At 38.8% G+C, this 144179-nt stretch overlaps 1 protein-coding gene and 1 long non-coding RNA gene across 2 annotated transcripts; both read left to right on the plus strand.

Annotated features, from left to right (window-relative positions):
- The first annotated feature begins 39587 nt into the window (after positions 1-39587).
- LOC308185118 lies at positions 39588-55154 on the plus strand. The gene is made up of 3 exons (XR_013943133.1): positions 39588-39623; positions 53114-53309; positions 54912-55154. It is a non-coding gene; the product is annotated as an uncharacterized lncRNA (long non-coding RNA).
- Positions 55155-55833: 679 nt separating this feature from the next.
- SLCO4C1 (solute carrier organic anion transporter family member 4C1) lies at positions 55834-87322 on the plus strand. Its single transcript, XM_080574171.1, has 13 exons — positions 55834-56176; positions 61475-61738; positions 68720-68914; positions 71921-72017; positions 72666-72787; positions 73644-73759; positions 74057-74201; positions 75775-75970; positions 80951-81104; positions 81879-82066; positions 84005-84069; positions 85213-85350; positions 86484-87322. Exons 1-13 carry the CDS (start codon positions 55939-55941, stop codon positions 86606-86608), a joined length of 2043 nt encoding a protein of 680 aa, XP_080430297.1. The 5' UTR covers positions 55834-55938; the 3' UTR covers positions 86609-87322.
- Positions 87323-144179: the final 56857 nt, after the last annotated feature.

Below are 144179 nucleotides of genomic sequence, written 5' to 3' on the forward strand. Positions count from 1 at the left end.
TTTAGTAATATAGGGCCAAATTCTGCATATATAAGGATTGGTTTCTTCTAATATTTCAGGAACACCATTAATTACATAGTACGTCGTGGACTTTATTTTCTTCTATACACATGCTTACGCATTTAGTTTAGTTAATAAAGCAATGAAATCTGTAAACGTGGTTCCATACACAGACTTTGGTCTACCTGGGCTCTGTAGGAAAGGTTAGTTGATAATGGCAGTCTACATGTCAGTTCTGTGATCTTGCTATAAATGGTCTGAACATTATTAGCTTTTGAACACACATTTCAAAATTTTTGAGCCTTTGGGTGCTTGGCATTTATCATTTTAAAAGCTGTTCACTTTTACCTAGCAATTTGTACTCTCTAGAGATTTCTGAAGCACAGTGCATTCCAGTGCTCTCTATGTTGTTCTGTCCTATAATTATGATCCACTCCTATTAGATTTCCTCAGTTGTATCCTAACAGTAGCACTACCAGCTTAGTGGAGGCTAATCTTACTTTCTGAGGTTCACCCATCAGCTTGTTTTGCTTTGGGAGTTAATTTATTCCTTAGAAATCCAGAACATCCACTGAAAAATGTGGGAGTTGTTGCAAAAGTAATGTTGGATTATGGCTGGGATACCTTATTAAAATTCAGTTCAATGACTTGCTGAAAGCAAAATACTGCAGCAATATTGTTTCAAACCTGAAATAGTCTCAGTGGTCCTGTGGACCGAAGTAATGTGCTTATGTATTACATGCAGAGTAAAGCTTAGCTGTACTAATAGTTCTGTGAAAAGAAAATCCTGCTAAAATTAAACAATTAAAGAAGATAGGTGAGATGTGACTTTATGTAGTAAACAGAGATTGAGGAAAGAAGAGAAAACAGCAGGACTCTGCATGAAGCAAATTAATTCATGCTGGAGTTTCACGCTCCTGAAGAAATTAAATTGCCCACTTCTTAATCAGCACAGCTCCCTGCCATGTCAATTCTTTTCTTCATATTTCCTCTCCCATATTTAGCATAATTTGTTCTGTATGAAGATCCCCTAATTTATGCTTTTAATATATTTTAAATATTTTTATTTTTTCAATTATTCTACAAGAGTCTGCCTTTCTTTGTATTACTTTAAGGAAATCATCATACAGCTGTGACTATTCCTTATTCTTGCTCTTGCAAATATAACTTTCTCTTGGCCCTTGGTTTCCTTATTTCTTCTTTCTTTGTTTTCCATAAAAGTGAAGTATGCAGCTATGCCACTACTGCATCTTTGAAACATAACAATGCTAAATATTTTCTGTGGCATAAACACATCAAATATATCATACACTACTTGAAAGGTAAATGAAAACAGTGAGCTTTTAAACTACATATGGAAGTAAAATCCGATCAAGGACAGAACTTCAAGAGTAAAGTAAAAAACAGATAATGAGCTAATCTAAAATACTAATTCTAAACACTTTTTTCTTTTTTTTTTGAGGATGTTTGGAACTGAAAGATCCATTCCAGATCTTAAATTAGCAACTCATTAATACATAAATATTATGATTGGAGTAGTGAAGTATTATTTTCCCTCATCCAGCTGAGTCTCTAAATCTGGCAGCATGAGTGTCATCCATTCTTCTAAAATGCTAGCAGCAACTGCAGAGAAAATGTAAATACCCATTATATGCTGTAAAGGAAGACTGAGATAAATCAGAGCATTTTGGAGATGACATCAGTATTATACTGCAAGCTAAAATACAGGCTTTGTACTGTACTCAGTTCTTTCAGCTTTCTTTGTTATTAGGTATTCTTAAAATAAACCTGTTATATGTGCACTCAATTTTTTTTTGCATAAATTGTTATGATAATTATTTGTTATTCATAATCTAAAACCTCTGTTGAACAAAGTGGTATTTTGACTGAACAGAAAGTAGAAAGAAAACGGTTTTGTCAGATCCTCTCATTCTCCAGAATCAGGCCCAGATTCAGAAAAGCACTTTAGCAAATGACTAAGTATAAACATGTGTTTCAGTTTGCTTTTTCAATCAGGAATCAGCTTAAGCATGTACTTAATGTGTTTAACTGAGCTGGGGCCAGAGTTCTGAATGTGAGCTTTAAGCTGTGTGTTGTTTTGATGGTAGGAATACAACCCACACGTAGCACAACTGGCAAATACTTTGAAATTTCCATTATTCCAAATGGATGTCATTTTCCGTTGATACCTTGTGAGAAGAGCTCATCAGATTTTGTTTCTAACTATGAACCTTGGTATGATCTGGCCTTGAGCCCAGACACTAAACTTCAGCTTAAAACCTGGTTTGGATCTGACTCTGAACGCCTTGTCAGCTCGTTGTTGGTAATGCACTATGGAAAGTGAATTATCTTTTAGCCTGGAGACCTACATTGTGGAGTATCACTGGAATATCTACTATGGAAAAAGGAAAAATTTATCCTTGGGATTTTCATACCTGCCTCTATCCCTACCACTACATTTCCTTTAGCATTTTGTATTTCTGTTTTAAGGCTCAGCATCCTCAGTGTGACATGCACCTGAAAAGATTTAAAAACAAACAAACCAAAAAAAAAACCAAACCAGTACATTTGACTCTGCGTATAGCTGTATCTAAAACTTCTAGAGAGCTATTCAAATTATTGCTAATATATATAGCTTGCTAAATGCTGCCATAACGTTTGCAGTTCATTTTCAAGTAAACCATCTCAAGCCTTCTCCTCATGTAAGACTATATTTTAAAAATTTTCTTTGGGTAGGAGAATTGCCTTCACTGTTGCTTTTTCTTTGTTTGTTTGTGTGTATGTTTTTTCTCTTTCTCAGAAGAATATATAAAATTGTGAATTCCTGATCTAGTCCCTACTTTCAATTTTATTCTTCATCTGACAAGCTAACATGTAGGACAGTTCCAAATATCTGCATTACCATTACTCATGACAGGCAGAGGTTAACTTCAGGTAGTGTCTCCTCCTATTCTGATAAGGAAGAAACCAAAGGAACCAGATGATAAAATTGGTATTTAACACAGTCTTAATAAATAACAGTACCACTAGCAAATGGGACATGATAAATTAAAATACTGAGTTGTAATTAAAGAAATGGAACTCATAAAGTCCTTGCCTGTTATAAAACCTTATTCCTCTTTTAATTCTTGAAACATAAGGTCCATCAGACCAGTGAGATCAAATTATTCAGCCAAAACTCCTGTTTCCAGCAGTGCATTAGCAGATGCTTAAGGAAAAAGCATAGAACAGTGCAGACATTGAGTAACCTTTACCCCAATAACAAATACAGTAGCTGAAATTTCTGAACAATTTCTGCATCTAGATGGTTATTTCATAGTTTTTGATGGACCTTGCTCCATTAATGAAGTCCTTTGTGAACTCACTAATACCTTATTCAGTTAGAGTTTCCCTATCAGTATTCCTCTTCTCACAGATGACTAGAGGGAATGGCCTCAAGTTGCGCCAGGGGAGGTTTAGGTTGGAAATGAGGAGACATTTCTTCTCAGAAAGAGCAGTCAGGCATTGGGATGGGTAGCCCAAGGAGGTGGTGGAGTCACTGTCCCTGGGGTTGTTTAAGGAAAGGTTGGACGTGGTGCTTAGGGACATGGTTTAGTGGGTGACCTTGGTAGTAGGGTGATGGTTGGACCAGATGGTCTTAGAGTATTTTTTCAATCCAAATGACTCTATGATTCCACGATTCCCTATCATTTTCCATCAATAATATATAATCAGCTCATTTTTTTTGGATTACTTTTTTTTTTTTATTTTATTTTCTCTAAAAGAAAGTCTACCAGTTTCTTGGGCTCAGAATAAACAGTCATGATGTCATGAGACTGGTATTTTCCTTCAGAAGTAAGATGTTTTATGCAATATTGCATGAGTGACCAGACATATAAACATTGCTGAGTTCTCACAGGTCAAGAAACAAGTTGCTGTGAGTGCATAAGCTCATCTGCGATGGATAAAAATCTTTACTATGTCTTTAAAACACAGATTCTGCCCATTCTGTGTTAAGGACCTTAATCATTTTAGGGGTGCTATTTCATATTAGTTCAAGTGGTAGAAACCTGGGCTCATTAGACGTACTTGCGATGCCCCCTGTGACAAAAGACTTTTGGCTATAGCAAGTACCTTCGGTATAGCAGGCCAAATGGTCTCCTTTGGAATGCAGTACCCTTATATAAACTACGATTTCCAACCTTGATATGCCAGTGAGATTTATAATGCTAAGGCAGTTTGACACAGAACTTCAAGATCTGTATGTGAAATGCAGCGTCTCTGTGACAAAGTAATATATGTGCTTTTAGCATACTTTAACATTGTTTTTCTATTCTCTGTGTTGCACATGCATGCCTGCCTAAGTAGAGGAACACAGTGGATAAACACACATTGTCAGCTGCATATTGGATAAGGCAGGAATTTTGTGAGCTTGGTGAGCATCATTTAATCAGAATCATTTAATTTAACAGTCTGGTGACCACTTCATGCTATTTCTTTCAGGTTTAGCACCCAAACACAACATAAAAAAAGATAATCGGAGTGCCCCTGAATTTTTCACAGTAAGCCAAGTTTACAAAATGCCAAGAACATATTTAGCTTCTACATTATTTAAAAAAGGTTTAGAGCAAGAGAATGAATATGAAATTCTGTGTGGCTCTCCATAATAAATATTCATTTCACCACGTATAAGGAAATGCATATTCCATCTCAATGTTCCAAAAATACAATTGAACATCATCATACCATCTGTCTCTCCAGTTTAGACAGCAGCATTTTTACTTCCTAGAAATATTGCTCAGAAATACTTTGAATTATCCTCTGACAACAGTTTGTGCCACTAGCTGTTTTTAACAGAATGTTAGGAGAAAAAAAAAGTGCCAGCTGCAGAAATGGGAAGTGCATCAGATACAGTGCACAGACCCTTAGGAAAAGCAGTGAAGGGAACATCGCTCCAAAGGGGGGTGGACCCCCTGCCCTGTCGCCATCGGGCAGAGGGAGGGGACCTGCGAGTTGAGGAGGAATGGAGACAGGTCCCTGCTCGACCTCGCAGGAGATGCCCTCCCCTTCCGGTGCCGCCTTCCCAGGTGCCCTTGAACAATAGGTTTGAGGCCCTGGAGCTGGAGAGACCGGTGGGTGAGGATGAGGTAGGAAGCCTACCCAGGAGGATGCCTGAGGTGAGGAAGTTGACTCCACGCCTCAGGACTGCCTCCACCAAGAAAGAAAGAAGGGTGATTGTTGTGGGCGACTCCCTCCTCAGGGGAACGGAGGGCCCCATTTGTCGGCCTGACCCCACACATAGGGAAGTCTGCTGCCTCCCTGGGGCCAGGGTCAGAGACATTACCAGGAAGCTTCCAAACCTGGTTCGCCCCTCTGACTATTACCCGCTTTTGATAGTCCAGGCTGGCAGTGACGATGTTGAAAAGAGAAGCCTCAAGGCTATCAAACAGGACTATAGGGGGCTGGGACGATTGGTGGAGGGAGCGGGAGTGCAGGTGGTGTTTTCGTCCATCCCTACGGGGGAAGGGAGAGGCACGGAGAGGACATGGAAAGCTCGCATGGTTAATAGGTGGCTCAGAGGCTGGTGCCAGCACAGAAACTTTGGGTTTTTTCACCATGGGGAGCTTTACTCGGCACCCGGCCTGATGGCCCCAGACGGGTCCCTATCTCCAAGGGGAAAACGAATCCTAGGCCAGGAGCTGGCGGGACTCATAGAGAGCGCTTTAAACTAGGTAAGAAGGGGGACGGGGCTCAAACAAGGCTTGTTGGAGCTGTGCCGGGGGAAACAATGGCTAGGCCGGGGAAGAAGGCGATGGCCCAGCTGAAGTGCATCTACACTAATGCACGCAGCATGGGTAACAAACAGGAGGAGCGGGAAGCCATCGTGCAGCAGGCAGGCTATGACTTGGTTGCCATCACGGAGACGTGGTGGGACTGCTCCCACGACTGGAGTGCTGCAATGCCTGGCTATCGGCTCTTCAGGAGGGACAGGCAGCACAGAGGGGGTGGTGGCGTGGCTCTCTACATTAGAGAATCTTTTGATGTTGATGTTGTGGAACTCCAGGCTGGGAATGATAAGGTTGAATCCCTGTGGGTTAGGATCCGCGGGAAGGCCGGCAAGGCTAGCTTCCTGGTCGGGGTCTGTTATAGACCGCCGAACCAGGATGAGGAGACGGATGAGGAGTTTTATAGGCAACTGACAGAAGTTGCAAAATCGTCAGCGCTTGTCCTCGTGGGGGACTTCAACTTCCCGGACATATCCTGGAAACACAACACGGCACAGAGAAAGCAGTCTAGGAGGTTTCTGGAGAGCATGGGAGATAGCTTCCTGACGCAGCTGGTCAGTGAACCTACCAGGGGTGGTGCCCCGCTAGACCTTCTCTTCACAAACAGAGAAGGACTGGTGGGAGATGTGGTGGTCGGAAACTGTCTTGGGCAGAGTGACCACGAAATGGTAGAGTTCTCTATTCTTGGCGAGGCCAGGAAGGGGACCAGTAAAACTGCTGTATTGGACTTCCGGAGGGCTGACTTTGAGCTGCTCAGGACGCTGGTTGGCCGAGTCCCTTGGGAGGCGGTTCTGAAGGGCAGAGGAGTCCAGGAAGGCTGGGCGCTCCTCAAGAAGGAAATCGTGATGGCACAGGAGCGGTCCGTCCCCACGTGTCCAAAGACGAGCCGGCGTGGAAGAAGACCAGCCTGGCTCAACAGAGAGTTGCGGCTGGAGCTTAGCAGAAAAAAGAGGGTTTATAATCTTTGGAAAAAAGGGCGGGCCACTGAGGAGGACTACAAGGATGTAGCGAGGCTGTGCAGGGAGAAAATTAGAAAGGCCAAAGCTCATCTGGAGCTCAACCTGGCTACTGCCGTTAAAGACAACAAAAAATCCTTTTACAAATATATCAACGCGAAATGGAGGACTAAGGAGAATCTCCATCCTTTACTGGATGCGAGGGGAAACCTAGTTACTAAGGATGAGGAAAAGGCTGAGGTGCTTAATGCCGCCTTTGCCTCAGTCTTTAGCGGCAAGACCGGTTGTTCTCTGGATACCCAGTGCCTTGAGCTGGTGGAAGGGGATGGGGAGCAGGATGTGGCCTTCGCTATCCATGAGGAAATGGTTGGCGACCTGCTACGGAGCTTGGATGTGCGCAAGTCGATGGGGCCGGATGGGATGCACCCGAGGGTACTGAAAGAACTGGCGGAGGAGCTGGCCGAGCTGCTTTCCATCATTTATCGGCAGTCCTGGCTATCAGGGGAGGTCCCAGTTGACTGGCGGCTAGCCAATGTGACGCCCATCTATAAGAAGGGCCGCAGGGCAGACCCGGGGAACTATAGGCCTGTCAGTTTGACCTCAGTGCCAGGAAAGCTCATGGAGCAGATTATCTTGAGGGTCATCACGCGGCACTTGCAGGGCAAGCAGGCGATCAGGCCCAGTCAGCATGGGTTTATGAAAGGCAGGTCCTGCTTGACGAACCTGATCTCCTTCTATGACCAAGTGACGCGCTTGGTGGATGAGGGAAAGGCTGTGGATGTGGTTTACCTTGACCTCAGTAAGGCTTTTGACACAGTTCCCCACAACATTCTCCTCAAGAAACTGGCTGCTCGGGGCTTGGACTGGCGTACGCTTCGCTGGGTTAGAAACTGGCTGGATAGCCGGGCCCAGAGAGTTGTGGTGAATGGAGTCAAATCTGGTTGGAGGCCGGTCACTAGTGGAGTCCCCCAGGGCTCGGTACTGGGGCTGGCCCTCTTTAATATCTTTATCGATGATCTGGATGAGGGCGTCCAGTGCACCCTCAGTAAGTTTGCAGATGACACCAAGCTAAGTGCGTGTGTCGATCTGCTCGAGGGCAGGAAGGCTCTGCAGGAGGATCTGGATAGGCTGGAGTGATGGGCTGAGGTCAACTGTATGAAGTTCAACAAGGCCAAGTGCCGGGTCCTGCACCTGGGGCGCAACAACCCCAAGCAGAGCTACAGGCTGGGAGATGAGTGGCTGGAAAGCTGCCTGGCCGAGAGGGACCTGGGAGTATTGGTTGATAGTCGGCTGAATATGAACCAGCAGTGTGCCCAGGTGGCCAAGAAGGCCAACAGCATCCTGGCCTGCATAAGAAGCAGTGTGGCCAGCAGGTCTAGGGAAGTGATTGTGCCCCTGTACTCGGCTCTGGTGAGGCCGCACCTCGAGTACTGTGTTCAGTTTTGGGCCCCTCGCTACAGGAAGGACATGGACGTACTCGAGCGAGTCCAGAGAAGGGCGACCAAGCTGGTGAGGGGTCTGGAGAACAAGTCTTACGAGGAGCGGCTGAGGGAGCTGGGCTTGTTCAGCCTGGAGAAGAGGAGGCTCAGGGGTGACCTTATCGCTCTCTACAGTTACCTTAAAGGAGGCTGTAAAGAGGTGGGGGTTGGTCTGTTCTCCTACGTGCCTGGTGACAGGACGAGGGGGAATGGGCGAAAGTTGCGACAGGGGAGTTTTAGGTTGGATGTTAGGAAGTACTTCTTTACCGAAAGGGTTATTAAGCATTGGAATGGGCTGCCCAGGGAGGTGGTGGAGTCACCATCCCTGGAGGTCTTTAAAAGACGTTTAGATGTAGAGCTTAGCGATATGGTTTAGTGGAGTACTTAGTGTTAGGTCGGAGGTTGGACTCGATGATCTTGAGGTCTCTTCCAACCTAGAAATCTGTGATACTGTGATCTTTCTTGGGTTAATTGAAGGCTTTCTTGCTGATTAAGAAACAGTATTGTCTGAAGCACTTATTCTCAGTCATGGTTCAAAGTGCACTGTTGCATATAGAAAGACATGACTATAACAAAGTCTCTGTTTTGGGGGAGGTTGTGGATTTTGGGGAGGAGACGGATTTTTGATATCATCTACTATATCTTGAAAAAAGAATTTCCGAGGGTTCGTTGTCTTAGATAATTCTATGACAAAAGTGTAAATTAGGAATAAATACTGATCTTTCAGTTGATGTAAGAGTTTGGAAATTTTCCATAAACTATAAAAAACTGTAGTTTTTGAGAAAAATAGAATTGGAGAAAAATATCTCACTACTTTCAGTATGCAAACTATCTGTTCAAAAGAATCAAAAAGATTAAAAAGTCATGGTTTCTATTTTAATGTTTTTCACTAATTTCTTTGGTTTTGATTGGAAACACTTTTATTTTTGAAAACTTATTGTTGTACCAAGGAACATGGCAATAGCATGTTACACCCCTGAAGTGGCTGCTTTTCAGTAAAGTGTTAGCAAACTTTGAATTACGCACATTACTTTCAGTCATAGGAAAGATTAAAAAAAAAATAGGCAACGTTATTATTACTTGTTCTTTGATGCAGGGCTATCCTGGGTGATATGCTTTTGTTGCTATAAAGTAGATCTCCAGAAAAATGTACTGAGAAAATGCTCTCTCTTTTATTTTGTTTTGAACGTGTTCATTCCTGAGCTAGAATGAGTCACCGAAGCTGATGTTTTGGCTCTTAGTCATCTGATGGATTCATTCCTTTGTTACACAGAAGAAAATATGGAACCCTTCCAGGAAATCAGAAGAAAGTATACATTCCATTTTAAAATAATTGGACTAATTTTACATGTCATGTCTTGACTTCATGACTTTGGGCTGTTTTATGTTGAAGGATCTTAAAAATCTAACTGAAAAAAAAACCACACAAAAACAAACAAAAAACATTTTATCAATGTATACTTTATTGTTTTAATCAGCAGTTCTGGAAAATTACACTGGCTTTGGAACGGGAAATACTCTAAAATTTTGGATCTTATGTTAGCTAGAAGGACTCCAGAATCTCTTGAAGTCTTTAAGGTCAATGTGCTTACAGTAAGAGAGGATTTATTGTACTTAATGTTGCTACTACAGCCTTAAAAATGTACATCAAGAGCAACTGATAGATGTTTAGTTCCTGAGATCCAACACTTATTACTACGTTACACAACCCATCTCTTTATCTTAATTAAAAATCATCCCTGCTGTTCTTTGTGTGCCATCTAATGTTATTATGAGATATTTCATGCTATAAGCAACTGTCATGGCAAATGGCAGTCTTGTTCACAATCTGAAAGTAAAGGAACAGTGTCTATGTTAATTTATTGTCCTACTAAACAACTTTAAGACACAAGAATGTGTGAGCTTTCTAGGGAAAATTAAATCCACTACACTACTAATAGACTTACGTAGAAAAGCTTGTAGTGTAATTAAAAAATTTAAAGCATTGGCAGCCTAGTTTTTTTTTGGCACAGTAATACCTGAATGAAATTTCAGGCATGACCCATGGAAACAAGGTTTCATATTTCTAAATTCTCATTCATTTAGATTAGATTAGATTAGAATAGTTCAGTTGGAAGGGACCTACAAAGATCATTGAGTCCAACTGCCTGAGCACTTCAGTGCTAACCAAAAGCTAAAGCATATTATAGAGGACATTATCCTCAAGTCTCTTGAATGTTGAAAGGCATGGGGCATCAAACACCTCTCTAGGAAGCCTCTTCAAGTTTTTGACCACTGTCATGGTAAACAAATTTTTCCTAATGCCCAGTCAGAACCTACCTGGATCAGTTTTTTGCTGTTCCCATGCATCCTGTCATTGGTTAGCAGGGAGCAGAGACCTGCACCTCTGTCTCTGCTTCCCCTCCTCAGGAAGTTGCAGAGAGCCATGAAGTCACCTCTTGGCCTCCTTTTCTCCAGACTAGATGACCCAGGTGTCCTCAGTCTCTCCTCACAGGACATACCTTCCAGCCCTTTTAGCAGCTTTGTTGTGCTCCTCTGGATGTTTTCAAGCACCTTAATGTCCTTTTCTTACTGTGGAGGCCAGAACTATACATAATACCTCAAGGTGAGGCTGCACTGGTGCTAAATGTAGCGAGAGCAACACCTCTTTTGACTGGCTGGCAATGCTGTGTTTAATGCACCTCACAATGTTTTTTGCCCTCTTGGCTGCCAGGGCATGTTGCTACTCATGCTGAGCCTGCTGTCAGCCACAGCTTGGTGGCCCTTGGCCCGACTCAGCCTGGAACCCAGGGAGGTGCCATGTGCCTGGGGCTGCCCCAGCAGCCTCTGGTGCCTAGATGGGGTGGTGGCATGAGCTTCCCATTCATGTGGCACTCTGATGCATGGTATATGACACAACTAAATTGACAGGGTCTGTACTTCACTGTGTTTTTCATTTTAGTGAAGAAGAGGAGAGTCTTTTGATACAATCAAGCTGGGGCATCCTGGGTTCTTAGTTCACAGAATCATGGAATAGTTTGGGTTGGAATGGGTGTTACTCTCATCTCATTCCAACCTGCCACCATGGGCAGGGACACCTCCCACTAGACCAGGTTGTCCGAAGCCCCATCCAGCCTGGCCTTGAGCACTTCCAGGGACGGGGCATCCACAGCTTCTCTGGGCAACCTGTTCCAGTGCCTCACCATGCTCTGAGTGAATTTTTTTTTCCTTATATCTACTCTAAACCTACCTTTTTCTAGCTTAAAACTGTTACCCCTTGTCCTGTCACTACACTACCCAAGAACAAGTCTCTCCTCGTCTTTCCTGTAGGCGCCATGGAATACTGGAAGGCCACCATAAGGTCTCCCCAGAGCCTTCTCTTCTCTAGGTTTCTCATTGCCTTCTACAGGTCAGAAGTGGTGCAGATTGGTCCTTATCTGTTGTAGGAATGCCAACTGAAGGTTCCTCAATGAAGCAGGTAGCATTTCTGTCCTGGAGAAAGGCAGAAGAGACAGAGCTTTTCCACTCTTTCCATGCTCGTGAAAGTATGAAAGAGGAGGAATGGGTGAGCCAAATAGTGGAAAATGAAATTTATTTTCACTGCTGTTGCTGAAATAATTTCTAGAACACAATCAGAGCAGCTGATTCTGAAGAAGGATGCTTTACTTACCTTCTCATATTCTCAGTGGACTTCTATCAGTCTTGACCTCTCCTTCAGCAGGAGCACTGAAGGACCCAGATGTTTTCCTGCTCTAGTTAATATACTGCTTATCTTTGTTTATCTCTCGTGTTCGCTGGTAAAATGGTTTCATTATCTCATCCTTTCAATGTGTTCCCTAAAGGTCACCAGAAACACAGGATTTTTGTCTGTTTGAGCAGCTCTGTTCTGTTTGCTGAAAGCCCTGGAAAGAGGCAGTCTGATCAATCTTGCTGCATAACTTGGGATGAATTATTGAAAAAAATCATATTGTACTGGAACTATCATGGCAATAAAACAGAGATTGTCTGTAATCTTTAAAAAAGATTGTCTTTTCTCAAAGACCTTACTCACACTGTCCAGGAAGCCACCCACAAGGGAAAGTGTTACCTCAGCTTCCAAACTTCCTTCTGAATTCTGAAAGAAGCTGTTAGACCCAAAGCTATGCTACAACAGGGAAAGTGCATTATTCTAGGTGTGTTACTGTAGTGATGTGGTGTTCCTGTGCTTTCTTTGGGCACAGCGCCTAGAGTTCTTCACAAGCATTAGGAAGACACCTCTGCCTAGAAGAGTCTTTTGTGTTGGCACGTGCATGACTCAGCTGGGTAACCAAATCTAGGTTTATTTACTCTGCAGAGCCTCCTGGGGCACTGGGGGCCTGACAGTGATTGCTAGTGTTACTCCCAGTGCTGTGTTGCAGCAAACCCTAAATCAGTGTGCAAGGAGTCCATTTATGAATGGCTTGACTGGCTGGTGTTGAGAAGGATTATGTCGCTGTTTTTTGTGTTTGGAATTCTCCAAGGTGGATTTATGAAAGGTCCAAACTTCCTGTTCGGTCCCACAGATGGCAGAATACTGGGAGTGTCGAGACTATCTTCAGGTATACTGAGAATGAACTAAATAAGTAGATGTAACTCATGGTAATGTTTTCATAGCATTAAAGTATGAACTAAATACACCATGAAGTAGGAACAGTTAATTAAATCTGCTTAGGTTAAAGCTTTCTCTGATTTGGTATTATACAAAACCAGACACAGCTCTGCCAAAGTGACCTGTGCTAATGTGATTCTTTTAAAGTACAGCCACTTAAAGCACAGTGTCACATTGTGGGAGGGATTCTGTCCACCAGCTCAAAAGCAGCCTTTTCTGTTATATGTACAGTCAACGGTGTTTTTTCAGAGCAAAAATTGCAGGTAGTGGTTTCATTTTGTGCCTACCTTTTCATGTATACTTTTATTGGAAAGTTTTATTGGTAAATAGGAAAATGCTTTCCCCTACATTTAGCTTAAGGCCATGTCTTGAAAATTCCTGCTCAGGTACAAAAAAGTATTCTGCATTTAGAAGAATACATGAGCCATGGTAATACAAAACCTCTACTGGGTGCAGATACACACTTCCATTCTTAAATCAAATACTTTATAATGCCTTAAAGAACCTTCTGAGAAATTGTTATTCATTATCAGGCTTCCAAACGCTCTGCATATAAAGAACAAGCAAAGCACAATCTGCTGCATTCATAGACTTCATTTTATGTGTTGAATGATAGACTTAATCAAATATATATGACAGACAGAGAAAGCAACAGCACTATTAAAAAAACATTTATCTTCCTTGAAGAGCCTTTGTTAATTGGCTTGCATTTTTTTTTACTTACTGCTTTTCAGTTAACTGTTTACATCTTACAGAAATTCATAGTGAAATAATAAACTTAGTGCCTGAATCGTTATATTCTTTATAAGCAATAATTAATTTGTGTGCTTAAAATAAATAGTTTGCACATAGATTTGTTTAATGTTTCACTAGTATATCATTTTAATGCAGAGTAGCTTCTTTGCAGGGAATTCAGCCTGTCACTGGATGTTTAAATTTTCAGTGTCTGTTGTCATGACAACGAGAATTGACTCTGGTACCCACTGTGTTCAACATAAATTAATTTAAAGACATAGCATTTTGAAACATTTTATTCTTAAAAAAATCTTGATTTTCCTTAGATTTATTGCAGTAAAAAATAGCTATATTTGAAATAACTTTAAAAATGCATTGATTCTCAGCTAATTGTTAGTTTTACTTGAAGAATTCAATAGATTGTACTTAATAAATAATGTATGCATGGAAATTTGTTCCTCCGTTTCTTGTGGAACTGTACTTTTCAAATAATATTACCAATATATTTTAGCCATTTTTTACTTTGAATTCTTTTACTTTCAGATTACAGTTTCAGCATTTTCAAATCTGCACATTAGATTCTCCAAGTGAAATGTTACTATTCATGATTTCCTCAAATTTCCTTATTGTTTTGCAGCTGTGTCACGATTCCATGAAAACTGCTAACTTACATCTTAGTTTAGCCTATTAACCTTTATGAAACAATCTTTAAAACACAACTATGTATATAGTTAAGGGAAATAGAGTGCTTCATGTGTGAGACCCCCTGGGATTCTCACAGTTCCAAAGAGGATTAAGAAGAAATATTAAATGCTTGTGTTAAGAGAAGGAAGATGGTTCCAATGGGCATAACAAAATATTTTTTTCATAATATTTGTAAAGTGCAGTCATTTACAGCATGATCATCTTATATTTCTGACTAAAAAGAGTAGTTTATGTCATTGTCTACGGTCCCTCAGTAGAGGAGGCTGTCAATGACTCTTTTGCATAACAGTGTCATAACAGTATTGACATTTAAAAAAGAAATCTGTGCTTTAACCTTCCTGGTACAGGTAGGTCTTACATATTTCATTCCTTATGTTTTCTATTGTACATACACTTCTTGTGTGACTATTGCTGAAAGAGTTCTTTGACTGAGCAAAGTTTCAGTTTTATTTTATGACGAAAAGATTATTTAATGATTTTATAATGCATGTGAACAAAATATCATCCTTGTTGAAAATGCAATTATCTTGAGAAAATAACATTTTGAAAAGTATTTTTTTTTCCCCTAGGCAATCAAAGCCTTAGTTTTTATTGTTTATTCTGAAAACCTTGAAAAAAAAATCACATTTTAATTTGAACAATTACCTCCTGGATATTGAGTCTTACATAATGAAACACTTTACAATGCAATAAAACATGTTGCTCAGATCCTGTTTCATCTCTGCATGGAAAACACTGATTAATATTTAGGGCTTTAAATATTACTGCTGAAATTCAGATGTTAATGTCTGTTGGTGTCTCTGTGTGTCTAGCAGTTGTAACCTTGCCATATTGACACATACTGTAATGAGACATTTAAGAAAACAGAAATCTGCTGCAGCTCTGCATGACTCATTTGCACCAGCCGCACACACTCATTAATAACCCAGCAGAGACAACAAATCTGAATCCAAGGTTCCTGTAGGGATTTCTGTTGCAACATTCTCTACAAAAATGTTAATGGCTGCAAACTTTCCTCATTTGGATTAAATCTTCCAAACACCTCTATTTCTTAATGAGTATGCTGTCACTCATTATGTTAAATCTTCTGTAACGAGCTTCAGAGGAGTAAGGCTCTGATAGCTATTCTTATCTGTTACTGATGGAACAATTATGGTCTTATAAATGACTTCATTTTGTAGACTGCTTGATTCAAACCACGAGTGAAATGGAATCTTCTCACCCCTGAATTACTGAGAGGGTTTTTCTTTTCGGTTCAGTAAGCAGTAAGTATCATAAAGTTCACAGTGACATTGTAGAGTCACAAGGGTGTATTTTTAAACAAATGTGGACTTAGCTATCACATCAATAAATGCCTTCCATAGCACAGAACTTTATTTTCAAGCTTACTGCAGACAGCTGATGAACCGTTTGTTGAGTCCTTCCTTTCCTTGAAAAGAGAACCAGTATTAGCCAGGTCTTGGAGTAGGCGTTGTTAGGCTCACTCAAGATGTCATATAATCCAGGATTTTTTACTTGTGCTATTAATTTTTGAAACATCTGTCTGTTCAGGGACCTTTCAGCTGATTATTCTGAGATTTTCTTTAAGCCGTTTACTAATCTTAAATTCTTTTCCTGCTACAAGCAAATAAAGTGATGCCTCTTTAAAATAGGCAGACCTGATGCATTTTTTATTTCAGGTTTTATTTTCTACAGTAATTGTTATTTTCATACTACTAAATATTATTTCTGAGAGCATGAAAGACTTAACTAACTCCTGGCAAATAATGAGTAGTGTGTTACATAGCTTGGCTTCACCAAGGAGATGGTAAAAACAAAATATCAAGTCTGTTGCATGTTTGAGAATGCATACCATATGCTTAAAAAAGGACTCTTGCTATAATTTCTCTTCATAAATGGAGAATGGAATCCAGGACTTTTACAGAAATATGGAATGACAGCACTATGAATATATAGTAGGTTCACTTTTTGAAATGTTTTGCAAAATTTACTTAAATAAGCCATACTTAATGTCTTTGCTGTTACTCTAGGCTAAATCAGATAGAAGAAATTAAACTTCTAATGATAATGGTCTAATTTTCACTTATTTGGAAATCTATTTGCCAGTTGCATTTTGTCTTTTGTTCAGTGAGTATTTTTGTCTGTATCTAGAGGCTCTAGACATGTTTATGATCTATTTTTATGCTCCTATAAACAAAACAAGACAAAAAAACATGCTAATTAATCTTAATGTTTTTACTTTAGGTCAAGATTACTGTATTTTTATTTTATTTTATTTTTAGTATTTGTTTCTTCCACAGTTACTGATAGCATTTCAGTTTTAATTACTATCTAATATAGTTTCTTGCTGGTATTTGAACAATATCAGGTTAAGTGAACAGGGCAGTCCAAATTCCGAAGTGAGACAGCCTATTTATTTGCAGCAAATGAAGTAGTCTGCCTGCTAGCCCCTTGAACATTCCACTAAGAAATTCTTAAAAATTGGGCCAGTTTTTTTACTGATCCTTTCTGGATACTTTGTGGTCATTATTTCATCTGGTGGCAAAATTTGTAATAAATTCTCCTTTAATCTTGATTTTTTTTCCTCAAGAGCCCGTGAACACTCAGAGAACTAATAACACTTACAAGTTGCTCTGTGTTCTGATTTTTCATGAAAAGAAAAAAGAATTGTCATCTTGAATTTAGTATGCGTTTCCCCTGTTAGATTGTCTGGTACGGTTACAATTTTGTGAACAACGCAGTCAGGAATGCATTTAATGCTTCAGTGAGTTGAATGCTCTTAGGATAGCAGCCTAGGTTTTTCAGATGTGGTTCAGAACACAATTTTGATCATTTCTGTGAAGTGAAAAAAAAACACCCACCATATAAAATATGGAATAAAAAAAATAATAAAAAAACAACAGTAGCAGTAAAATCAATAGACGTAGGTATGGGGCTGGGGGCTGCTTGTCTCTTTTAGAGTAACCTAGGAGTTGCAGTCGTAGCTGCCTGTACTCATGCTTGGCTTCCTGTGCATTGTCCACTGACTCAGGGTCTCATTTGAACTTTTTCTCCCCTCTGTAATTAGCATTTATTTCAGGAAAATGCATTTAACTTTCTTCATTCCAAGGTTAATTTTCCCCAGCTTTCTTTGAACTCAGTAAACCTGATTTTAATTTACAACAACAATGTTGTGAATCACTCTGTTATCTTATTTCCATTTTAAAGGGCTTGTATACTGACAGTATGGTAGAACAGGTCATAGTCTGAACAGGTCATAGTCTGACCAGGTCATAGTGCAAGTGGAAAATCAATGCCAAGAGGGTTTCTACACATCTTGTTTGTATCTTTCAAAGCAATCATAAATAAGAAGGAAAAAAATGTTATTGTCATTTTTAATTTTTTTTCTTCCCACATATTGAATCTTTTTTCTTTTGTAAGACAGCTAGAAGAATGCTATAAAAATGCATTTTTGAATGGTATTAAAACATTTACAGCGTACAAAATGAATGACACTATAAAATATATCTAAGTTTATTTAAAGATTTTTTAAAATTAATAATACTTTATTAATATTAGACAGGAACTTCTGGCACTACAAACAGTATATGCAGTGAAAATGGGTATGAAAAGAAAATACCCTTTCTCAGTTTATAAAAATAATCTTTTACCCATAACATTGTGATTGGACCCTGGATTTACTGAAGACTGTGCAAAATTCCCAATGAATTCATAACCAGATTACAAGTACTTCTTTCAAACAAAGCTTGTTTCACGTGGTTATATTTCCTAGAGATCTGTTCAGTTTAACTGGAAGCATCTAAGGGAAAATGAGACTACATCACTTTCATATGGAGTTTGTCACATAGTCTGGCAAATCTTCCAGACAGAGTATTTTTCACAGTAAAACAGCTTATGTTTTCCTTACAGCCATGTTAAAACATTAAATTTCAGTCCTTTTAAGGGACTATTTTATGCCAGGGCATTATCACTAACGTTTACAGAAAATATGAAGCCTCAGAGATTTTGAAGAAGGTTATTGTATTGCCTAAAAGAGCTAGATAGCCACTTATGCATATGCTTTGAAACAAAAATTTCATTGCTAGAAACTGATCAGCAGGCCAAACAACTTCAGGATTTTTTGTTTTATTTGTCTGTATGCCTATGAAGAGGTATTTGTCTTCTCCTCTATTTGTTTTCATGTCAGTTGTCAAAAGTTATTATTCAAGGAAGAAAATTTATTAATGTCATTCACAACTAATGCCTAGAATCTTGAATTATTGACTTATCTAGGAATAGAATTGAAATCTTTGTTTCAGAAGAGACACAGAAATACAGAGAGCTGCAAGTCACACTGAAACAACCACTTAGCAAATAGTGAAATTACATAAGGAGCAAGTTCTGGAAATTTGCTGGGGATATATCTGCAACACAATGGGGTCCCTTTCTATAGTTTGGCCTTGTAAGCATCAGACCTACATAAATAATAAAGTAGAGCTATGTAGTGGCATTTTAAACAATCTTAAAGGAGAAAAAATAGTAGAATCATCTTCTGCGGAGTTGCTGCGTGCAGCTATGTTGCAAGGCTGTAGAGTAGAGCTGCAAATAACCCTAGGAAAATGGCAAAAGCTTTTGTCAAATTAAGGCAGCCTTCAGCACTTCTTGAGGTCCAGGGTCAGAATGTATTACTTGTATTTGAAGAAAAGCCTCTCTCTGTAACAAATAATATGGAGGAATTTCCGTCCTGTGGGCATACTCTGGTTAGCAGTAAACAATTGTCACTGTGATGTATCCATGTTCACTGATCTATTTCATTTTTTAACCACCTGCTCTAACAGAAACAGTTGAAATGGACTGATATCCCAAGGATAAATGTCTACTCTTCGGAAACATTTGCCTCTCAGTGTTTATGTTCAGTAACTCTCTTGGTTTCTTGGCTTCTATCCAGCAACAGGAGACTGTTATCCTGGGACAGAATTGTATGCCAATGACATTATCCCTTAATTAAAATATTGCTTGGACTGTAGTGATAAATGTTATGTTTGTCCTGTTTTCAGGCTGAACTGATGAATGACCCTATAATTCAGAGCAGCAGACTGTGCACATCAAAACTGCCGTCTGTTCCTCTCTTGACACATAATTCACTACCACAGTGGAACCAGTCCCAGTTTGACCAAAAGCAGTAGAAACAGCTCTACAGACCTTACGAAGAAAAGAACAAAGTCCAGCATACAGAAACCGCGTTCTGTGTTCAAACAGAATGATAATGTTTTGAACTTTTCATTTTTGAAATGAAACATTTCATTTTTATATTACTTTATCTAAAACAGATTATTTGGCCAGAAAAATAGTAATCTATTGACCTCACTCATTTAGATGGGACAAAAACACTGCATTCTGCCAACTACTTGATTAAAAGAATTACAATTAGCTTTTCTATTTCCACTGGGACTTTAATTAACTGTGAGTTACGTTTTTGTCATGTTAAACAAACCAGGTAACATAATATTTATTACAGATTCCGTGATACGGGAGATCACATGATCTAAGTAACTGCATCACTTGTTTTGACTCACTATTTAGAAATGGTTTTTAATTGTAATGTACATTTTCCTAATTATTTTGAATGTAATGCTAGTTATGCAAGGTGTTATCCTCCAAGATCACTGGAAAGTATTTTCAAACAGAAAAAATATTTACTTTCTTGAACACTGATTAACTTCAGAACAGATCCACAGCTATTTGGTATTTCTCTATTATAAAATTAGGTATAAATGTCAGACAGTCATTTTCCTCTCTTGTTCCTTCTCTGTTTTCCACTTAGAATTTCTTGGTAGTTGCTGAAAAAATGTAAATTCCAGTGATGAGATGCCTTAGCTGTGTCTTGCAAAAGACAGATGCAACATTGAGAAATACATTTGCTTACCCATGCAAAGAGGTGCTTGTAAGTACACTAATAGCAATGTAATTCTCTGATGTCATTTACTGTATAAGGCTGTATAAATATAGGAGATATATGTACTAATTCAACCAAAAATGACAGTTATACTAGTGGTAGGCATAAGAAGCCTCCAGACTTTTATTTAATTATTTTGTTTTTCCTACTTCTCATGCTGAGCCTTTACTCCTCAGCAGGCATCTAAAGAATCATCCACAAACATTCTCTTTCTGCAGCATGAGTCATTTCACACTTTTGTCCTGGATATCAGTTTTGAGGGCTTCTTCTGAACAACTGTGCAGCAGAGAAACCTATAATTTGAATCCTTTCCTATGCTTAATCTGTAATATCCAGTAGAAAGGGAGCTGCTGCATTTTAGAACTGCAGCCTTCTCAAACTTGAGCCAACTTGCAGCAGCCAGTTTTGGGTGATAAAGATAAAAGGTTTAATTTGAGATTAAACAAATCCCTCCTATTCCCATACTACTACTACTACTAACAAAAGCACCTATTCCCATAATAATAAAATCAACAATAAAAACCCAAAAATTAGACCTGTGAAAACTGGAAGCATGTATCAGGGTTGTGGGGGAGTTCTTGGTAATTCCTGGTTTTCTCCAGGAAGATGTAGGTCACTGAAGAGCTGCTAAATATTGTTTGTTAACTGTCCAAGTCTCCTTTCACTTCTCTACCACTAAATCAATACCCACTACAAGTGAGATACTCTCAGTTTTCATGAATGCCTCTGACAGGTCAAAGAGACCAGAAATGCTCTCCCACACAGCTAAGAGAAGAGAAGCAGAGCACCCCCATATTGTATCATCATAATAGGTGTAGCAGTTGTAAAGCATATTACTGGAGATGTGATAGTTTGTTCTGAAAACAATTAACACAGCATATAATGTCCAGGCATCTGCTTTCAGATGTCTGATTTATAAATAACAATGATCCTTCCCATTCTGAAAAACCCTGTTCTTTAAAGTTTGTAAAGATATTTCCAGAGTACCTGCTGTACACTGCTTACTTCCCTTTATAATGGGAGCAACGATTCCACATACTCCTTCTGTGTTACAGATGAGAGGTTCCCTCTCTTCTATATGTGGGTAGGCTGAGTAGATCAATCCCTGGTAAACTTAATGGACAAAGTTAATGCAGCTTGTGTTATATGGTACAATCCTGAGTCCTGAGGTTTGCATAAACTCTGAAATACCAATAAAGTTATCTAAACCAATGGAAATGATTTCTAGTGCTGAAAGACTTCTTTCACTCCTCCTTTGTTTGTTGTCAGTTCCTTCTTTCTTCTGGGCTTCAAGCAGTTTCTTTACTATTTGTTTCTTTCATACTTATTTCAAGATTTTTGCTTTCCTAATATACCCCTCAAAGATATCACCTCTGTGACAGATGTTATTCTCAAAATCCTTCTTCTATATCCATTGCTTCCATTATGTGGGAGTTCAGTAGGATATAGACAATAAATAAAAAGTGTACTTCTTGCCCAAGTAAGGCATACTGGAAATAATTTAAACTTTTAAAGGAGAAGTACAGCATACCCATGAAGATAAGCCAAAGAAACAGATTTTGTGAATAAAATTTCAAAATCCAAATATCTTTGCAGATTCAGGAAATCAGCCACATTGTGAAACCTATGTGAACTTGCTGACAGCAGGACAGTTGTCACAATATCTTCTTCTCCTGAGTTTCATTTGACTGTTTAACCGTATCTAGTAACATATCTTTTAGAGCAGTACTGATAACTGAAACAGGATAAACCTGATAACATTAACATCAGGATTCTTGTGCTTACATTCTTGGAACCAGTTTAGAGACAAAGCTCTTATACAAGTTTGCTTATCTAATCATTTCCTTCATATTACATTGTTAAATTTATAATTTATTTATAGATTTTTTGAAATTTATTTAAAAAGCCCAAACAACTTCCCCCTTATAATGCGTTCCCCAAACCTGTGCACAACGGTAACTACAGAGGCGTTTCTAGACTGCTAAAACTAATTGATGCCATCTTGTGGTAAGTAAAGAAAATGCAAAAATATCCATGCTCTGTCACATCCGGGACAATTATTCACTAAACAGTCCCTTTTCTTCTTTTGCCTTTTCTTTTCTTCCCCATAAATGTCATTTTATTTTCAAAGTCTACCTTAGCTTTGAAGAAGTACTTATACAGTTGAAAAAAAAAAGTTAAATTAAAAGCAGCAATCTTCAGAAAAAGAACTATCTGCAATATCTAATATGCTCTGATTAAAATAGGAAATACAGAGCAAACAGTTAAGTTTATGAAACTACACTAACCTACAGATTTCTGCCTTGACATGTGGACTAAAAGCAAAATTATGGAAAGGTTCTGTTTGGCCTAGTCATCACTATGGTAGCACAAATCTTGGCAAAGAGACTCATACTAGATTTTCAATGGAAATACTTGTCTTTGGCACTGGAATTTCTCTTCGACATATCATCTCAGAAACTCTTAGTCTCAGATTCTCTTTGAGACTGAGAATTTTTTCCCTTAGCATGTTTCATGTCAGTTTGGCCCTTCCAGATACTACACTGCAATCTGTAGTGCTCTTTAACTGTCACTACCATCTGATTAGGAATATCAGTTAGAATCTTTTAGGAATATTCCTAGAAAATAGTAAATCTACCTTGTGTTTGTGATTCACAGGCATCTCAAAGTGGAGTTAGAGCCTTCCTGTGTCATCACATTGTCAATATTCCTTCCTAATGTTTTTCTTCATCCATCATTGTAGTGATGTTTTTGCAATGGGGTAAATATTAAAATAATAAACCTGCAGCAAAGGAATGTATCTTTCCTTTATGGTGTAACTGGGAGCCCATGAGTCATAGAAATGCCATTAAGACCCCTTATTCTATGCTAGATTATTTCTTTCCGGATTAGATCTATGGCAGAATATCATGTTCCGCTCTACTCTGCGCTGGTGCGGCCTCACCTCGAGTACTCTGTGCAGTTCTGGGCACCACAGTACAAAAAGGACATTAAACTGTTGGAGAGTGTCCAGAGGAGGGCGACGAAGATGGTGAAGGGCCTAGAGGGGAAAACATATGAGGAGCTACTGAGGTCACTGGGCCTGTTTAGCCTAGAGAAGAGGAGGCTGAGGGGGGACCTCATCGCAGTCTACAACTTCCTTTTGAGGGGGAGTAGAGAGGAAGGTGACCTATTCTCCGTAATCACCAGTAGTAGGACCCACGGGAACGGTGTTAAGCTGAGGCAGAGGAAGTTTAGGCTGGACATCAGGAAGAGGTTCTTCACCAAGAGGGTGGTCGCACACTGGAAAAGGCTCCCCAGTGAAGTAGTCACTGCACCAAGCCTGTCTGAATTTAAGAAGAGATTGGACTGTGCACTTAGTCACATGGTCTAAACTTTTGGGTAGATCTGTGCGGTGCCACGAGTTGGACTTGATGATCCTTACGGGTCCCTTCCAACTCAGGATATTCTACGATTCTATTCTATGATTCTATGTTGAGTATTACCTACGGAATAGCTGCAAAGAAAACTCTTACACCCAAATATCCATATGGAGTACAGAAAATCTGGTCCTTCTGCAGCCAGGATTGTGACCCTCTTTGGTAATGCATTTCCATCGTTTAAGTCTTGTCTGTTTGATCAAGTTTCAATATAAAATCTTTACCTAACTGTTCCTTTAAAAATAGGTCCTGCTATTCCAGAGTAGTAGAAAAGACAAGTTCTGCATTCATATAGAAATCTTTCCTTTATAAACTCATGCAGGCATGTTTTGAGAGGGCTGTTGTGAGGAACAAAGTTGTGTTTTTTCAGTAGAATGGATTTTTGCAGTGGAAAATTCCACTAACCTTGCATATTCAGAAGTGATTGTTCAGGCATAGCAGTGGGGAGATAAGGGGAAGGTCCTAGTGTCCCCAAATAAGAAGGATAGCTAAGAAAAACAGGACAAGCAGTGCGAAATTAGTAAAAAAAAATAAAAATCATGGGCACTCTAGTCACGAGAGAACGGAAAAAAAGGAAAAGTAGAAATTAACGGTTGGTCAAGTAAAATTTTACATATGTGGTATAATAATAATAATAATCGAGTAGTTTGTGAAGCTGTAGTACTTGGACAATGAGGAAACGGGAGGAATCAAGCATCAGGCAATAGGGAATATAAGGTTATGATATACTTTTGCTGTGCATTCCTGCTTGCAGCATGCCCACCATTGCAATCACGAATGAGAATGCTACTTCACTGAGATCTTCGCCTGAGCCTGTCATTGGCTACAGAGTGTTTCTCACAAATCAGGGACTCGTCCAGGATCCTTTCACCTTCTGCAGAGCCCCGTTACCACCGCAGCAGGAGGGCATGCCCCACTGACTTCAGTGGTTCTGTGCCTTGGTGACAGTAGTTCTGCAGAGAGCTGACAAAGGAACAGGTTAAGAAGGCAGGATTGGTGAAGGATTGGGGAAGAAATGAAGGTAGGCACTCTGGTTTTGAGAATTGAGCCAGTAACTCTGTGCATAGACCTAGGTAAGAAATATTAAGCATTGCCTTGGGTGTCAGGCAAGACTCTTGTGTGACGTGTGATTGAGACGTACTTCTGTATGAAGCGAGTGTAGAGTCCCGATCGACGGTTCCATAGCTCCAAGAGGGGCATGGCTGCAGATGGACATGAAAGCAGAAGGTGAAAGTGAGTGAAAGAGTCTTGGGGAAATCTGGCGTACAGTACCTCTTTGCATGGTAAAGTGCTTGGCACTACACCAGGGAATCTGGTTAACCCATAGGTGTACAGTACCCTGTGCACGGTAAAGTGCTTGGCAGTACCACCCCCATTTTCTGGAACTGGAGAGTTAGTGTGTGGTACCCTGCAGGAGGAAAAATTCTGCAGCACACTGACAAGGGCTAGGAAAGATGGGAAATATGGGTTCCAGGGGATAGGGATATATCCCTGGGGCAATGCCTACTGACAGTCTAGAAGAATGATAAGAAATTTGAAAAATTCATCCCAAAATTAGAGGAAATGATAAAAAGAAAATGATTAACTACTGTGTATTAATCTGGACAAAGGAACCAATTAAAGAAACTTCAATATTTTGGCCAAAATATGGGTCTGATGAAAATTCAGGCTTTAAGTTTATATGTCAACAATAAGACTCCTTTTTCAGAGGAGGAATCAAGTTACGCTCCCTATAATCCTAATATTGCACTGGTGGCAGTAGCAGCCACTCCAGGAACTGAAATTAACACTGTCCCTAGAAAAGGAGCGCACTCTAGGCCCTGACAAGAATTAAAACAGGGTAAAAGAGATATTGAGAATTTTGCCTTCCCTGATACTAACAGTACGAACACTCTTATACATCCTCTTATGTGAAAACTGCTCCCCAGCAGAGAGGTTAGGAGTTTTATAAAGGAAATGAAGTCTTTAATTAAGGACCCTATAGGACTAGCAGAACAGTTAGATCAGTTTCTAAAGGCCTAATTTATATTCCTGGGGGGGAAATGTCAATCTTGAGTAGGTTATTCACTGGAGAAGAATGTTTAGGAGGGGAATGATTCGGCAGGCAGATATGCAAGGATGGGAAAGAACTAACACCCCCTGGAATGGGAGTAATTCCGACAGAGCAGCAATATCCGCTTATCCAACTGGGATAATAACAACCCACAACACAGAAATCATATGAGAGAAATAAGGTCAGAATGAGAAAGTACTCAGGGATGAATCCTGAGGACCCGGTAGCCCAAGGTCTCTTGAAAGTTAATTTTGTGATGAAAGCCTGGCCAGATACACAGAAAAGCTCCAGAAGGTGGGAAGATGGAGTGAACAGTTACTGGTGGCCTTCATGTGGGAGGCCCAGGAAGGGAGATGAGAAGGAAAAGCAGAGTGAAACTAATGTTATCCCCAGTGGACCAGGCGGTGAGGCAGAGGGTTGGAGACAGAGGAAGAAAATTGTCATGGGGAGTTGGGCTTAGGGTGGAAAGGAGAGGAAGAGAGACGAAGGAATGGCAGGCAAGGAAAGCTACCTGTGTTGCAGCCTAAATCCTAGCAGGGACAGGCTTTGAGAAGATGTTTTAAGTGTGGTCAGGCCTGCCACTTCAAATACGAATATCCGGAGTGGAAGAAGGAGAGAGTGCTGTATAAATTCAGAAGGGGGGGTGGAGTGGTGTCGGGGCTTCTGAGAAAGCTAGTCCCCCCAAGAGCGCCTCATAAATGAAAAGGGTTCAAGGGTTGAGATAAGAACAGGGAGATCACTCTACAACTATTGGCACAGGCAAAACAGACTTAGCGTAGGAAGATTAATAAAATTTATTACCTGTTGCTGATGTGCTGGAGTGGTGAGAAACAAAGAAACAGGCTGGGGGCACCTTCCCCCATCCACTCTCCTCCACCTCTTCCCCACTCTGTGTGGCACAGAGGGGGCAGGAGTGGGAGCTGCGGTCAGTCCCTGAGGCTTCGTCTCCACCGCTCCTTCACAGTCACTACCTGCCCCTGCTCCCCGTGGGGTCCCTCCCACAGGATGCCGTCCTTCCCGAACTGATCCTGAGGGGACTGCCCACAGGCAGCAGCTCTTCAAGAACTGCTCCCACATGGCTCCGTACCACGGGGTCCATCCATCCCCCAGGAGCAAACTGCTCCAGCACGGGTCCCCCACGGGTGGGCGGCAGCTCCCCAAGGCCCCCTGCTCCTGCGTGGGCTCCTCTCCACGGGCTGCAGCTCCGGCCCGGGGCCTGCTCCTGCGGGGGCTCTCCATGGGCCGCAGCCTCCTCCAGGCCACATCCACCTGCTCCACCAGGGGCTCCTCCACGGGCTGCAGCGTGGAGATCTGCTCCACCATGGTACACCATGGTCTGCAGGGGGACAGCCTGCTCCATTGGGGGCCTCTCCACGGGTCAGAGGATTAATCAAAGAATTAAAAATCAAAGAATTAGAAAATAACACTCTGGGTGTGATTCAGGCACTACAAGAGAAGGTAACAAGTTTGTTAAAAATGGTACTTGGGGATTAAATGGTGAGTATTACATTTATTATTAGCCTCACAAGGAGGAGTTCGTATTGTAATTGATGCTGGGTGCTGTACGTATATAGACCAAGCAGGATGAATTGAGACTGACCTCAAAAATATCTGGGGGAAAAAAAAGAGCATATTGTAAATGTCTCCTAATATCTGCTTTTATGCATATTGTAAATGTCTCCTAATATCTGCTTTTATGCCTGAGAATGTCAATAAGGAATTTTCTAATCACATCTCTGCACTTGAAAACATACTATATTATCCCATCTTGCTTTCAAGTATTTTGAAACACATTCTGACAGAACCTGATATTATCGAAATGGGTCTGAACACCCAGCATTTCTTTTGTTTGTAGCTTATCCTACTTCAAATCTATTCCTTTGTTTCAGTATCTTAATCATGTAGATGGAGATTGAATAAAGAAAACTTGGTGGCCAGAGTATCTGCTTAGCAGTTCTATATTCATCATGCAGAAAGGAAGACAGAATATATTTGTGTCAGGTGATTTACCAAAATCAAGATCAATGATTCAGTCATACTGAATAGTTTTGTCTTCCCCTATCTATACTTAAAAGAAAAATCCTACATTTGAAATGGCTGAAACTAATCATGAAATGAGATTTAGCATGGCATATAGTTGGATGAAAAAAACCATGGATGACTATGGAAAGATAAGGATTACTTGTTATGAAAGCGTTTAGACTAAAGCCCTTACATTTTTCATTTCAAACAGCATTTTTATTTTAAAATGACTCAACATTTCATAAAATTATATAAAATCCTGGGCTCAAAGTACCTTGCAATGTCACTTGATCCAGGTCTGGTCTGTAAGTCATACCCTTCAGCTTTTCTAACTAATATTTATTTAACCTGGTCCTAAGGTTCTCCTGCGATGGAAACTCTACCACAACACCAGGAAATCTGTTGCAGTTCCTTACAATCCTTATTATTGACCTATTTATTCCAGTGTTTAACCCAAATATTCCCTGCAGCAAATGTGCTATTCAGATTGGAAATGTAGAACAGGCTATTCCCTTCCTTTTAGCAAAAACCTTTACAAACTTGGGAGATTTATATTCTTCTTCATTTTTCTTTTCCTGAAGCTGTTCATACTTCCCCTGTAGATCATGCTGTCTAGGCTTTTGAACATCTTTTTAGCTCTCATCCTTATTGATCCCCATGTCCCCTGAAGTATAGTGCCAAAATGCTCTATCAATGCCCAAATACCTTAATACTGCACCATAGAAGGAAAAAAAATCACTTCATGTTCTCAAAGCTTCTTCTCCTTTCCATTGAACTCGTATTCTTTCTTTTTTCTTTTTTTTCTTTTTCTTTTTTTTTCATTTGTATGCCACTACTTCCATGGTCTGCTTTGCCAATCACTATGAACTCAGTTCCTCTTCTAAGAATTTGTTGCCCAAGCACTGGTCTCACATTCTGTATTTGTGCAGCTGTCAATTTCCGCTTACACATATACTTGTAAATTTGGCACTACAAGTTTTGTAGTTGGCCTTGGATTTTTTTATTTTTATTTTTATTTTTATTTTTTTTCACATCAGTTCTCTAGTTTTTCTGTGTACTAGATGCTCTAGATTCCAGCTCTGTCGTGTAATTTTAAGGATCATATTCTCTGCAAATAGAAGAAAGCACAGTGTATTTTCAGAAAGTTTAAGAAATCTGAAAATAATACACTTTCTTTGAAAATGATTACTTTCTCCCAGTTTTTCAGGTGCTGAAAAAGGAACCCTGAATCAGGAGCAGTCTCTGTATACAAATTTACAAAACTTCCTTCCTGGGTACTATTTCTACTCATAACTAAATATTCTTGTAAGCAAGAGCAAACAGGGACTCTGTTACATTTCGTTAGCCTCCCAGAGTTGTTTCTTTGCACTGCAAGTTAGCACTGTACTAGTTCTGATAATCTCTACGTTTGTTCCCTCTGAACTGAAGATGGGACTATGTACTTTTAAAAGGGTAGATTGTACAGGAATTTTCTGGTGTATTACAAAAATGTTTGCAAGAGACCTGTTTCATTTCCTCATATTTGCTGTAACAGGGTTCAGGGTTTCAAAATTCAACACCCTTCTCATACATCATGACTCAGTAGTCCATAATCACTCTCAGCTGTAAATTGTAGGGCTGGACTTATTATTATTATTATTATTATTTTCAATAAAAAGATCCAGTTGAGACTGTTTTTGTATTTTTCTTTTCATTGAAATTATTAAACTCATTTGTTGTTTGTTGTTGTTCTTTGTTTTGTTTTTAAGTAGGGTAGATTGTGTTTGTGTATATATATATATTTTTTTTTTTTTTAGGTTCCCTGTTACGTCTTAGCTATAGTCATAGCATTGTGGGTGGAAAGAAGCTAGGGTTCAGTGGTAGTGGAATGTTTTTGGTGAAGTTTCATTACCCAGTTAGCCTTCTTCCTTCATTGCTTTGTCATTATGTCCTGAGCTACAAAGGTTGTTTGATATGTTGAAATATTTCTAAGAAGGAAATACCTTACAGCAAGCAGCATGTAAGTAAACATTGCTTTCTTATCACACAGAACTTTCAGTGCAGACAGTGGAATTGGCTCAGTATTCATAAACCTAACAAATCATTCTTGTTTCTGAGTGTGTACATTTTATGTGTCAGCATAAGCATACACGTTCTATATGTATGTGCATCAAGTAATACTATAAATATATAGGCAATAATCATGTACTTTAGTGTAAAAACTGATGGAAATGGAATATTATTTCTTTGATACCTATTTTAGGAAATAATGAAAATGATACCTAAATATATGCGTGAACTTTTCTTCACTTGCTTTTCCATTTGCAAGATGCATCCAGGAGGACATGGCAGTTTATTTTGTAGCTAATTTTTGTCCAGTTCTGAAACACTAAATCAGAAGCTGAATACGTAGAATTTGATTTCTATATATAAACATTATTGCTAGTTATAGAATATCAGACAGCCTGTGGAAACATCTACTTATCCTTGCAGTATGAATCATCATACCAAAGTTTTCTGGATATTTGTGTGTTTCTGTAATCAAAAGAACGTATGTTTGATGATGGATATTTCAGAGAAACACCAATGAAAAACATGTCTTTTAAAGAAATATTTCATGTTATATTCAGCTATTGCTCGAGGCTTTTCGCAGTATACACAATATACAATGATTCATTGTATACAAAACCAGCTAAAGCTTGAAACACCTTCTTAATCCTGCAATACAAGATAAAAAGAGGGAAATCTGACAAAAGTAATCTGAAAACAGAATTGTCTACATGAAAGGCTATTTACTTTTGTGGCTTCCATTTGTATTTTTAAATGAAAATAGATCCCTGTGTTGTCTTGGGAAATACAGATGAAACAGTTCAAGAAATAACACTCCTCACTGAAGTACTGCCACAACAGTTCATAATCATAAAAACGATGATTGGTTTCAGAGCTCACTCTGTCATATTGGGATATTTCTTCTAAAATACCACCTCCTCACTTCCTCACTTCCTGCCTTTAAAAAAAAAAGAAAAAAAAAAAAGATGATAGTTTCAACACCACAAACAAGAAACAAATAAATTCTTAAAATATTCAAGCACGATAACCTTATGGTTGATAGAATTATGTACCACATACCATTGATTTTCTAGGTAGCATTCATTTTTGCTTACATATGAAAAGGCAATATAAAACTTTCTGCATTGTCTTTGTTCATCATCTAGAAGGAATTCTCACAAAGGAGAAGAAGAAAAAATCTGATAAAATTCTTCTAACTTATAGATATGGGAGGCACCTTTAAATTTTACTAAACAGAACTGATGGACAGGACCTGTGTCAGTCTTGTTTTAATGAGGCTGATGTTTATAGGAGGTTGTATAGACGAAAAATAATATTTAAAGTAACAATTTCCTCTAGAAGCAAAAAGAATCTGAGGACACAGAATGTGTTAGAGGTTTTTAGATACCTGAAGTCTCCTTTTAAGTGTGGTATACATAAAAATTAAGCATGAAGTTACACACCTCTAAAGGATTAGCAAAGCCCCCAAATGAAATAAATATGCTGGATTGCTGACATAATTGAGAAACAATGAATTTTACACAATGCCAAAATAATATCATTGTCTCTTGTGAGACACAAAGATAACCTTCAGCAGAAAAGGGGCTCTGTTACTGTGAACAATGAGACTGCATAGAGTAAGTCACTTCACTCTCTTTGGAATGAGAATATCTGGTAGTATTTCAATAGTAAATCATCCTAGAAATGTTCTAACCATTTTCCTTTTTGTCATTCTAACTTTGCAAGCACATGCTATGCTCAATAAACACAGATGGTAAAATCCATCACTGATCTCGTTCTTGTCCACACAGGACCTCTTGTGAAAAGATCAGGTAACTGGAAGGTAGGACAGCGACTGACATTAACTTTCTTTTCAGCTTATAAAGCAAGTGATTGCTCTCAAATGCTAAGATTTTGCAAGTATTATAAACTCCTATGAACTACACCTATAGTATACACCTGTATTATAGTACAGTCTATAGTATAAAATTATAATGAAACAAAATTCACATGGATTATGCAATATAATTGGTATTGCCAATACAAAAAAGAAAAATGGGGAGTTAAATTAAAAACTTTTGCTATTATGCCATTATACTTCCTGTTTCTTTTTTCGATCTTGAAGCAGAGAGAGATTCCACATTATTAGTATCAAAAAGGAAAAATAAATAATTCTGAAGAGAGAAAAGAAATCCCAATAAAGAAAGTAGTGAAATGCAGACTAGCTAAACTTTTCTGTCAAACTTTTCTAGCAGAAATGTGAAGCTGTGATTAAATCATTTTTTTTTTTCAGTAATAAATACCTTTTGTTTTTCCTAAAATACCTTTAAATAAAGTTTGGTCTAACTTGCAAATTCCCATTAGGGACTTTTTTATCTTTGGTGAAATCTGAAAAGAAGTTTTGCCTAAGTATATTGCATACATTGAAGTCTAAGTTTAAAAGTTAATCTTACCCCACGTAAAACAAAAAAAGAATGATTAACTGCTAAGACGAGTTTCAGACAAAGAATGTGATCTGTTTCTTTAAATACACACAGACACACACATACACAAAGAGAAATCTTGTGGATATTTTGGCTCCTGACAGATTTCTCTCTCCTCTTTAAAGAATTACTCCAGTTTATTGCATTTCTTTTGTCTGGAAGACTTCACAACTTAATGAATTAAGGTGATTTTCAGACAGAAATGTACATTTTTTTTCTCCAAAATATTGTCTCTCTTGCTAAAAAAAAACAGGACTTTTTTTAGTTCACATTCATGGTTTTGCTGCAGAATCACTGTAATCAAAAATTTCATATCTGGATAATTAGGAAAATCTCTGCAAAGACCTGATGAAGCTTTTCACAAGAGATGACTAACAGCCAGTTCTTTCTCAATGTGCAGGCAGTTATCTTGGTCACTTTTATTAATTATGGCTGGGTAATGAGCTTCTGCCTAAAGTAGTAAGATTCAAAACAACTGGGTGCTGTCTGGATCAATACGCCCACCATAAAATTCACCCAACTGGAGTCATGGAGTCTACGGTAAATTCCAATATTTTTTCTTGATGTGGTGGGTTGATGTCATCCAGCAGCGAAGCACCCACACAGGTGGCTCACTCACAGCATTCACTCCACCCTTTGTCCAATGGAATCAGGAGAAAATATGAAGAACAAAAGCAGAAAAACTTGCAGGTCAAGATCAAGATGATTTAATAGGTGAAGGAAGAAAAAAAAAAGTGATGGAAAGGCAGTCACTCACCATGTCCCAGAAGCAGGCTGATGCTCAGCCACTCTCTGAGCAATGACTATCCTGGAAGCCAAAAACAGCTCTCCTCCTTTTTCTTCTACTTCCAGTTTTCATTGCTGGGCACAACAATACCAACAGCATGGTATAACACATATCCCTTTGGCCAGTCTGGGTCAGCTGTCCTGGTTGCATCCCCTCTGAGCTCCTTGTGCATCCCCAGCCTCCTGGCTGGGGGCTCTGGGGGTAGGGGAGGACAGAGGAATGAAGCCTTGATGCTGTGTAAGTACCTTCCATCAACAGCCAAAACACTGGTGTGTTATCTGCTCGGTTTTAATGACAAATCCAAAACACTTGATATGAAATATAATATAATAAAATAAGAAGCAAATTCTTTATAATTACAAGATGTTGCGTGTAGCATATTGGTCTGTAAATTATTGCTTTAGATAATTTTGATGCTGACAGCTGCAGAAATATCAATTTTTCCTGTTTATTTATTTGTTTATTTAAAGAAATGAGAAAGACATCCTTTTCACCCAGTATTCCAAGTATTTCACCAAGTATTTGAAGCTACCTGCAAATAATTTTACTAGCAGACAATAACCATATATGAAAACATGACAAATATTTTGTGATTTTTTTTCCTCAGTAAAGGCTGTGTTGTTTCTACTGATGATTAAACTAGCTTAAAACTACTTGTCTGGACTGGGGTCTCCAAGCACTAGTCTTTGCTAAACAACGCTAAGAAGACATAGTTGATATCTATGTCCAGCAGATCTGGACAACATTACCACATTAGATTATCAACATGTCCATTCAAGTGTCCTTATTAGGACTTCAATAAAGTAGTGTGTACATTTAATAAAAATGACAAGATGGAGCCTTATGAAGTTCTGTAGTTGTAACTGCCTGCTAACACTCCCTGTAGGTGTTCTCAGAAAAGCAGCATATCCTCTCAGGATTAGCTAGGGGAATACAATCTCGTGATCATTCCTATCAAAATAGATGATACATATACATGAGTGTGATATGAGACTTTAATTACTTACAGAGAGTAGAGCACCTAGGCAGGAAACCAGACAAGAAGAGTAAACATGAGAGTGTTTTGTAATCTAAAGTCCTAATAGTATCTTAATGTTGTAATAATATCTCAATATTAAAAAAAATGCTATGTAAAGCTAAAAATGTTTATTTGTTTGTGAATCATCAAGATTAGGTTAGCTTCCTTTACTACAACATTGCAAGGTGCATATCCAGAAATGTTCATCCCAGTAAAAGGTTAAAATTGACCCTGGTTTTGGTTCCCACTATCAGATAGCAAATGGCAAGCCAGTGGTATTTGTGGGATGGGACAATCCCCTTTCTGCTTCTGTTTGCACAAGTTAATTCATACAAAAGGAATATCAGAATTAATTTCAGTGTATAAATAAATATATCTATTCTGTATTTCTCACCTCAGTTCTAAAATTCTGAAAAACATATTGTCAACAGCCCTTCCTTTAGTCACCAAACAATCAGTATTCTCAACAGATTAGTTTTATTGTTTTCTAAGAATCAGAAATCATTTCTTAAAAGTAAATCTAATACTTATGTTGTGTTTCCCTTGGTACATTTTTTATATTTGCTCACTAATATTTAAAGTATTATATTTGCTAACATCTAAGTTCCCAACTAGAAACACATAGGACACAAGCAGAATTCTCTGTATCTCTTAAACATACTTTTCCAGCATTTTGTTAACATATTACCAGGTTTTATATGCCATTGTAACCATGTGAGGACTGAGAAAAATGTACAGAGATTGTCCTACAATCTTCACATAATACTTAAAAAAATTACTCGTCTTAGTTTTCTGTAGCCAGAGATAATACAACTGATTTATTTATTTTAATTATAATAATAATAATACTGTTTCCATTTCCTGGCAGCTTTGTTTCTAGAGGAACACTCAAGGCCAAGAATGTGACTTCATCATTAATGTAGTCATTTGTTCAAATCAACATGTAAAAAAAATTGAGGATACAGTGAGCAATCCCGTGTTTTATTTTATTTTATTTTATTTTATTTTATTTTATTTTATTTTATTTTATTTTATTTTATTTTATTTTATTTTATTTTATTTTATTTTATTTTATTTTATTTTTATTTTATTTTATTTTATTTTATTTTATTTTATTTATTTTATTTTATTTTATTTATTTATTTTTGGTAGAAGAATAGTGCCATTTATTCTTTATTAAATTTATATATTGCTTGAACTATAGTGACTCAAAGAAAAGGGTCTGGGGGATAATATAGGTCAAAAAAAGTAAACAAAGAGGGAAAAATAGAAATATACCCCCAGTTTGGTGGGGAAGCAAAGAATCAACTAGAGCTATTCAAATGAAGATGGAAGTCTAACTGACAGGACAGAAAATGATCTTAGCACTAAGATTTCATACGGACTACAGTCAATGGACCCACAGAGGTGAGAAGGTATAACTAATGAATCAACAACACTTTCCTCAGAGTTTTGGATGACAATGAATATTCCAGTTTGACTTGTAATGGTAGAAGGGAGGACTTCGGAGAAAAGATGGGGTATTTGAATTTGTATTTTCTTTGTTCATGTTATGAGTACACACAGGAGAAGGTGTCAGAGGGACAAAATGAAATGCAGGAATGTAGTTTCTTAGTCCTGGAGTGAAATTCTGTTTTAAATGCAACCATTTTGGCATGACATCTTTTACAACTTCCTTTTATCTGAACAGTCACTTGTCCTAGAGTAAACTAAATTGCTTCAGTTCTAGCCTTGCTAACAACAAGAAAAGAAGCAGTTTATAATGTCAAGAAAGCTTCCTCAATGATTCATTGCTTAACACATTAGTATCTTATTTTGCTAACAGATTCTTAAGACAAAGTAACAGCTAGCTGGAAGGCTTCAGATTGCGAAATCTGGGAATATTTTATAACATCTACTATTTAGTTTCTCCATTTTCATCTTTTTCCTCAGCTACCACTGAAATCACTGAGGATAAAAATTCTGTTTGTGAATGAGAACTCCACTACAGTAACAAAATGAGTTTCCATCCATGCAAATGTCAATATAAAAAAGCAAGGTTTCCCTAGTTACTAGGCCATCTGAAACCAGCCATCTGGTCTCATTGCTATTTTAACATTTTAGTTCTTGTGCAATTGCTAATTACTGAAAATAAAAGTCGGAGAGGCTCACATATAAGCCTCAATTTAACTTCAGTTCAGTTTGGTAAAAGGGCTGGTGCTTCCACAGATGAATAAAGACCTCAAGACAGATACCAAAGATGGAGCAGACACAGCAATTGATTTTTTTCTTTTGCTGTAACAATGGTCTTCAAAGAGCTTTAAGAAATCTTAGGTGATTTTATTGAAAAGAGACATGTATTATTAGACTTTATAGCAGGTGCTGGATGTCTAAAGGCTCTGACAGCCCTGTTTGCCCCTGCCCAGCCTGCCCAGGGCTCCCCCACCTGCCCCAGGTCCCCATGCTAGCCCTGGGGCCTCTGGGCTCCAGCTTCCCACAGGCTGGCTCAGCCATGAGCCCTGCCCAACTGGGCCTAGCCATGGCCTGGCTTGGCCCTGTCCTCGTGCAGGTACACAGTGCCGCGGCTGGGGCTGTCCTTACTGGCCCCTGGTTGCCTTGCTCCTAGCTGGCATTGTGGGATGGCTGTAGGGTGCTGACAGGTATCCCCTCAGCTCCTTCCCAAGGGAGCTGCTGGCTCTGGCTGGGTCCTGGTATTGCTGGAGGAGGGAGTAGAAAGAGGTGACAGGTTAGACCAGTGTAGGAGATGAGTTATCCTCGGAGGGTGATTTGGCAGGTCTTTCCTTCCCACAGCAGTTGTACCCACCCCACACTGCTAGGCTCTCTCACTTGGAAGGACTTCCATCAGGAAATTAACTTCAACATCCAAGCAGAAGTCTGAGAGGAAAAAGCAGCAGAAAGCAGTAGCAGCAGAGGAAATGCTTTTGTTAAGTGGCTGCACTTTGTTTTAATGAACAAATCTGAGGTTTAATATAGTTCTCATGCCCTTTCACTAACTTTTAGTTATGGTATTATTAAGTGTTTCACAGTTGTTCTTAGTGTTTTTTAAAAAATACCTTATTAGAAGCTGCCAGTTAATTAACCACTTTTTTGTACCCCGGCAAAATATACAATAGAATCATAGAATCATAGAATCATAGAATATCCTGAGTTGGAAGGGACCCGTAAGGATCATCAAGTCCAACTCTTGACACCGCACAGGTCTACCCGAAAGTTCAGACCATGTGACTAAGTGCACAGTCCAATCTCTTCTTAAATTCAGACAGGCTCGGTGCAGTGACCACTTCCCTGGGGAGCCTGTTCCAGTGTGCAACCACCCTCTCTGTGAAGAACCCCCTCCTGATGTCAAGCCTAAATTTCCCCTGCCTCAGCTTAACCCCGTTCCCGCGGGTCCTGTCACTGGTGTTAATGGAGAAAAGGTCTCCTGCCTCTCGACACCCCCTTACGAGGAAGTTGTAGACTTTGCTACAATAGTAGCAAAGTATCACTTGTCAATGGAAAAAATGATAATAATAAATGTGGAATGTCAAAAGAAAAAAATGTCAAATGAAACAATGACATTAATAACAGCAAAATATTTGTTATGACCATACAGTTTATAACCAACTCTTAAACAAATCTTTCTAAAAGTTTCGTTTGCCTGCAGAGGCAGAATAACATGTACTTTTATGCATTGCTTAGCCACTAAGGAGAAAATTATTGCTGGTCTTGCCGTAATACCTCTCCAGGGAACTTTCAATGTGAGCAGGAACCTTCACCAAAGTTGATTATTTCTCTTAGATTCTCTTAAGCAAAGATAATGCCTAAAACACACTGGAAAACAGTCATATGAACTCTAATTCCAGTGATTTAGCATCCTGTTACAAATTATTTCAGAAGTCTGTTCAGACTTCCATGCGTAGCTCTTTAGAACCTCCCCAGTTTGTTAACAATGTTGGATTCTTGGTAATGCAAATAAAGTCTGCCTGTGTTATTTTATCTCAAAATTTACCAACAAATTTTTTACAAAAATATTTTATCTCAGATTTTACCAGCAAATAGCTAGTATCCAATCTGGTAACATTATTTAATTTTAAATTAATGTATTAAACATGTAAACCTATGTAAACTACACACATATACTATGTTTCCTCTCTCCATTACTCAAGTCAGCTTTCAGTCTGTCTTGACAATGCCATAGGCCAGAGTGACAGCTAATAGTGCCATTGAGTTACTCTATTTACTCTAGTTTTACTATGGCTTACTGCCTTTAAATCTTCAGGTAATTGTTTTATCTGGACACCAGCATAATAACTTACTTCTAAAATACTGTTCCAAGCAGTGGTATTGAGCTTCTTGTACTTACATTCTTCACTTCAGGCTCTTATTCAAGTACCTCTTGTGAAAATGCACTGCCTAAGTTGGAATAAGTCTACCCAGCCTTACCTCCAGTTTCAAGACAACTGAAACCCAAAGAGACTTCTGAGAAAATGCACGGAATGTTGAAATAGGAGAAAATTACTTCCTTGTGGCTAAAAAATTTGGCTGAGACAGGTCCACCCTAAAGGAAGAAGTGAAGCTATATGCAGCACTATTCATTATTTGGAAAATTGGAAGTTACTAACATGAATAGTCTATTAAAAATATTGTTGAACAATTCATAGAATGTGAAAAGGCTGTTTTTTAGTATTAGTGTAAAGAATCATTTTTATTCAAGTACCAAACCTTTGTATTTTCTACAATGTTTTACTGACTTTGTATCTTACGTACTTAAAAAGAGTCTCCAATACAGAAAAAAAAAAGTACCATCAACATTTCTGTTAGTGTTTGCAAGTATTAAGAAGAGACAGCTCAAAATTTCTCTGCAGCAAAAATCCAAGGAGTACAAAGACAGAAAACTGGCAGAGCAGAGATGGAAAGCCTTGAAGAGTCAGGGCTCTTTGCCACTAGGAAGGTGGGGGACATGTTGGCCCATGTGCTAACGATGAGAAGAATTGGTGCCCCATGAACAGTCGCTATCCCTGACATCTCAGCTGCTCTCTTGGCAGAAACAACTGCAGCAGGCCTGCCTTTTCAGGGCTTTGTAAAGTAGTCAGGGGCACCACCACAAGCAGTTTGCCTATTAGCTCTTCTTTTCCTGTGTCTAGAATTTGATAGGTTATTATTCAAATAATATTTTTATGTTGTTGTGTTTTCAAAGAGAAAGATTCTGCCCAGCTCTAGAGGAAAAAGTGGGAGGTGGGAGAGGCTAATAATAAGGGGAAGAGGTTTGAGGAACTTCCCTGACAGCCTACTTCCACAGCTGTCCCTGGCTGATTGATCATTGCTCCAAGTTTCTCTGAGAAGGGCATACAGTGACAGTGGAAGAACTGATCTCCATTTATCCATACCTGCTTGCACCAACACAGCCTTTAAAATATTCATACAGTGCTCATACTCCCTGCAGGAGATTACTTCTGGTAATGGCCTATGCCTGAGCAGACACATGGGCTAGTTCGGTGTGTATAAATGACTGTAAAATGAACTGCAGCATGGAGTCTTGTAGCTCCTCCTCTGTGTTTCCAATAGCAAAGCAGGAATTCACCCTCCGCCTGGACTGTCACTGGGATTGGATGCCTCTTCTTTGCTTCAGCATGAGTTCTATCATGGAGGCAAAGGTAGGCCTAAGAATAAATGTTACCTGAAAGAGACAATGCAATAGTCATAGTAATAAGAAAAATTGCTTTCTAGTTAATGAGTTCCTTTGTGTTTTCTCAAAAGGCAACTGAGGACTAAGTATCTGCTAGTGTCTGTTAAACAGTATGAATATAGGAATTTTACAGGTATTCTGTTCCATGAGAGGTTTCAATTATACTGTTGGTTTCATAGTGCAACATAATTTCATAAATAATATCTGAAAAAGTGACACGCTTATAGTCAGTTGGAATGTAACACCCTCCACCACCCAGAAACTTTAGTATTAAGGAAAGACACCATTGGGAAAGCAAAATATGTGACTGATTTTATTGTAGGGGCCAAACGTGTAGCATACTAATAAAGGAATTACCATAACACAGACTATCATTATATCCAGCAGCTGCATGTGTTTCAAAGAGGAGCTGCGATACTTTCTGAAGGTGCAGCTGTGAATGCTGTTAGAACTTCTGGCTGTTGTACAGAATGTCACTTAAATCTTATACATTTTGGCAGTTCACTTTTTGTCACAAGTTTTATGAAGTGATGTGATGAAGTTGTCCTTTCCAGAAACACACTGTCAAGGGCAGTTTCACCTGTTAATCACATAATAGTTACTACTGTGATCAGGGGTACGGGCAAATTCTTACCACACTGCTGCAAGTTTAACAGGGCAATTGCTCCACAGCTGGCTGAAGCACAGATACAGATCTGCCAACCTACTGACTCATGCTATGGGCTAAACCTGGTGTCTGTGACTTCAATTTGTGTTGAAATCACAGTGTAATGATCACTGCTGTAATGGATTGCATTATTCATCTTTGTCCAAAAGGCGTTCTTAGGCCTTAAAAATTTAGAAACTAAATTCAAATAATTCAAATAGCTGGAAGATATTTTATGTATATATTGAACTTCATCCTCCTTTTTGTAAGAACTTTTTGCTTTTGAAAACAGAAATACTGTAAATCAAGCAAATGGGAAAAAGCAGCAGAGATTTTAATACATTTCCTTTATGAAATAAATAAATACTTTTCTAAATATATTGTTTAAAAAAATTTGGGGTGTAAATCAACTAAAGTGGCTAACCAGGTGCTAGCTGGCAAGATGAAAAGCAAAGCAGTAGCAGCCAGTTAGGAATTTCCAGAGTGTACTAATGTTTTTGAACACAAAACAAAATAATAGTTAACTAAACCAGTCCTTTCAAAATCTGGGCTGATCCACAGAATGTGGATCCACTAAGAGTGTTTGTTGTTGTTGTTTTTCCTTTTTCTCTACTTAGCAGTCCTTTTTTGAGCTCTCTTCTTGATCTTCCAAGCATCACGAAGGCCAAGTGAAATTCCAGTTAACCTTAAACACTTGAGACCTCATGCTATCATTGTCCTCCCTCAGACTCAGTGTTTCTTCATTCTTTTACTTTATTTGAGTCCTATTTCTATAACAGTTCTTCTGTCTCAAAAACCATATATCATATATGGTTCATGTATATACATTGTACATATATCACTTGTACTACTGAAAAGAGGAACTTAAAAAATTCTACAGCTCTTATCCATTTTAAAAATGTACAAAATTGGCAATTCAAGACATGCTACTGATTTATGTTTCCTAAAATGTTATACTCTTGTTAACATTAATCTAAATTTAATTTCAATTATTTGTACAAAAATACGCTTATGGAAAGAAAGAAGACTGCTTTCTCACACTTGCAAATGTTATTTATATATAAGAACTGTGAAGTGATAGGCATGTATTTAACCCATTGAACATAAAAGAGCCTATTGCTACATTTGAATTGAATATAGCACAGAGTCCGTACTTTCTATTAAAGAATTTTTGAAAACTTCTCTTTCAGATTTGAAATAAAGCAGTTTTTATATTTTTATTTCTCAAAGGAGAAACTAAGTAAAAGTAAATGAAGGTGAGTTTGAAATATTACACAGAAAAATGTTATGTGAATTATGTCACATATTCAGCGGTTAAAGGTGGCTGGACCTGTTTTCACACCCATCTCAATATGTAAAGGATGAATTGAGAAAGTTAACAACAGAACAAGTGTGAAATGGAATATGAATACACCCATCCTTTAAAACTGCAAGGTAGTACATGGGTGGACACCGCCTTCCAATGTTATTCACACTAGATTTGTCAATGGTAAACCCACAGAGTGACTGATTGAGTGAAAATTTATTCTGCACAACTACTTCTGTATTTAGTTCTTCCTCATGAACATTTCAAATGTTCACTACACTGTTGGCCTTAGTGCCATGGATTTAGCTTAATGTTTATAGCTAAATCAATTAAATGTGATGTAAGATAACCATTTACATATTGCCACATAATTTAAAAACTGTGGATTGCATTTATGAACTAAATTTTCAAAGCTGAAAAGTGCAACGGAGATTACAGTAATGCTGCCCCTGCAAAATACATATTCCATAAAGATTTTCCTGAAAACATCAAGCATCTTTTGTTTTCACCCCATAAAAACATTTAGATGATGAGAATTTTAAGGTGTTGTGGTTTAACCCCAGCAGGCATCTAAGCCCCACACATATGCTTGCTTACTGCCTCCCAGCGAGATAGGGAAGAGAGTCAGAAAGGTAAAAGTGTGAGAACTAGTGGGTTGAGATAAAGACAGTTTACCAGGTACAGCCAAAGCTGCATGCACGAGCAAAGCAAAACAAGGAATTTATTCACTGTTTCCCTTTGTCAGGCCATTTCAGCCATTTCCAGGACAGCAGCATCCCTCCCACACAGCATTTTCTTGGAAAGACAAACACCATTGCTGTAAATGTCCACCCTTCCTCCTCCTTTTCCCCCAGCTTTTATTGCCTAGCATAATTATTATGGCATGAGACATCCCTTTGGCCAGTCTGGACCAGCTGTCCTGGCTGTGTCCCCTCCCAGCTTCTGGTGCAACCCCAGCCTCCTCACTGGCAGGGCAGTGTGACAAGCAGAATAGTTCTTGGCTCCATGCAAGAACTCAGCACTACTCAGCAATAACTAAAACATCAGTGTGTTACCAGCACTGCTGTAGTCACAAATCTGCAACACAACATCATAAAAGCTGCTATAAAGAAAATTAATTCTATCCCAGCCAAAGCCAGTACACAAGAAAAATCTATATAGCTACCTGGCTGAAAAGGACACATTTGGAGAATCACCAAATAAATAATACTGCTTTGCTTTCTTGTTTTCACATAATGAATTTATTCCTCATTCACATCAACTACTACTACAGGCACACAGTTATTTTATTAATATCAGTGGATATTGTCTCTTCACATCTTGTGATATGTACTTCCTAAACAGGTTCACCTATATTTATGGAAGAATATTGCTTTCATTAACAGTTTGTCCACTCTTCATGGAGAATACACACTGTGGTGTTCCTACTCACACAGGTGGTCCCATTAACATCAAGGCAATTATCAGAATGGGTAAAGTGTATGAAACGGATATACTCAAAGGAAAAAAAAAATCCTTGCTCAATGACATAAATGACAGGATATCTTTCAGCTTCAACAGTATCAAGTTTTCATTCTGATTATATTCTCACATCAGGCTGTTGAAATAAGTCCAGTCAGTGGGTTACTGAAAGTAACTGAAAGTCAGCATTTGCAATTCTACCCTCAAAAACTTCCTTTTCCCTTCTTCTGGACAAATTTAAGTTCTCTTTTGGGACTTACTCCTTAAAACCTGTATTTCAAATGTGTGGTTATATTATAATTATACTCTGGTTTTCGTATGTTTTTGAGTGCTCTTCCCAGAGAATGGTGCATTAAGCTATATTGCGCAGTTCCCCAAGGGAACACATCTCTCAGCAGAATTTGATTTAAAATGCTTGTGAAGAGTTAGGTAATTGTTCAGTGAAAAATGTTTGGTGTCACACAAATTCCATATGTTCACTAGGGTATGTACTACCATAACTTGTAATTATGACAGTTATAATTAGCTGCAAAGGCAATGGAATCATAGCAAGGACAAACTAAGGTGGCACAGGATTTGCCGGCAAATTCCTTATGTGTTGTCTCTGTAAAGTAGTTTCAGATGCTATATTTAAACGAACTGAGTTCTTTCTTTCCCTTCCCATTCGAGTTGTGACATCCATTTTTTGGATTACATTCCAGTCTTAATTTATTTAGAATGCTTTCCGTTCTGTTTAATTCCTTCTCAAACTTTCCCTTGGATGACTACCACTCTTCCAAAGAGCATATACTCTAAGTGGAATCAGTTTGTCAGTTTCTCCTGGGTAGTAATCTACTATTCAGAAATACTCTTATAGTCAGGGTGAATTTTAACAACTTATAAGATCTCCAGCTCCACAGGTGTGAGCTGCATGCTTGGAACAACTAAAAGACTATCTGAAATTCATTTAAGATTGCCAATAGTTTATAAATAGACTTAAAATAATAGGACATTAAAAAAGACATGGTTAAAAAAAATGTGTACCCCCTGCTGCTTATCATTCCATCTTTGGATAGTTGGCACTATTTAATATACTGTATTCCAAGAAAATTTGGAGAAATATTGATCATATGAGTTATTTCTTATTTAAATCTGTGAGATCCCCATGCCCAAGAGTTTCTGCAGCCTATTTCCTTCTATCCATCCCCGTTCCTAGTTCTGGCTGCCTGTGACACCAGCCCTGGTGCAGTGCAGACATGCCCACGGATCAGGCCGCTGGGCATGGAGCTCCATGTGCAGAGCTGGGAGCAGCCCTGCTGGGGCAGCCCCTGCCTCCCCAGGAGTTGCATCAAGCCCTGGCTCCTGCCCTTGGTCCCTGTGCCCTGTGTTCTGTGCCCAGCACCCGCCCCATGGACCAGACTGGCAAGTTGTGCCTAGCATCAGCCTCATCACCATTTGCTGGTCTGGTGGTGATGGCCTGCAGGCTGTCCCCGGCTGCCGTCCCTGTTCCCTTGCTGTCCCTCCCACAACCATGAGGCTGCACATCATCCCCTCGCCCACTTGCCTGCCTTATCTCAGCCTGACCATCACTTGTTTAGAGGTGCTGACTCACAGCAGATAGGCTCATAGGCTGTCTTGTTTACTTGGACCTCCCAATGGCAATGTCCTTTTTTGTGAGATGTGTAGGTGCAAAGTGCATAGTAGCCCAGTAAATATGAGTGCTGTTGCTTGCAACAAGACAAGGTTTTGTGTTAAGTTGACACCATCCTCAGGACTTGTCAGCCTTTGTATGGCCTGACTTTGCACAGCCTATATGACTTCACTTGTCCTGACTGGAGACTCAGGATGCTAATGACTTGCCACACTCGCCCCCACGATTCAAACTGAAACCTTATGACCCAGGGGATCTTTGGGAGTGTGAATGTAACACCAAAGAAAGGTGCAGGCACTAGATGTTTCTTTATATGTCATTTTAACTGTATACTACTTGAACTATAAATGTGCTAATTGGTAATTGGACTAACAATTCTTTGATTAGACAGCTAAGACAGTGTGTTTGTTTTGCCAGAAGGTGGTGTGTAGCAACCTACTGGGAATTCAAGCAATCAACACTAACTTGTATCCCATAAACTAGTGACAGTATGAAGTGCCCCTTGATCTGTCAAAATCTTCCTACGCATTGCTGTGGTCAGATGTCTTCTGCCACTTTTGATGGGTATGCTACATGCCCTCCAGGTATAGTTATTGATTTACTTATGGCCAGAAATCTTTCTGATCCCTTTTCTCTCTAATGTTGTTCTGTCAGTCTGGTACGGCTGTGAAATAAATTTAATGTGATTGTGTTTTTCAATCTTTGTTAAGTTGGCTAAAGCATTTTATAACACCTAACATATGAAGGATTTATTTATTTATTTATTTATTTATACTCTTACATATATTTTAAATAACCTGAGAATTAAATCTACTTCATCAATATGATATTCAATGGAATGCTAGAGCAGGAAAGTTAATTAATTTACAGCTAAAAATATTTTAAACTCCAGTGCAACTGAATTTGAGTTTTCACTTTTTTTTTTCCCAGTTAATTAATTTAAACTTAATTTTCAAATGTGCTTTTTAAAGTTACTATGACTATTTTGTTGTTCTTCTAGGTTAAGAGAAACATAAAACACAAGCATCAGGTGAAAAGTTTCCTTTTTAGATCCATCTGTACAAGGCAATTTTTAAAATCTTAATTTGCTAATGGATTATTTTTTGATAGAGATATAGATATTATAGGGATTTCATCAACTTGATAATTTTCATGCACAAACACTATGTTGTAATGCATATTAATAGTTACCAGTTTTTATATTTCACACATATAATTATCATGATTAAGCAAGCACACTATTTAGAAAAAACAAAACAAAACAAAACATCCAAGAATCATTAACAGAAACATTGGTTTTGGCCAGGAGGATAATAGCTAGTGAATGAAATCAGACTGAAACCACCTAAACAAACAGAAACTTTATATATTTAGAAGGAGGGAAAATCCTTGGAAAACCCCAGACAAGTTATGCTGCTTCAATGAAGATGTGGAGCAGAGTTGTGCAATTTCAGCTTTATTGCACTTGATGGAAAAAATCTGCAGTAAAAGTCTAGAACAGTTGGAAATATTTGACATTAAAACACTTCTCAAAATCACAGCAACAGATTTAGGGCTTATATATTTATGTGAATTAATTTACTTTGATATCCATATATTTACACAGAAATATTTAGCTGATTATAAGCCTTGTTCATGCATTGTATGGGTCTAGTTTGAAGAACTGCTAAAAAAAATCTTGATCCTTTGTATTTCACAGCAAGTCCTATCAATTGCTCCATCCTTTATAACAGAACTAACTACAAAACTGAAAATGTCCCTGACTCAGAAAAATCTGAAACATTCTTGAGAAAATTCAACTCTCTCCTACAATTCTTTAAGATAAAAAATATGAAGTGTTGAAACAGGTGCCCATATCTTACAATCATATGATTTTATCAACTCTTTTTGAAGCTTTAACTGTACACCCAGTACAGCCTTAACATTAACTGAGTTACTTTTGCAGTGGTGTCTCTAACATACTAACAAGTTTCTTTCTACACATATTTATTTCAGATACACTCTGTAAAGCTCAAAATGCTTGATAGACTCACCTGCTCGACACATATTCATCTCTGTTAATAAAACGGCAGAGTCAATGGTAACTAAAACAGCTAAGTGGGAGAACTGCATCATCCCACATAAAAAGATGCATTTTTTCTGCTGCTGAAAGCTTTTCTATGGCAGATCACAAAATCACAAAATGTCTGAGGTTGGCAGGGACCTCTGGAGATCATCTGTTCCAGCTCCCCCATTCCCCACCCAATCAAGCAGGGACATCTAGAGCAGGTTGCCTAGGACCACATCCAGATGGCTTTTGAAGATCTTGAAGGAAGAAGACTGCACAACCTGTCCTGGGCAATCTGTTCCATTGCTTTGTCACCTGCACAGTACAGAAGTGATTCCTGATGTTCAGAGGGAACCTCCTGTGTTACAATTTGCACAGGCTGGCAGGAGGGCAGAGCCCTGAGGCTCGGGGGCAGAGGGGGCAGTGAGCAGGAGGCAAAAGCTGGGACGATGGGGATGGGCATGGGCTGGCCCCGGGCACCCCTCAGCTGCAAACCTCTCGCTGGGAGCAGCTGCAGAGCTGCAGGCCTGCAGCAGGGCAGCACACGCTTTCAGGGGGAGCAAAGCAGTGGTGCTGGGCACCTGGGGAGGGAAATGCCGAGACGAACACCCTGGCCCTCCTGGCAAAGAGCGGCATTACCCTCTCCCACCAGACCGACCCCATCGGATTCTGGGTACAGCGGGCATGTGAGGAGGCCGTGAGCACAGCAGCAGGAAGAGGGGAGGACGGCAGCAGGGGTGGGGATGGCAATGACCAATGCATTGTTGGCAGCACTGAGACTTTTTCCTGTAATTGTATTGCTTTGCTACTCTGTGTGATAGTGAGACACTGAGGACCTCTCTGTGTCCTGGAGGGCTGCCACATGCCCCCAGCAGCTAGCCCAGCCCTGGTCTTGCCAGCTCCGGGGCTGCTGTCCCAGTGTCACCAGCGGTGTGACCTCTTGGGGGGTGGTGCTGAGGCCTGGGAGGTGGGGGCCTTCCTATTTGGGGCTCACTGGGGCCCCCATATGGATGGTCCCTGCCCCAGCTGGAAGTGGAGAGACCTGCCACAGCCTCCCTTGGCTCCCCATGAGGGACTTCTCGCTCCCTGGGGACAGCAACAAGGGTGGTGGGGGGTATCTGGGAATTCACAAAGGCCATCTCCTGAGGTGCTAGGGAACTCCTCCATGTTGGTTTCCCTGGGGCTGCTGGAGGGCTCTGGGCTGGGGGCAGGAGTCTCTGCTGGGGAGGCAGCTGGGCTGGGGGTACCTGTGGATCTTGCCTCCTGTCCCACGGCAGGGTGGGAGATGCCAAGGACCAGCAAGCTGCAGGTCTCCCTGCTGCATGATCACATGGTGACATCAGTTAAATGGTGTACAAATATTGCTGTACATTTCCAGTGGTTAAGCTTCAGCAGTTGGACCAGAAGCTCTTTCTCCAGGCTGAAGAGACACAGGGTACCAGTGTCGACATTCTTCAGCATGAGCGCCTGTGAACACTTGGTCCCAGAGATGAGCCCCAGCTGCTGGCACAGCCAGGACAGCAGGGGCAGGAGCAGCGATGGGTTCGCCTGGAAGAGGTACACCCAGGTGTGCTAGTGGAGCATGCCCACAGAAGCCCTGGGCACCAGTCCTGCCACACATGGCCAGGTTGCTTTGGGGCAAGGGAACTATGGGCAGCTGGGCTTTCCTGAGCTGTTCCTGCCTGGCAGGTGATGACTGATGCTGCTGCAGATGCTCTCATGATGAACTCTTGAAATTTGTCATTCACCTGCCTTGAGTGCACTGTGAAGCTCAGACTTCCTCCTGCAGCTGCTGTCAGTGCTTGCTGTCAGCCCACTGCTGGATGCAGGTAAAACAGAGCTGGTGGAGGCATGGAATTGCATAAGCTGCATCACCCCAGATGTTGAGGCATATGGGGCAGTGATTGTCCAGTGCCATGGCCATGCTATCTATATACTGCGGTGGGCTGGGGAGAGCTGGGGTTGATGAGCTGTTCCCTGTCACTGATGCTGCAGCAATGTGTGTCACACTAGAAAAGGAAGAAGGAGGCCATAGTCATTCACTGGCCTGGGGAGGGGTCCCTGAAGAAGAAAGCCCTCTCAACTTCCCAGGGTGAGGTGTCTCTATGCTGTTCATGCCTGCTGTTGCAAGCTCACCTGTCTGTCTGATCCAAGCAGGGCCAGGGAAAAAAGCTGTAATGGCTCTGGGGATGGGTACCAAGAGTCACAGTTAGTCACAGCACAGTTAGCAGCTCCCTGAGCACGTGTGGTGTTTTTACTCACCTGGGCAGCTAAGCTTCACCACAACCACTCTCTCACTCCCCTCCTCAAAGTGAAAGGGGTGGGGGTGGGAATACGATGAAAAGGGTTCAAGGGTGGAAATAAGGACAAGGGGGATCACTCAACAATTATCATCGTGGGCAAAACAGAGTCAACATAGGGAGATTAATATAATTTACTACCTATTACTGACAAGCTAGAGCAGCGAGAGACTGAAAACAAACTGAAAACACCTTCCTCTCATCCTCCCTCTTCTACATCATCATCTTTGTGGCCCTTCAATGGACTCACTCTTACAGCTCTATGTCTTTCTTGTACTGGTGAGCCCAGAACTAGACACGGTACTTCAGGTGTGGCCTCACCACTACTGAATATAAGGAAATTGAGGATGAAGTCAGAGCAGTAGAATGATCACATAAGTGGAGTGCATTTTCACTTACCATATGAATGTTACAGATTAAATTCACTGCTGAAAAAAAAAGGAGCTGCCATCATGGTCAGATAAGCATTTAAGAGAGAAACTTTGTGGAGTACCTGCTCCTGCTCTTCATATGCAGAATTTATTTTACTTCATAAATCATTACTAACTGCTTGCCACTAGAGGTCACGTATTTGCTGATGGAACAAAGTAAGAGTCGGACTTCTTTTTTTTTTTTTTTGAAACTAAAGGCAAAAGCAGAACAAAAGAGACTGCCAAGCTCTAGAAAACACTGAAACTAGTGTTTCTGAAACTAAATGAAATAATTGGTCCTTCTGTTTTGATCTGTTCATTAGATTCCAAGAGTAGAAAACAATCCATGGAACTCACTATGTGAGAAATCAAAGACTGTTAATTTTGTCACATTGTCACTGAAAGTGAAACATGAAATTTGAAGAAAATAGGCAAGATTCGGTTAGAAGTAAATTACACTACTGAGATACAAACAGGAGATGCCTCGAGTTTTCACACTGGGGCACATTCATTAGGCAGTTTAACAAACAATGGGAATAAATGTAGGAATTAATTTCAGGACACCAGTTTAGCCCCTTTACTATCACTAACCATGTAAAACAAACCTGTAAAGACTGATGCATACACTTAGATGTATACCACTGCAGGATAAATTGGCTGGTCTTCCCAAGGAGAAAAGTGTCACAGAAGTAAAAATAGAAGGTCCATCACTAAAGCCTTTAACAAGATAACCCTCCAAGAAAATTTCTCTTTTGCTCAAAAGATGGAAAAATTGATGTTGGTTCTTTGGGCCCATACTGTTGACAGAATTAGACATAGGGTCGATTAAATGCTAGTTTATTTAAGTTAGCATAGATACAAAACACTAAAGGTACCAGCACTGTAAAGGTAATGCTACATTGGCAGAAGCACATGACTGCCCTGAGGCACAATGTCATTTAGAGACACCTTTAGCTAGTTCAGATCCTACAGCACAAAATTACCTAGGTACTCTATAGATTTTTCTTTGTTCACTTTCAAAAGAATAAATGTGTTCAAAAAGAAACAAAACCAGATCATTTTTGCATAAATAATGAGACAACTACACGCAAATCTAAATGCTGATTTTATATTGTTTCCAATTTAAACATGTCATCAGGATTTAAATGGAATTAAGATTTTACTTAAAATATGAAACAATGAAGTTGGTCAAGAAAAGGATGACTGATGTATTAAATTTCTAGTTCTGCAAGCCTATTAAGCAGGCTACTTTCTGCTTTATTATGAGTCTTTTGGGGTGCTAACATATCCCAGTCCCTATGCCTGTCTGTATTGAGTTTCTGTGGCAAGGTTTTTGTGATGAGGGTGCAGATGGGGAGTCTACAGGGGGAACTTCTATGAGCTGAGTCCAGAAGCTGGCCCATGTTAGATAAGGGCCAGTTTCAGATGGTTCCAACAGGGACCCACCACTGGACAGAGCCAAGCCAGTGAGCGATGCTGAGTGTGCCTCTGAAAGAGCAGATTTAAGAAAGGGAAACAAACAAACAAGAAAACCTACTGTGTAACTACAGCTGGGAGGAAGGAAGGAGAAAATGTGAGAGAACCAGCCCTGCAGACCCCAAGGTCAGTGCAGCAGGAGGGCAGGAGGTGCTCCAGGCACGTAGCAGCAGTCCCCCTGTGGCCTGTGCAGGGAGAGGCCCCTGGTGGAGCAGGCTGTCCCCCTGCAGCCCATGGGTCCCACACGGAGCAGATCTCCACGCTGCAGCCCCCCCCCGTGGAGGAGCCCCCGCTGGAGCAGGTGGCTGTGGCCTGGAGGAGGCTGCGGCCCATGGAGAGCCCCCGCAGGAGCAGGCCCCGGGCCGGAGCTGCAGCCCGTGGAGAGGAGCCCACGCAGGAGCAGGGGGTCTGGGGGGAGCTGCCGCCCACCCGTGGGGGACCCGTGCTGGAGCAGTTTGCTCCTGGGGGATGGATGGACCCCGTGGTACGGAGCCGTGTGGGAGCAGTTCTTGAAGAGCTGCTGCCTGTGGGCAGCCCCCGCAGGCTCAGTTCGGGAAGGACAGCATCCCGTGGGAGGGACCCCACGTGGAGCAGGGGCAAAGAGGGACCGTGAAAGAGCAGTGGAGACAAAGCATCAGGGACTGACCGCAGCACCCAGTCCCTGTTCCCCTGCACTGCTCAGGAAGAGGAGATAAAAGAGGGTGGATGGGGGGAAAGTGTTTTTAGTTTGTTTTTAGTTTCTCACTGCTCTAGCTTGTCAGTAATAGGTAGTAAATTATATTAATCTCCCTATGCTGACTCTGTTTTGTCTGTGACAATAATTGTTGAGTAGTCCCCCTATCCTTATCTCCACCCATGTGCTTCTTTTTTTTCATGTGTTTTCTCCTCTTCTTCTGTTGAGAGTAGTGGTTGTGCTGAGTTACCTATAGCTGTTAAACCACCAAAATGGGGAAATATACTTAGAAGAGATGTAGTTTCTTCCTTTTGAATGTCAAGAAATAGATAAAAATTCAAGATTCAAAGTTTCTCTTTACTGGAAAAAACAAACAAACAAACAAACAAACACAAAAACACATAGAAATGAAGATACTTCACTAGGAGAAGTAAAACTGTTTAACAATTTATTTTGTATGAAATCCAACCTAGACCAATTAACTCGAAATGTATTATAAGAATCCAGTGTAATCTGCTTTGCATCTTGTTTTACAGCTGGTAGAGTCAATGGAATTATTGTACTGACAAAATGTTGTGCTATATTTTTGGGAAGTAATCTTACAATGAGAAGTGGGTCTGTGTACCAGTTGGCCTTTAAATGAGAGCAGAATGTCACACAGAATATCCACAAAGCTTCATTTTTTTTTTTAACAGACGTGTCTTTCCCTACAAACCCTGTCCCCCAAATTCTTCACAAAAAAGACACTGTAGTTTCATTTTATTTATTTTCTCTCTATATACGTCATTATTCTTAGTTGCACCCTATTATTACTGACAGTTTACATAATCAGCTACACATTGACAGGTTTTGAGATGCTTGAAAAAAGTTTTATATATGTAGTTTTCACCTTACCTAATGTAAAACTCAACTGCTTTCCCAATTCAGAGAATAACAGCTCTCAAACATTTTAAAAATAATCTCTATTTCTTAAGCAAATCCACAGGTCTTATTTAAAATTCCTGTGGTGGATTTACGTCTGATGAACAACATGACATACCATGAAACCAAGCAACAGGAGAACTGCTAGGACTTCTGAATCTGTAGATACAAGACTGTGAAGAGAGATTTAAAATAGTTCCCCAAATATAGCAATTTTTTTTTTCAACATAGCAAACTTCTTCTTTAAAATACTAGTTTGCCTCTCCAAAATGTATTCCAGTGTGATACATCAGTTTTATTTCTCCTAGATTGTAGTTTCCCATTCCCACTTCACAGGAACTTTGGATCAGAAAAAGACCTCAGAGATAGGCAATTCTTGTGCCTTTATTCCAGTCATAAATTGATTGTGCTCCATCTAAAGAGTTTTACAATTCAATAAATCTATTAGAAGTTTGCTCCCAAACTCTCCCCCCTTAAAGATTCATAGCCGTCGAATTTACAATTAAATAAATAAATAAATAAATAAATATGGTCAGTTTGATCATTTGTTTTAGATTTTTCTTTTTGTCTTCCTTTACCTTTTGGTAGTTTATTGATTCTTGAAGAGCTGCTGCCTGTGGGAAGCCCACACAGGATAAGTTCGGGAAAGACGGCATCCCATGGGAGGGACCCCACGTGGAGAAGGGGCAGAGAGTGGCCGTGAAGGGGCGAGAGGCTGAAATGAAGCGTCCAGGACTGACTGAAGCCCCCATTCACTGTTCCCCTGCACTGCTTGGGGGACGAGGTAGAATAGGGTGGATGGGGGGGGTGGGGAAGGTATTTTAGTTTGCTTTTAGTTTGTCTCTGCTCTTGTCTGTTATCAATAGGCAATAAATAGCATTAATCTCCCTATGCTGAGTCTGTTTTGCTCATGATGGTAATTGTTGAGTGATCTCCCTATTTTTATCTCAACCCATGTGCTTTTTTTCATCTATTTTATCTTCCTCTCCTGCTGAGGAGGTGGAGTGAGATAGTAGTGTGGTGGTGCTTGGCTACCTACTATTGCTATACTATCAAAATTAGTTCTAATAACAATACACACATATATTATATGATCACATTTGCCTTTTCCAGCAGTGATTTCCATCTAGTCCAGCAAATTATTCCCCTTAAATCTATTGTCATTTAAAACTCTGTGCTCTAGATACCTTCCTAGAAAACTGTTGTCGATTGACATTTTCAGGTGGGTTGTGTATCTAGTCTTGAATGTTGTGAATTTAAGCTTATTTAATAGTTTTAAATGATGTCTCATCATAAGGCATTTTACAAAAATTGTTAGGATCTACTGCATTTCTCTATACATTGCCTGTTGAGGAGCAACAGTATCACTCAGGCAATAAAACCAGTGCAAACATACATCATATTTTATTCTTTTCTTTGTCTCCCTGTCCCTGTGGCTTTATATTAAAATCTGTATTCTAGTAGGTGGCATAAACCTTCTTGAGAGTTCATTCCTATTTAATTCTCTGGATCATTCTGTCAGGGCCTACAGCAGACACCACAGTACTACAACTCCTACACTTTCTTAAAAAATGTTCTTGACTTCAGCTGGGCAGACTATTTTTCATAGTGAGCTCCACTTCTCTTTTTCCCTTCCTTTCTGTAACCTTCCTGTGATGATAAAACCAAAACCATCGTCTGGGAGGAGGCCCAGTAGATGAAGATAACAAAAAGCCCAACAGAGCAAGCAGATCAAGGGAGGACTTTGTCTCATCAGTAGTACAATTATTTAGCAATTTAGTGGATCATTCTTACTGCTTTAGCATGTAAGTGCTCTAGTGAAGATCAGGATATTACTTCAAATGACATGTCCTACTTTATTTTAATTAGAGAAAAGAAAAAATACAATAAAATGCAAACAATCAAAAAAAATCCACATAGGCAAAGATGATCTTACTGATATGCTATTCCTGAAACAGATTAGCTTGCCAGCTAGTTTAGGCACATCCTTAGACCTCCCAAGGGGCTAGTTACAGGGATATATTTTGGTAACCAGCTGAGGAATAACCATCCCAGCCTACAGACTGAAGTGATGACAAGCTAATTTCAGGGTCTGGGGCCACCACTGACTAGCAGAGGAATGATTTGCTGGGGAGTAGCTACCTGTGGGCTTTGGTTGTGGGGTATGGTCAGAGCCCGAGGGGGACCCTGAGGTAGCTGAGGCAGAGGCAGGTGAGGAAGGTCTAAGGTCCAGGGAACCCCACAGGCCCCAGCTCCTGCCATGGCCCCTAGAAAGAGCAGCAGTAGTGGGAACAGCTGATTTCTTATTTGCAATTTATCCATGCAGATATATAGACACACATTCCCTTCCTTGATTTTTTTTTGTTGTCATTGTTTTGTTTTTCAGACGGTTATCTCCATGTAGCTGCTAACGAATATTTGAAAGTGCATGCTTCCCTCTGATGAGATGTGACACCAGGGGAAGTGAGGATGGGACTTCAGGAGGGGAATTCAGCAGGGAATTCGGGAGGATGCCCAAGCTTTCGGTGTGACCCTGAGCCAAAGCTGCTGCTGGCATCTCCAGTTTATTTCACTTGCCTCGAAAACGCATTGCACTCTCGAAAGGGGAAAAGCTCTACGGGACACACCTAGATTAACACTAGTGGTGCCAGCTAAGTGATCCCTGGACTCCTTCCCGGTCGTTCCTGTACAGATGACTGAAATAATTCCCACCACATGCAAACAAACCCCGTACTTCCTTGTGTGCTTGACAAGTAATCGCGGTCGGTGTCCGAATGACTTGCTCGGTGACGGGAAGCTCCTGCGGGTGGAAACTTTCTGCACTGCAGCCGGGGAACAATATTTTGTAAGGATGACATTTGCAAAGGCCAGGGCTTTTTGGCTGTAAGTGGGTTTCCACATCCGAGGGTAGCGTGCCAGCTCGCTTGCCTAAAGCGGGAAAGCACCGCGCCGGGGCTAGCGCTGCTTTCACTCTTCCCAGCCGTCCCGAGGAGCGCTCGGAGGTGTTTGGTGAAGCCGGCTCACGAGCGTTTCCCCTCAGGTGCTCCAAATTTTTACCCCCATTTCCCGCTCCGCGCCGCCCCCCGACCCCACTCCCGACTCCAGCGCCGCGATCGCGACCCGCGATCGCGACGCGGGGGCACGGCGACCGCAACGGCCGCGGCAGCCGTAACGGCTCGACCTTGCCCGGCCCCGGGGCTCTCCGCAGGGACAGCTGCCGCTGTTCCCGTCCCGCTCAGGGCGTGGCGCGGCGGGGCCGGGCCCGGCCTCGGGAGGAGGGGGAAGGCGCCGCCACCTGCCCCTGCCCCCGCCGGGGCCGGTGCCGGAGCCGGGCCCGGTGCCGTCCCGCCCTCCCTCCCCGCCGGTATTTAGGGGAGCGTCGTGCCCTGGTGTCGTTCGCAGCCGGTACCGGCATGAAGGGAGACGGCATTGAGAACCCGGCGTTTGAGCCCCCTAGCCCCGACCTCAGCGGCCAGCGACATGCGAGCCCCGCCGGGGCTGAAACCCCATCCCCGTCCCCGTCCCGAGCTGCGGTGGAGGCGACCGAGGAGGGTCCGTGCGGCTGGGGCCGCTGCACCCCCAAGGCTTTGCAGCTCTGCAACAACCCCGAGGGCTACCTGGCTGCCTACAGCCTCCTGGCCATCTTCCAAGGTAACCCGCGGGCCTGGTGCCCTGGGCAGGTGACGGTGTGTCCCCGGGCGAGCCGGGGCCGGGCCGCAGGGCAGGGCACAGTGGTGCTGGTTCCAGCGTGGGGATCTCGGAGATGCCCGAGCCTGGTCCCATTGCTGAGCTGTGGCAGTAGTGGCTTTGCTAGGGGAAGAAAGTACCCCAGGGCTGGAGAGGGAAGTTGCTTGTGCAGCGTTACTCTCCATACTCGACTCTGTTCTTCTTTTTTCTTTTCCTGCCTACCTCTGAACACCACTGAGGCTATGGCTCTGTCAGCTCCCTGCTTTATGCTGTTGTTGGTGCTGCTTCCCTATCACTCACAGTGAAACATACAAGCCAGAGAACAAGGTGTGTGATATAAACATGCACAGAGCTGCTGTTTTGTCTATGTGCATTTTGTTACCTGACTGCCAATTAAAAAAAAAAGCCTGGCATGGGTGGGTGGGACTCTGGGTGATTAAGATGGCTTTCAAAGGTCTAATCTTGTTCTGTGGATCACGGTGCACCTATCTGTCTAATGCTTAACTAACAGCTTAACTTTGGAGAATGTGAAGTTCAGCTTGCTCTTAATTTCTGTTGTTTAGCTTCAGGTATTCTCCTCCTTATTTTTTGTAGTTGGTGACAAGACTTGTTAGGACCTTGGAGTGCCTTCAGTTTAGGACTTTATTGGACTAGCTAGAAAAGAAAGCTGTGTCACCTGAAGAAGTCTGAGGCTTTAAAGCTGATCTGTGTTGCACATAAAGAATGTGGCTGGGGGAGAGTGTGCACAGGTTCTGTGCTAAGAGAGCAAGTAGCCTGTGCTGAAGGCAACCATGGTGTGGATGGCTGTGCACCTGCCTGGAACCAAACTGAGGTAATTGGGATGGTCTTGGGAGAGCTGAGCTGGAGGCTCTCCTTAAACCTAGAAAGATACGACTGCTGCTCATATTGCTTGGGAAAATCCTGTAGAAGAACCAGTGTCTCTCAGAGTGCATCTTCTCAAATTCTTTTTGATTTCAACCTGTTTTCAATCTTTTTTTTTCTTATAATACATCTTTTCTTTTAGAAAAGTGTCTAGAGAGTTTTGGGTAGTATTTGTTGTTCTTCTCTGTATTTGAGAGACCATGCTGCAGCTGTTATGACCAGGAGATGATTACTGTTTTCTTGCCATAGCTCATATTTTCTCTAACAGTAAAAGAATCAATCAAAGAATCATTAAGTTTGGAAAAGAACTCCAAGGTCATCTGGTCCAACCATCCCCCTACTACCAATGTCACCCACTAAACCATGTCCCTAAGCACCATGGCCAACCTTTCCTTGAACACCCCCAGGGATGGTGACTCCACCACCTCCCTGGGAAACCCATTCCAGTGCCTGACTGCTCTTTCTGAGAAGAAATGTCTCCTCATTTCCAACCTAAACCTCCCCTGGTGCAACTTGAGGCCATTCCCTCTAGTCCTGCCACTTGTGAGAAGAGGCCAACCCCCAGCTCCCCACACCTTCCTTTCAGGTAGTTGCAGAGAGCAATAAGGTCTCCCCTGAGCCTCCACTTCTCCAGACTAAACACCCCCAGGTCCCTCAGCCACTCGTCATAGGACTTGTGTTCCAGGCCCTTCACCAGCTTTGTAGCCTTTCTCTGGATACAGAGCGGAAGAATTTCTTACATAACAGACTTCAGTGGCAACTGAGTTGCCAAAGATCTATTAGAAGAATAAGGATAGAACATGTCCCAAAGCTGACATCGAAATGTTTCAGAGTGTGTTGTACTAAACAGCATCTTGACTACTTCCAGCAATTCAATTTGTTGTAGCAATGTTTCTTAAAATCTAGCTTGTGTTGAGTGCTTGTTTGGCTGAATAATATCACTTGAATTTTATCTTTAAATAGTAGTAGGGTAGGTTCTCAATAGCAAAAATTTTGTATTTCCAGAATATCTGTCCCCTTAAGATGCTGTGTGTGTTCCTTACGATGCTTATCTTGGTCCTGTTATCTAACCATAGATGTATGCTAGACCTCAGAGGGATACCTGTCTAATCTAGTTCAGATTTTGAGCCTTAGTGTATGGAAACATCTGATGCTTCTTTGGAAGCTGTTATAGGCCTGGCTACCGTAGACCTTGTGGCACTCTTAAAGATTTGTTATCTGGACTTTCAGAACAAGTACTCTTTGCTTTGGCTAGCCTGCAGGAGGAAACTGGACATTGAAGGCTAGAATTGCCTCTCATTTCTTGAGAAGCAGAAAAAACAAGAACAGGTTGCAGACAAGGAATTCAGTGCTGTATGTGATGCTGCAAAAAATATTCAGGTGTTGCAGTTTCAGGGTTTAGGTAACTTTCAAATCCTAGTTGTGTGGTGTGTGTTTTTATCTAAACTGCTGCTGTACTCTGGGTTTGTTTCTAAGTGTTTGATTCACTCTCCAAATTACAGCAATAATCACTGAGGAAGGTAAAATGTAAACATTTTGTATTGATAACATACCTCTAGGAAAGTTTTATCCTACTGTGCTGAACAATAATGAAGTAATCATTAACATGCTCCTGATGTGTAGAAGTTTTTGCAGTTGACCTTCTACAGAGTGAGTGAACACAGTAGGTAGTTATCAGAAGTGTGTATGTGAGTGTGTGTGTGTAACTGAGGGCATGTGCTTGTCAGGTTACTTTCTAGCTGGCCTAGAAGAGAGGTGGTTGTTATCAGTAGCAGCTGATTGCCTCTATTTCAGCTAATTAGAAGATTCCAGGTGAAACTTAACTCTTTGTTTCTGGCTGTTTTTGTTTCAAGTACAGGTGAAACCTGTATTTCGAGAACAGAAAACATTTCTTTGCGTAGAACATGGTTACATGACTAATACCTGATTTCTGTATGGCACTTGAATTGCATAAATGTATAATTGCATCTTGTAATATAGTAACTGGATATGCTGCAGTTCATAGTTACAGTAGCAAACAAGGTAAAAGTTAGTTCACTACATTGAACACAAGTCTATTTATTTCAGATGTCAGTAATACTTCTGTTAAACAAAACAACAGAACTAGTCTTTGAGACTGGCCCAGTCTCATCTAGCTGTAAATTCTAGGTAACAGTAATGTTTTATACCCTGATTGGATTTGTTACTGGAAGGACACTTATTTTAATGGAGTGTCTGCAAACTACTGCTTTAAATCTGTTACAACAACTGTAGAGTACTCCTTGGTAAATGGATGAATAAAATATGGTTTTGTTTTTTGTTAGAGCAAAAGAATTTAGTTTATGATTAATTGGTGTTCTGTGGATCAGTGCATGGTATACTTAAGCATGTGGCAGGACAGAAATGTTTTGGATGTTGACAGTTAAAACATAATTTGTATACTACTATTTAAGAGTTAAGATGTTCTTGTTTTTCAAGTAGGGCTGAAATCAAACAGGTTGTGTTTTTCCTGAGGAGACTTTAGTGGTTATTCACTAAATGATGCTATCAGAGAAATTGTGCTGCCATTTATCACATCTGCATTTTTACAGTTGAAATCTAATTATCCAATAAAATTGCATTGCAAGGTTTTTTTATGGCTTTTAGGATGTAAATTTAAAGGAGACAGCTAAACTACAAGCAAAAAACAATGTCTTCTAATTTGGTAATCAACTCATTGAGTAGGTCACCTACTTCATATGAATGTTTTAAAGCTTTAGCAAATGTTCAAACTGCTTTTCAAATAGGAAAATTTGTTTGTTCATTCCTTCATGCTAGTATTGTTCTTTGGTCACTGCTCCTTTAGAAGAAAAGATAGTTGCCAAAGGAATAAATAATCACATGGAGACACACCTGAATACTTCTGTTAGTCCTATATGAATCTAAGTGTGGTGGCCAGACTGACAGGTGAAACTATCTTAATAAAAAGGCCATAGTGGTGTATCAGAAAATTAAGATTTTAAGGAGGCAGCTCTTGGTACAGAAAGCTAAAGTGCTTAGTTGTGGGAAGATTCCAGTGATAGGAAAACAGCTGGTTGACCACAGTTCTGGAGTAATTTTTTTAATAAGTAGAGGACTCTAGACAGCTCTGAAATTCAGCTTTTTGTAGTTGCACTTCTGGATAGTGCACTGCTTGTTGAAAGTTAACTTAAATCTATTGTTGTCCCCAGCCGGCAGTCCTCCTGTGCTGTTTTTGGAACAATGATAGAGAATCATGTCTGAATTTTTAGGAATAAGAGGGATAACTATAGGGTCTGTGTCTTAAGAGATGCTAATCAGTCATCTCTGAGGTTCCAGAACTCTTAATCTTATTTGCAGCAGTGACTTCAAGACCTCTTTAACTTTCCCAAGGTATACATTTTATTACAGGCACAATTTAATTAGACTATCAGCAAGATATCTAGCAATCTTATGAAGTATAGATATTCATCTCATTTTTAACAGAATCCTATTTTGGGACTGTTAAAAGTAAACTTTAGCTACTTGGTGTTGTCCCAAATGCAAACCAGAATGTGAGGCAGTTAGAAATTAAAGTTAGTACCTACAGCCAAATCTTTTGTAAAAATGCACAATGTGTATAAGCATTCACTGGAAACTGCAACTGGCTTAACTTCTGCTTTTGGATCAGTTATTTTTTGGAGTTTGTTTTTTGCCTCTGCCTAAGTAGGGCAGTTCTTGCAAGGCCTATTTTTTCCAGGTCGTCTGCTACTTCAGCTTCAGAGAAAATAAAGATTTAGAGGGCAAACATTTTTGTCAGTTAAAGTAAATCAACTCAGTTGCTCTGAAGTAGTTGCAGTGTTTTCAAATGGCTTTATGCTTCTCTAATATTGTAGTGGAGGTGGAGGATGCCTGTTCAAAAGCCTTCTTATATTTTCTCCCTACCATTACAAAGGAAAGATACATGTTTGACATAATTATTTGAAGGCTATGTCTTGTTAAATAACTTGATTCAGTCTTAGTGACCTGCATAAGAGTAAAAGCTACCTTGACTAATTTTAATTTGTACAGTATCTTCTGAAAATGTAATATAGTCACTTCAAAGTTTGTGCTTCAAACTGAATCTGGAACCTCAATACATTAACAGCTTGGGGCATGATATTTTGCTGGATGAATGCTTGAGTGTTAAATCTTTAATACCCACAGGAGAGAACAAAATTGAATAGGTCCTGTGCAGATTGGCTGGCTTAAGTTGGCAATGTGCCAATCCACTATATGCCCAGATTTTAAAGTTAATAAATACCTTAAAATGTGGCTTTGCAAGTATATTCATTGTAACCCTTCTGTTACACAATAGTAAGTTTACTGTTGCAACCCCATCAAATTAAGTACTTCTGACTAATTATGATTTTTGTTCTCTTGCAGGTATTGTGGTAAATGGCCTGATTAACATTAGTATTTCAACAATTGAGAAGCGTTACGAGTTGAACAGTTCCCTCACTGGCTTAATCTCTGCAAGTTATGACATTGCTTTTTGTATATTGTCACTGTTTGTATCTTTCTTTGGAGAAAGAGGGCACAAACCACGATGGCTGGCTTTCTCAGCATTTATGCTAGGATTGGGCTCACTCATATTTTCCTTACCACACTTCAGTAGTGGAAAATACCACTTTGGAGCTAAGCGTGAAGGTAAGCTTATTCTTATGTTTTGATTTATTATTTTTTCTGAAATCTCCATAGTGAGTTAGTGCAACTTTTAATTTGGTAACCCCCAGTTAATCTTTGAAGCCCTAAAAGTGGGGTAACATCATCTCTAACGATGAAAGTGAAATCCATGAGTTCAAGAGCTGTCTCTACACTAGACTTGTTTTTTCAGAAGAGATCTGAGTCAGATCTGTACTTACATGCAATGGTAGAGTAAAATGCTTTTTTTATTTGGACTGATGAATGCAATGAAAACTTAATTTGATTAAAATTGATTTGACATTTCTTTGTGAATAAGGATACAAGTATGTGGTGATTTTACCTTGCTGGGCAGCTGAACTTCAAAGAAGGGCCTTGTAGAAGCACAGAAAATTATTCTGTACTTCCCATCAAGGAGCGACGTTTGACCATGTCCCAGGAAGAAGGGCCTCAATACACATAGCGGTTGTTTAGGAGGACAGATGTCTTCATAACAGAGCACCACTCTCCTTCCCCTTCCATGCCTTTTATTGCTGAGTGTGACTGCATAAGGCATGGAATATCCCCTTGGTTGGTTTACGTCAGCTGCCCTGTTGCCCTTCCCCACCTCTTGCCATCCTACTGGCTTTTGGGTGTTGGAGAGAGTCTTGGTGCCGTGCCAGCACTGCTCAGCAAACATATTGGTGTGATACCAATGCTGTTCTAGCTGTAGGTGCAGAGCACAGCACTATATGGGTGGCTGCAGTGATTGTTAACTCCATCCCAGCCAGACCCAGTACAATGTTAGGTCAGTGAAGAAGAATAAATCTTAAAGAAAAGCTGTCAGACTTACTGTCTTCCTGTTGAAAGGCTACTGCATATTGCAATTCTGTTGTGCTTTGAACTATTGTCTACTGTAAAGTCATCCTGAATAATTCATTAAGAAGTTTCACTAGGTTCATCTAAAATGATGTAAACTTGTGGGTTTCTTTGAAATAAAGAGGAAACACCCAGAACTGAACTGCACAGAACAAAACGGTACTGAAATAGTGGTGGTAGTCAGCTCTGAGATCTTACGTAGCTTTCCTCATAAAATGACTTTGCCAAGTGCTGTAAATTTAATGCCATATACTTGTACCTCTGTGTGGTGGCTCACCTGTAGTTAATAAAGAAACATCCAGATATCTTTAAAGTAGGTTGACTTAATCTTTCATGGTTGTCTTTATTGTTATTGTAGTGCTTAACCAGATGTGTCTTTAATGACTAATCATATTAGAGTGCTAATCAAAAAAATCAGTAGCTATTGAGCAATCTTATGGAAGGTGCTCAGTATTCCAGCTGTTGATTCTCAGGTCACTTTTTGTGTTCATCACATCTTGCCATGCACTTCCATGAGGTATCCAGGTATTGACCTTTAATTAAACAACTTAGGTTGGTTATAGGTAAATTGTTTGCCATCCAACAAATAGATGTCAGAAGTTAGTTCAACTTTTAATGGAGTAAGGGCAAATTGGAGGAAAACCAAAACAAGATTCTTCAGTGTTTGGAGGCTATGAACAAATGATTATGTATTAACCCATAGTAGAACAGCAACAGCTTACTTGCTTCTGGCTATACTACAGACCTTTTTCCCAATTTCAGTTTTTGTATTACCCTCCCCTCCCTACTCTACTAGTATGTAAGAGAAGCTGAACTTAATTTAAATAAAGTTCTGACCTGTTTGTAGCTTTGTTTTGTATTGAAATGAAATACTGACTGAGCAGGTGTGTTGAAGGGAGTCAGCAACTCCCTTCAAGTATTGCAACTGATCTCTTCCCCCTTGTGCCAGTTCTGTTTGGAATCTTAGAGTCTGTTCCTGTTTTATCAATACATCCACCATTTCATTTGCCTTTAAAAGATGCTGTAGGAATTCAATACCTTAAGTTCTATATGAACTTTTTGAAATCTAGAAGCTAGAAAATTTCAAATGGAGCATGTGTTTTTTTCATGGCCCTTTAAGCTGATTGAAATCATGCTATTTCTTTGATTGTTGTAATGTAGATGCCCAAGGTGTGACTGCTGAGGTGAGCAGATTTAAGGTCCTAACTTAAACCAAACACTATCAGAGATAAATGGCTACAGAGTTCAGGGCATGTATGGACTATGGAAGACTGAATATAAGTCTACAGGTGCCATTCAACAGCATCCTTTAATAGTGAAATTAACCACAGTACATGATTTTATCATGTGTGGTTTAGCTAGTCCTGATGTTGATGAAATGTCTTGGCCATACACTTAGTTGTAGAATTTAATAGCCCCCCCCTCCCCCCCTGAAAGCCTTCCTTGTTGCTTATTTGTTTGGATGGCTGTTTTATAGACTTAATTTATTGGGAGTGAACTCCATTTGGAAGTGCAACATACTAATTTTGCAGTCTATTTGTTTCTTGGTGCTTTGTATGAAAATGTACCACCTCATCTATTGTTGAACAGTTAACTAGCTGGTTACTTGGTCATTTCTGTTCATCAGTTGTATGTAAATAGTGAGTTTCACCTGAGGTATAATTGTGAAGTATAGTTCAGTGCAACATTTAATGATTGTCAGGTGAATAAATAAATCTAATCTGAATTAAAACTATTAAAAACTATACAAGCCTTATAATGGAGGCTAGACAGACAACTGGAAGTTACTATTTTAGCGTGGAATGCTCATGTACTTTTTTTGAGTATGCACACATGATACCTTGATAAATGATATCCCTACCTTATAAAACTACTCCCTTGGAAATGCTTGTTATATCACTCTGTAGGAATAGTTTACTCATTCAATAAGAAATAGATTAGCTGACCAGTGGACTACCTGTTTATGGAAATAAAAAAGCCATACCAAACACATCTTGTCTGATCTCCAAAAATTCTTCAGATTAAAAAGTGTAATCTAGATGTAGTCATCTGTTTGTTATGATGACTTAGTTACGTTATATAGGGTCTTCAGGTTCTGAGCTGGCTCTTGTATTTGGGGTCAGGAGCTCCATCTAGTGAATTTTTCTGTAATGAAACTGTTCTTTAATTACTGAGACGGTACAGAGTACTGTACATACCACAGTAGGAATGATGTTATAATCAACATACTTTTGAACTTCCATCTCAGCTGAAACAATTAACTTTGTATGAGATGGCTTTTGCAGCAAATGTGAAACATAGTTCTTCACTCTGCAGAGGGAGGATAACGTCATTGTGAGGACTGTCAAGCATTGGAACAGGTTACCCAAAGAGACTGTATGGTCTCTGTCTTTAGGGCTTTTCAAGACCTTGCTGAGTTAAGTTCTGAGCAAGCTGGTCGGCAGTTAATGACTAAATGACCTCCAGATGTCTCTAGTGATCTGAATTATTCCATGAATGTCTTTAGTAACGTGTCTTTAGGAAAATAACAGTTTGGGATAATAACAGTTGTTAGCCATTTGAGGTGAAATGTGTATGGTGTGATTTAATGAGGTAATGAGTGAGAATGACTTGGGCACCTTTCTTCAGTTCCCTGTTTTGCTGGAAGCTCTGGTGAATTAGTCTTCTAGGGTCTGAGAATTAGTGAGTCTTCTCAGAAGGGCAGTAATTTATCCTCTTTCTTAGAACATGCTGAGGACAAATTAAAGATTGAAGCAGACTGTGGCATTGGGGTACTAATGGTGATAGATGTGTACTTTAAAATGAGGGGGGATGATGACATTTTTTGTGATGCCAGCTTCTAATTTGACTGTTTCTCTTGCACTGTTGGCATGCTTGTGCTGTTTCTGTTAGCTTTGCTCTCTGAGACTGAGATTAGTCAGATAATGGGTAGCACTGCTGTTCTTTACTTGATGTAATTCTCTATAGCACTTATGATATTACAGAACATCTGTCTGTAGAAGCTAAGAATTTAGTCTTTATTTAGAATATTTATCGATGCTTTCAAAAAGACCTTCCCTTTCAAAACCTACAGGAGAGACAGATTTTTGTTTAAGAAGGAATAGAAACCAAGCTATTTTATTTCTTATTCTTCACAGCTTGCTTTTTAAAATATTAAAAGGTAAGAACACATACAAAACAAAATGAAAATGACCACACCTACTAGCTGCATTTTAAGGTGTGAGTAAAGCTAGTCTTGACTTGACCTGTCTTGTTTCTAACTAACATAATTGCTAAAGCATCTCACAATTGGTTCTGCCTCCTTGGCTATTATGTTGAATTAGGTCTTTGGGAATACTTTGGCCTTTACATAGCTTGGATTCAGGTGGTTATGTCAGAGGAAAGAATGGAAATTGGTTTATAATGACTAACTGTATTCATGTTGCCATTAAAGCAGTTCTGCCCTTCAAAATACCAGTTAAATCCAGTGACTTTTAGAAGTGAGAACAGGTTTATAGAGGAAAAAGTAGATAAGTGGTCAGCCACTCATCTAGACTTTTCCCACAGCCTGGCTTTTCTCAGGTCAGACTTCTGTGATCATGTAAAAGCCAGTGCCTCTTTTGTCCACAGTTCTTATGACTGCAGCAAACAGTCTTGTGGAACTAATCAAGGTTAGGTTTAACCTGTGCCAATCTCTTTAACTGTTTAAAACTTTGTACTACTACAAGAAGGTGGGATGACACACATCTGAAGTAGGGACAGTAAGTTGTCTTTTGATGGCCATTTTGACTTACACTAGTTTAAAGTAGTCTCATAACTTCCTTGTTAAATCCTCTTTGCTTCTAAAATGTTTCTTGCAATGGAATATAGAGTCCATGATTCCTATCAGCAAATGCATGTATACTTGCTGAATTATCAGACTTATTTATTGATAATTTTTTAAGCGATGGAAATAAAGGATTATAACTGTATTAAAGTATATATTTATGGTTCTCTTAATTTTGTAGTTAAAGTCTGGATTGTGTGGTTCTGAAAACAAACTAGTGTGATAGTTATTGTGACATCAAGATAAGTTATCCTATGGCATGTAAACTGAAGAGCTGAAGGAGAGACAATACTCAATTAGTAACACAATGGCCTGGGCTTTTAGATTTATGTGAACAAATCCACAAGGTGTGGGGATGTGATTCTTGATGAACCACTGTCAGAGTTGGATTGCCATTAGTGAGTGTAATCTCCTTATTTCATTAGGCTGTCCCTATATCTTGAACTGGGCTGTATCTTTTCATTTAATAAAATTCCCGTCATTTTCTTGCACTGTTGCTTGTTTTCAGATATGTATATTAACAAGATACTAATGTATGACACTAAATAATTATCTAGGTGCTGTTTTAGACTGACCTAATAGGCATTTAAGGTTAAATTGTATAGAACACACCTGTATTTATATATGCTGTACATGAACATGGTTAACAAAGTATTGCAGGACATGGTGTCTTGCAGTAGTTAATTTTAGGTACTGTGCGTATTAATAATACAAAGTGAACTTGATTTAAGATTTTAGCATTGCTGTTTTCTGCAGAAAATTTGTTAATAAAGTGAATTGACACTAAATGGAGAATCTGCTCCAGAATTAAAGTTTTGAGAACATTAATTCATAATGTTCCTTATGTGACTTCATTGTAACATTAAAATGAAGATCCTTCCTAAATGGAAAGGAAGGAAAATATTGACTCCTATTGAAGTGAGGTATTCCATGACTCCATGTTGGCCACTTTTTGTACAGTAGCACTGACTTACTGATTGTGTGGTACATGACTCTACTACCACTGTCATAGAATTACAGAATCATCCAGGTTGGAAAAGACTTCTAAGGTGATCTAGTTCACCCTTTAACCTAGCACGGTCAAGTCCAGCATTAAACCATGTCACTAAGCTCTACTTCTACATGTGTTTGGAAGACCTCCAAAGACGGTGACTCAACTACTTCCTTGGGTGGCCTGTTCCAGAACTTCACAACCCTTTCAGTAAATAAATTTTTCATACTATCCAACCTAAACCTCCCGTGGTGCAACTTAAGGCCATTTCCTCTTGTTTTATCAAACCATGATGCTGTTCTTTCTGGAGAAAGGTATGATAAACCCCAGGAATGCATTTATGACAACACCTATGTAGCCTTCTGGTTAAGCAAACTGCATGGCAAGCTTTTCCTTGTTCTTGCTTTTGTGAACCCAAAGCATTGATTGGTTTACTTACCTGATCTGGGGATGGTTTTCATATGTTTGCTGAGGATGGCTTGTTTCCACCAAACTGACAGGTACATTATCTTCCTTCCTCAGGGTTGTATGCTGTTCTGTGGACCAGCTTGGAAAGAAACATGCTACTAAAAGAACAGTGATAGCAAGGGGGAGGGGAAGTGAAAACATACTCCCTGACTTCATTTCTTCTTCTTTTTGATTCCCTCCTCATAAAGCCAAACATTACAGGAGTGGATGCAACCTTAGGCTGTTCTGCCTTTGCTTCCCTCTTTTGTCTGTGTGCGTGCACATAGAGACAGAGGCGTGGTGGTTTGTTGTGTGGGGTGTGCTTTTTCCAGGGAAATGCTTTTCTCAAAAACAGAGTATGAGAAGGGAAGATGATTTTCACTTATGACTCTCACTGCTGTTCTTTCTTCTCCAAGAGTCCAAATTTCCTCCTGTTTTTCAGGCCACTATTTCCTCTGTCACTTCAGAATGGAGGTTGCCGTAAGTGCTCCTCAGAACCTTTATGAAGTACAAGAGCAAAAAGAGTCTGTTTCTCTAAGAATATTCATGAAGTAACTCTTGAATAACCATTTGGTATCTTTTGCATACATAGGGTCAATAATGCTTTGAAAAAGCTAAAGTGTTTTAATAAGGCCATTTCATCCATATTTTCTTCATGGAATAGAAACAAAAACCAAGCCATAATTTTATTTCTTTCAGAGGGCACTATGTCATGGAAGTCTTGGGCAGTGTCATATAGGACTCCTTAGCAGGGGTGAAAACTAAACTGGGAGCCTAGCATTAATAGTGCAGAATATTTTAGTTAATAGTATGTACACGTAGAACACCAACATATCTTTCTTCAGTTGGGTAACAATTTTAAAGGTGTCTTGTTTCTGTCATTCAGATACATGCCAAATTTCAGGAACAAGCTCTACAAACTTCACCTGCAGTGCCAACACAAAGTCTTCACTTTCGAACTATCTTTATGTCTTTATACTGGGACAGTTGCTGCTGGGAGTTGGAGGAACTCCACTGTATACTTTGGGGACAGCTTTTATTGATGATAGTGTCCCAAAGCACAAGTCTTCCCTTTATATAGGTAAGTTTTAAAACTGTTTATAACACATTGTCTGGATAGATCATAGACTACACTGTCTTACAAATTCTCTTATGTTCTGACCTCAAATCTTTCTTCAATTCTTGCTTATGTGCATAAAGTAGTTCTGTAATACCTAACTGATAGTATTCTGTAAGTGTGAAATTTCTTCAATAGTTACTTTATGGTGTACCATAAGGTCACTTTGTGCACCTCTCCTGTTTTTTCTTATCAGCAACTGAAAGTGATTGATTAAGTGGTTAATATAGTCTCGCTACAAACAACAAGAATTCCGAGCAAAATTTGCTTTCTGTTCTCATAGGTAGTGAAAGCTACTGTATATCAGCCCAATGGCCATACCTTCCTTTATGCTTTATTTGGCTGTCTTCTAACAATGGGCATTCCTGTCTGCAGGGACACTCCTGTACATCACGGGATCAGTGCAGTCCTCTAGCCACATATAAATTTGGCACTTAAGGAGGAAATATTAGAAGTATGCTCCCTTACCTGAAAGTAGAATGGAAAGTAAAAGGATTGCCTAGAAACATAGAGAATGGGTTTATATCTTGCTGTGGGGCTGTTAAGTGTTAAAGTGAAGGAATACTAATTCTTCGTAGTAGTTTTTAATCTTCCCAATCAGCATTCTGTGTTATGTGCATTTTCACTGCCTAATTGGTTGAACTTTTAATGTGTTTTCAATGGATATGAAGATGATCAGTACTTTCCCTATTTCACTTATAAACTGGTAGAAGTATGTTAGCTGTACTGAAAACTCCCAGAAGGAGTTTAAAACATCTTAGATGCCTGGGTTGTTTTCCAGACTCTAAATTGGTATCTAAGGAGGCAAAATTGAAATCTTCAGCTATTTGCATGGAATTCTTGCTTAATTTTTCCAGGCAAGCCACTTCATTTGATGAAAACAAATTGGCTGGTTGCTTATGTTAAATAACAAAAACAGCTTTTATTTTTGCTGTTTCTCAGTCCTGGGAGAGGTCTTGTACACTTTTGGAGGCTAGTGAAATAAATAGGACAGAAATAGAATTGCCCACATGATTAGGGGATCAAGAAATGACCTGAAAACTCAAGACTTTGCATAGCGTAGAGAAGTAAAACATAACTGGTAGTACAATAAACTGATTCTTGTACGATCTCTGGACAACTGCTGAATTTAGGACAGCAGTTTACTCTGGTTGCTACATCAAAAATAGATGAGGAGTGGACAGAAAGCTACACTATGACTAATTCTTTTTTAACTCTAATGCTATGTACTGAGGATTTAAAATATATTGTGTTGCTGTCTTACACACACCATCTTCCATCACAAAAAGCCAAAACAAAAAAAAAAAACAGAAAAGTTTCTGTTAGTATGTGTAAATAGCTGATAACATCTTTGATTAAAAGTTTACAATTTATAAACTGGTATTTTCATTGTCTTCTGAAAATGGTTATCTTCTCATGAAGACTGTTTTCTGCTTGCTTAACTGAGGCATTTACATATAGAGCTAGTGAACAGTTAAGCAGTTCCAAATGATAATTTAAACTGAATGGTCTGTAGGAGGAAATAAGCACCTTTTAAGCTAAGTTTGATATTCTGCAGGATGAATGTGGACTTAAATTCATTGTGGTCCTATAAGTACGTCATTATTGCTAAAATACAGAAAATGGAATACATTAACTCCATATTTATTCTGACTTACTGGTGTGCCAGTTTTCCCTTCTACCCTCACCTGCCATTACTTCTTGCAATAGTGCTAAATACTCCTAAAACAGACATATGGAAAAAAATGGAAAATCTAGGTTCTTCAACCTGGGGAAATGCATAAAACATAGGCAACAAAGATTCATGTCCCACCATTTATTTAGACAGCTCTAGTTTACTGCTACTTGCAAGTCTGTCTGCAAAGACAGTCCTTCTACCATCTGTACTAATGTGCTACAAATCTCTGATAAGCCGAAGAGACTGTTGTGACATCAAGAAAATCATGTACTAAAACACAAATTTGTATAGACCTAAGAGTGTTCTTCAGTACCATGTAGTTACAGCTGCAACATTTTTTCTTCTCTAGAACTGCCAGAAGCTGTTAAGAGCTCTGATTTTATATTCTTAGGCTCACATCAGTAAATTGAAATGCACGATTGAGTCCTCCGCAAACTCAAGTGGCAGATATTACTTCTGTCAACAGTCTTGTTCTCATCTTGGCAGATTGAAAAAACAACTCTTAACACTCAAACTGCATCTAAATATGTACATTCTTAAATATTCTATGCATGTACTTCTGACAACTGATGCTTGTAACAGTTTTAGTTCAGAAAGTTTTTTCCACAAGGTAGATTAAATTGTAGGCACAAGATATACGAAAGGCAATCTAATAATGTGTAAATATGTCAGTGAAGTGTCTATGCTACACCTTAGAGTTGCAGCTTTTAATGAGAGCTGCTAACTTTTGTTAATGTACAGGTACAAACTATCTTCTGTACACTATACCCTAAGTAATGACACTGGAAGAACAAGCTGATTTCTAGAAAGCATTTGGTCTGAAGTTGATTTCACAGAATTCATAGAATCACAGAATTGTAGGGGTTGGAAGGGAGCTCAAGAGATCATCAGGTCCAACCCCCCTGCCAAAGCAAGTTCCCTAGAGCCGGTTGCCCAGGTAGATGTCCAGACAGGCCTTGAGTATCTCCAGAGAAGGAGACTCAACAACCTCCCTGGGCAGCCTGTTCCAGTGCTCTGTCACCCTCACTGTGTAGAAGTTCTTTCACATGTTGGTGCAGAACTTCCTGTGCTCCATTTTGTGGGCATTGCCCCTTGTCCTGTCCCCACAAATGACTGAAAAGAGGTTGGCAAAATCTGTCTCCCACACTTAAGGTATTTATAAACATTAATAAGATCAACAAGATCTTCTCTCTTCTCATCAATAAGATCATTAATAACATCAATAAGATTTAGGGATTCCTTTAAAAGAAGGCTTTAAATATGTATGGTAAATGATGTTTTTTCTCTTCTAGGAATTGGCTATGCCATGTCACTGCTGGGGCCTGCTATTGGCTATGTCTTAGGAGGACAGCTACTTAATGTTTACATTGATATCCAGATCCCAGAAAGGTGAGATAAGCCTTTTGTTTTTTATTTTCATTTGCTAATTAGTTGAAGATTTTAATAAGAATTTTCTTCACATGAGGAGAAAAGATTTTTGTTTAGAAGATACTGCATTTTTGTGAACTTAATGTAAGGGGTAGGGTGCTGCTATTTCTATGCTGGGGGATAGTTTTCTAGAAAATTTATCAGTTGACAAATAGTCCCGTATTCAGAAAGTAACATTTTGCACGTTGTAAAACTGTCCAGACTGACAGCCTCATTTATACTTTCATTTCCTGGATTTTCTGTATTGGCCCTCATACAACTCAGTGATTATCAAGATTCTCTCTTAAAGACAGCCTTTGTCAATGCTTTAATATGCTACAGGATCTTGAAAACAAGACCAAATAGTGGTCTTCAAATCAGAATGAATTTGAACAATGAATTCTAAAACTGTATTTAGAATGCAGTGTTATTATAACAGAGCTGATTTATGTGCTTACTACTCTTTCAACAAATAAGAAATTTAATACATTTAGAAGACAAGAAAATGACAATACTCAAAGGCTTTTGTCATATCTACTATTAGAAAAATAATTCCAGCTCACTGACATCTGAAATTACTGGCTTGAGTTCATAAATAGTAAACCTACTCTTTGCAAATTATTTTTCCAGTACACAGATAGACCAAGATGACCCACGCTGGCTTGGGGCATGGTGGATAGCATTCCTTGCATGCTTTTTTGCAATTTGGTTTCTAATAATACCATTTTCATGCTTTCCGAAATACTTGCCAGGTAAATGTGTGCTTATTTGGTGTGTTTTTGGGTTTTGTTTTTATTCCTCTTTTATTTTCTTTATGTATTTTGGCTAAAACGTGATTTTATATATATTTATATATATATTGTTTCCAATACGTTGCCTTTAGAATGAGAGGAATTGGCCAGAGTGAGGCTCTTGAAAGTACTGATATGGGATTGGGTGTGTGGGGGGGGAATACGTATAGTAGGACTGGAAACAGGTAGAGTGTGGAAACTGATGGTCAAAGTTTGAAAGATGCTTGCAGCTAGGCTTCCAGGACTGTGTTTAAAGCTGTGGAGTTCGCACCAAGAATCACAGGTAACACCTATTGACTTAACTCTTGCATTGTAGTCTTGGCTATGGGTAGAATATTAAGAAAGCATGAATCAAAATATCTCAGAGCAGTCTGTTTAAAAATAATACTTTTAATACATTTTCTGCTCAGGCAAAGTCTCTTAGAAAAGCATCTTTAGGAACTTACTATTCATTATGTGGAAGGAGAAATGATGGAGGACAAGGAACAGTGAAGCAGGGAAATGGAGAATTTGAGGATAAAATATTGAATGGCCTTCAGGATAGTCTGAAATTCTTAGGATACCCCTGATAATTTCTTAATACAGCCGAGGCTCTCAAATGGAAGTATGATTCCTTCAGCCACTTCTTTTTTTTTCCACACCAATAATACATTGATCTTTTTATGGATCAGTACCAATACAATATTCTAGAAGTCATGAGGTGTCTGAGCTGGCTTTCCCATGGAAAGGAAACATGTATTGTAATGTTTTTTCTGACTCTAAGTCTATGAACATTGCTATTTAAAATTTCTTTGTCAATAAATATGCCCTTTCGTAGGAACAGCAAAAATACAGGCTGAAAAAATCTCTGAAACCCACAATGATGGAAGTGAGGCATTTGTTGAAACCAAGAATATTGGAAAAAGTTTTAAAGACTTTCCTGTTGCTCTTTTGGTAAGAAAATCTGGAACTTACTAAAACTGATAGTGTTTGGAGAATGAGATTCTTTTTCAGATTTTACATAAATGTTTATAAAAGTAATTGCTTCTTCACGCTGTGACAGGGAAGTTTCCAGTGCTGCTGAGAACAACATATTGCTTCATTTTATTGATGCTTGAGATTGTTAAAGCTTGAAAAGCATATTAGTGAAGTTCATGAAAGTATCTGCTTTGAAGTGGCATTTAGTTTACAAGGTACAACAATGAAATTTCCTGCATGTTTTGCTAATCTTTCTCCATACTTTCTCCATAGATTCTATTGAAAAATCCAGTGCTTATGAGTCTAATAATAGCTAGTTCTTCGGAAGCATTAGTTGCCACTGGCTTTGCCACGTTTCTACCAAAGTTCATAGAAAATCAGTTTGGAAAGACATCAAGTTCTTCAGCAACTCTTGGAGGTAATGTGTTTTCTTGTTTGCTTGTTTTTTCTTTAATTTTTAAATATTATAGTAAGCCAGTTACTGATGTTATAGCTCAGGTGATATAGGCTCTTGTATTTGTCTGAGACTTTTTTGTGAAGATATTTATATGAAAACAATAGAAATTCAGTTTTCCACAGCAGAAACAGTCATTTTAATCTATTTATGCCTGTCTGAGGAAAACCTTGGTACTTAATTCATTGAGGGTGCAAATCTGAGTTGTCTGTAGGTTCAGTAAGCCTAGTAGTAACATTCAAGGTGGAAATAAATGTCTGTGCAGCTGAAACTGTAACTTAGAATTTATTCCTCTGTTTTTGATGAATAGCATTTAATTTTCCTTATTTAAAATCAGCTGAAGGAGCATGAAGCCTTAGTCACTGTCACTTATTCCTATTATCTAATAGGCAGAAGAAATAGGTAGAAAATGGAAGGCTATGAAAAGCTGATCATTGCAGAAATAAATGTGATAACATGAAAAAGCTGCACTAAGTAGGATCACATGAGTAAATGACAATTATTTCTAAAGGATAGCAACCAGATCAAGGCAGAAAGGCAAATGAATACTTGCAATGTGTCAGACTTCCTATTTTTGGAACATCTTGCTACATTACTTCAGCTGTATAGTGCTGCAATATAAACATAAGGTAGCTGAAATTCTCATTGTCCAATAACAATGTGTTCACGAGAGACTTTGAGTGACTTAATCCTCCTCTGGATAGTACTAGATAATTAGTACTATTGCTACTCAGTCATTGATTCAGAACAAAGTATCTGCAAGTTTTACATAAAAATAAATTGGAATGCATGCTCAACTGTTAAACATCATTCCCAGTGATATGGGAAACAGAATGTTGGTTTTTTCCTTTAGACCTTGTTTTAATTAATTTTAATTTGAATTAAATCCAATGTACAGTTTTAAAGAAATGCCTGTGCTAATGTTGAAAGCCAGCTGCACCTGAACTAACATTGATAACATACAGACTAGTTAGTTCAATGACTATTGAAACTGGCCCACCTAGGTCTTGAAAAACTTGATTTAAGTTTCTGTAGATGCTTCATTGTCTTGTGCTGCCTGTTGTAATAACAGAACATAATTCTTATTATAAAAAGTTTATAGCACAAATGTGTAACAAAAGATGGATGTGAAAAATACTAAGAAGCTATGAATTAGCATTTTCTATGTTCATAAAGCAGCCTACCAGTGTTCAGAGATTCCTGCACAGAATGCATCACGGTTAAGTAATCTAGGTTTGCTGTATTGAACTTTGGTTTTGTGCATCTATAAATTACACTGTCAAGCTGAACTTCTGGAAAGACTAAAGGTAATGTAAGGGTAGAAGAAATGACTTTCAATGAAACTGAAATGAGTGAAATTACTCATGCTGAGAGGTTCTGGTAGGATGGTTTGAAAATGACATCATATGGGCTGCATCTTAAGAGGCAGGTAACTATTGTGACTTTTTTTTTGCTTAACATGAAACTGCTTTCTGAAGTACTTCACTAATTATGTCTTGCACTTGTGTGTAATTGCTGGTGTCTTGTTTTTCTCTAGGGCTTGTATTAGTTCCAGCAGCAGCACTAGGCCAAGTCATAAGTGGCATCTTGGTATCCAAGTGCAAAATGGATTGCAAAAACATAATCAAGTTCATGATAGGCACTTGTTCAGTGGCTCTACTGTTAAACACAGTGTTTTTATTTGCTAAGTGTGGGAATGAACCTTTCGCAGGTGTCTCTGAAACGTATGATGGGTAAATATATTTTAATGCACTCTTGGGGTTAGTGTTAATGTTTAAAATAAGTTATGTCACAGAATACAAGACCTTTAAAAATGTCATATCATTTTGCCTTGATGTAGGAAAGTGAAAGTTTTATTTAAAGAAAAACTCTAAAACCTTGTTCTTGGATTCTGCATGAAATAGATGAATAAAAGAATGTAAGGATACATAGTACTTAAAATGTTCTGAGCAGACTGGTCCTAGTGGAACAGGAAGGGTGGAGGGATGGGTACCTGCTTCTGTAGCCAGTCTAGTTGTAATAGAAATGGTATAAATTAGAACTAGTTTTCTGTTTGTTTAAAACAGTAACAAGTCTTTTGTGTACTTTTTATTACTCAACTCTTTACAATCTGGGCAGCTCTTTCCTGAAAGGAGTCTGTCTGCAGCAGCTTCATGAGGGAGCAGTGAGGGGCACTACAAGTTAAATAGATTTCAGTTTGCAAGCTCTTCCCCAGGAAAAAAAATATTATCGTAACGTCTAATACCTGAAGTGAGAGGCAGAAATGTTATGCAAAGGCAGTATAGCTTAGTGACTGAAACAGAATAATAAAATGGGTAGAATAACATGGTTAAGAGAAATGACTCAATATTTTTGATTAGCATGTATAGGGAGGACTCTTCTAAACAATGTGTACTTCTCTATCCCCTAAAGAATACATTTCTCATCAGCAATGAGAATAGTCAATCACTCGTTTCTAGATCTTTATACAAATTATAATAACAGAACTCTAGGATGAATGTTCTTCCTATTCCTGTGAATAAAGCTTACTCTGGAAGCAAGTGTGGCAGTAGAAAAAATATAAGTGACAGTAAAAATGAAGCAAGATTAAAAATCATTATCCTCAAGAATAAGTGTTTTAAGAGAATACAATTCTAAGAATTCTTCAGCATCAAATGCACATGATCCTATCACCAGCATAGGCAGTATGTTATATAAAATGTATTAACATGCCTTATTAAGGAATTATATGAGAATTTAAACCTTACAGTTAGTCTTAACCAGTAAACACTTCTGTAAAGTGAGCAATACTTAAACACAGGAAGAAGAGAGCTAGCTGTGCCAAAACTGACAACTGGTCAGTTACTCCCTCAATTCATAACACAAAGGCAACTCCAGCTGCTTGAGGATATGCCAAAGAGCCAGAAGATGTGCAAAATAATTCCAAGATGGCTCCAATAACAGAGCATGCACAGTCTGCTGTACAGCTGAATGACTAACTTCTCAGTATTTCAATGTTGTCTACCCAAATCCCCCATTTTAGAAATGGGTTAGGTCACCATAGCACTTCTACAAAGATAGAATCTGCTCTGTTCCAAAAGGTCCAAATAAATGCCTTTTCACCCAAGTGGAATGGGGGAAGATCTTTCAATTTTGCAGGTGCAATATGATAAAACGCACCATAAAGATGTAGAAGACTGGGGGATGGACAGTGGAATTGGTTTTGTCTCTAAAACAAATGCATGTGGATAATACTTCTAGGAAAAAATGGTAAACTTCTAATCAACAAATAGGCTTATATGGTTTCTTCACTTGATATTAATCAGGCTTTTTATTGACAAATTTTAACTGAGCATATAATAATAGAACAGTATAGAAGAATCAGATCTTACTCATAGAGGCAATGAAGTGCACAAATTTCATAGGATATGAAAGTTACCAATATTCTTATGTCACATAGACATAACTGGGATATTACATTTTTTCCCCATAATAGCAAAGAGTGACGTGAAAGACTGACCAGATATTTTTCATGTTTCTCTTTTAGGTAAATGTGAAAACTTTAACTCAGATGACTTTAGATTAACAGGTCAGAAATTCAGAGGCCTTGAAGGCAGTAGTGATTGGATGTCAGGCTTCTGATCCTGCCACAGTTGCTTTTTTATTTTTTATTGAAAGGATACATTCTGTTTAAACTCTGCACAGCATGTTCGTGAAGCCATCATGGCATGTTGTATGTTGATTATGTCTTTATATCAGAGTTATGCACTGTCCTGATAAGTAAAATCTGCTGTATGCATATATGGGAAAAGTATCTTAGAAGGTGTATCGCTTGTTTCTGCAGACTTTTTAGTGTTAAAAGGATTGGTCCCAGGAAAGTCAGGTAGAACTCTGAGGACAGAGCAGAAACTTAGTGCCATGATATTTTAACTGTTCCTTTATACTCCATCTAGATGGCAAACTGAATAACACAAACTTCACACTGACTGGAGGAAAAAAAAAAGAACTTGAAAGCCTAAGTTATTACTCATTTTGATTATATCCTTACTACTTGCTATAACAAATGTCATCACAGGTCTTTGAATGCGCTGATACTTAAAACATGGCATTGCTTTAGGGTATGAAAAAATGCTAGCAGGAAGGTTGTTGTAGACACTTCAGATCTGTGAAAACTAGGATGTAAACTTGTGGAAAGCTTTTATAGTTACATATTGAGCAAAATAATCGACATATTGCTGATCATTGAAGAGGTTGTACAGGAAATAGCATGTGAAATTATTTATGTTGTGACTAATACAGATATATATATTGTGAATAATGCATAATCATATTGTATGTCCAATGTTAATGATCAGCTAGCAAAAGGTACAGCTGAATTGATTTTCATCCTAAGATAAATGCAGTTAATTTGGTTTAAGTTTTGCATAACCTTAGCAGTTACGTAGTTGCAACTGTGTTGCTGTAGACCTTTTACAACAGCTTAGCATTAACTAATCCTGAAATAACTATCCACTCAGTATCTATTATCAACAATTTTTCTGTTTTATCTAATTCACTGTTATACGTTGGATTTTAGTTCTTTTGAGATAAGACCTCCATCAGAGTGAGTAGCACTAATGTAGTGCTAGTTCTGAGCTTCCTTTCCATGAAGGAATGAGAAGCTGAAATATGTAGTGGTAATTAAAAAAAAACTTAAAAGCTTGTGGAACAATAGCCAAGTGTTTCACTTACACAATAGCTTACATATGAATAACTTATATTAAATAGCATATGCTACTGAACAAATGATTCTGAAAGAATAAATTTTGAGGGTGTTTTGAGAGTTGACTTGGCAACTGATGTAGATGAACTTCTGTGGAGACTTTGAAGAAATCCTTTATGGTAAACATTCCATTTCTATTGAAAATAGCTTGGTGGTGGTCGTGAGGGAGCGTTTGCATGTTTAGTAGCAGAAGCACATGAATATTGGATTACTTCTGAGCTCCAATATTAGTGAACAAAGTATGTTGTTTTTAATAGCCCTCAGTGTTAACTGTGAGTTGTACTATTAAATTAAACTATAAGCAGAATGAACATGTATGGTTTAATCTAGTATGTGCTTCAACGAGGTGTTTTTTGCCACACTTGTTTATCTAGTATTTCCTTAATCTTGAAGGAACAGAAACTTATGATTATTTCTGTTCATTCCCACACATCTATGGGACTCCTTGTTTTGTTTTCTATTACAGAACACACAACCTGTAGAGCTTTTAAAGACTTTTACATCCTTATAGTGCTGTGTTTCTCCAGAAAAAAAAAGATGATAGAACAAGAATTTCCATTTCATAAGAACCCATGTACATGAAACTTTCTTCTGTATTCTAATTTTTCTCTGAGAGTACTTCAAGTTTCAGTCCCTTTTTTAGGTCAGGGAAGTGAGACATCTGCACATGTGGACAGAGGTCGTATGTTGTCATTCAATTGATCAAATATTTCTAGGCTTGACAAATGCCTTATACTAATAAGGCACTGTATGAACAAACTAGTGATTAGTAAATTACCTGTGAATTTGCTTATGGTGTACTGGGATGCTTTAAACCAGAGCAAACTGACTCTTGATTCTTCCCTATCCGAAGAATGAGCTAGTGTGACATGGTAGGGCTCAACCGTACTGTTACAAAACTAAGTACATAAGTAGATATGATGTCCCTAATATTCCATATGCAGTCTGAATACAATGTAACTAATCAGCTTAATTCCTGGAAAAATTATTTCTGTTCTTAGTTTTTATGACCATGTTAAATTCTCTTGAAGGATCCTAACTTTAAGGTAATGAATCTGAAACTTTCAGATTACAGAACAATATTTCAGCTACTGACTCTCAGAATCCTGTTTTCAGCTGACTATTTTCAACTGACTGAACTTTTAACCCATGAAGCTTCTGTGCTTATTATGTGCACCACTATTATAAAATCAAAAAGTGTTTTTATTTTCTCCAGTTATGCCTTAAGACATAATGTCTTCTCACATCTCAAGTTGACTTTATGTTAACAATACATTGACAACATATTGGGACCACTTCAAATATAGGCCATAGCATGGTTGTACTGGAAGCAAAATGAATAGATCAAGAATGGTTGTAATAAGCAAGAGATAAATTAAATTCTATTCTTATTTAGTTATTCCCTAAACAGCCAGGAAAGATGTTTAAGGCTAAGAATTTGTCATGGCATCCTGCATGTACTGTGTGCAGTCATCTGGGTTCTGGAATGATGTAGATGCCTGCACAACAGGGTTAAAACTTGTAGAAATGCAATGGGTTTGCAACTCGAATCCAAAACAACAAAACTTGGAATATGATTAATAAAATAAACGTCACCAAATACTGGGTTTAATCTTGCTGCATTTTTCTTAAACCTTACAACTCAATTTACTCAATTTAATATGTATGTGGGAGAGTGGAGACAGTAGAAGAACTCGGTTGAGACATGGAGTTTTCATCTGTTTTGTGAACGTATTTTGGAGAAATAACCTATGGAAGTAATAATAGCACAAAATAGCTATGTGCAGAATAAATGGGAATTTCTCCTAGAGTTGTATGTAGCTACTAGGAATATTGGTTTGTTTTTGAACAATTATGTGCATAAATAATCTGAACTAAATATTCTGAGACTTATTATCCTATAAATACTGTATTGCTTATTTACATGTCTGCTGGTTTAACTTTTTTATTAAAAAGCTTCTTTACCTTCCAGAACAGGCATGCTACATAACTTAACAGCACCATGTAATGCTAACTGCAAATGCTTGCGTTCTACATACTACCCAGTTTGTGGCAGAGATAAAGTCCAGTACTTTTCCCCATGTTACGCAGGATGTACATCATCTCTTCTTACCAACATGAAAAAGGTACTTTATCTTATGCAGGTAGCTGACCTGGTCTGTTTTTGTTTCATACAAAATGTATTAAATGTGGAAAGCATTCTTCCCTTAGTATGCCAGTAAATGACAGTATTTCTGAAACTAAGTGGTAATTACTACAGGAAAAATTGATGTGGATTGGAAGCAAATATTTGTCAGTAGGATGAATGTTGATATGCTTCTCACTTGTGCAGTGTCGCTTCTACTAAACTTTCTACTCTGAAAATACATCAAACCTGAATTTACTTTGAATAAAGTTGGCAGTCAGAAAAATAGGTTTGAAGACTCTGAAGCTTGCCCCTTCCTAATTATAAAGAATGTTTGGTGCTGATTACCTTCACTGATGGATAACTGGATTTGAGTGTGAAAGCTAGCTTTTCAAGTTTTATTTTGCTGGTCTTGCATAATTTCATGTATTGCATATGACTGTGGCTCTAGCTGTAGGATCTGCCTTTAGTTTTATGCCTCTTATGTTTGTGTCTCAACTTGTTACACAAAAATAGACTGTCACTGTCTTTTTATATCAAAAAAACAGACATAGTTGCTGCTCAGGTGAGCTGGATCAGTCAAGTTGTGCTGAACTGGTTTTAAAAATGAGGGTTACCTGTTATCTGATCATAAGGAAGTAGACTGTTTCCCGTACTTTAAAGCAAGCTTATTTTCCTTGTATTCAGTGGGATGCAGACATACTGAACATCTACAATGTTACTGTCACTCTTTGTTGTTCTTAGAGCTAAATTTTGTTTTACAAATTATTTATAGGCTTACTACAACTGTTCCTGTATTGGGAAGCCGAAAAGAGAAAATGGTTCAGAAGACATTCTCTATGAAGCTATATCTGGGAAATGTCCAACACGATGCACAGTTTTACCTTTATTTCTGATCTTCTTCTTTTTTGCTGTTGTTTTTACGTTTATGGCTGTTACTCCAACAACTGTGGCCATTCTCAGGTAAGTTTTGGGCTCAGAGGAAAAAAGCATTTTAGTGAAAACTCTGATCAGTGAAATCTAATTCATTTCATTTTGGAGTACGGATGCAATGTGCAAGGGGATTTCCTGTTGCCTTATTTTGTGCATAAAGCAGGCAGTACTTGAAGCAGAGGATAGTCATGTCACTGTTTACTATTTCTATAGTTACATTTGCAAATACTCTTTGAATTTGTAAAAATAACCTTTTCCAACTTGTAGCAAAAGTAAAAAGCTCCCTTTTTCATGAGAGCACTCTTTTGGCTGCTTTTCTGAAAAGAAGAAAGAGTAAATATGCCATGTGCTTGGATGAAGAAAGTATTCAACTACCCTGTGTACATAGTTCCAGTTTTTCAAAATTTACCAATAAAATAAAACAGTAAATAGGTACTTAATTCTCACTCCTTGACTCCTATCTCAATTGGGTTCTAATGTACAAAATTCTACTGACAGGAACTGTAGACTACCTATCATATTAATGTTGTAATAGGGGGATTCTATGACAGTAATTAATATAAAACCTGACAGCATGTATGTGTCTTAACTGCTGGCTTGGCTGCTTTTCAGATCCCTAACACTCTAACATTAATATGCATGACAGCTAGATACACTTTTTTTTTAGTGGAAGTGGAGCTGTTTCACTTTGAAATGTGACTTTACCTCCAATATTTGTGGAGAGAAAATATTCGTGATGAATAAACACGCATACTACTCACACGATGCTTGGGCGAGGGGGAGCTGTTATTTTTTTGTAAGGTTTCAGGGTGGGGGTGGGATGAGGAATGATATTCTGCAACTTTACTTTGTAGTAATCTCCTGTTTAGGGTTGGTGTAAACCTGGGCTTAAGAATTTGTCCTGTTAGTCTGGCTACAGAAAAGTTACATGATCCTCAGAATTGAGCTGACAATTTTATTCTGTTAATTCTAAGCAGTAACATTTGGAATTTGGAATCTTTATATAAGCTGAAACGCTGAAACAGTTTCTGATGAGAGGACTGTAGAGCAGTTTAAATGTTGAAATAATTTAAATAGCTAAATGTGAGTTAAATGACTATAGCATATTCTATCTCTTCAGCAAGCTTATTCTGTACACATTGAAGTGTAAATCTAGGTGTTTGTGACAGTATTCAAGTGCTAGAAATAAACACCCACACTACGCAAGACTGCTCATCCTCCTACCTGCATTTGCTTTTATGGGTAAGGGAATCCTAAGAGTGGCTGGTGCTAACTGCTCATTTTAGATGAAATACTTCAACATACATGCTGCAGTATGAGTACACAAAATGCTGCAGGAACTTAGTTGTATAAAGGAGGTAGATCATGTTGTGTTAATCTTTGTGTAGTATCTTTAAGACATTATCAGGATAAAATGTTTGCTGCTAAGGAAATATCTGAAAGAAATGGATAGGAGGTAAATTCTACTAGTTGTTATATTAGAAATGATACTGACTTCTATAAGACAGTCACCCAACCTTATAATTAATCACTTCTGGCCTATGTAAAGGTTATAAGGGTGTTGTGCTGTAGCCTCGTCTCAATTATGTATTGCTTCTTCATGCACAGTAGCTCAGGACTAACATTCTGGCACTGGCCTTAAACTGTTGTTTAAACAGTTGTTTTGTGGAGATGATGTTCAACAGTGTATCAGGGTGCTGCTACTAAGCTAGATTTTTACTTAGATTGTTGTGTTAAACTAGTTTAATTTCTGTTCCTTTAACCTTTTATAGAAATTGCTTTTATATTTATATATATAATATTAATTGGTCAAAGAATCTCTTAAAGTCCTTTAGTTATTTGTTCTGCACACAGGATTTCTAAAACCCTGTGAAAAGAATATATTAAGCTAAAACATTCACTGAGGAATATAGCTGAGAAATGGAACAGTTAAAACTTGTTTTCTGTATTAAATTGTCTTGTTTACAGATGTGTGCCAGATAAACAGCGTTCATTTGCTCTTGGAGTACAGTCAGTATTTCTACGACTACTGGGTATGACTTTCTTGTTGAAACTCCTGTTTCTCAGTCTCCTTTTGACATTTTTCTAGACTTCAACGTGATGTATTAAGAAGCTTTCAGAAGGGTGTGTAGCAGCCTCTTGTTGGCTTAGAAAATGCACTTGTTAGAAGGCAAATGCTATCAGAATTCAAATTCATTTAAAATAGGTATGCATGTCCATTTTAGCCTTTCTTGTTGTTATGTGCAAGAACAAAATGTCAGTAAATGTCATTCTTTCAGCAAAAGGCGCCTTCTGTCACTTTCTCCAAAAGGAAGCACACTCTAAAGGTTGATGGAAATTTTACTAAGAACTTGAACTGCCTGCAGTGACTGTAGTTAAAGAAGGCAGCAACTAACAGCATTACTACTGATAAGATATTTATGCTATAGACTTAATGGATCATGCAGGGACCCTATATAGAGGATTTATAGTGATGACATAGCTGCATGTTTCCTCAAGAACAGCTTAGGCCTTGAGCAGGTTAGGTAGACATGCAGTGATGTACCTCAAGCGTTTGTAGTAAAACTGGCTATAACTGGATGCAAACCACCTGTGATTTATAAAGCATTGTTGTGATAAAAACCACACAAATGTAGTGAATTCTAAGCAGGAATAATATTAAATGATATTCATTCTACATGAAATTTTTCCTAGAAGCTTGACTACATCAGAGTAATGGGAAAATAATATATAATCGAACACATTAACATAACAATATTTTGTTCCTCTGTATTTGGAACAGGTTAGTGTGTGTTACACAAAGGGACTTTCTTTTCCTTTCATTAAAATCCTACTTCAATAATTACCTGTTTTATCCCCTAATGTTAATTACACTTTTCCAATGAAAACTGAAAAACTTATGAAAAGCTCAAGTCTTTGAAAAAACTTGCTTGGTAAAGCTGGAGCTGTATATATAACAAATTCTGTGCATCCTATTTATTCACTGAGATCAGTTGAAGAGATGCTTGCTATGTAATTAATACAAGCATTTTAGCTGAAGTCATGGGGCTTACCTTTAGTGTGTGGGTCTCCCACCTTATCTTCCCCACCAGCTTGACATTTCACAGTATGCATTAAGATCAGGTAAGACTATTCCAAACACTTAACATTTCAACATGTTGCCATGATTTTTTTAGGTACTATTCCTGGACCAATTTTGTTTGGTGTTGCAATAGATAACAGTTGTACTCTGTGGGATATTGATGAATGTAAAACTAAAGGAGCCTGTTGGGTGTATGACAATGAAAGAATGGCGTATCTGCTGATGGGCATAAGTAAGTGGCTTCTTTATATTAAACACATGTACAGGGTAATATGCTGACCTTGACTCCTAGAAGGAGTTTTCTTTTAAAACAACATTCAACTTTTGTTGTCTTAGCAATGGTCTTTAAAGAAAACAGCATCAGCAATAACAAAAACCTTTGTTTTCCCTAAACAGAAAAAGCAGGATACTGGGGGAAGGAGCAAGACTCTACTAACTGGTTCTTAAAAAAAAAAAAAGCCTATACAAAAACTTAACCACAATACAAAATTGTTTTACTTTTCAAGTCTCTTTTTTTGTCACACTTTATCTACTGAATTTTAAGGGCTTAGTACACATTTCGGTCTTAACTATTTTGGCCTGTTGACAGCTTATGGTGTAAGAGGAATTCACTCTTTCCATATTTTATTTCTTTTTATTCAATTAACAACATGAAAATCTCTGAACAGTAGACAAATTTTTTCCCAACTTGTCTAACAAGCTGCTCCTTTCAAGTGTATGTATGTCTTGGGGAGGGAAGGCAGGCTAAGCTTACATTTGTGATAATGCAGTTGTCATATTGTCATATCTTCTAGTAATTGTAGTACTTAAAGTGCATAAACTGAACTGCTAGCATCTAATCTTTAAACTGAAACATCAAAAGTCTTAACTTCAGGTTTCAGTATCTCTCAGGTATATTTCAGTGATAGAATATAACCTCACCCGAAGCTGGTCAAAACACCAGTCAGCACCACTGGTGGGTAAGTTGAATAACCTTCTAAGATAGCTGAGGAAGAATGCTTATCCTGTTGTATATGGACAGTTCTAGTTTGTGGCAAATAGAATACTGATGCAACAAAGAACAGTAGTGAAGCAAGAAATAAGGAAGACTTGCACTTTAGGCTAGAATGGGGTGAAGAAATACAGAACTGAAGTAATGGCAATAGCAGCTGCTGGAAGCAAGAACCAACAGGCAGATGAGAGGTCTAAAGTCAGTTGAAATACTGACTATACCTGCCCTTCGCTCATCTAAAACACACTGAAATTCATAGTATCAATTAAAAATCCAATTAAAATCTTACAGTATAATTCAACGTGTGAAACTTTATGAATAGCTGAAATGCTTTTGTCTCAACATTGAAGGATTCTTCTGTTCTTTGCATTCAGGTGCTGCTTGCAAAATCGTCACAATCATCTTTGTGATCATGGCAGTATTTTTGTATAAGCCTCCACAAACAAGTCCAGCCCTGTCACAAAAGGATTCAGAAATGGTGGCTGCTATACACACATAAATTGTGAGCAAATCAGGGAGTTTCAAAAGAAGCCAATAAGAGTAAGCACTGTTAAGACACTTATACCAAAGTCCTTGTACAACATTAACGTTCAAGAATTAAATATTATATTTTATATTTAAACTATTTATGAATGTGTATAGTGTTCTTTAATATGCTGAATGTGATATTTAGTATTCCATTCTGTATATCCAAAAAAAGCCATTACATTTCTAGTCTAATTTTGAATGTTGAAGCGAAACAAGGTAGAATATTCCAATCAAAAAATGGCAAAAATGAACTGAACTGGACTGACAGTGAGTCACATTTTCCCTGTTTATATAGTAATAATACTTAAGGGAGGAACTCTACTGGGAGAAAATGTGGAACTTGGTACGTTAAAGGGAACTGTCAATGTTTAAAATGGGGATTATTTTTATGTGCACATTACCTGGGCTAGTACTTCAGATATGGATTTTGACTGTAGATACACTTGGGAACGTGCAAGTATGGACATGTTTTAAATATTTTTACATGTTATCCAATGGCATTAATTCACTTTTTTAGTATTTGTAGAAAACTGTAAATAGTTATAGGTAGTTGCATTTGTGTTTGTTAATTTAAGTGCTTTAGTTTCTATTTGAAATATATACAGAAAGTTGCTGTCAAGCTTCTTTCTTTAGGGAATGTCAACATTTTTCTATAAATTTTGAAAATAAAACCTATTTTCTTAAACTTCTGCGTATGCTGTGTCATTTCTACGTGAGTGAGTTGAGAAGCCTAGGAGTCAAAGGAACAAAAAGCTGGAAAACAGCGAATAAGTATACCAGCATCAGAAGCAGGAAAACATGGCTTTAGTTATCCTGTTGACTTGTTTACTGCATACTATTAAAGCTCTTTCTGTTTCATGTGACAGATGTGACTTAGCCACTCTTACTGGGTATTAAACTGCATTGCCTTCTGCTGAAATATCATTCAATATTGATTGGGTTGTTTTAATAAGCAAGATATTCTCTGCACTTGCTTAACTTAATGTGAACCAACTATCTCGTGCACTGGTAGTGCATGCCAGTTTTATGTAGTGATGTGTACCCATCTTCTGTGTTTACATGAACTCTGCTTATTGACTCTACCAAAACTTCAAACAAGTACTACAACGAAGTTTTGTAGCAAATAAGTCATATTTCATCTGTCTCTCCAAATGTAGTACTTAAACTAGGCAGATGTAAGTAGACAGCTCAAGAGAATCCTGCAGAGTTATTCAGATAGAGCTGTTCAAGGGGGGAAGGGGAGAGGAGGTTTGAGCAGAAGAAGATGACTATACAACCTTAAAGTACAAGACTTCATCTTTTTAAGACAGAGGAGAAAAGTGGTAGAAGACAATTGAACTTAGGCTTTCTCTAGTTGAAAAATTTCTGATAACACAGCTGCCTTATGAATAGACTTCCAGTGAGGTGGCTAACCTCCCTTGAAAGAACTAGTGATCTTCAAAGTTCGGGAATATGGCCTAAAATTTTGAATTTGCTTTCCAGCTCTGAGTTTTGTCATGTGAGGCATAGGAAATTATTTAATAGTAGTAAAGATGTGTAGCATGGTAGCTAATCTGGCAAATTTCTTCTCTTGGTCTGACTTCAGTGGTCTGACTTCAGACATGAGATCATAGTTTACAGTTTCTACTGGTTATCATGGTTGGGTGTATTACAAAATTTGTTGAGCAGAGCAACAGGACCTTCCTCTTCTGAGGAAGTTATTAACACTCTTAGTTGCCCTCAGTTGCTATTGGGGTGGTTATTTGGGTGGATAAGGAAGGAAGTATTGCTGTGATGTAAACTTACAGTTAAGGTTAAATTAAGGTTAAAGGCTGTTGCAACTTAGAACTTAACTTTTGACTTGCTAAATATAACATGGGCTAGTTAGGAAGACCAGCACAATAGATAGAAGGGAGACAAAATACATAGAACTGGGTAGATTTACTCATTTACCTTGTGTCATAAAAACATTAAATTCTCTCTCCAAATAGACAGAGTGGTAGATAGTGTGTTAAAGGTTTTACTAAATAGAGGTAAATGTCACAGATGAGCTGACAAGGTCGGTCTTTGATATTTAGTTGGTTGGCGGATTGAAAAACTGTCCCAGATAATGGGATTAGAGTGTACTCTCAGCAAAATCATAGATACTTCAAAAGTATGATGGGCCATCCAGAGGCATCATGACAAGCTGGAGAAATGAGTACACAGAAATCTCATGAAGTTAAATGAAGGGAAGGGCAAAGTTCTGCACCAAGGGAGGAATAGTCCCAGGTGAGAGTGTGCAATACAGGCCAACCACCTCAAAAACAGCTCTGCAGGGGAGGTCCTTGGTCCTATGGTAGGCAAGGTGATGAAGCGGCAGCAGTTGCATGCTTTCAGCAAAAAAAGAAAAAGCCAACAAGGTCATAGGCTATGTTAAGCAGAGCACTCCTAGCATTTTAAAATCTACAGAACACTGGTGAGGCTGCAGCACTGTCTAGTTTTCGGTTCTTCAGCCCAGGAATGTTGCAAAATTGATGGAGCAAGTGTGCTGCAGGGCTATGAAGATGGCTAAAGACCTGTAAAGACCTGTAGCATCTTTCATATAGGCAGGCTGAGAGAGCTGGGGATGCTCTTGGCATGGAGAAGAGAATGCTCGGGGTATCTTACCAACATGTACAAATACCTATCTGATGGCAAGGAAAGAAAAGGAGGAAGCTGAAATTATCTCAGTAGTGCCCAACGGACTGGACAAGAAGCAATGGTCACAAACTCATGAAGTTCCATTGGAACTGTAGAGGGATTGTGTGAGAAGATTTTGGTAGCAGGGGGCTACTGGGGTGGCCTCTCTGAGAAGAATCCAGCAGCTGCTCCGTGTTACATAAGGGCCAGTTTGAGCTGGCTCCAGAGGGACCTGCCACTGCCCAGAGCTGAGCCAATAAGAGATGTTGTTTGGGCCTCTCTGAGAGCAGATTTAAGAAAGGGAGGAAACAAAAACAAAAAAAACACTGTTACACAACAGCAGTTGGGAGAGAGGAGTGAGAAGCAGCCCTGCAGCCCGCCAGGTGAGTGCACCAGGAGAGCACGAGGTGCTCCAGGCAGGCAGCAGCAGTTCCCCTGTGGCCTGTGCAGGGAGAGGCCCCTGGTGGAGCAGGCTGTCCCCCTGCAGCCCATGGGTCCCACACGGAGCAGATCTCCACGCTGCAGCCCCCCCGTGGAGGAGCCCCCGGTGGAGCAGGTGGCTGTGGCCTGGAGGAGGCTGCGGCCCATGGAGAGCCCCCGCAGGAGCAGGCCCCGGGCTGGAGCTGCAGCCCGTGGAGAGGAGCCCATGCAGGAGCAATTTTATTTTTTTACTATGTGGGCTGTGAAACCTTGGAACAGAGTGCTCAGATGTTGTGGAGTCTCCATTCATGGAGGTATTTAGAACCCAATTTGACGTGATCCTGGATAACCTATGCCAGCTGACCTTCCTTAGTCAGGGGAGTTGGACTAGATGATCTCATGAGGCCCCTTGGTTCAGTGATTCTCTGAAATAGTTATTGTGGCCTTTGTTCCCCATTCTATATGATGTGTTAGTTCTTTAACTTCTGTATGGGTTCTGGCAAGGGAAGACCTATTTGTTATTGAACAGTGTTTTTTTTTTTTTTTTTTCCCTAGCATTGTATATATCAGCTTGTACATCAAATTAAACTATGTTCATAATCTAACACTATGTGTGTGTCTTGCTAGGTGATAATATAACACTATGTGTGTGTTTTGCTAGGTGATAATATTTCCGTTCATGCTAACACTGTACTCCTGAGCAACAAAACATCTCAACATGTTAACAGCAGTTAACAGCCTTCTGTGATTTATATATGCTCTGTGAACTCCTGTTTAATGTGCTTGGAAAAATCTCGAGTATTATCCAAAATAAAGATGATTTAAAAGTTTTTGAATGTTGCATCTTCTAACTAGCATGACTATTTTTAAAAACAATTCCTAGTGCAAATAAAGGCTATCCAACACTGTAGATGAACAAATGTTTTAATTAATCTCTGAGGCAGAAGGCAGCTTCTAACTGAGTATATTGCCTTGCATTTCCAGCTCAAATAAGGTCTCCAGAGTCCTATTGGAGCCTTTGCTTGGTAAATTTTTGTTGCTTTCATGGCTAGTTATTTTTTTTTTATTTTTTTATTTTTCAAGTTTTTAAAATGTTTTTGAAGTATAGCTTGCTTACTTACTCACATTAGCTAGTTTTGTTTTTGCTGTATCTTTTTGATATCTAAACTTCTAAAGTAATAGTAAATTTCAAAGCGTTGTGTTTCTTTTTAGATTTTAATGTGCTACTTGCATGGTTTGCAGGATAGAGCTCCACCAACAGGTAAAACAAGTACTTGCAGAATACCACGAATGAAAAAAACAGTACAATTTTTGAGTATTGACTTCAAATGTGCATTTTCCTAGTTGACAACCTACCTCTGAATTCAGGAGAATATTTGGATCTTTCAGGATTACATCTTCTTTGCTATTAACAACAGCAATGTTCTTTGTAACTGAAAAAGATGAGATGAATATTTCTTAACAAATGATTTCTTAACATTAAGTGATACCTTAATTATGGCAGGTTTAAGAGCAGTGTTAGGACTCTTTTTTTTTTTTTTTTGGTCATAAACACATATATACTCAGCCATTCAAGTTCTCTTCAGCAAATGGAAAAAAGTTAGCTAGACAATTCTTTTATGTAAATGTCTGTCTTGCTTGTGGCAATTCTTAAGCATAATTCATAATTCTTGTGCTGGGGTCTCCAGAGCTGAACGCAGTGCTCCAGGTGGGGTCTCAACAGAGCAGAGCAGAGGGGAGGAATCACCTCTCTCCCCCTTCAGGCCAAGCTTCTTTTGATGTAGCCCAGGATACGGTTGGCTTTCTGGGCTGCAAGCGCACATTGCTGGCTCATGTTGAGCTTCTCATCAACCAGCACCCCCAGGTCCTTCTCCTCAGGGCTGCTCTCAGTCCATTCTCTGCACAGCCTGTATTTGTTCTTGGGATTGCCCCTGCCCAAATGACTTGCACTTGGCCTTGTTGAAATTCATGAGATTCACATGTGACCCAAGATTGTCCAGGTCCTTCTGGCTGGCATCCCTTCCCTCCAGAGTGTCAACCTCACCACACAGCTTGGTGTCATTGCCCAACTTGCTGAGCGTGCACTCGATCCCACTGCCATGTCACCAACAAAGATGTTAAACAGCACCAGTCCCAGTACTGACCTCTGAGGAACAGCACTTATCACTGATCTCAACCTGGACATCATGCCATTGACTGCAGCTGTTTGTTTGTGCAATCATACAGCCAATTGCTTACCCACTGAGTGGTCCATCTGTCAAATCCATGTCTCTCCAATTTAGAGACACAGATGTTTTGCAGGACAGGGTCAAATGCTTTGCACAACTCCAGGTAGATGATGTCAGTTGCTCTTCCCCTATTCACCAGTACTGTAACCCCATCATAGAAGGCCACCAGATTTGTCAGGCACAATCTGCCCTTAGTGAAGCCATGTTGGATGTCACCAATCACCTCCTTATTTTACATGTGCCTTCACATAGTTTCCAGGAGAATCTGCTCCATGATCTTGCCAGGAACACGTGTGAGAAAAGACTAGAGAGTTGTTCTCAATGTATTTAGCTTTGAAGTCACTTTTTTGCTGATTCTCACTTGAGAAAAGACCTTGCGTTCCTGAAAACAAATTTTAATGTTCCAGGTGTGTGAACTGATCTTCCTAAAACTATCTCTATCTGCAAATCTTGTTCTCTCCCTGAGTATACTAAGGCTACAATGAAATAGCCCTAGTGATAGATACTTCCAACTGCAAATGTTTATTTAAAGCTTCCTTCCTTCATTTTTACTTGGAAATGGTGATGAACTACTCAGCCCTGGTGAGACCACACCTAGAGTACTGTGTCCAGTTCTGGGCTCCCCAGTACAAGAGAGACATGGAACTACTGGAGCAAGTCCAGAGGAGGGCTACTAATATGATTAGAGGACTGGAGCACCCGTTGTATGAGGACAGGCTGAGAGAGCTGGGTCTGTTTAGCCTGGAAGAGATGACTGAGGGGAGATCTCATCAATATGTAAAAATACCTGATGGGAGGATGCTGAGAGGATGGAGCCAGTCTCTTTTCAGTTGTGCCCAGTGACAGGACAAGAGGCAGCGGGCACAAACTGAAGCACAGGAGGTTCCGGCTGAATATGAGGGGGCACTTCTTTGCTGTGAGGGTGACAGAGTAATGGAATGGGTTGCCCACAGAAGCTGTGAAGTCTCCTTCTCTGGAGATATTCAAAACCCGCCTGGCTGCCATCCTGTGCAATGTGCTCTAGGTGATCCTGCTCAGCAGGGAGGTTGGACTAGATGATCTCCAGAGGTCCCTTCCGACCTCAGCCATCCCGTGATTCTGTGATTCTGTGAAGCTCTTAACATGGAAAGCAGCTATACAAGAGTCATTTGTTGACCTTACTGTATCAGGATCTTTGGAGTCAGTTTTGCATTTTCATACATTAACAAATATGCTTTTTTTTTTTTTCTTCATTTTTCCCCCCCTTTCCTCAGCATCAACAGCTTTTCTGCTCACGAGATGAGAAATCAAGAGCATCCAAAACTCTAGAAAATTAGATATATTCATTCTCTATTTTGGCTAAGTCAAAAGGGCAGGTTTACAGCATGTCCTAGTGATTCATTCTGTGAAACATCATAGAAGAAAGTGAAATTTTGTGACATGCTGTATGGTTGAATAAACGGGAAAAAAAACAACACTGGGACTGCCAGTACTGCTAATTAGTTAGCTATAGGTTGTCTCACCTTTAAAATTTAAATGTTGCTTCTTCAGTTTTTTGTTTGTTTGTTTTTTTTTTTTTTCCCTGTGAGATTTACCAGGGAGCGACAGTAGCTTGAGGCTAAACCTCTGATTCAAACTGTTTCCTTTTATCTGAAAATCAAGACTCTCTCTGTTCTGCAGAGGAAGGACAATGATAAGAGAATCTCAAGCTGTACTTGGAGAGCTGAAGCTGGAACTCTGTTAAGCTAATTATTTGTATTTGAGTACTTCTACAGAGTGTATGTATAGCTTAACACTGAAGTTCATTGCAGTGACAAGACAACATTCCTCCCAGCTTCATGAATACTGAGAAAGGGGAAAATCTGAATTTTATTTTGCATGTGACTATGATAGTTAGCATTACTTAAAACTGAAAGTATAAATTCATTTGTATACTCACCTTGTTTGCAGTGTCTCTTTGCACATGACTATATGCACTTAAACAAGATGACCTGGAGTGGGCAAGATGTAAGCAGAGTACACCCTAGTGTTTCTCCCTAAGTCATGGACTGAAAGATGGGAAGATAAGGAATGGTGCAGCTTGCTAGATGTTTTTACATATCTGATGTTTAGTTGCTGACCATGACCAGGGTGGTAAGAACTGGCATTGTACTGCTTCCTGGTCTAAAACATGTTAAAATTAGATCAGGTGTGAATGTATTTAAGAAAATTACTGAATTTTACTGAAAAATTACTGAAAACATATCTTTCAGCTCTGAAAGTCTTCAAAAGGCTTGTGGATTGAGTAATATTTCAGTTTTGGAATGAATGTATGTGAAATACTTCTATAATCTTTTGTTATAGAAGGAAAACAAAGTTTTTAACCCACCCTCCCCTTATTTATTTTATTTTATTTTATTTTATTTTATTTTATTTTATTTTATTTTATTTTATTTTATTTTATTTTATTTTATTTTATTTTATTTTATTTTATTTATTTTATTTATTTTATTTTATTATTTTATTTTATTTTATTTTATTTTATTTTATTTTATTTTATTTTATTTTATTTTATTTTATTTTATTTTATTTTATTTTATTTTATTTTTTGCCAGTAGATGGCTCTGTTTCTGTTAACAAAAGTCATTTTTGGAGTGCAGAGAAGAAAATGTGCAGCTTTTGCAGAAATATTCTGCTAATGGAAACATGGCTGCTGTCTTTTGTCTGTGTGATTTCTTGTGTGGATTTCTTGTTGTGGTAAATATATGAATATGCTTGTTTATGATTTTTTTTTCTGACACATTTGTGCAGCACTCCATGCAACTCTATTTTTATATGGGTTCTTTTATGTATTTTTCCCCAAAGACAAAATATCCTCAGGCAACAAGGATCAGTTTTAGTTTGGAGAAGCTTTACAAAAATACAGAGAGAGCCAATGAATCTTGTATCTCACCAGTAAAGATGAAAAAAGCTGAAATACATTATATGTGTGCATCTCCCATAGCATATATACCCAGAAAGAGTGAATCTGCTGCTTTACAGAGGAGTCTTACAAATTAGAGCTTCCTTCAGCTCTATGCAGTGTATGCATTTCAAATCTGTAATATGAGTGCTGGTAACTGGTTAGAAAATTACACCCCCACAGCCCACTGAATACCTTAGTAAATGGAAGTCCAGGGACACGTGTAAAGCTTTTCTGATTATTATTAATCTTCAAGCATTCATATTGAACATGTGTGTTCTTAGCATGACTCGAAACCTCACCTTGAGCAGAGGTGAAGTATAAACCAGGAAAATAAAATCCAAGCTGATCATGGAGATCGTTATTCCCTCAAAATTATTCAAGACTTTCTAACAATGGCTAACTGGAGGCACGTTTTCACCCCTGCCCCACCCCCATTTTACTACAATATTTTATTTGAAGAATCAAAATGATGAGAAATTTAACTTGTTTGGAAATAAAAGCAGAACCATAAAGCAGCAGCAGTTGGTCTGAAGAAAAGTGAAGGTTTTGCTATTTACTTAACGAGAACCAAGATATTTAGACAAATTGCATGACAATAGTTTAGTATTTGTTGTACTTGGCAGAAGTTGGTGTAACTACGTTGAAAGTATTTGATAACCTATAAACCTACTAAGATATGACTGAGCAATGACAGAAATGCAGACTGGGCAGAGAAAAGTGCTTTTCATGAGTTTTTTCTCCTACCTTAAAGATGTTTCAATTCTTTTTTTTTTTTTTTTTTTTTTTTTTTTTTGATCAGCTGGATGTATGCATTGGCTTTGTAGATTGGGAAAAGACCACCAATTAATGCAAATCCACCTCTCCACCTTTGTGCTTAGTGCTTCTCAGGCATCTGTTGTCATTCCTTTGAATGGCAAAATGTCAGGCTAGAGATAATGAAGGCTCCAAAACACCAAGGTAATTACCTACAATAAGTGAACTGAAGCAGTTCCAGCAATATATTGGCAAATAAACACACAAAAACAGCTATAATTGGAGATATGAAATGAGACAAAAGTAATGAGGGCTGAAAATGAGACACATGGAAGGAAGTTCATAGAGGAGATGAAGAAGATTACATTCCTGTTATATTTTGTTCTAGTCAAACTGAACGACCTTCATTTGAAATGCTTTGTAAATCAGTAGTTTGTACTTAAAGGAACACAAGGACATACAGTAGTTGATTGCATAGGGGCATAGCCTCCTGGAAACAAACTGCAGAAAAAAACAACCTGATACTGTGGGCACATTATGATATATGGTAGGATAGGTAGAAGAAACAAGATGCAGTATATGAAATTAAATTTAACTTTCTGATGCTGTAAAAGCTCTAAGGCTGTGTTTTTCATGTACATATGCTAATCTAATTTTTGTGGATTTTTCTTACCAGGTAATGTGCTGATATTTTCTTTCCAGTCAGCTGGGTTTGCTTTTTCATGACTTTCTCTTGAGCGTGCCCCTTTTCTTTGTTTGTCTTATCATTAAAAAACAAAACAAAACAAAACAAAAAAACACTGCAATAAGAATTCTTCTAAGATTGATCTGCGAGGAAAACAAGACAAATTCGACCTATTCTGTCAGTTCCCTTCTTCTTTAAGATTTCCTCCTTGTCTTTCTTGGGAAGTTTTGTGGATGTGAATGAATCTATACCAAATTTAACAGAAACGGAAGACACAAATATGTGAAACTTCCAGAAAAGTTCATCAGACATCATCAGAACTGATAGCTGGCTGCCATGCACTGAAGAAAGTTGCAACTCAGACATCTATCTTTTCTAAAAGCTAGAGGTCAGCCAGACAATTGCATATAGATCTGAAGGAGTGATTGCTGCTCGTAGATGCCCAGTGGGGCAGTGCTGGGAGTGGTGCTGCAGGTGTATGACAAGCCCACAACAAAACCGGCTTGTTTTTACTATTTCTGCTGTTCGTTTCTATTTGTAAGACCCTTTGCTTTCCTTTCAGCTTCATACCATTTTTGTTTACTTTCTTGTGTGACCTCTCTGCTCTTGTCTTACACTGACTTTTTTTTTTTTCCAGAAAAAGAGAATTTAAGAACACTCTGAAAAACAACTTTATTCTTTCAAAATGTTTCACTAAGAACTGGAGGGCAGAATGAAGTTTTCTAGTTTAAACTTGCAGTGGCCAATACTGAGACTAAGTGGGCAACTATTATTACATTTAAAAATCTTCAAGATTAGACAAATTTCAAATTAACTTTGTTTAATTCAGACAAGTCTTTGACTTCACATAGGCACCATTTTTGCCATTATTTACCACTTACTGTTGAACTGTCTTCCACGCACCCTGTTCTGTGGAATAGGTGGAAAAGATTTTTACTGGTATTTTGATCCTATCAATCTGTGTGGAAATCCTTGACTTCAATTGTGTGTGCAGCTCCCTAAAAGTATTTGTAGATTTCGAAGAGAGCAGATGCATAAACGTTTGTAAGGAAAAGGATAAAAATAATTCTGTGAGCTTCTGAGACAGTGGCATCTACCATGAAACAGTTTTCTCATCATGTTCAAGCCTTCAGACAAACATATGCTCTCATTTAAATTATGAAGCCCCAAGGAAAGAGACAAAGCTATTAAAAAAATTGCAAAAACAATTAGATGTTATTAATTCAGTTCCTGTGTAAATGAGTCTTTTAGCAAGAACTACTGGAAGAGATAAAATTGAAAACAATGCCGGTGTGGAAAATGAGCAATTTATGGATCTTTCTGCATCTGTCAGTAGGATTTATTATGACCTTTCGAGGCATTTCTGTTTTCCTGAATACTTGAACTGCTATGGGAAGTCTGCTTCTGAACCTTTTGGAGTTAGAATTTTTTGTTACTGCTATATCACAAAAAAACTATCTTGCCTCTTGTGCTAATAAACTGAAGTATACTGGAAGTTTTTGAATACTGAAGCTACAGCCCGTGAATGATTAAGTAGGTATTCTGCTTACCTTTTCTTCATTTTTCAGAAATTTGAGGTTATGAAGGTGAAAAAACTACCAAGTGCCTCAGCTTTGCTAAGTTTAAAAATTACTTATCTAATGAAGTTTTCCTCCTATATAATAGCAAGAGTCAGGGATTAAGGCATGAAAGAGAATTTAATGTCCTATTCCAGTCAGTCTAAGAAGATAGTCAGGAGTTTTTTGAATATTGTTATTTGGTCTCCCATGCAAACTTTTAAATGCTTTCCACAGCTGCCAGTGAACAGTTCTCAGACTGACTAGAGGGATATTGGCTAATGCAATAGAAGTTTTCCTATGTTATGTATCATTCTGTTATTTTGGTTCACTTCAAAGCATGCAAAGTGAAGAATAAAATAGTAATTAAACAAAACAGCAACAACAAACTTTGAGATTACATGTATAAAGCAAACAATTGTGTAAAAAACTTCAGAATTCAACAATAAAGTAACAGGAGACTGAAAAGGTATGACAGGCAAGAATTTAGCCAATCAGTAGTAGATGGTAATAATTTTGATTTTTTTTTCTTCTCTGGTACTTGTACAAACTTGTACAGTGTGCATGCTGTGCTAAAGATGTACTAGATTTAAAGTAATTTTAAGGTTTTTGTAAATCAATTCAGAATCAGGCTGTTTTAAATGAATTTCTTTAATGGCTGCTTTTCCCATGATACCGATATGTGCAATGCACAATGTTATTAAATAATGTTCTATTTACTAACTCGATTGAGCTTTGCATTCCTTTGTATTCTTTACTATGCACAGTTGTGTGGTTGGTTTTCCCTCCCTTCCTCCTTTCCTCCCTTCCTCTCTTCCTCCCTCCCTCCCTCCCTTCCTTCTTCTTTCTTCTCTCTCTCACCCCTCTTCAGTCTTTCTTTTTTCTCCCTCTTTCTCTCATTCTCTCTCTCTCTCTTTACTGCAATAGTGTTTGCAGCAGGTAAGATAGCTGCTGCTGAAGACTTCGTACTTTACTTGAGAAATAAAGTCTGTTTTTGTCCTTCTTGCTTTTAATTAAGTTAAGAAACATAAAATTACTTTGAACAGCATGGGGAATTCTGCCTAAAATTTCTGTAAAGCTCAGAAATAATAATGAGCATGTGCCATGATCACTGCTTGAAATATTTATAGTTATAACACTGCCGGGCAAGAAAGTTTATCATGTAATGGGATAATATGATATACCAATCCGAGTCCCTCAAGCTATAGATCAACAGTTTGTTTATAATAAAAAGTGATGAAAATCAGTGTGGGCTGGATAGAAGTTGATATGGTAGAACAACTGTCCTAAGAGTCAGAAGTAAGAGACACTTGTGTCAATGGTCTGGCATAAAAAGGGTGTATAAATAATGGCAAGTCAGAAATTTATAGGTAAGTTTTAGCACATTATTACTTAGAGTACCTAGAGGCCATGAAGATAGATTTTGTGCAAGAACAGAATGCGAACAGATCAGGAGGTACATTCCTAAGATGATACAATTAAATACACAGGTAATAAACTTACACACATTTTAGTTAGGTGTTTTTATATTCAACTAGCTTTGTACCAGTAGTGTTCCCTACTCAGCAGAAATACATTACTATATGCTGTTTGTTAATGAAAATTATTATACCATGAAGTCAATTTCAGAAGTCTCAGAAAGAAGTACAGGCATAAATCTGGAAAAAAATGTGTAACCAGTAGAGTGGACATACTATGCAGTATCTTTTAAATATATAGTTGCATATTAATGTGCTTTCTGGAACTTACTCTTCAGTTTCAGTGTTTGGCGGAACTTTGTGTTTTATTCATTGTCTTTTGGTGACATTTGATCCTGAAATAGGTGCAATTCAACCTGATACCCTGTGTGTATATAAACAGTTGTACTAAAGTTGGTATGAGCATGATGATGAAGTTTGCCTCTTTCTGAAGAATAATAAACTAAACTAGACTGACAGTGGTGATATTGTTAAATTCTTCCATTTGTTGGATTGTATAGTTTTGTGTGTATATATTTATATACACACAAGATATATTTATATATAAATATAAATATAATAAATATAATAAATATAATAAATATAATAAATATAATAAATATAATAAATATAATAAATATAATAAATATAATATAATATAATATAATATAATATAATATAATATAATATAATATAATATAATATAATATAATATAATATAATATAATATATATACAAATACTGTGTTTTTGAAATCATACAGCTTACCTAAAGGGCTCAATACTGTCACTATGTGTTCTGTGTAAAAAGTCCAAAATCTTTTTAGACCCACAGTGAATGGGCTATAGTGTCTCATTTTAAGACTGTGTTCTTTGAAAAAAAATCAGGGTTACTTTGATTGGTATTTCTGTGAACCCAGTAGCAGTTTGCATGGATTGATTGATGCAGTCATTATATATCTCATTGTCCTTCACTATCATATTTCAATGAATAAAGCAGAAAGTGATAGTTTCTAATTTTATCTTGTAACTCCTTCACATTGTTTATGGCAGACAAAATATTTTCCTTTCATTTCCATTTTTAAATTTGATTTGCACAGTGACAATATCCAACACATTCAGTATGGAATTAGAAATGGGTAGCATTCATTACTTTTTGATGTGAAGAAGTAAAATGATGACAACATATTGCAAAGATATGCTGATCAGGTTTATTAGTATTTGCCTGAACAGCAATGTTGCTTCAACATATTGCATAACATCACTTGCAGCTGGTAAGAGAATATTATTAAGCAGGCCAGCATATTGTGTGTTTTAATGTGAGCCTTGCTAGAAAGAGTCAAGTGTTTCGTAGTTGACATCCTTCAGAATGCCCAGGGGAAGGAAGCTCTGCTGCAAGTCTTGTGTCCTCAGCTGTTTGAAAAATCAGGCCAACTAGTGAGATACCTAAGTCGACCATCAATATGTCTGACTGCAGTAAAGTTTAGAGGTACCTGAGCTTCATTTTAAATACTCAAGGTAGAAGCTGTGCATGGGTTAATTTATCCAATGTTTCAGCTTTTATGCTGCTTCAGGTAACTTGAGGTGAACAACATTCTTCAAAGCAGACATCCTCAGAGGTTCCTAAACTTCAATTTTCATTAAAAAGCAAAGCCTTCTCTGATTCTTCTATCTGGTATTTAAAGTGTTTATTTGTTGTTCTCACAGGGACCAATGTCTCATTCTTTTTGGGTGAGTAATTTCTTTTCAAAAAGGATATTAGGAGAGTAAGAGTAATTGAGATAAAATTGGGCACTGGGGAATCCTTCCCTCCCTCCCCCAAATGCTTCTAAATTATTAACTACACTGTAGTGGCTACATAATCTAACAATACAAGTATAAGCAGTTTCTGGTCTCTTAAAATTATGATCTTAATGGGAGTTTACTTCTTCAAGCAGCAACTTCACTTGCTGAAATCAGCATATTGGTAGCAGAAAATTAAAATGAAAGTAAAATTGTAACTGTCAGCATCTGATGCAGAGCAATACACCAGTAACCATTAAATCTTATTGTTCTCTCTGCAGAGGGAAGGGATGATGATGATGATTTTTTTTTATCACTTCCAATTCAACCCTGTTGCAGAGCCTTTTTCTGAAAGAATTATGTGCTTGTGCAAAACACCTTTTCCCTTCTACAGCATTAGCCTCAGAATCTTGGGTTTAAATTTGCCTGCTATTTTTCATGGAGTATCCTAGCCCTGTAAAGCTTCTCACAAGCTTAGGGTTTTTTTTTGTTTGTTTTTTGTTTTTCTCCTCAAAACTAAAATGGACTAAAATCTGAAACATGCAGTGTCCGTGTCAGCATGTTAGAAATGGTTTCTGCCCTTCTTCTTCCTTGACCTTGATAAAACGTTATCATAAATGTTCAGTCACTCAGCACCAAAAAGCAGGACAGATGCCTGCTCCATGCAGTACCTGTGCCCACAGACCCAGCATGGAGGCGAGCCTCTGTTGGGCATAGTGTGGGTATGGGGCCCGAATGGCTCTTTACAAGCTGTGGAAGGTGTCACACGCCAGTGCCACATGCTTCACTGGCATTTGGAAGGTTTGGGTTGCTACACTAGCAGTGGAAGCTGTGAGGCTGAATTTTTCAAGGGCCTGTCAGTATGGAAATCTAACAATTACAAGTTGTATGCAATACTTTTTTTTTTTTTCTAGAGTATTTTTTACATAATATAGAATTTACTTATAGAGGGAATATGGGAATATTAAAACTTTCAGAATGCCAGGAACCGAATTAGCCTATAAGGGGTCTTGGGACAACAGATAGAAAACATATTCTCTTAAATTAAAGCTCTTGAAAAATGTGATTTTGAACACTAGAATTGTATGCTAAAAGTGCAAATAAATCTGTTGGTGACAGGCTACAACCAGGGTAGGGTTTTAGAGGGTAGTATAACTTTCTGTTTTCAGAGTTGTATCCCATTAAAATGATTGCTGAGGTGACAATAATAGGCTGTTAGGTGACAAGTACAAATCTGTAGTTGTTGGTGCCATGCTCAGAAACAGCTGGATGAGCCAGTTTATCCTTTATATGCATAGCGTTGTTTTTTTTTTTTTTTTTTTTTTCTTTTCCCTTACTCGGTTCCTCCCTCTTATTTCTTTCATAATCCTCAGATTTTATCTTCAGGAGCAGACTGTAATGTAATCGTTAGAGAATTGAATGACCTCTGGGTCCTATGGAGGTATTTATGTTTGGTGTTGGGCTTTATTTTGAAACAGTGTGATTGCAGAACTGTGTTAGAGAAATATGCTATGTATGGTCTTGTTTATAATGTGATCTTTCTAACCAGGCTCATTAATGTCTAACTTAATTTGTTGTTGATTTAAGCCACAAGTACCTGAAACTGAGGGTTATTTTTTACCTTTGAATGTAGACCAGTTCTTAGTATCTGCATTCTTCAGTAAGTAACGCTGTGCTCCCACAATACAAGGTGAGGTTAGAGAGGAGATGTGTGGTTTCAGATTTGGGGTTCCTTCCTTCATTCCTCAGAGCAGCTTCCCCAGTTATCTCCATCTCCATTTGAGCAAATACTGCACAGACTTTCAATATCACTGGGAGCAGCCATCAGTCTGTCTTTGTATTGGGTCATGGTGATAGATCTGTTTTAATTGTCCTACTTTCTAGTTGTTGTGCATATCACACCAACAACTAGATTTATTGAAAGAAATACTTCCTAGTGAATTTAGGAGAAGCAATAATAATGTGGGAGTACTTTCTGTATTGCCATAATAGCTATAATTGTTGTATAGATACCTCAGCTTCTGTTTTGCAAACTTCTCCATGTGCTTGAAGATGAGCATTTAGGTTTGTCTTAATAATTGTATTTCAACTAATTATATTTCTGTGCTAATTGAAGCTGGAATGCACATCTTCTACTTTCCAGCTAATTGTCCTAATGAAGGCTTTAATGAAAATATTGTCATGGTATGTTGCAAGCAGCTGGGAACTAGTCCTGCTCCTGTTCTGATTTGACAAGACATGTGGCTTTATTTGATTTGGTGCTAAACTCAAGATAATAAGACCTGCTGAAAGAAAAGACTGTAGCTCAAGCCCAGCAACATATTAACAAGATTGTCTCAGTTTACACTGAGCAGATTTTTTTTTGTCTATAGTCATGTTACCTCCAATCTCTTTGAGCAGTGACTAGTAAATAGTATAGTACAAAAGGGAATGTGATGAACAGGAAAGGCTGAATATCCTATATCTGGTGAAAGCTTTTTTTTTTTTTTTCCCCCTTTTTTTTTTTTCCAGATTGTTCCATAAATGGAGAAACATCTTTACTTTTGGGAGAAAATACTATACATACAATAACATACAACCGAACATACTATGTGTGGTGCAATTGCCTAAAGTAACTAGGAAAATAAAACTAACATTCACATTTTAAAGAAAATGTACAGCATTGAAGAGGTTTTCAGGTTAGGGTGTAGCTGCATTACATGAGCGTTCCCTAGGCTTCCAACCTTAGATGCTATCACACTGGGGGAACCTGGTGTGCTGGCTCTAAGGAACAGTACGGAGCATAGAGTGGAGGGGAGACACCATGGCTAGGCTCTGTGACCAGGTGGGGCCTCGATTGTTCTTGTGCACACCGAGACAGATAAGCCGCACTTTTTGCTACCCTGAGCCAATGACCTGTCATGTTTTGACAAATGCTGTACTCTAGTGTACTTTTGCTCGTTATAATTTCATTATAATACCAAAACACACCTCCATCCCAAAAGCTACCCGCCTCCAAGGTGCGACCACCCCTCACTGAGCACGTGCTCTGAATTTCTCTGAGCCTATTCCTTTAAACGGAGATGGGAAATCTTTTCACCAATCATAACTAAGACATGCTTGACTAGAGTCACTCAAGCTCCACCTAAAAGATAGAAAAAAATATAAATTGGCCTAAGAGAGAGGGGATGTCAGGGGAAGATACCATCATTAAGGTACCACCGTCAGGGGAGATACCATCACGAGGGAATATACCATCCCGAGGACCTCCTGACTCCTGGGATCAGTCGACGGGCTGAGCCTCTCTTCCCCCCCCCCAGCACTGGGATGCCTTTGGGTAAGCTTTGAACACTTGGTTATACTGTGTGTCTCTGTGGAAACTTAGAAATCTCTATAGAGTCTTTGTGCCTTTTAACGTGTTAATTTCCAGGCTGTGCACCTGTGTATTTCATGCATGCTAGCTTGCTTTTGCAGACAGTAACTATCGCCAGCAACCCAAAGAACCTGTCTACCTGTTGCTTTAATAAATTGCACTTACCGGCATTGTTCCTAGCCATGATAGTTCTCATTGAACGTGACTAGAGTAAGTGTGGTTATACGTTACTGGTGAATCCGTGACTGTGGTAGTTCAGTGCTCTGAATCCGACCAGACCCATATCGGTTAATGCCTTATTGGTGAATCTGTGATTGTGATAGTTCAGTACCCTGAATCCGACCAGACCCATAACGGTTAATCAGCTACACCCCTTAACGCGACACTATGAAAAGAAGAAACAACTTTTCTGTAAAACAGTCATGTAAAGCATGATTGGATAAGTGTTTCTGTGAAAACTACATCTTGGTGCTCCTTATTTATTTTCTGTTGAAGCTTCCAGATCAGATGAACTCAGTTAATAAGTCAAAGCAAGATTTTGCTAAGAGCCCACACAGCACGCCCAGTGATTTATGTGAAATTCAAGCTGTGTTCATTCCACTTCCTATATCATCACTAATATAAACAGTCTGGAGTTGGAATTTCACTACCAATCCTGTTGATGCATTTTGCAAATCAAATATCTTTATTTTCTCCAGTTGTTTTGGCTCTAAGACATTTGCAGTATATATTACTGTAAGCTTGATTTGGACATTGAAATAAACAATTCTATCTCAGAGGGCAGGAAAGAAGAATATATGTGCAAGTGATAGAGTCAGTTTTATCAAAATCATTTGATCAGGATTGTAAACAAACCAAATTGGTTTGGAGACTGTATATGGAATCATAGAATCACAAAGTCATTAAGGTCGGAAAAGACCTCCATGATCATCTGGTCCAACCGTCACTCTACCACCAATATTACCCACTAAAAACCATGTCCCTAAGCACCATGGCCAACCTTCCCTTGAACACCTGCATGGACGGTAACTCCACCACCTCCCTGGGCAACCCATTCCAATACCTGACTGCTCTTTATGAGAAGAAATGTATCCTCATTTCCAATCTAAACCTCTCCTGGTGCAACTTGAGGCCACTCCCTCTAGTCCTATCACTAGTTATCTGTGAGAAGAGGCTGACCCTCAGCTCCCCGCACCTTCCTTTCAGGTAGTTGCAGAGAGCAATAAGGTCTCCCCTGAGCCTCCTCTTCTCCACACTAAACAACCCCAGCTCCCTCAGCTGTTCCTCACAAAACTTGTGTTCCAGTCCCTTCACCAGCTTCGTAGCTCTTCTCTGGACATGCTCCAGGGCCTCGATGTCCTTCCTGTAGTGAGGGGCCCAAAGCTGAACACAGCACTTGAGGTGCAGCCTCACCAGAGAAGAGTACAGGGGAATGATCACCTCCCTGGTCCTGCTGGTTACACTATGCCTGATGCAAGCCAGGATGCCGTTGGCCTTCTTGGCCACTTGGGCACACTGCTGGCTCATGCTCGACCAGCACTCCCAGATCCTTTTCCTCTGCACAGCTTTCCAGCGACTCTCCCCCATACCTTTAGCACTGCATGCGGTTGTTCTGGCCGAAGTGCAGGACCCAGCACTTAGCCATGTTGAACCTCATCCCATTGGCCTCTGCCCATCAACCCATCCTGTCCAGATCCCTCTGCAGGGCCTTCCTACCCTCTGTCAGGCCGACAGTTCCCCCCATCTTGGTGTCATCTGCAAACTTACTGAGGTTGCACTCAATTCCCTCATTCAAAACATCGATAAAGATATTAAAGAGGATGTGCCCCAACACCGATCCCTGGGGAACACCACTCATGACCAGTTGCCAGCTGGATTTCACTCCAGTCACCATCACTCTCTGGGCCAGGCTGCCCAGCCAGTTTTTAACACAGCAAAGAGTGTACCTGTCCAAGTCATGGGCTGCCGGCTTCTCCAGCAGCATACTGTGGGAGACCTTGTCAAAGGCCTTGCTGAAGTCTAGGTAGACTGCGTCAACAGCCTTTCTCTCACCCACCAGGTGGCTCACCTGGTCATAGAAAGAGATGAGGTTGGTCAGGCAGACTTGCCTTTCATGAACCCATGCTGACTGGGCCTGATCTGCCAGTTGTCCTGCATATGCTGCATTATTGTATTCAGGATCACCTGTTCCTTCACCTTTCCTGGCACCGAGGTCAGGCTGACAGGCCTGTAGTTCCCTGGGTCCTCCTTTATGACCCTTCTTATAGATGGGCGTCACATTAGCAAGTCTCCACTCATCTGGGATCTCTCCAGATGATCATGACTGCTGACAGATGATGGAAAACAGCCCAACAATCACATCTACCAACTCCCTCAGCACCCTTGGGTAGATCCCATCTGGACCCATGTACTTGTGACAGTCCAGGTGGAGCAGCAGGTCTCTAACTATTTTCACCTGAACTCTGGGTGGTTTCTTCTGCTCCCTGTCCCAGACTTCCAGATCGGGATGCTGAGTACCCCGAGGATAAGTGGTATGACTGTTAAAGACAGATGTAAAGAAGGCATTGAGAACCTCAGCCTTTTCCTTATCCTCAGTAGTCATGTTCCCCCCTGTGTCCAGTAAAGGATAGAGATTCTCCTTGGCCCTCCTCTTGAAGTTAAATTTATAAAAACATTTTTATTATCCTTTACCATATTGGAAAGGTTGAGCTCATGCTGGGATTTAGCCTTCCTGATTTCCTCTCTGCATATGCTGGCAACTTTCTTGTACTCTCCCCGAGCTGCTTGTTCCTTCTTCCACTGGACACAAACCCTCTTTTTCTCCCAGAGACTCAGCAAAATTTCCCTGTTCAGCCATGCTGGTCTTCTTCCCCACCAGCTCGTCTTGCGGCACACGGGGACAGCCTGCTCCTGTGCCTTTAAGGTTTTCTTCTTGAGGAGCATCCAGCCTTCCTGGACCCCTCTGCCCTTCAGGACTGAAAGAATAAGGACCTCTTTGCACAGACAACTTAAACTTCAGTACTTGTACTAGCTTTTGGTCTATTCCTGTTCAAAATCAGCCTGATTTTTTTATTATGGTGCAGAGAATGACTAAAATCTCAGAAATACAGCCTAGTATCTCCTTCCACGTGCTGCTTGGAAATAATGAAAATATTTAGAAGTGGTCATTGTCATATTAAAAGTAAATCTACGTGATAGTTTTAAAACATGATATGATATTATGTTTATTTTACTGAAATAGCACTGAGACATCCCCAGTCAGGTTAGAACACCTTTTGTGCTTGTGTTGTCACATTGCCCAGAATTTAACCCATCCCCTAGGTGAGCATTTTTTAAATGTCCACTTCTGTGATTTGATTTTTTGAGCAAAATGTTATGCTGACAAAAAGAAGAGGCCATTGCAGGGATAAGCAAAGGTAGTGGTGGTGGGGTTGACCAAGGAGGATGATGAAGGGACAGTCTCCTTCTAAGGGTACTGATTTGGGAGAATTAGAGTAAGCTCATTACACAGTGATGGAACAATATTCACCCTGCCATGGAGGATGGGAAGCCTGGTGAAGCATTAATCAAAAGCATGCTTTATCTGACTGAGTAAAGATTCAAGCTTGTTCACCTATCATTTAGGATTTCTTAGTCTTATGTAGCATGACAGTTCATTTGCTTTTAAAAAGCCTTCTACCAAAACAGGAATAGAAGCAGATGAAAGTGGCGTTTATGTTGTTATTCTATAAGGGGGCAACTGAAAGACACATTATAAGATATAAAAAGAGCTTTACAGTGACGCAATGACTCTAACCAGATTTCCTGGAGAGGATGTGAATCCTTGAAGATTTTCAAAATGTGACTGAACTAGGCTTTGAGCAAACTGGTCTAGCATTTGAATGAGCATTTGGAGTGGGCATTGTTCTAGAAGACCTCTGAAAGTCCTTTCAAATCAATGATCCTATGATAATACCATGAAGTCACATCTTCATGATTGCATATTGAGGCTGTCGTACACTCCTCACACCCCCACACCCACCCACACCCCCCCAGTTTGCTAGAGAAATCATGTCTCTCAATTCAGTGGGAGGTAGTCTCTATGCAGCCTGCCCATTTTTCGTTAGTAAATGATCTGAACTTAACCTTTAGAAATAATGTTTTTTCTCTCCTTTAATCCCCTGTGATAGTTCCTGGTTGGATATTCGGACAAGGTACATGTGCTCTGGATATATCAGGCAGGATATTTATTTTAGTGAACTGCAAATGTTGACAGCTTAATTATGATGATTCTTTATGGATGGTGATTCTCTTTTCTTTCAACTCTGATGTTAACTGAAGAAACAGAAAAGCTAAATTCTTTGTGTTTTAATGTTTCAGTGTGAAGAAGGTGTCTTAATACCCAAAGAACTAAATGAATGATTCTTAATCACAGTTGAATTCTTGTTCTTTTGCCACTTAATGACCAGTTGGGAGGAGTTAATGGTCCTCAACTGCATGTAGGACCATTAACTCCTGAGGAGATTATTTCTTAGTAAGTGCCTAGCATTAAGAATTTTGCTATTACAAGCTGAATGTATTTTAATGTCTTCTGAAATGCTTAAAATGTTTTGTGTACGTCATTGCCCAGACTTACCTTTACATTTGATCCATTAAAATGTCAACAAAGAAAGGAACAAAAGAAAAGTTCTTTCTAATTTAAAAGGACTCAGTACTCAGAATTTTTTATTTTTTATATTTATTTATTTATTTATTTATTGTGAGCGGCTTGGAATCCATTCTTTTTAATCCACTAGATCAAGGAAGAAACATTGTGTAAAAACTACTTCTATCCTTCACAGTATGCTTGGGGATACCATGGGCACAAGTATGGTGATTATATGTAACTTTCACAATTTAAGTAGTGTTGTGATTGTTGCTTATTCAGATTGTACAGCATCTATGATATCTCTGGGATATGCACACTGTACGTATATGAAAACATTGTTATGTTTTTTTTTTCCTTTACATTCAATAGCTGTACAAATAAGTTTAAGATGAATGATCATGAAATTTTTGTATTGTCTGAACTTAATTAGTACACCTGACACCAAAAAAGTCATAAGTCTTAGGTTTGTTAGTGAGTCTACTCTGGAATCTTTCCACTTGAATGAGTACTTCTAATATAATTAACATTTCTATATACTGGCACTAGAAATAACAAAAGCTCTAGAAATTATCCACCATTTTTCTTATTGTTTTTCCATACTACAGCTTTAAACACAAAACTTATCTTTCCAGTAGCATAAAAGGTGGTATTTCTATTCCATAATATTACAGTATATCTACTTGTAGCAGAATTCATAATCAAATAGCTTCTGTATTTCAGATTTTCCATATTAATTTTTAAAATGTTGTCCCTGGCATTCTTTTGACTTTATTTTCATAGGGAACCCGGCAAGCTAGTGGTCTTTGACAACCAAAATATGGCAAAAGATGATGTTGTAGTGGAAGTTCTATGCTTAGCTTGATGTGTAAAGATGAAAGAGTGGAAAGATGTTTTAAAAACTCTTATGTCCTTGCTGGTAAGGGGGTAAGGTGAAACTAATTACTTTTCTTTTACTATAACATATATCAGATGGAACACAGTTGCTTCAAATTATAGGTCTGTTCAGTTTGGTCTTCTGCTTTATAGCTGCTCTGAAAACATCTAGCTTGTGAATAAATACTTTGCTATTTGGGGTTGAATCTGAACACATTATGCCTGGCCTACCTAGTGTTCAAGTAGCAAAGCAAAATATAGAAAAAGGCAAATAGGAACTTGATTCTTCTATGGAATGTCACAATTAGTTGTGCTGTTAAGCAAAATATGGTTGAAAGAAGGCACATCCATGAAGGACAGCAGCCCTTCAGGAGAAGCATATAAAATTAATTATTGTTTGTCATTTTGTTCAATTCTGGTATTAATGTTAGTTGCTTAGATTTACTTTTATCTATTATGTTTATATTACGTTTAGTATTTTGCACAGTTTAAAAACTTGACTAGTTTCATGTGTTTTGCTGAATATACATCACTCCTGGAAATAATACTGTAAAACCACAATGCAAAACCCAGGAAGAACAGTTAATTCTCAAAAAACCACTTTACCAAAGTAACACAGTGTAGTTTATTCAACAGAAATAGTGCTTAATTTGGACAGGTATAGTGAAATTTACTAAATATACACTAAAATGATACTGACAGAAATACTTCTGTGAAATACGTCAGTTGTCTACTCAATATAAGCTTAGGTTGTGATACCCTGGGTTGTGCTGAGCTATATTTTTTCTTTTTCTGCAATATAAGTTGAAATACATTGTGGATATGTGCTTGCAGTTTGTCTTTTTTATATTTTGTACATGAAGTTAATAGATGTGTTTTGTACAGTGCTGGGCATTTTGAAACTCAAACCTCCCAACATATGCACTTTGCTATCAGTGGTATTTTGTGGAACTATTTCCAAGATTTGGCAATAAAATAGTGCATTTTTCTTATTATTTTTTAATTTTTATTTATTATTTATTATTTTTTTATTTTTTGTAGGGAAGTTTGTGATTGTGATTACAGCACTGTAATTGAATATTTTTTCATGGGGCCTGATGCTGAGAATGGAGTGCAGCAAGGACACGTGGTATGTTGTATGAGAAACAATAAATAATATTTTAGGGAAAAGTTAATAAAGCAGAATGTTACTTCTTCATACAAAGTTCCTAATGTTTGATAATTTCCACCTTTTGTGTGTGTATATATGAGTACATGTGTTAAGATATATATATAACTGCATCTTGGCAAAGCAGCTCTTGTCTGCATATATTGTCTCTGTGATGATTTGATGATTTTGAGAATTTCAGCCGCTAGATGGAGCAGGATATTAGGAAACAGGATTCCCTGAGATCAGGGCAAACTCTGGGGCAGAGTTTTGGAGTGTTGCTTCTTTATTTATGATTTGGCAAGTGCAAATGGAGCAGGGTACCCCTGCCCTCTGACTTATGTGCTATGTCAAGACGTACTATTATAATATAATTAAATTATAATTAAACAAAATTCTGGCAAAAGTCTGGCCATTTTCCTCTGTTGTTTTGCTGTTCTGGGAAGAGCCAGGCTGTTACCTGAGGTGCTAATATCTGAAAAGTGATTTTTTAAATTAAAGTGGATTTCAAATGCTATTTTAAAAAGTTTGAGTTAATTGAACTAGACTACCTTTTTGTCCTTGGGATTTTTGTTTGTTTGTTCCCTTTGCAATTTTAAAACTGAAATTTGTAGTTAGTGTCTATTCACTGGGAAAAATGTATGTTTTAGAGAAAATTAGTTACTTTGAGAGTAGCCCCACACAAATGTGAAGTGTGCTGAAATTTAGAGGTCAAGTAATGGCATTTTTTATTTTTTCCTTTGGTAATCTCCCTCCCCCACCCCTTTTTTTTTTATAGTGAAAATAAATGTCTCATTTTTAAGCACTTTGGCATGAGAGTGTAAGAGGCCTTACATGTTCATTAGCCGATACTAATCCAGGAATATCTCCAGCAATATTAACGTGATGTTAGCTCAAAGTTTGCATAGAGAGGGAAGACAAAATTCCCTCATTAATTCCTAAATAATTGCAACTAAATTTTTAGTAACTTTCACTTAGTAAAAGATTAGCAAGTCAAAAGAACCTGAACTTCCACTCTTCAGTTAACAGTAGCAGCAGCCGTTGCATATCTTTTGTGGGAGGAAAAGCTGTGCCACACTTGTTTTTGTATCTCTCTAATAAGGAAAGTCTTATTATGAGATTTTCATGTTCCATCAAAACCAATAAAGAATTAATATTCACAGCTAATGGCTTGTGAATAGTTTATATGCTGAAATATATATATTTTTTGGAGAAATTTTTGAGGGAGTGACTCTACAGAATAACTATGTCTATCTGAATGAGCTGAAAACTTAAATACACAGAGGTAAATTAATTGTAAAAAACATTAATGATGTATGGTTTGTATACTTGTAAGTGCAATAACTTTACAGAAACAGGGTTTACAAATATATTGCAATTCTGTGTTAAGCTGCAAACAGCAGAGGTGCCTAATGTCTGGATGGGAGATGCAAGGTTATCTCTATGAATGTACTAAAATGTAAAGGAATAATGAAAAGCTATGAACAGTTATTTTATATTAAGAGGTAGGTAGCTTCCCCTTCCCTCCCCCTCAACAGGTGACCGGCGATCCTGCTTCTCTCTTCTAATATGATCTTCTGGAGGGCTTCAAAGTAGTACAAGTGCTGAGCTTCGCAACCAACAGTGTCTGTTGAAATACTTCCTACTGAAATAATAATATGTATATAAAGATGATACTGATCTTACATTAATGAGTAGTGACTCTCTTGAAAATGCTGCAAAACCTAACAAGCTGACATGTCAGTTATATCGAGAGATCATATAAATCACTGAATTAAAAACTCTGAATTGCCCTTGAGATTAATTGGTGCTGAAACGTCTTGTGCTGAGTAAATAAGAGAACTTAAGCAGAGTCTAAACAAGCTTTTGTTAGTGGTTTCATTTGTTAACTTGAAATGATGCAAAGACTTTTTAATTAAAATGAGAAAGTGTGTGTTGGACAGACCTACTGAAGCTTGGTCTTAATTTTTTTTTATTATTATTTTTTATTTTTTTGATATGTAGATGCCTATGGCGGGCTGGATTTATGATCTTGCTGAGTAAATTTTTAAGCTGCTAATCGTAACACTCTGAAGCATTAGTTTAAAACACAGGAGAATCTCTAGTGAAGCTAGATTCCACATATAATTGAACAAAGGAATGGACCTGTAAATCACTTTGTGTTCTGTATCATGGCAGTAAACCAGAAATGCCATAATGAAGCTAACTCCAAAGGACAGCAGTGGAGGATGCTGGCTCTGCTCCAAACAGTCCATTTAGGCTGTCTCAATATACACTTATTACTGTACTTCTACTTAGAATTTTACTGAACTCCTCTATAAACTTTACAGCATCAGTACATATCACATTTTAAGAGTAGTCGGCTATAATGTATATCCAATAACATATAACTTCTTAGAACGTGGCACCAATAATCATATTTTATGGATTTTAAAGATCCCACTGCCATCTAAAAAGTAATTATTGCATTACCCGGGTTAAAAGTCTACAGGTTACAGATGTTATGGTTGGCAGGTCACGGCTGTGAGTATAGGCCTCCTTTCTAAAATAGTAGCAGAGCTCCAGTAACTTCTTCATATGCTTAAGTAATAGATTCCATGGCTGAATCATGCACCAGATTCTCAGCTTTATTCAGCATAAACTTCTTGAAAGGATTTGGAAAGAAATGGTGATGTATTTTCACTGTTTTTCTAATGACTAAGGAACCAGGATCTGTTCAGGCTAACAGAGCACTGAGATCCTCTATTATGTGTATGGAAATTGTTCTATCTCTGTGTCAGTTTCTATGTTGCATCAAGGCAGGACCAATAGCATGTTTAATACTACTGCTATGTGTCTTCCCCCTTCAAAAGCATATATCAGGAAATCATGAGATCAGTGCTAGGGATTAAAAAAAGCAAAACAAAACAATACACCTCTCCCTAACCCCCTTCCAAACAACACAGACTATGTTACCAAGATTTGCACTGCTTGAGGAGAAATTATTGGAGAAGCTGGATGCAGATTTTTTCCCAACAAGCATGACAATTCATTGAAAAATGTACATTTTTACATTACATTTTTTGTTTGTATAAATTGCCCTCAAGTATCAAACAATATTCTTGTTGGAAAGGGGGATATATACTCTTTCCTAAGGGGAAGCTCCGATAAATCTCTCACCAAGATGAAGATGAAGCTCTTGAGACTTTCCCTGTTTCATATCCCCTTCTCTGCTGAGTGTTTTTGCATCCTTTCTGGGGACTGCTATGGACTGAGCTCTGGAGAGTTTAGGGTTTGTAGTTTGTGCACCCCAGGAGCAGCTGGTGGAAGATTGTCCTGAGATTTGAGATTCTGGTCTGGCAGGTACTGGTAAAAGAGACCACCTGGGCAAGTAGGGTCCCATTGTTTTTATTTTTGCATAGACTTTCAGAACTGGTATTTCACAGACAAGAGAAGGAATTATGGCACAAAGTGGAACAATATATGTTGTCCATAAAACTGTACACTGAATGATTGTTATAAGGATGCCAAAAATTTGCAGAGCTTAAAGACTTGTCCTCTGGAGATGAACCTGGGGTTGATGATATAAATTTTTCTGATATTGACAAGGGACCATTTAAGGCAGATGGAAAGTACTTCATTCTATAAGCACAGATGGGGAGAATCTCTTGGCACCTGCTAGGGCCTTCTGTGGAGAGCAAAGGTGATCTTCAATTGTATTCATGGGTGTCCTCCCAATTCTTTTGTTTTTTGACCCTACAATTTGCAACTGTCCTGACATTCAGGCAAGTTTGCTATAAATGGGGTCCTTTAAAATACTTAAATAAGCATTTTTTCTTTTTAATAGAAATACTTATGGCTATAGCAGCCATCTAAAAATACGATAAAATCATTAAGCTACATATTCATTTGAGAGATGGGACTGAGATACTCCTCTTTGACACTGAAAAAGAGTAAACTGTCAGAACACATTGAAGAATAAAGGTGTCCATTTAAGTCAAATATGTTCTAACGAACAGAACTAGGATTGCCATTTTCTGAATTATCATAGAATCATAGAATGACTCAGGTTGGAAGGGACCTCAAAGATCACCTAGTTCCAACCCCCCTGCCATAGGCAGGGCTGCCACCCACTAGATCAGGTTGCTCAGGGCCTCATCTAACCTGGTCTTGAACACCTTCAGGGATGGGACGTCCACAACCTCTCTCAGCAACCTGTTCCTGTGCCTCACCACCCTCTGAGTGAAGGATTTCCTTCTAACTTCTAATCTAAATCTTGCCTCTTTCAGTTTAAAACTATTCCCCCTTGTCCTATCATTATCTATCCGAGTAAAGAGTCCTTCTCCATCCTTCTTATAAGACCCCTCTAAGTACTGAAAAGCTGAGATGAGATCAACCCGGAGCCTTCTCTTCTGTAGGCTAAACAGCCCCAGCTTTCTCAGCCAGTCTTTGTAGGAGAGGTGCTCCAGCCCCTTGATCATCCTTGATCATTACTTGGGTGGGCAGCCGATTTCCACCACAGCTGCCCTCTCACTCCCCCTACTCAAAAGAAAAGGGGGAGAAAATATGATACAAAGTGGCTCAATGTTTGAGATAAGGATGGGGAGATCGCTCAACAATTATCGTGACAGGCAAAGCAGACACTGAGTAGAGAGATTAGTGAAATGTATTGCATATTACTAACAAACTAGAGAAGTGAGAAACAAAGGAAAGAAACCAAAAACACTTTCCCCCACCCACTCTCTTCCACCTCCTCCCCCTAGAGCAGCACAGGGGAACAGGGAATGGGGGCTGCTGTCAGTCCCTGATGCTTCATCTCCACCACTCCTTCATGGTCCCTCTCTGCCCCTGCTCCACGTGGGGTCCCTCCCATGGGATGCCATCCTTCCCGAACTGCTGGGAAGAGCCATGTGGGAGAACTGCTCCCACATGGCTCCGTACCGCGGGGTCCATCCATCCCCCAGGAGCAAACTGCTCCAGCATGGGTTCCCCACGGGTGGGCGGCAGCTCCCCCCAGACCCCCTGCTCCTGAATGGGCTCCTCTCCACGGGCTGCAGCTCCGGCCCGTGGCCTGCTCCTGCGGGGGCTCTCCATGGGCCACAGCCTCCTCCAGGCCATGTCCACCTGCTCCACCGGGGGCTCCTCCACGGTGGGGCTGCAGTGTGGAGATCTGCTCCATGTGGGACCCATGGTCTGCAGGGGGACAGCGTGCTCCACCAGGGGCCTCTCCCTGCACAGGCCACAGGGGAACTGCTGCTGCCTGCCTGGAGCACCTCCTGCCCTCCTGCTGCACTGACCTTGGGGTCTGCGGGGCTGGCTCTCACTCCTTTTTCTCTCCCAGTCTCTTTTTTTTTCTTTTCTTTTTTTTTTCTTTTTTTTTTTCTTTTTCCTCTTTTTTCTTTTTTCTTCTTTTTTTTTTTCTTTTTTTTTTCTTTTTTCTTCTTTTTTTTCTTTTTCTTCTTTTTTTTCCTTTTCCTTCTTTTTTTTTTTTCTTTTTCTTTTTTTCTTTTTTTTTTCTTTCTTTTTTTTTTCTTAAACATGTTCTCACAGAGGCACAAAGAACATTGCTGATTGGCTTGACTCTGGCCAGTGGCAGGGCCCTTACCTAACACGGGGCAGCTTCTGGATTCTTCTCACAGAATCCACCGCTATGGCCCCCCACTACCAAAACCTTGCCAGGTAAGCCCACTACAGGCCCTCCTCTGGACCCACTCTAACAGCTCCACATCCTTCTTGTGTTGGGGGCTCCAGACCTGGATGCAGTACTCCAAGCGGGACAATCACCTCCCTCCACCTGCTGGCCACCCATCCTTTGATGTGGCCCAGGATGCAGCTGGCCTTCTGGGCTGCAAGTGCGCACTGCCAGCTCATGTCTTGCTTTTCGTCCCCAAGTCTTTCTCTGCAGGGCTGCTCTCGATGAGTTCTTCTCCCAGTCTGTTCTCACATATGGGATTGCCTGGCCCAGGTGCAGCACCCTGCATTTAGACTTGTTAAACCTCAACAGGTTCATGTGGGCTCACTTCTCAAGCCTGTGAGAATTAGTTCAGATGTCTTCATTTATATTCTGAACCATTTTGTGAAGGAAGATTTTATGGGACTTGGAGAATGCTTGTAGGTATTTGCTGCATCAGAGTTCCATTATGCCTTTTTTTTTTTTTTTTTTTTCTGGGCTGAAACAGGTCTTGACAGAGGGTGTGTGATTTACTGTTCCTTGGTGCAAGAGCACATTTTTTTTCAGCAAGGCTGAAGTAACTAAATAAGTGTTGACTGATGTAGAATAGGAAAGAATGGAAGTATGCCAACATTTGTGTCTTGAAACTAGAGTCTGTTTTCTAGCTGGTCAAACATACATTCTTTCTTAATGTTGAGCATTAATGAAATGTATGTTTTTTTCTTTTAGAGCTTTGTGAGAAGATTACATGCTTTACACACCCACTGCAGCAGACAGATTACAATAGTGAGAGTTTGGTTGCTTCAAACAGTTGGCACTGATAAACAATGTCATTTAAATAACTCTTTTAAATAAAATCCTTATTGCCTTTCATCAAAGCCTATTATCCTAGAAAAGGATTCATGCATTGCAAAGAAAAGGATTCTTTTCCGTCTCAGCAACAGAACTGAGCTTTGGGATGATGCTCTAAGGTCTATGTCCAAAAGGTTTATTTGCAAAAGCTGTTCTCCAGTAAATCTGAAGAAGGGGAGTAGAGAAAAGGCAATGATCAGTGCATTTCCTATTTAGTAACCTAAATTTAATAATTTTTCCTGTCCTAACTTTAAATGGTACCATGGCAAACTGTCATTTTTCTATTTCCTCACAGCCAACTAACATACTGATTTAGTACATAAATCAGCCCCACAATTAGTGTAAACTCTGTTATTAAATTGTCATACTTCAGAGTCTCTGAAACCTCTCATTAACCTCTTGGTTATACAGTTTATTAGATTTAGAGTGTAAACTTGTCCTTTTTGACTTTCACATGTGCTCAGTGCTACAGCAGCTGCAGCACACATAAACAACTTAAGCTCAACAGTTTAGGGTTCAGATTCCACAGATTCTGTTGCTGTAAAATTCTTACGAGTAAGGTATATGGCTATGCATCTTGTGATGTAAACTTCAGCAAACTTAATTTTCATTATGTTAAGAAGACTTAGTGTTGGTCTTTTATAGTCCATAGCCATGCTCTACCTTGCCCCATTTTAGGAAGAATTTAGGAGTAGTATTAAAATGTGTACTTGTATATGACAACACAATAGTTAACCAGAAGTAGCATTTCTCAGTCTCTAAGAAATGCTTATAAAATTCTCGATTTTGAGTCAAGATTTTCAAGTCAAGATTTTCAGAAGTATTTAGATGCCTGAAATAGATAAGAAAGTTATGTTTCCTAATTTCCTACACTTTCAGAGGTCAGGGTTTAAACTATCTTCAATAGGCAAAAAGAAATTCTGAGTTCAAGTACCATTCAAGTGGGGATTAGGGTCTAAAGCAGAAAAAGGTACTCTTGTTGTTTTGGCAATTGACCCTGGAGAAGAACCTCAACTATTTAGGTGTTGAGCCTCTCTTTATAGTATACTTTTTATCTCTGGAAAGGTATATTAAATATCTGGGATGAATAACAAGAAGGTACTTGAAGTCAGCACAGTTGTGTAAAGCAACTCAGGAGAAGGTGCCATAGATGTTGGGTTAAAGTTTATTCTTCAAACACTGATTCAGGTGATTTTTTCTTTTTATTTGGTCTAGAATAAAAATTGGATAATCTGTAGAAAAAATAAACACTTTTTTGTAATTTACCTTATACCTGCCATTCATGATTTTATGCATCTGTCTTACCTTACCTCAGTAATCACTTTTCTCAGTTAATGGGGAATGTTTTTCTTAGACTTTCCACTTATCAACAGCAGAGCCTAAAAAATGCCTGTGCACCAATGATGCCTATGCACAAAACACAAAGAAGGGCTTATGGTATTTCACAAACATGGATATCACAAATACAAGTTTACAAAATATTACAAGACAGAGATGACTTTATATGGCAGAATCTATTTCAAAAACTGGTAGGTCTATTGCCAAGAAAGAACTTCAGTGAAATGTACTCTAGTGACTTCTGAAATCTGTTTTGGTAAACAAAACTTTATTTATTTGATCCTCATCTGAGAAGTTTACAAAATAAAATTAATACTTTCAGATGTAAATTCCCTTCTGTTAACTCTCTGAGTGTTATATTTTCTTCTCATTGGTGTTATGTCCAAGCCACAATTAACTTAATGTAGCATTAAAATAATTAATGACTGTGCATGCTTTCAATAGTGTACTTCCCAGAGTAGCATGCTTCTATGGAAACATAAATATCTTGATAATTAGCACAACTATGAATGAACCAACACTCTGTTTCTTTTCTAGATTTAAGTTAAATGTTTCTTACTCAAGTCCTAATTAAGTGCTTTTCAGTATTTTGGACTGACGAGTCACCTGATGTATCCTGATTCATTACCTGACTTATCAAGTCACTTAACTACATGTGTTTCAATTTTTGATTAATAAAACAGTAGCAAAAATATTATCTTAAAAAACAAAACACAAAACATAAGAATGACAAAATGGATAGCTATGCATTTGCAATACCAAGGGCTTTTTTTTTTTTTTTTAATAGTTGTCAACATTGTAACCTGATGCACTATGTTTATACTAACATTAATATTTTATATTTTTATTCTGGAGGTTGTTGAGGGTAATTCCTCTTTTTATTTTTTATTTATTTTATTTTATTTTATTTTATTTTATTTTATTTTATTTTTTTTTTGAATCATTGAAAAATGATTCTACTATTGCAGTTTGCAATTGGAGAAAAAGACCAGTTGTAAGCCAAACTGATTTTGCTGTATACTTATCTCTCTTTACCATGCCAAGATGAGGGATGCTGGAAAAGTTTGATGTACGGTTTCTTTTCTTTCTGAAGTACAATTTCTTAAAGACAATTTAGGGTTTATTTACACATGTGTCATGATGTAATTTATTGTGATTTTAATGTAATTTCTTCCAGTTGAAATTCTTGTTAGTCAGATTTATAATTCTTATCAGCACTAATGAGGGTTAAAGAATTATTGAAGGGAAATTCTAGATCCTTGTTGACCATCTCTTAACTGCCTATAAAGAAATGAGAAAAACTGTACAATGATCACAGGGGCTTGTGGGGAATGTGAAGCTCAAGGGAAGCCTTAGCTGCACTGGCCGTGAAATGCCCTGATCCTTAGGGCAGTAATGAGGGAGCACAGCAAGCTCACCACCCTAGAATTTGGGAGAGCAGACTGGTCTCTTCAGAGATCTGCTTGTTAGAATAAGAAAAGTAAAGCCCTGGAGGAAAGGAAGGCCCCAAGGAAACGTTCTAATATTGAAGGACTACCTTCTCCAAGCTCAGGAATGTCACATCCCAACAAAGAATAAGTCAGGTGAAAACACTGGGAGGCTTTCACAGATGAACAAGGAGCTCCTGACCAAACTCAAACAGAACAAGGAGGCCTACAGAGGGTGGAAGCAATGACAGGTAGACTGGGAATAATACAGAGAAATCATTGGAGCAGACAGGGATCAGGTTAGGAAAGCTAAAGCCCTGATAAAATCTGGCCAGGGACATCAAGACAAGAAAGGCTTCTGTAACTATGTTAGAGATCAAAGGAAGAGCAGGGAAAATGTGGGCCCACTCCAAAAGGAAACAAGAGACCTGATTACCTAGGATAAAGAGAAGCCTGAGGTACTCACAGAATCACAGAATCACAAAATCATTTAGGTTGGAAGAGACCTCCAAGATCACCTAGTCCAATCTATGACCTAACACTAACAAGTCCTCCACTAAACCATATCACTCAGCTCTAAATCTACATGTCTTTTAAAGACCTCCAGGGATGGTGACTCAGCCACTTCCCTGGGCAGCCCATTCCAATGCCTAACAACCCTTTCAGTAAAGAAGTTTTTCCAAATATCCAACCTAAACCTCCCCTGGTGCAACTTTACCCAATCCCCCTCGTCCTATCACTGGGCACATGGGAGAATAGACCAATCCCCACCTTGCTATAGCCTCCTTTAAGGTATCTGTAGAGAGCGATAAGGTCGCCCCTGAGCCTCCTCTTCTCCAGGCTGAACTATCCCAGCTCCCTCAGCCGCTCCTCCTAAGACTAGTTCTCCAGACCCCTCATCAGTTTCATAACCCTTCTCTGGACACAGTCCAGGGCCTCGATGTCCTTCTTGTAGCGAGGGGCCCAAAACTGAACACAGTACTTGAGGTGTGGCCTCACCAGAGCCGAGTACAGGGGGACAATCACTTCCCTAGTCCTGCTGGCCACACTGTTTCTGATACAAGCCAGGATGCCGTTGGCCTTCCTGGCCACCTGAGAACACTGCTGGCTCATATTCAGTGACTATCAACCAATACACCCAGGTCCTTCTCTCCCAGGCAGCTTTCTAACCACTCATCTCCCAGCCTGTAGCGCTGCTTAGGGTTGTTGTGCCCGAAGTGCAAGACCCGGCACTTGGCCTTGTTGAACTTCATACAGTTGGCCTCAGCCCATCAGTCCAGCCTATCCAGATCCTCCTGCAGAGCCTTCCTACCCTCGAGCAGATCGACACACGCACCTAACTCGGTGTTGTCTGCAAACTTAAGGAGGGTGCACTTGATCCTCTCATCCAGATCATCGATAAAGATATTGAAGAGAACTGGCCCCAGTACTGGGCCCTGGGGGACTCCACTAGTGTCTTTTTTGCCTGTCTTCATCAGCAAGTGCTGCAGCCACACCACCCAAGTCACAGAAGGCAAAAGCAGGGACTGGGAGAATGAAGAACTGCCCACTGTAGAAGAGAATTAGTTTTGAGGCCATGTAAGGAATCTGAATGTACACAAGACCATGGGACCTGATGAGATGCATCAGAGGGAACTCACGGATGAATTTACTAAGCCCTTCTCCATCATGTTTGAGAAGCTGTGGCAGTCAGGTGAAGTTCTCAGTGACTGGAAAAGGGGAAACATAACCTCTGTTTTTAAAAAGGGGGAAAAAAAGGAAGACCCAGGGAACTACAGGCCAGTCAGTCTCATCTCTGTGCTTCACAAGATTATGGAACAGATCTTTCTGGAAACTATGCAAAGGCACATAAAAAATAAGGAGGTGATTGGTGGCAGCCAACATGGCTTCACTAAGGGCAGATTGTGCCTGACAAATCTGGTGGCCTTCTGTGATGGGGTTACAGCACTGAGCATAGGAGAAGGGCAACTGACATCATCTACCTGGACTTGTGCAAAGCATTTGACCTTGTCCCGTACAACATTTGTGTCTCTAAATTGAGAGACATGGATGTGACAGATGGACCATTCAGTGGGTAAGCAATTGGCTGGATAGCTGCAGTCAATGGCATGATGTCCAGGCTGAGGCCAGTGATGAGTAGTGCTCCTCAGGGGTCAGTATTGGGACTGGCTCTGTTCATCATCTTTGTTGGTGACATGGACAATGAGATCAAGTGCACCCTCAGCAAGTTGGCCGATGACACCAAGCTGTGTGGTGCCATCAGCAACCTCAGTTGACACGCTGGAGGGAAGGGATGCCATCCAGAGGGACCTGGACAGGCTTGAGATGTTGGCACATGTGAATCTCATGAATTTCAACAGGGTCAAGTGCAAGTCATCTGGGCTGGGGCAATCCCAAGAACAAATACAGGCTGTGCAGAGTATGGATTGAGAGCAGCCCTGAGGGGAAGGACCTGGGGGTGCTGGTTGATGAAAAACTCAGCATGAGCCAGCAATGTGTGCTTGCAGCCCAGAAAGCCAAACATATCCTGGGCTGCATCAAAAGCAACATGGCCAGCAGGTCAAGTAAGATGATTCTCTCCTAATGCACTCTTGTGAGACCCCACCTGGAGCACTGTGTTCAGCTCTGGGGCCCTCAGCACAAGCAGGACATGGATCCATTTGAGTGAGTTCAGAGTAGAACCACAAGGATCACCAGAGAGCTGGAGCACCTCTCCTATGAAGACAGGCTGAAGGAATTCGATTTTTCAGCCTGGAGAAGAAAAGGGTTTGGAGAGACCTTATAGCAGCGTTCCAGTACTTAAAGGGAGTCTACAAGAAAGATGGAGACGGACACTTTATCATGAAGTGTAATAATAGGACAAGGGGTAATGGCTTTAAGCTAAAAGAGGGTAGATTTAGATTAGATATAAGGAAGAAATTTTTTATTCAGGGGATGGTGAGGCCCTGGCACAGGTTGCCCAGAGAAGCTGTGGATGCCACATCTTTGGAGCTGTTCAAGGCCAGGCTGGTTGGGGCTTTGAGCACCCTGATCTGGTGGGAGGTGTCCCTGCCCATGGCAGGGGGTTGGAATTAGATGATCTTTAAGGTCCCTTCCAGCCCAACCCATTCTGATTCTATTCCATTATTTCAAAAGGAGCAAAAAAAATAAATTGTTGTGGGCTTAGAGGAAAAAGTACCACCTTAACCTTGCATCTGTGAAGTCATGAGAGTACATGGAATACAGATCAGCTACAGAAATGTTTGACCTTTTTGAAACTACAAGGCTTATAAGAAGAGAAACGCACTTCACAGGGGTGGTTGGGAATGACACCTTAGGAGTGCAGTCACGGGGATGGAAGATGGGCTCAGCATTTACCCTGCTGTAGGAGCTGTGCAGTCTCGTGACTTTTTGCCCTCTATTTTATGGGACTGACGGTGGCCTCCAGGCCACGTCTGTAGAGGTGAGGGAATAAAACCACCCTGTAAGTCTTCATATTCCTCCTTGCAAACTGCTGTAAATAGCCTGCAGGATTGACAGGACCTTGTCTGGATGGATGTACTGTATCTGGTTGGTCATTGAAGGATTTTTGAATTGATAGTTCCCTGCTGATTTAGTGGTGTGAAATTCCTGAAAATTTCATTCTTCTGGTGTCAGAAATAGTTGCCTTTCTTCTGTCCACCTTCGGGGTTCATGTTGACACAGTATTGCAGGGGTAGTTTGAATTTGATCTGTTACTGACCATTTCAGTTAGTGACTTGTGCAGTAACATGAAATGTTACTACCCAGGAACATCTTGTTTGGCACAAGTAATCATCAGAAGAAAGATAGTGACTAAACCTCAGCATTTTATGTTTCAGTTATTAAACAGGGTCAGAATTATCACTAGGGATGACAGTAACTTGTTTGTATAAATAAGAATAAAAATGACAGTATTAATGATCACATTATTTTATCATGACTCATGGATGTCATTTTATTTTATTTTTTTTTCTAAAGCCATTAATTTTGTGTGGCTAAGACCAGTCACTCTTAAAGAGAGATAAGAGAGATCTATTTTTGATGAGGAATTTGGTATGATGCCTGGAATTTTTACTGTTTTTTGAAACTGCCATTTTAAACTACAATATTCAGGTTTTTTTTTGTCTTCTTATAAAATTCTGTGTTTAAAAATGTCTTAACAGATGCAGAAAAGTTTTATGATTCATAAACATTAAACAGGCTCCAGATCCAGATAGGATGTGAATATATTTTGATATGGATTTCCATAAATGTAACAAAAGAAGACTGAAATGCCTTCTACACTAGTGAAAGCAGGACTGGAGAATTCACAAACAGGATGGGTCTGCAGGTTTGTGTTTGTGAGGACTGTACAGAAGGCTGACAGAGTGATACATATGGTTTCACAGAAATACCTCAGCTAAAAGTAATGTGCCGCTGAGCACTCATTTTACCAGATTTTTTTTGGTTCAGTCAAAGTAAGGGAAAGGGAATATTTCTGGGTTTGGACCCTGAATGTATGAAGAAATTTCTGTTACATCAATTGTGTGTGAAGTCTGAAATATAACTATTAAAACCTTCAACTTAAGGGAAACTTTAACTATGTGTTCAATCTAATATATGTACATGATAAATAAGAAGAAATACAAATTGGATTATTTGTGCAGCAGTTGTAAATTCAAAAGAGTGCATTCATTGACTAGTGAGGATGCTGTTACATATAATCAATCTAGTTAAATGGAGATATAGTTGAAAACCAGCGCTCAATCTCAAATTCATTCTTTGGGTGTTAACTTAAATAACTAAATTGCTACATTGTCTTGGATTTGAAATATATCTGCACATCTTCATATAGTTCAGTAAGTATTGGTGGATGAAGAGACTTTCAAGCTATACCTTATTTTTCAGAGTGGTTTAGAAACCAATGTGTTATTTCCTGTTATGAAAAAATATGAAAAAACAAACAAACAAAAAAAACCACAGCTCATATTTTTCATCAGTTTACACACTTAGACTATGTTCAACTGTAAAAAGAAAAAAAAAAAAAGAGAAAGAGATCAGAGATCTATGCCTTCTCTGAATAAAAATAAATTAATCTGAGAGTCTACTTGTGACAGAAAGAAAAGACTGTAGCTCATGTGTTTTGTTCTTTCTGGTGCATATTTCTCTAGAACTGCTTTGTGTCAAATCTTTGTCTTTTCATCACCACAAACTAACTCCTACTAAAGTCAGTCAAAGCTACTGCCAAAAGAAATGCTGATTAGGAGGGGAAAAACAAAACAAAACAAAACAACAACAACAACAACAACAAAAACAGCTACAATCCCCCAATCTTCAGTTTCAAAATTGATATGACAATGTTTAATATTTGTAAGATAATTTTTACTGTCAGAAGCATGTGTTATTCCAAGTGTGGTACAACTTGCTAGTCCATACAGAATTTAGTTCTTCAAGATTTGACAGTGATGTAAAAGTTTTAGTTACTTCTGTACTTTCACCACCGTGTTCTTTAAACCTGTATGGAGCAGTTCAAGGAAGTCTGAGCAGCTGGCTATTCCATCATTGATGGCAATTATTAAAGTGATTAAACCTTTGAGTAAGTTTGCCCTGTGATATCAGTCCACTAGGAAAATGGTCGAAGCTCAAGGTCTTTCATGAGTTTTTCCAGTGTACTACAGGATTCCTAAACTGTTTTTTTTTTTCCTTTGCTAGTTTTTCTTTGCTTTAAATTATTTTTAAATTTGCTATTATTTGTCATTTATCCAAATGCAAGACGAATTCAAATTAACTTAAAATATCATGATTATGGTGAGTCATAGTGAAAAACATGTGGATGTAGTATTCACTTTAAACTACAGGTGTGAGCTATTCAGTTGCAGTGAAAAACTATGTACCTCACTCCTCAGACTTTGTTTTGAAATATAATTTGTAACTGACCATTGGGTGTCACTGTTGCTGCTCTTAATAAAGAGTTGTTCCCATCACTTGCAAAAGAGTAAGGCCTGAGGATTAATTTGAGGATAAGTGGGGCTCACATTGATTTCAAGATCTGCTTTTTTCTTTTGGCAGCATGGAGAAGAAGAGTAAGACAGAAATGCAGACAGCAGTGATTGATATCAGTGAAGGGAAAGAGCCACAGTAACTGAGATGTGGTTTCCATAGATATTCTGCAAGGTCTAATGTGTGCAGTTAAATGCAATTGCTCTGGGATGATTTTGGCAAAATTATGATAAATTTTTCCATTATGGAACAAATTTCCACTTAAGTTAAATCAAGTGCTGTCTTGATTGTTAGGGGAATAAAGACTTATGCTGTCATGTTTTACGCCTTAAAATAAAGACAAAGTTTGGGTTAAAATAAAGGAAACAATGAAAACCCTGAAACTAAAAATCATCAGTAAAAATAAACTTATAACTCTTTACATATTCATTAATGAGTGAGTGCCTTAAATCTCCAGCCAGAACAACAGATGGCCTGTGGACCTTGAAAGGTTGATACATTTCATACTGTTGTCAGGATCAATTGCAGTTTCTTCTTGGGTTAAAAATAAGGCTCTGATACTATAACATATGCACGTGTGATTCACATCGTTACCGTTAGGCTCTCCTGTACTGACAGGCACTGCACCTGCTCAGAGGCACACTGACTTTCACAAGGCTCATTTCAGACCCAGACCTCTGTTTATGTGGAATGCTCTAGGTCCAAAATACATACTGTAGATCAGGAAGAATATATTGTTTCTATACCCTTTGCACCTCAGAAATAAATCAATTGTGCACCATAAATATCCATAAAATATATACAAAGTATTTCTAAAAATAAATGTAATAATACTGTATTTAATGAACCTTGTGCTTATGTATTTTTTTTTCAGGAGCTTTCAGAATTTTATGTCAGCTTTCATTCTTACTAGGAGTAAACTATTAGCAGAGAAGATCAACACAGTAATTTTGTCATATTTTTTAGATCAAAGACATGAATTTTGTGTATAGCTTTAATATTAGAAATTTGCAAGATCTTAAGATGTCTGTAGAATTCATTGAAATGATTCTTTCTTGATCATTTATATGCTTAATATTTTTGTCTTGCTTTCATAAAGCCATATAGCACCATGTATCTGTGGATATTTCTTGGATGGCTAATGCTATGGCTAAATTAGCACAATCTGTTCTGTAAAGCCTTTTTAATGACCTCAAGGTGTATTGTGGGTCAGGGCAGAGCTACTACCCTTGCTTTCCGAGCTTGAGAATTAAATACAAATTCACCAAAGGCCTTCTTTGTATTTACATACAATGTTTTAGGAGGAACAAGGAATTAGCCCTAATACCATAATGAATTTTTAATTATTGGATATTCCCACTAGTTATATAAATGACAAAGGCATGAAAAAAAAAAAGCCAAATATAAACTCTTTTTAGATAGAGCTTTTTAACTTTGGCAATATAAAACTATCACAGACTTGTGGAATAAATTAGACCAGATAGGATCTCTGGTGGTTCTCTGGTCCAACCCCTAGCTTAGAGCTTGGCTGTCAAAGCTACAATAGATTGCACAGGATCATGTCTGTTTGATTTTTAAGCATCTCAAGGAATGGAGGTACCACATCTTCTCTAAGCCACATGACATAATGTAATAAATTTCTCTCTTACCTCTGATTAAAAGGTATCACTGCTGGGCTGAGAGGTACAAAATATCATGAGAAAGTGGCTGATGGGGGCTGTACCAGGTCTGGCTGGGATGGAGACCTCATTGGAGCCTTTCAATACTTAAAGAATGCTTATAAAAGCATGGAGAGTGACTTTTTACTTGGGTAGATAACGATAGGACAAGGGAAAATGGTTTTAAACTAAAAGGGGGTAGATTTAGATTAGATATAAGGAAGAAGTTTTTTACTCTGAGGGTGGTGAGGCACTGGAACAGGTTGCCCAGAGAAGTTGTGGATGCCCCACCCCTGGAGGTGTTCAACACCAGGTGGGACTGGTCTTTGAGCAAGCTGGTGGTGTCCCTGCTCATGGCAGGGGGTTGGAATTAGATGATCTTTAAGGTTTCTTCCAACCTGAACCCTTCTATGAGTCTATGATTCATCATAGGAATTTGTATGATGCTGTATGTTAGATTTGTGGCAAAACTAGTGTTGATAACACCCATGTTTCAGTTACTGATGAACAGTGCTTGTGCTGCATTAGGGCCTTTTTTCTCTCTCTCTCTCTACCCCAACAATGAAAGACTGGGGGTCTGGAAGAGGCCGGGAGGGGACATAGCCAGGCTGATGACACCAGCTAACCAAAAAGATATTCCATGTCATATGCTCAGCAGTATTGAGAAGAGGGTTTGAGGTAGTTTAGCTAGCTTTTGCTCAGGAACTGGCTGGACATTAGTCTGCCCATGGGAGGAGGCAAGCAATTACCTTTGTATTACATGTTTTGCTTTGTTTTCTTTCTCTCTTCTTCCACTTCTCCTTCAGTCATTAAACAATTTTTGTTTTGATCCACAAGTTTGCTTGTTTTTACTTTTCCTTTCCTCTTCTCCTGTCCCATGGGGTGGGGTGGTGGGTGAGGGAGGTGAGCAAGCACTGTGTGGTGCTTACCTTCCTGATCGGGTTAATCCACAAGACAGGCTAATCTCACAGTGGAGAATGAAGCAGTCTGCTGTCAAGCTTCCAAAACCTACCAGGAGGGCAAAAAACACACAGCAACAGCATAACACACATGACATTTGGCAACTATTGTAGTAATCCAAGCAGGTAGCACACATTTTGATGATGTGTTTTAATGGGTATAGCTGTTCATATTCCACTAAATCTCAAACTTGTATAACTTCTTCCTGATGGAATAACTTAATTTTATGGGAATCAAAGAAATCAAGCATAGCATAAGTTTATCTTTAAAGTAATTACGATCAGAGCAAGATTCTTCCAAGACATACAGCATTCATTCTGCTTGACCTTGCATTTTAAAGAAAAGTAGCTGGTGTGTACCTTCACCATTTAAAGGTCAGGTATACGGTTTTCGTTGAAGGCAGCTCTCTCTTTTGGGATAATATGGAGGTCCGTGGTATACAGGGAATTTTTAATAGAGACATTTAATGCTTTTGAATAATGCTATTCTAATATCCATAAGATTCACTTCTTTGCCAAGAGGAAATGTGGAATGTTGTTACAAGCTCTAGGTGTTCTGCAAAATGGAAGAAAAAAAAAAAAAGGATACTGGATTAGGAATACTCTCCTTACTCACTGGTAGTTTATGCAAGGAATTATTGGGAGTGTTGTATATTGTCCCTGTCTGTTTTAGGTATTTGGGGGTTCCTTATACAGCTGTAATGTATTAATAATACAGTTACAATAATACCACATCTATATAAAACAATATATTTGAAGAACGTTAGAAACAGTAATCCCTCTGGAAGAGAAGCAAGTTGATAAATGAGAGCATCGTTTTTCCAGTAAACCACAGAAATAATTTTTAAACCAAAAATGCTGGAAAACTTTCAGTGACATTCAGCAAAATACTTCAATATATATTTCAGAACAGACATGTCAAATAAATCACTGAATGCTTGGCTCTCTAAAATGGAGGCTATGTATATAAACTGTGTATGCAAGTTACAACGGGATGCACATATTTTTTTTTGGTTTTATCTTTATTTAAAAATATAATATATTCTTGTGTAATATACAGTTACCTTCATAACAGTCTTGCCATTTCAGATCTTGATACTCTTGTTGTACTTTTCATGAGCTAAATTTATTTAAATAATGTTTCCACTTGAGTCTTGGACTTGTTTTGATAAATTTCCTTTCTAGGTCTACAATTATTTTTTTCTTTCGTAGTACAATGTCAGTATACTACAAAATGTAAACAATCATCTAAAAGGAAGTAAAGTTCAGAATTTACCACAATTCTTAGTATGAAAGTACTAAGAACTGTATTTAATTTCTATGACACTTACCTTCATTTTTAACCCATGGTGTTACCACCCAGAAAATAGAGGTTCCAATATCATGCTTTGTCTTGACAAAAAGACCTTCCATTCACATTGGGTTTAGGTCTTGTTCACATTTATTTTCTTCTTATGTAATCCACACACTTAGCTGTATGCTGCAATTACTATCAAATGGCCTATATTTTAGTGTCCTTCATACAAGAAAACCTTTTATATTGTTGAAGGAAACTGTATAAACCAAGATTGTCTTTAAAGTACACAGTGTAGGCAGTGAGGCATTGTCTGAAAGACAAACACTTAGAATATTGATTAGTGTATTGCATTAGCTCTATATTCAGAAGAAAAAAAAAAAAAGAAAAAAAGAAAGAAAGAAAAAAACAGTGCTTGAGACTTTGTATTTTCCTTGTATGTAAACAGTGATTATATGGGGCAGTTTTAACCAGACATCTGCCAGCTGTGAAATAAATGGTAAACAACAACAAAATGATTAAGTGCACAGAGAAAATGTGAGGGAAGGAGGAAAATAGGAGAGGATATTCATGCTAAATGGAATGAATACAGGAGGGAACGAGAGAGTGACCATGTGCTGCTTTGCTGCCTACCGGCGTTAAACCACAGCATATCTATATAAGGTCAGTGAAAGTGATATTGCAAAAAGGTCGTACAATAACAAATGATAAGGTAGTAAAATGGCAGATTAACTTCAATTTTAATAAATACAAAATAATGTTTATAAAGGGATTACTTACATAGTAAAAAAGATAGTAAACCATAACAAATATTGACAATGGGGGACTGTAATCAAATTCTCAAAAGTTTGCACCAAACTTGCTTTTTCCATTACTGAACTGTGGAATTCATTGTCCTAGGATGTTCTGGAAGCCAAAGCATCTTGAGATACTTCAGATACTTTCAGTCTGATGTCATTATAGTTATTTTTCTGCTTAAAATACACTTAGTGAGTGTATTGTGAAAGAACTCTTGACTTCTGGGAAAATGTAAAAGGTAATAAATGTGTATTGTATCCAACAGATGTGTTTTATAACTAAAAAGTGGATCATGCCGTAATCTTACATTGTCTTTCATCCTCGAAAGAAGTGGGAATATTCAGATTTCTTTCTGAAGATTGTCTTTCGGGCATATCTCTATCTCAATCTTTTATATCAACTCCTGCTCTTCAAATTTCGGCCACTAATAAAAATCAGGTAATATACGTCAAAACCAAACCAAACCAAACCAACCAACCAACCAACCAAACAAAAATGGAATGTTGTACATATATATCTTGGCAGTTGTAGATCTTTAAAAACTTTAAAAAGTCTGAAATAAATTGGCAATACTCTTTCTACTCTCTAGACCAACATACATACTTATGCACATCACCATATTTGCTATTGCTAGAAACTGTCTTAAACTCTTTTATATGAGATTTCTAAAATAATTTCAGTTATTTAGCATTTGTATTTTCTTAATATAAAAGTGTTCAAAGCTATTTCTTGATTTCGCTAAGTTCTATGGTGATCTCTGCAAAAGTGAATTCCACAGTCTTAAAATCTTCAGATTTTATTTTCTTTCCATTTTTGAAATTGACTGCTCTTAATTGCTTTGAAAATCCACCTCTATGTTGTGAAGAAAAGCAGAAAAACTCTCAATATTTATTTCTAAGATATTCTTCATTTTGCATTCATTTATTAAGTCAGTTCTTCAATATTCATCTTTTAAAAAGTAAAAGCATCCTGATATATTTTTTTCTTTTTTTTCCCTACCTTTTGATTTTTGTTTTCACCATTCATTAAAACTTCTCTGATGTTCTGATAACACTTTATAATGTGTCGACTGTTACTATCTATCACACTCTAAATCAAGCAACTTCCTTACAATACTCGGGGTGCAAGAGAACCTTACAAGGATCAAAGAAACCCTGGTGGGGCAGCCAGGCCAGGCCAGCTATTACAGAGGTTCGTTTCTCTCAAAAGCTCCAGTGGAATCCATATGTTACTGAAGTACATAGGTCATATTCTAACAAAAAAGCATGTTGTGTGAGGGAATTATTCCTTAGAAATTTTTCATCCAGCTTTTGTTCTGAGATTTCTGTGACAATGATGTTCAGCTTCAGTCCAATGTGCTATTGTAAGCTCTCATGCTGATTTGTGTTTTACTGGCCACACCCCTTTTGATTCATGGCTGTGTACAAGGGAGATGTGGAAGCACAGATGTCCTACTTTCCCACTGGAACTGAAGGGATGTGGCAACTCAAGATAGGACCTAGTGCTTTGAGATGTACAGGAGTCAGCTGTGCCTCACAGCTCCTAAGAGCTGTTTGTCGAATTAAGTGTCTGAATGAAATGGAAAGGTTTAATAAACTTAATGCTGTGGAGACATTTAAAAATGCGGCAAATCCCACAAGCTTTAACACTGGAAAATATTTTTCTTACAAAAATGCTTGTTTCTAAGCCATGTCTGCTACTTCATTGAAATTAATGTTCCTTTTAGAGAACTCCTGGTGTCCCAGAACATGTATTGTTTTCCAGCCTTGCAGTCATGATTGCTAAATTATTTTTATTAAAATCTAGAATCAGCTCAAAGTTAGTTTAATGTGTTCTTCTTTGCTTTCAGTTTGGCCTCTCTTACCACATAGGCTTTCTAACTTTCAATTTCTTACTGCACCATCTTCACATGGGATTGTGAAGTAAGTTGCTGCTATATCCAGAGAGATTTGAATGATAACTGGGGTTTATTTTTAATTCCAAGAGAGCTGATAGGTTACAGTGATTATGTTTTATGACTGTATGGAGATGTAGAAAGTGAACTGATGGCTGAAATATCTGTAGATGCTCAAGGGTTATTTAACAGAATTCATTCACATAGAACTTGCAGAATTTAAATGGGATGAAATAAAGCATGTGATGTAAATGTTTCTAATGAGATGGTAAGTTGTCCTACTTTCCTTACTTTAAAAAAATCCATGTTTAAAGAGTTCTCTGGCCTGATCTTGTTTTCTTTAATCCAGTAATAGCTCACAGTCTTCTTACTACTAAGTTGTGCACCCGAGTCACCAAAATCTAGTAATAATCAAAATTCCTTTGCATTTTCTTGCTTATTATGAAGAAGCTCTGCACTCCAGGCTGATTTAAATTTCCATAAAAGTGTAATGAATCTGCAGTTTATATTAAAGTGTTCACAAGATGACAAGTTATGATCAGTGTCTCTTCATATGAAATAGGCTATAGAGGTCTCAAATTTATTAATGCTAGCAGGGGGGCATGTTATCCTACTGCTTCATTAACTTTTTTGCTTCAGATATATTGCAGTTTTTAATTTAACTAGGCAAAAGTCTTTTTTACTTGCCACTCAGTATGTGGCCTACTGGCATATGATGCCATATCCAGAAATTTCAGGACTATTTCCCACATGCAAAATGAGTAGAGTCTGATCCCTGGGAGAAGGGAGATGTGCTGTCCAAAGTCTGTAGAGATTTTCGTACCCACCTTGCCTGTGAATTCAGCTGTGTGGTGTTACTTTTCTCCCTTATGGTACTTAACTCAATTCTAGCCTGAAAATGTTTGGTTTTCAGGCTAATAAGCATGATTTATCACTTTGGGATATATGATTATGCTGAAGGTTTCTCTATTTTATTCAAACAAGATCTGCTATGACATGTCTTCAGGAAGTAAATTTCAACAGTGATCTGTTAAGAGGAGGATTTGCAGGATTCTTTTGCAAAATTGATTACCTCCCACATTCCTCTCTCTCACACACACTATCCAGTTTCACTCCTTACTTCAGAATGAGAAAGAAAAGTAAATTTTTCTGTCTGTTACTTTGTGCATGAAGGGCAGGAGAAATACCCTACATGATAAGCGTGATGCCTAGCTAGGCTGATACCACATGGCTGAGAAAATGACTTGTTTCCTAAATAGCCACTTGTAATAGGAAAGCTGTTTATCTATTTATTTCAGCCCCACAAGATCTTTTTCTTCAACAACTCCAAACAAAGAAGAAAAAAAGATATCAGGAGGTAGGTTAAAGACAAGAAATATCAGTGTGAAAATCCAAGGAAGGGAGAAACCCTCAGAAGCAAAGATGGTTGAAGGCAGGAAGACATCAAGGAGCAGAAAGTAATAATAGTGAGGAAAAGGAGAGAAAAAAAAAGAAGGAAAGCACACACTCTGGAGGTGGATCATTGTGAAGAACTTCCAGAAGTGACAGAACAATACAAAGGTTCAGTAAAATGTAATAGATAAGGAGTTTAACATTTAGTACTGCAGGATTAAGAGTGAAGACTTTCTGAAGCCACGTACTTATAAATATATATATATATATATATATATACAGGTATATATATATAATACCTCTGTACTAATCTTGGAATCAGCTTATCTTGGAATGTATATACAAATTTTTTAAGGTTCAATTGTAAAGAGAATATTGTAATTAGAATAAAGCTGGTTACAGCCTTGTTAAAGTCTTAGACTAGCTATCCTTACAGAATTGCAAACATGTAATAGTATAGAATTAAAAACCTGATATTAAAATCCAATTAAGTGTATTTTAAATATAGGGTTTAGGCTTTTATAGCTTAACAATATCTAAAATCCCCAGTCCAGTAAGACTAGAGTTGGGTGCTTTAAGAGGTCTCTTCCAGTGCTCATTGGGCCCAAACTCACAACTCTGGTTATGAGTTACATCAATAGACCTGCATGATAGCTGTCTGAATCTATGTTTCTACTTCTTCACACATACAAGGATCTACAGGCTTCTTTCCACTGAACCTCTATAAGGCGGTGCTGGCCGTCTTCTCTCCTTTGTTGCTGGAGGCAACCAAAAGAAGAGAAGAGAAGTACTAGTCCATGCTTCTCATAATATATATATATAATGTATATTTATATATATATATATTATTTATTTATTTATTTATTTTGGGAAATTAAATTTGGTTAAGCCAATGCAGAGAACTGCACTGTTCAAGCTGAGCCTTGGTTTGGCCATTATTGCCATTGAAAATCATTCAGTATGAATTATATAATGTATCACTGTGTGTACTATTGCTGCAAGACCGTTTATATCTCCTTTAGCAGGGCTATTTGTTGTAGCTTACTTCTATATCTTAGCTGTTCTGTTCACAGAATTATAGACTCACTGAATAGCTAAGGTTGGAAGGGACCTCTGGAGGTCATCTTGTCTGACCCCGCTGCTCAAGAAAGGCCACCTAGAGCAGGTTGCCCAGGACCCTGTCCAGGCTTTTAAACGTCTTCAGTGAGGGAGACTGTCCATCCTCTCTAGGCTACCTGTTCCAGTGCTCTGTCTCCTGCACAGTAAAGTGCTTTATGATGTTTAGACAGAACCTTGTGTTCCAGTTTGTTTTCATAGCCTCTGTTTTCAATTTACTGCTCTGTTGAAAATATATTTGATGATTTCTGACAAAGCAGAATTAATATGTAACCTTAAAAAAAAATATAATAATTTTCAGTAAGCTCAGTAGAAAGCTAGATTAGAAGTACCCCTGAATTCTAACAGTGGATTTGTACTCACTAGTTTTGTAGTTTTTGTTAGACTTATATATATTTTAAACATAATTTATTTAAATACATTTTTTATTTTAAATATTTAAATATATTTTTATTTCTGCCATGTTTAAAATGGGAGTATTAATATTTAATGCTCTGGCAGTGTTAGTGTATCTCATAAGTTCAACTACTGTACAACTATTGTGTCATATGTTTAATGAACATAAATTTTGTATGTTCAACTTTTGTAAATATGAGCTAAGCAAGGGTAACTATATATTCCTTTGGTAAATTAAAATATGTATTATTACCTATTCATGGGTCACTACTGAGCACATTAGTGAGAAATAACACTTCAACTGATGACACTAAGCAATGTTACAAACATTAATGTGAAATTGGAACTGAAAACCTTATTTGAACAATAAACCAACTGTAGAAAATAGCTCTTGAGCTTTGATGTTTTGAAGTATTTGTTCATCTATTTTAAAAAATGTTCAGATAAAATGCAGTATTTCAAATGTTATGTGCAACAACATGGATGATAATCAAACAGCAAATGTTTTCATTCGGCAGTTCAATCACAAATGTATGTATGTGCAATTATGTCTAATTATACAGACTGGGAAGAAAATGGAGACACAGCATCATTATAACAGACACTTATTTAACATGTACAGTTTTCAGCCTCTGTTATGAATGCTTTTTCAGGAGAAGAATTAACAGATTTTTGTTGTTTTTCTTGTTTTGTTGTTGTTTTTTCTTTTTGAAGCTGCCATCACATAAAGTCGGATTCAGATTTTTTTTTTTTTTACCTAATAAAATGTATTCAGTAACTTGTTTTGGAGGTAATGAATAACTGACAAAATGAAACTGCATCAAACGTGCAACTACATATTTTTTCTTTTTTAATGGTCGAGTGACATCTATGACACTTTATTTTCTACTTTAACCATTTACAAATATATTTATGACTCTCAGATATCTGCTGATGAGCTCAAGGTTACCTGGCATGATGTGCAATTAAGCCTATCCTGAAGGTCAGAACCCACATAATACTAGTTGTTGTACCATTTAAGTAGCAGGTAGCATTCTGTCATGGTTTTGGCTGGCACACAGTTAATTTCCTTCAGAGAGGCTCACACAATACTGTGTTTTGGATTATTTATGAAAATAGAGTTGATAACACACCGATCTTTCAGTTGTTGCAGAGCTGTGCTTGCACAGAGCCCAGGACTTTTCAGCTTCTTGTGCTGCCCTGCCAGCGGGGAAGCTGGGGGTGCACAAGGAGCTGGGAGGGGACACTGCCAGGACAGCTGTCCCAGACTGACCAGAGGGATGTCCCATGCCATATGGCATCATGCCCAGCAATAAAAGCTGGGGTAAGGTGTGTGTGGGGGTGGGGTGGGGTGGGGATTTCAGAGTGATGGTGTTTGTCTACACAAGAAACCTTTATGTGTGATGAGCCCTGTTTTCCTGGGAGTGGCTGAACACCCACCTGCTAATGGGTAGCAGCAAATGGATTCCTTGTTTTGCTTTGCTTTCATGTGCAGCTTTTGCTTTACCAAGTAAACTGTCTTTATCTCAAGCGTCTGTGGGGTACAGGCTGCCTGCTGGAGCTAAACCACAACACATTCTTATGCTATTAAGATCTGATGCAGCTTTACAGATTTCCAGTACAAATCATTCAAAAGATGAGCAAGAAGCATATTCATGAGCGAGCTTAACTTGGAACAACTGGCAAGTGAAGTGCAGATAAAGTAAGCCTGTTGTTCTGAAACAAGTTTCTGCATACAATGTCCCATTGGCATAGATCTGCACTGTCATTTGGAGTGAGGAACTTGTTTACAATGTCACTGTCAACACAAAGAAATAGCCTAAATCTGTACTGGTTAGGGCATTTCTTCAGGGCATATGATGAGGTTCAGGTAAGTCCATTTCTACAGCCTGTCCAAGTTCCTCTAAATGGTGGTCCTACTCACTGCTCCCCCCAGTTTGTTGTCATCTATAAACTGGCTGGGAGTACACTCCATCCCATCTTCCAGGTCATTGATGAAGACAGTAAATCACAGTCACTAGCAAGCAAGAGACCTCCCAAGACATCAGGTGGGGTTGTCAGAGTGATGTCTCCAGCCCCTGTGGGGGGAAGTCTCCTACAGCAGCCCCATGACCCTTCTCCTTCCTGCAGATACTAAGTTCAGGCTCAGCTGGTTCTGATGAATTCCCCGGCAGTTGTTATCTGTCTCTGCCAGTGACCAGGGCACTATGCCTATGCTGAAGCTGCAGGTGGATCAGGACCTGTACACCTGTTGATGGAAGTCACAGGCTTCTAGCTCTCCCTGCCTCGATGGCCACCCTCTGCCCCTCACATCAGCATGGTCTCCCGCTGTCCTTGCTGCATGCAACTCTGAGCCTGGTCACTCCAAACACTCTGCTATGATGCTATCAATTCCCTCCTTGTCCTCCCTAGTGGCAACCCCCATTCAACAACACCTTGAGGCTCCCTCTCCAGTGGCCCAGCGCCCCACGCAGCACTGCCTGTGGTGGCAACGGCTGGGCCAACGGCTGTACCACCAATGGCTGGGCCAACAGCTGGGCCACTCTCTCTCCCCTGGCCAGAGATGGCATCTTAAGGTGCCAAACAGAGTGCCCAGAAGGCCTGGGAGCAAAGCCCAGGGCTGCTGGGCATGCTGAAAATGACACTATCTGCAGGGGCCCGCTGCCTTGATACCAGCAGCCAAACCTCTGGGCAACCACCACAAGGACAGGACAATGCCAAGGCCCTGCCAGGGCCACCACCAGATGGGCCCATGTGCTTGCTTCTTCTGCAGCACATTTCACAAGAACAAAGCATGTCTTGATTTTGCTACTTGTGAGAGTCATAAATACTGTGTCTATACAAGTACTCTCTCTGGTGTGAGTTTTTATTGTGGCTGCTGTCTCTTAGCGGCATGGTGCACATTATTTCCTCATGCTGCCCAGGCAAGAAACATTTTTTTCCAAGGAGTGTGAGGCGATGAATGGCTTGTGTTGAATTCACAGCTAGCAGCTGTAAACAAGTTCCTATTGTTGCTCTGGCAGGGGCAATATGACAGCTGGCAGTGTCATCCTGATAACCAAATTTTCTGCTCTTTTATAATCAGGGGCAAAGGCAAACCTCAGATACTGATTTGCAGAAGTCTATAAGAAACTTTAAATGTAAATAGTCATTTTTTCTTCCCTTTCTTTCTGCCTGATACGTTCTCTGCTCACTCAGTGATCCCTACCTGTGATCTCCTCTGCCAGCTGCCTGCACAGTCCTGCAGGCCAGGTCTCTGGTGAGGCTTGCCTGCTAAGAGGCTGTGTATGGGGCAAGACCAGAGTGCTACCCATGGCAGCGTTTCCATTCACGTAAAAAAGCCTGAGGCTTGAGCAGGACTGGAGGTTTTTCAAATTCTCTGTGACAGAGGATAAAACTAGTATGTGGTGTTTGCATGTGCTTTGTCCCGTGTATTTTGAATCTTGTGAGAAATATCTCTTGTGAGAAAATGTTCATTTTCTGTATCAGACCCTCCAGAGAGCTGCAGGAGATACGAAAGAAGTTCCTGGGAAAATGGAATATGATTCTGTAGATAGTCGACTGTGGTTAACAGAAGTTAATCAAAAAGGAAGAGAGCTCCTGGAGAAGGATGAGATTGTTTCGCAGCTCTTGGTTTACTGCTATTTATAGTTAACATAGAATGTGGTTTGGTCATTATCTGTAGACTACCTCTTGGGGGGAGAGGCACGCTAAACAAAGATCTAAAAAGTGGTGAGGGCATGTAGGAAGGTGAAGATGAAGGACAGTGGGAGCACTACTACTGATTGTAGTAGATGTCTTGTGGAGTTAATGAAAAGTTTGTATGCAGTCTTTTGACCCTGGCTATAAAAGAACTAAAAGAAATATAAGACAGAATAACAATTTTGGTAAGGCCAAGGCTTTACTACTGAAGGCAGGAGTATGGTGTTTACTGTGTAATAGAGTACAAAGAAGATGCAAGAATAGTGCAGAAAGAAAGAAAGTTTTTTTTTTTCCAAAGAAGTATATGGGAGTAAGAAAGTCTCCACTGAGAAAATTGTTGGAGTTGGTTCAGATTTGCAATACTACTATTACTTGATTTTTTTTTTCTATTTAAATTATAATGGTATGATGGGAGAATTAAACTTCTTAAATGATGATTAGAAAATAAATGTACTGCCAGGTACACCTGGATATTTCCTGCTGAGATAGCTAACATATTTCTTCAAATTCACTTAACAGGCAAAAGGTGATGATGTTTCAGGTTTGACTTTGATGAATAATAAGGATGATATAGAAGAATTGGCTCAGGAAATTATTACAGTTGCAATAACTGAAGACTGGTTCAGGATAATGAAGAATGTCTAGTACAGCTGCTGCAGAATAACAAACACTCAGAAATTAGAGGTCAACTTTGTGTATTCAGGTGAATTTCATGAGTTTACATACATTGGAAAGCAGTTAGATAAAAATTCAAGATAGTTAGAATTTTTATCTGAAACAAAGGAGAAAGCCTTAAGTACTTGCTGCAGCAAAGTTAGGCGTTAGTACAAGCAGGTTAATTTAGGATTAACAGAAATAAGAGAAGATTTTCTCAGCTTTCTCAGCTTACTTAGTCTTAGAAATCAGGAAAGTTAGGAGTGAATTAAGAATTGCTGAAAACAGAGCCTGACTTTGGAAAATCAGTAAAACAAAAAGCTCAATAGTTTTCAACTTTACCAATAAAAAGAATAAGGGGAAGAAGCAGGCTTAGTATCCCGTGAACATAGAGATTCAGAGTAGTGTAGGCAAATCCCTAAAATCAGGTGGAACTTTTGTGTCAATTTTCATCTAGGAGAATAATACTGAAAAAAAGAGTTAATGAACAACAGCGCTGAAGGGAAAAGCTAAAGTATTGCTTCTTCTAGTGTGGAAATAAAACTCAACTGAATGTTCTCAAAACAGGCCATCAAGCCTTCCCTCTTGGCTACTGAAAGAAGTGTCATATATTTATTACCTGTGAGGCGAGCGTCATCGTAAGTGTTAATATTTCAGTGTAAATGTTATAACATTGTAAGTGTAAGTATTTCAGGAGAAGAGCACATAAAAGTATTTGGAAACATTCTCAGCATTTTTCTTTTCCTTAGGAAAGTCAAAACTTCCAGGTAGTTTTATAGCTTTCATTAAGTAAAATTCAACAACTACTCTACATTACAGGAAAAGAGTGATAAATGCGTTATTCTGTTCTTACCTATAATGTGAGTTTACTGGAACATCTTAAGGAAAGAGAAAATACAGACATAAATAATGAGCAATGAATAAATTACCTCATGAACTAACCAAAGGTAACACATTTGAAAATAATCCAAAACATTTATTTGTAGATAGACAGACAGACAGACAGATAGATAGATAGATAGAATAAAAAATGCAGTAAGCCTGATGTACTTGACCTTTGAAATTTTTTTCTGTAGTGCCATATTGGAGAGTATAAATTAAAATGGTGATTTCTAAAACAAAACAAGAAACAAAACAAACAAGCAAACAACAACAACAAACACCAGAAAACTTTAATGTGGTTAAAGAGGAAATCACATTGGCTTGTTCTGAAAAGGAATTTATCAAGTTGGAGGAAAGTTACAGTTAGAGATGTTCAAGGATCAGTCTTGGGACCAGAATCATTTAATATTTTTATTGCAGTCCTTGGCAGAAGAGTGCTAATGAGACTTGCTGATGAAATAAAGTTAGTCAGCATCATCAAAAAGAGGGTTGGAAAACTGGGTCACCTTGAGGAACAGTCTGCAAGGTATGAGATTAAATTTAATAGTACAACTGCTTACTCATATCCTTAGGGAGTGGTAATAAGAAGCTTCATTATTAACTGAAAGCTGTTTAGTTGGAAATGACAAAAAAATGGGAGAAATCTAATATAACAGCTGATCACATTTATGAGCCAAAAGTCACAAAAAGAAAAAGAACAATGAGATCCCAGGATTCTTTGCTAGTATACTCTATTCTTTTCAAGTTTAAGTTTGTTTCTTAAGCAGTTTTTTTTTTCTTTTTTGTCTTATACAGGTGTGTGTGAAAAAGCAGTCTCTTATGAGCAAAGATCAAAGATTTTGACACTGTCCCCCACGATATCCTTGTCTCTAAATTGGAGAGACAGATTTGATGAATGGACATCTTAGTAGGTAAGCAGTTGGCTGGATGATCGCACACACAGCTGCAGTCAACAGCATGATGTCCCGGTTGAGACCAGTGAAAAGTGGTGTTTCTCAGGGGTCAGTATTGGGACCAGCACTGCTTATCATCTTTGTTGGTGACATGGACAACGAGATCGAGTGCACTCTCAGTAAGTTTGCAGACGACACCAAGCTGTGTGCTGTGGTCGACACTCTGGAGGGAAGGGATGCCATCCAAAAGGACCTGGACAGGCTTGAGCAGTGGGCATGTGGCAACCTTATGAGGTTCAACAAGACCAAGTGCAAGGTCCTGCACCTGGGTTGGGGCAATCCCAAACACAAATACAGGCTGTGTAGAGAATGGATTTAGAGCAGTCCTGAGGAGAAGGACCTGGGAGTGTTGGTTGACAAGAAGCTCAATATGAGCCTATAATGTGCACTTGCAGCCCAGAAAGCCAACCGTATCCTGGGCTGCATCAACAGCAGCGTGGCCAGCAGGGTGAGGGAGGTGATTCTCCCCCTCTGCTCTGCTCTCGTAAGACACCACCTGAAGCACTGTGTTCAGCTCTGCGGCCCCCAACACAAGAAGCACATCAGAGTATTAGAATGAGTCTGGAAGAGGGCTGTGAGGATCATCAAGGGGCTGGAGCACCTCTCCTGTGAAGACAGGCTGAGGGGGTTGAGGCTGTTCAGCCTGGAGAAGAGAACACTCCAAAGAGAACCTTATAGCGGCCTTCTAGTGCCTAATGGGGGCCTCCAAGAAAGATAGAAAGGGATCATTTATGAACGATAATACTAGGACAAGGGGTAATGTCTTTAAACTAAAAGAACGTGGATTTAGATTAGACATTAGGAAGAAATGTTTTACTCAGGGGTGGTGAGGCCCTGGCACAGGTTTGCCCAGAGAAGCTGTGGATGCTCCATCACTGGAAGTGTTCAAGCCCAGGTTGGATGGGGCTTTCAGCACCTGGTCTAGTGGAGGTGTCTATATCCATGGCAGGGGGGGTTGGAATGAGATGATCTTTAAGGTCCCTTCCAGCCTAACCTATTCTGTGATTCTATGATTTTATGAAAAGAACTATGGGTTGTTTGGCCTAGCAAAGTGAAGGCATGACCTCTAGAAAGAAAAAGAAGTAATTTAGCTATATAACATTATTGGTAAATAATCAAATAAAGTGACTACAAATAGATTTAATAGATTTTGAAAATCTTGAAAAATGTCAACCCTCATATCCTTACTGTTTTTTTCTTTTCTTCCCCTCCCCCCTCCAAATCTCCAGAACATCTAGGGCCTTCTGACGGCCTTGCCATCAAGCAGAAGGTGCAAGAGACTTTCTAAATATTATGTAGTACTATAAGGATTTCTTTCATGTTTTACATTTACTAGCTAGTTTGAGTTTTGGTGAAGACAAATGCTTTCCTTTGAGTTTCAGCATAGTTGTCAGATATTTATAACTATTTTCATATATTTTCAGTAATGGTCATTTGTTAGCTACTTTTGAGCTTACACGGATATTCTTATATCTGTCCTTAGAGACTGAAGAGAAAAAGCTGACAACGCAAATCAATGGATATTGTGTTAAACTTTTGACATCAGGATAACTCCTGTTTAATTCCTTTTTTTTTTTTTCTTCCCCTCTATTTCCCTCCTTTTCACTAAGACTCTTCTCCATTTTTCTTCCAGACATCTAGTTGCCATATAAATAATGTTACACTTCCTCTTTGTTCCTTAACTCTTTGCTTGTTTCTTTCTTTCTGTCCTTTTTTTTTTTTTGAATTTTTGTTTGTTTCTGATTGTTGTCCCAATCCAAGGATAAAATGAGATCTTTTAATCTTTTAAATATTCAGCAGCATACTTTTTTTTTTTTTTTTTTTTTTGAGAGAGAGAGAGAGAGAGAGAAAGAGATAGAATTGCATTGATTTCCAATAATTATGTTTGGGCATTACTCTCTCCACCTTGAAATGCTGAACTAAGAAAAAAAATGTGGGGGTAGAGATTAGAAGGAGATAAATGGTGCATGCCAATTCAGAGAGCACTAAGGACTTATGCTGGCCACCACCAACAATTTCTTGTGGAAGATGGCATATAATTCTCATTCATATAGTCTAAAATATCTCTTAGAAAATAGTGGTTCTCCCACTTTTCTCAGCATGATCATGGAAGCAGTAAACATGCTGACAGAGCTGCTGAGGCTTGTTGCTGAAGG

The sequence above is a fragment of the Anser brachyrhynchus genome, assembly GCF_964034855.1.
Source record: "Anser brachyrhynchus genome assembly, chromosome: Z".
Lineage (NCBI taxonomy): Eukaryota > Metazoa > Chordata > Aves > Anseriformes > Anatidae > Anser > Anser brachyrhynchus.

Excerpts from the sequence above, each read along its gene's own strand:
- SLCO4C1 (XM_080574171.1), top strand. The coding sequence starts at position 55,939 with ATGAAGGGAGACGGCATTGAGAACCCGGCGTTTGAGCCCCCTAGCCCC. Across the intron at positions 72,018-72,665 it reads GATATCCAGATCCCAGAAAG|TACACAGATAGACCAAGATG; the intron begins GTGAGATAAGCC and ends TTATTTTTCCAG. Across the intron at positions 81,105-81,878 it reads TTCTTACCAACATGAAAAAG|GCTTACTACAACTGTTCCTG; the intron begins GTACTTTATCTT and ends AATTATTTATAG.